The sequence below is a fragment of the Passer domesticus genome, chromosome 20 (genome assembly GCF_036417665.1).
Source record: "Passer domesticus isolate bPasDom1 chromosome 20, bPasDom1.hap1, whole genome shotgun sequence".
NCBI classification, from domain to species: Eukaryota; Metazoa; Chordata; class Aves; order Passeriformes; family Passeridae; genus Passer; species Passer domesticus.
In genome coordinates, this window is record NC_087493.1 from 2,309,028 (window position 1) to 2,442,213 (window position 133,186).

Sequence of the window (133,186 nt, forward strand, 5' to 3'; positions counted from 1 at the left end):
TCAATCTTTATTACAAAACCAAAAAGGTGCTAGGGAGCCATGCTGCAGCCGGAGCTCTCCTCCCTGTTAGAAAGGGACACCTTGCTGCTGTTCTGGATGGTTCTGGCTTCCCCTGCTGCCTGCGGGAGCTCGTTACCCCGCTGTCCGTGAGGCTGCCCAGCCTCCCGGATCCAATTTCTCTTCCCTGCGCCGCTGCTGACGGCCTGTGGTTCCATCCATCTCCTCTCCCCTTTGATAGCGGAGAAGGACTGAGCTCCTGGAGTCTCTCGCTCGCAGGCAGCGCTTCCGACCTCTCCTTGCACTTCCCCGCCCTTCCCGAGCGCGGGGAGCGCGGGCGCTGCTCCGCTCCGGGAGCGGGGATGCTGCCGGGAGTCAGCGCCTCCTCTGAGAAGGACGAGGGATGCTGAGGACAGCCGAAGCTCTCGGCTCTTGTCCTGCAGCCTCCGGATAGTGCTGATGGTCCCCAAAGCTCCTGACAACCCGGCAAAGACTTTTTACATTTCAAACAAAGCCTTGATCTTTTTTTGGAACTTGCCTTGGTTTCAGACAAGAGTTTTTAATTCAAGCCCAGCGCCGTATTTTGGGTTTGACTTTGATGCGCCCTCTTCAAGCAGGAGGCAAAATAACAGCGTTCACATCCGCAAATAGCCCCGGGGCGGGCTCCTGCTGCCCGCGCCCGGCGGCTCCGGGGAGCGGCCCCTCCTTGCCCGCGGCTCCGGCCGCAGCTCAGGGATGCGCAGCTCCGGGGCAGGCTGGAGACCCCCGGGCAGGGGTCAGCGATGGAGAGAGGAGCTCAAATACCCCTTTTAGAGGAGTCTTGGAGAGGCAGGAGTCCTGTGATGTGGCTCACGGTGGTCTGCAGGGATGTGCTGTCACCGTTCCTGGTGTAATTACGAGTGGTGCTGCCCAAAATTGTAGGTTAAGTTGGGATTCTCAGTAATGCTGGTGGAGGAGGGGGCAGAACTCATGGGAGATGGAGAAATGTCCTGTGTGGGGCTGGGTGACCCAGCAGCACGGGGAGGACACCCCGGAATGTCCTCAGGGAGGTGGCTGGGTGGCAGTGTGGGGCCCTCCCTGACCCTGGGATGTGCCAGCAGCTCCAGGCTCCTCCCCACGCTCCTGGAGACAGGTGTGGTGTTACCTGCTGGAACCTGCTCCTGCCTGGAGGGCTTTGGGCACAAGAGAGCTGGCACGGAGCAGGGAGGGGGGGATGTGCTCTGGTGGGAGCACTGCTCTGAGATCCAGACTCAATCAGTCTGGGTGACCGTGGGGAACCAGGTACCTGTGCAAGTGGGTAATAAACCACTCACAGCTCAGCAAGATTAATGGTAATAACCATAAATCAGTGCCGGCACCAGGGTCAGACCTGGATTTATGGCCCTGGAGACAGGAATTCCTGTTCTTCATGGAACAAAGCCCCGCTCCTGCAGGGGCCTGGCAGCGTGCTGAGTGTTATTGTGGCTGCAGCGGGTGAGGAGGTGCCTGGGGAACGGGTCTGAAGCCCCGATGGGGCTGAGCTCACCCTGGCAGGGCAGCCTCTCCCTTTGCTCGCTCCAGCCGGCAGCGGGAAACACCTCCCTGAGGGGTGAGCCAGGATTGCTGCCTCCCACAGCACATTGATCCCGTCATCTCGGCTGAGAATGCCAGCCACGGAGCTGATTAATGCCGGGGTGGGCAAGAGCTGGGTTATTGTTCAGTCTCTCTTCAAGAGGTCGATGGGAAATTTGGCAGGAGCTCTCCAAATATGCAACGTGCACACAGGCGTTGTCCCCTCAAGGGCTGTGCAGGATTTCCACGTGAGTGTTACATTGCAGTGGAAATGCACACCGGGGCTGGGCATTGTCACGGGCACTTGTATCAATGCCTGTGGGAGAGTGCTCCCTCCGTCCCTGCCCTGGTGTGACCCGGCACTGCCGGGGCTGGCTCCAGGCTAATCTGCTCATGCTTTCGTTTCACCCTGATCCTTGCAGGTCCCTTGGCTCAGAGGTGCCGTGTGTGCTCAGGAGGCTGATCCAGAATTCCGGATGGATATTTCCTCCTGTGCAGATGGTGCAGGTCCTTGGGTGTTAATGCTCGGTAGCAGCCGTGACTGAGCTGCTTTCCCCCACCTAATAAAAGGCACTGTGCTAGCAGAAAGCACAGACATCTTTGAAGGATGTGTGATCCTGTTGGGAGCTCTGGGCTTGAGGAATTGCGGGATCAGGCCTGATGAGGTGGCGTGTTGTCAGGGAGGTGCTGCTGGGTCATCTCTGGGGTTAAAGGTTTTGTTGGGTTTTTTGAGGTTTATTTTTGAGAACCCTAGAACATTTGCTCTCATATTCCTGTGTCATTGAGTTCTGCCTTAGAGCTACCTGAGGGATGTGCTGCGTCCCCTTCACAGGGGTCGAGTGCTGATGCTCTGAGAGCTGTCGGAGGGACTGGGGCAGCAAGGGGTGGGTTAGGGTGGGAGCTGTAGACAGGAGCCGCTGTATCCACAGCGGGGGCACCGGGAGCGGGGGGGGGGGTCCGCCCGCTCCGCACGAACCGGGGGCGGCCGGTGGGGACGCGCCGCTCCCTCCGCGGCCGCTGGGTAGCGCTCGGGGCCGCGCCGTCTCCCCGCCTCCCCGGCTCGGGCTGCCCCCGGCTCCGCCGAGCCCCGCCGCCGCCGCTCACTCCGCCGCCGCACAGCGCAGGAGGAGCAGCAGCGGCCGGAGCGCCGAAAGGGGTCGGCGCGGCGCCGCCAGCCCGCCCGCCGCGCATCGCCGGCGGCTCCGAGCGGGACCCCGCGCCGCAGCCCGCCGCTGCCGCACTTTCCCCCGTTCCCCGCCGGGGACGAATCCTCTCTCTGTCGCCCGGAGCCGCCTAGGAGGGGATGTCCCTCGGCAAGAGCTGAGCGCTAGGGAGGGGCCGCCCCCCGCCCCCAAACTTTTCGCTCGGCCCCGGAGCGGCGGGGACCCGGCCCCCATGGAGCCCGGGCGGGCAGGAGGGGCCGGGGGCGCGGCGCCCGGCGCTTCCCGTCCCCTTCCCTGACGCGGGGCGCAGCGCTCGGGGAGGGGCTCGGCTGCCGGCTCCGCTCCGGATTTGGTGGTCCCGGCTCCGCGCGTCCCTGAGGAAGCTGCCGATGGTGGGGAGCTGCCTGCGGACCGCCCCCAGCCCCACGAGGAGCCCTTCGCCCCGGCGCTTTCGCCTCCCCCTGAGCAGCGCTGCTGCGGGGATCCCTACGCCGGAGCCGCCCGGATTATAAAGTCGGGGAAGTTCTCCCCCCGCAACCCCCCAGCTTGTCTCGGCAGAGCCATGGCCCGGCTCCGGAGCTGGGGGCTGCTCTGCTTCGCCATGCTCGCCCTGCCCGGCCCCCCGGGAGCCGGCGCCCAAGGTAAGGGGATGCGGGGGGCGGCGGGAGACGGGGGGACCCCGCGCTGCACCCCTCAGCCGAGCCTATTGCCACGCCGGGCTTGGGAGATCGGTGTGCCAGCCGGGGGATGGGAGCGAGGCGGCTCAGGAGCTCCTACCGGGGGAAGAGCGGCATCCGTGATATTCGCAAAGCCTCCCCGGAGCCAGGACTCGCGGCCCGCCGGTGCCGGGCGCAGCGCGGTGTCCGTGGTGGTTCAGGGGCACGAGCAGCGTGGCTCTGCCTCCCCCTTCCCCATCACTGCCCTCAGGCTGGGGATGGGGGGAACGTGTTGCTCTGAGCGTGAGGTAGAGTCTGTGCTGGAGCACCTCCGGGAGAGTCAGCAACCCCGAGCGGTGAGCGTCGCCCATTCCCCCCCTCCACGGGTACCCCCCGTTGTGCCACAAAACCCGGGGTGCGAGTCTGGGGGATTCCCAGGGAGCAGCTCCTACCCTGATGTTGGTCCTGTCGACTTCCAGCCGCTGGTACGAACTGGCAGGGGGCTGGGGGGGTCTGCACCCCCATCCCCTGTGGGTGCCTGGGGCTCCCACTGCACCCCAACAAGCCCTGGGGGCTGCAGGGCAGGGTGAACCCCTCTCTGCTGCTCGCCCTGTGGGCTCGGGCACAGCACAGGCTGCTTTTGCCTGCTCCGCTAGCCCACAGGGATAGAAAAATAGTTTGTGGCCCTTTGGGGTGCAGCTGGGGCTCAGAGGGGCCGGGGGGGCCCTGTGGTCCCTTCCCGGCCGTCAGGGTCCCTGCGGCCCCGGAGAGGAGGCTCCGGCTGGCAGGGCTGCAGCGTGGCCGCCTCTGTCCCTGCGCTTGGACTGAGCAGCTCCAGACGGGAAATGGGGGGGCACAGCCGAGCGCAGCAGCGCCGGGGGTCCTCACCCACGACATTTCTTGCCCTTGTTTGTGGCAGCAAGTGGAGCCAGAAGTCCCTGAGCGCTCCCGTGCTCCCGCTCCCCCTGAGCCTCCCCCAGCGCTGCTATAATTTCTCAGTAATTAAGTTCAGAACATAACATCTAAAGCGGCAGTATATTATCCGGGCAGGCCCTGTGTGGGGAGCTCTGAAGGTCTCTTTGATTGATTCACTCCCTTGCCGAGTTTCTCTTCTCCTGGCTGGCGTCTCCGGCTGCCGGCTCCCCTGCGATCCGTTTGTTCCCTGCCCGCGGGACGGGCTCCTGGGGCGACCCAACCTCCTTCCCTTCATCCGCGGGGCTCCGGGGTCTCGCTGTGGGGTGGAAGATGTGCGGCTGCCTGTGCCCGGCGCTCCGGAGGGGTGGGGAGGGGGCTTCGCTCGGCTCTCCTGGCGCAGCAGCCGAGCTTTGCGGCTCTGGCTCTCTGCGGCGCGTGTCGCGTCCTCGCGGGCGCGGTGACATTGCTCGGTGCCCGGCCCCGGCGGGCCGGACGAGCCGGAGGGATCATTCCCAAAGCCTGGCACGTGCCCGCCTCCCCGGCCGCGGGTGGCACTGGGGACACGCCAGCAGGGTCACCTCCCGGCTGTGGCGGCCGCGGGGAGCCGGCGCTCTGCGCTGCGCGCCGCTGGGATGGACACGGAGCTGGGGACAGCCCGGCACGGGGCTCCTCCGGGCTCCGGTTTGTCCCACTGCGGTGGGGCGGGCAGAGCTGGCAGTGAGGGGCAGCAGCGCTTTGTGCCAGGGCTATCGATTCTGGCAGCCAAGGGAAACGGGATCAATCGGGAAGGGAAGGGAAGGAGAAGGCGACAGCGCGAGACCTCCCCGGCCGGGGCGCAGGGGCTGCCCGGGCACGGGGCGAGGCACCTTCATACCTGTGCTTGCTGAAAAAAAGGCCCCTTGCTGCCCGTGAGAGACAGGACGGAAGTTTAATTACAGCCCGTCTGTGCTGTGTAATTATTAATTACCCGTGGCAAAAAATAACTTATTGATTAGGGGCCTCGCGCTAATTACCCGGAGCCCAATGCGGAGCGGGGGGAAGGCTCAGCCGGCGGCGCTGCCCGGGCGGGAGCTGTCGCAGTGCGACCTGTGCCGGGCCCGGGGCTGTGCCAGGCTGGGGGCACGGGCAGCCCACCAGCAAAGGCCCCTTGGCTGATGAACAAGGCAATAAAGGGATCCCCAAGAGCTGGGGGGAGGCTGGGGGTCCCCAGCCCCCTCCTGCTCACTCTTTGTAGATTTTCAGACACCCAGGGGTGCAGTTTCCCCACATCCAGTGCTGGGGGCACAGCCCAGGACCGCCCGTGTGGGCACAGCACCTCTAATGGGATTGAGGAGGCTGCTGCCAGTCCCAGGAGGGATTTGGGCAGCTTAAGGTTCCAGACGGGATTTGGGGCAGGGGCCTGCCGTGGGCAGCTTCCACCAAAGAGGCTTATTGGAGGTGGCAGCAGGGGAGTTCCAGCATCTTCTGTGCCCGTGCGTGCAGCCTGGGCACGTCGGCACACCCGGTGCCCTGTGGGGCTGGGCGGGAGGGGGCAAGGACGAGCCCCTGCCCACCCTGGGGACGTGATGCTGGTGCCAGGCTCTCACCAGGGCTTTGGTAATGGGAGCTGCTGGTTGCTCTGTGCCGGTGGCGTCGGGGCAGGAGGGGATGGCCCTGGCTCTTCTGTCCCTGCCAGCACCGTCACATTCGCTGGTGGCCTCGTGCAAGGCACCGGCTCGGGAAGGAGAGTGGCTTTTAGGGGAGAGGAAGGGAAGATTAAAATTTGATGCTGCTTGGGAAGCCATTAGTGCCTGGGCACAGCGATGATGAAATTTTGATGACCTGATAGCAGTGAGGGAGGGGGATACAGTCCTGTCCCAGGCAGGCTGTGTCACTGTGCCTTCACTGCGCTGGTCCCCGAAGGTTTGGGGTGCCAGCTGAGGAGGAGAGCAGGCAGGATGATAGCTGGGATGGAAATGGGAGCTCGTAGCCACCTCCAGCTGCAGCGCTGGTGGCAGGGAGAGCTGGCGGTGGCTGAGCAGCTCCTGCCCCGGTGCCATCCGGGGACCAGGGTGAGTGACAGCGTCAAGTGCTGCTCGTCCCCTAGTGACGGGGACCGGGCTGCGGTGGCATTTCCGCACAGGCAGGAGCTCCAGGAGAGCGGCAAGGAGGGAGCAGGCGGATGCTTGGCTGCTTGAGAACCTGGGAGAGCGCTGATAATTAAACCGCGAGGAGGGAGGCTGCCGGGTGCTGCGACGAGGGGTGACCCTGCCTCTGCCACTCCACGAGCTGTGTCCTTGTCCCCAGCCTGTGCCTGTGGCTGAGGGATGAGCTCCAGCCACACTCACATCACTGTAGGCCCTACACAAGCTGCTTTGGGGTGTGTTGGTTGCAGCAGCAGCACAGGCAGTGCCTGGGGTGAAATGGCCCCGTGGGGCAGCGCCATGTGCGAGCAGAACCCGCTGGCTGGGTGGGTGGGTGGTGGAGGGTGCCCTCCCCTCGGAGCCCTCGTTACTGCCCCAAGCTCCTTAACGAGTGGCTGGCGTGTGGCTGGGTGAGAAACGGCCGGGGAGAAATATGCTGCTGTCAGTGGTGATGTGATTGTGCTAACGAAGGGCGAGCTGAGCCCCCGCGTGCCCGCGCTTGTGCCAGGGCTGGTGGCTCCACTGGGCCCTCGTGGCACTGGGCCTTGGCCTTCCAAAGCAGCCCTGGGGAGATCCGGCAGCCCTGGGGAGCTGGGGTGGCTCAGGGTGGGGGGCACTGGGGTGTCCTGGGAGCTTCTCTGCCAGTGCAGTGGAGTGTGGCACGGAGCTGCTGGAAAGGCCATGGTGCCAGGGACCATCCTCATCCCCAGGCTGCTGCTCTGAGCTGGGGTTTCCCCCATCCCTGGGGATGGATCCAGCCTCAGGATGTGTTCCTATCACTGCCCAGCCAGCAGGCAGGAATGTGCTGGCAGCAGCTCCCTGCTGTGCTGGCCATGCTTGGCATCCCTCACACCCCCCTTGGCATCCCTCTCACCCCGGGCATGCTGGCAATGCCACTGGCATGGGCACTGCCCTCAGCACCCTCCGTGGGTTTGGGGACTGGCTTTTGGGGTGCATTTCCCACCCCTGCTCCCAGCTTTGGGGCTGTGCCCTGCACCCCTCACCCTGCAGCCCCTCTCCCCAGCCTGGCTCCCAGCACCTGCCCGTGCCCCGGGCAGGCAGTGGCCCCCTTGGTGGCCCCCGCCCCAGCCGCCCCTCGCCCCCAGCCCCGGGGGTGCAGGAATGCCTGCCTGGAAAGCCATGCCGGGCTCGGGTTGCCTGGGAACTGGGAAACCTGATCCCTGGGAACGGGGGCCGAGGGCAGGGGACATTCCCGGGCTGCAGCTGGTCCCCAGCCCCCTTTGTCTCTCTGCTCTGACGGGGCCCCCAGGAATGGAGACTTGGGGCGTGGGGGCTCGAGCAGGGCCATCCCTGGGGACACTGTGGATGCTCCGGGGTGTCACCTTCCCCTGTGGATCAGTGTCACCACCACGGCTGGGCGAGGGGACCAAGGCCGGCTTGGACAGGGCTTGGAGGAGCCTGGTCTGTGGAAGGGGTCCCTGCCCATGGCAGGGGTGGGACGAGAAGAGCTTTAAGCCCCTTCCAACCCAGCCCATTCCATGACTCTCTGAAGGCCCCAGGATCAGCTGCTGCTGCGTGCCAGCAGCTGGGCATCCGGGCTGGCCACAGGGATGGCACGGTGGCCATTCCAGGAATGCTGGAGTCCCCTGTGCTGAGCCACCCTCCCTCCCTGCCAGCCCTCATTGTCCCCACCGCCCACCCTGACACGTGGCAGCTCCTGAGCATTCCAGGAGCTTCCCTCCAGCCTGAGCAGCGCAGGGAAACTGAGGCACAGGGCAGGGTGGTGGGGACAGTGGGAAGGGGACAGTGGGGCTGGCTGCTGTCCTGCTGCCTGGTGGCACTGGGTACAGCGGGGAGGGGACCCGAGCACACGTGAGCTGCTCCTTTGGCTCCCGTCCTCTCTCCCTGTCCGTGAGGAAGCCCCGGGTGCAGGGAAGCCTTGATGACTTTGGCCATTAGCAGAAGAAGCGGCTGAGCTAATTTTAGCCCTGGTAGCTAATTGCTTTCTGCACTGCTGGGTGAGCCCACAACCCACGAGCCCTCGGCTGTAACCTTGAGCCCTCCCAGCTCCGTGCCCAGCAGCACTGAGGTCCTGCCAGGGCAGGGAGCGGGATGGGGATTCTCCTGTGGGATCACTGGGCCCTGGAGGGGTTTCTCTGGGACATTAGGGTCTACAAAGCTGGGAGGGGTTGGGGTGCCTGGCAGGGTGCCTGGCAGCTTGGAGCAGTGGCCCCTGTGCCGTGTGTGGAATGGGGACAGGTAGTGTGGGAGGACTGTGGCTGTCAGGGGTGGCCGTGAGCTGGAGTGGGACTCCTTCAGCTTAATGAAGGGAAATGCTGGGTTTGGGCCCCGTTAACTGGGAATTGCTGGATCCAGAAGGCATTTCCCCAGGGCAAGAGTGAGGCTGGGGACACTCGTGCTCCCTGTTCCTGCTGCAGGGATGGAGCTCTTCCCGGGATGGCCTGGGGTACCTGTCCCTGTGTCCCCACCCTGCAGGGCCACCCCCCAGCACGTCCCAGCTCTTTGACTGGAACCTGGGGCAGTGCTGGGGGTTTGTGGGGACATTTGTGTTCCTTCCAGGAGCCCGTGTCCCCCTGCAGGCAGGAACAGCGCTGGCTGCCAGGGGTGGCTGCCCCCACGGTCTCTGCAGGGTGGGACACTCGGTGCTTCCCCTCCTCTTCCTCCTCCTGGGCTTGTCAGGGGTCAGGCTCGGAGCTCGGAGGGAGGTGATGGGTCCTGCATGGACCTGGCATCCCAGCTCCTGGCAGTCCGTGAAGGGCTGGATGGGATGGAGCGGGATGTGGGCACGGTGCCGGTCCGGGGCAGCGTGGGGATGGGAGGGACGGACGGAGGGACAGAGGGACGGACGGATGGAGGGGGCTGGGACCGGCGGCCACAATAGCTCTGGTTTCAGCACTCCGCCTCCTGCATGCCTGAAAAACAGCTGATGGCCGTGACGGGGGATGAAATGGGATTAGCTGCTGCTTCCAAAGGCAGGGCGTCCTGCCGAGCCGGACAATGCTCCCGCTGTGCCCGCGTCCCACCAGCCCTGCCCGGGGCCCGGCGCTGTCCCCTGCCCCGGCTGTGCCCGGGGGCACCTTCCCGGGGGTGCTGGAGGCCCCGGGGTGGGTGCTCTCCTCTGGAAGAGCACCCTTCCAGCCCCGAGCAGCTCCAGGGCAGCTGTTGGGGCGGCAGGAGCTCGGAGCTGTCCCAGCCCAGCGAGCACCTGGAGCCCCGCAGTGACAGGAGAAGCGAAGCCCGTGGCACGAAGGGGTTTGGCAGGGTGGGCACCTCTGTCCTGCCCCCCCGGTCGGTGCGGGACCCGCGGGCTGTCCCGGGGCCGGAGCCACGCGCGGCCGCAGCTGCGGCGCTGCCGTGCTCGGTGGAGTGAACTGATGTTTATTTTGATAATGAGTTCTCAATGCATTCGCCAACTAATAAAATCAACTCATTAGGGTGGGATGTTCCACTCCGAGCTCTGCCGCCCTCGGGAGAGCCCTCCCCGCCGGCTGAGCACCTGGAAGCTCTCGGCACCCGGCCCCGGCGGGGAGGGAGAGGATGGGTGCCTTCATCGCCTCCTTGTCTCCGTTTTCCTGGCGAGCAGCGGGGCTGTGCAGGGCGGTGGAAGCAGGACGCGTGCAGGGAGCAGGGCACGGAGCTGCCGGAGCCCTTGCCCGGGGGCGCCGGGGGAGTCTCGCTCGCTTGGCTTCTCCCCATAAGCTTCACGTCAGGCTGGAATCGCTGGCGCGGCGTTGGCTGGAAAAGCCCCTCTGGCTGGGAGAGCCACAAGTGTGTGAATAAATGCGATGACCAGAGTTTGCTGCGCTGCCCTGGGAATTCAGGGCTGTCCGGGGGGGAATGCCAGGCTGCCTGTCCCTCCCCCACCCCGCCAGCAGGGCTGGCTGGGGAGGAAAAGCTTTGGAAAAAAAAGCTTTTCCAAGGAAAACTCATGCTCGCCGTCATGCTACAGCTATTTCTGTTTCAAGTGAGCAATGCAACGACTAATTAATACTTAGGAAAAAGAAAGTCTGGGCAACACCCAGTGCATGGGCGAGTGCCCGGGGCCCGCTGGCTCAGGGCCGTGCCGGGGAGGAGGACTCCGGCCAGCAGCGCCTTCCTCCCGCCTGGCACGGCCGGGCCAGCTGGCAGAGCATTTTCCATCCCGCGGGGCTGGCCGCTCCATTGCGTCAGTGCCCCGGGAAGGGCTGAGCGGGGCTTTTCTTGTGGTTTCTCTCTTCTGTTTTTCTTCCCCCGCTTCTTTTGGGCTGGGCGACGCCGCCTCGTTGGGATTCTCGGGGCCAGGCTGGGACGCGGCTGTTGTGTGTCTGTCTGTCCGTCTGCTGAGCATCCTGCCAGGCGGGGGGGGGTGGGACACGGGTGTCCCTGGAAGGAGGGACATCTCAGGTGCTGCTGTGGCTCCTGCAGGGCGAGGCCTGTGATGGCTTTGCTTTCCCAGCCCTCAGGGCCGCTGGGAGCCCGGAGTCTCTGCAGCGCAGGGCTGTGCTGTCCTTCCAGGAATTCCTCGAGGATGCACTCAGCCGTTCCACGGGCCAAACCCAGCCCCGGGCTCGTGTGTCACTCCCTGGGGTGGGTGACTGGGGACAGGCTCCGGGATTTTGGGACCTCCACCTCGCTTGGCAGCCGGGTGTGGAGCTGTTCCTGCCAAACCCGTGTGGGGGAACCCCGGGCTCGGCTGGGAAGGGCTGAAGTGCAGGACGGGGGATGCACTTTGACCCCTCTCCTGCCCTGGCAGGAGTTATGTCCGTCCATCCTTCCCTTCCTCCGTGTTCTGGAGCATCTCCCGGGAAAATCAGCCGCAGGATCCGGCCCCTCTAATAGCGTTGAGTCACTCTCCGGGTGTCCGTGACTCACAGCAGTGACCCAGATACGGCGGAGCTGCGTAATCGCGGGCTTCGGAGGGATTCTGCCGTCGGAAGGAGTTTGCTGGGCAAGGAAGGACTTTTGTCCAGAGCCTGGAGCTCCTTCAACATCCCCAGCTGGGGACGGGGCTGTGTCCTGCGCGGGGACAGGCTCGGCAGGACAATGTCTGTCTGTGCCACCCGCAGCAGGGCAGCCCTGGGGGTGTCCCCTGGGCTGGGTGGGCTCCTGCCCCTTGTCCCTTCTGGGATGGATGGGCTCCTGTCTTTATCCCCCTGGGCTGGGTGGGCTCCTGTCTTTGTCCCCCTGGGCTGGGGGTGGGCTCTTATCCCTTGTCCCCCTTGGGCTGGGTGGGCTCCTGTCCCTTGTCCCCCTGGGCTGGGTGAGCTCCTGTCCCTTGTCCCCCTGGGCTGGGTGGGTTCCTGTCCCTTGTCCCTTCTGGGCTGGGTGAGCTCCTGTCCCTTGTCCCCCTGGGCTGGGTGGGTTCCTGTCCCTTGTCCCCCCCGGGCTCGGTGGGCTCCTGTCCCTTGTCCCTCCCAGCTCCTGGCAGCTCCACCGTTTGTGTTCGGAGCTCCGTGCCCCGGGGCCAGGGCTGGGCTCGCGCTCCGGGGTCGGCGGGGGCTGCCCGGTGCCTCGGAGCACAAAGCTCCTCTTGTCACCCCCCGGGCTGGGGCTGGGAGGCACAAGGCGGCCGTGTGTGTGTGAGTGTGACTGTTTGGGGTTTCCCGGAGGGAAATGTTGGTTTTTCCAGCGGCAGGGATGGGCAGGCACACAGCCCGCTCTGTTCCCAGCCGTGGGGCTGAATGAATCCCTGTTCCCGGCCAGGCTGGTGTTTCTCCCTTGGCTCTGGGAGCAGTTCGAGCCTCACCTTACCCACGTTGGCACCGGGCTGCACCTGGCTGTGTCCCCAGCGCCACAGGGACGGGGACTGAGGGCTGTCCCGGGCTCTGGTCCATGGGAAGCCTGAGGGGATGGTGCTGGCACGGCCCTGGCTCTGCTGCAGCGGGCAGAGGAGGGTTTGTCACCAGGTTTGGGACCTCTGATGTCCGGGGACGTGGGCTGGGAGCTGCTGAGGTGTTGGGGAAAGGATTGCCAGGATGAGACTGCAGGGGAAGGAGGCTTCATCTCCAGCACTGCTGCTGGGAGAAGGGAGATCCTGAGCCTTTTTCCAGCACCCCTGGTCCTGGGGGAGCCCCTCCCCACATCCCCCATCCCTGGAGGGGCTCACCCGGGCATGGTGAGGCTGCCCATGGCCCCCTGAGCCCGCCAAGAGCCCCGGCTGTGGAAGAGGAGCTTGTTATGGAGCCATCCTGCTTTTAATTAACAAATTAAAATCCTAGTTAACAATCCAGCCCCAGGGCTGTTGGAGGCTGGGAGAAACTGGAGCGTTTGTTATGGAAACAGCAGTTAATTAACAAATAAATAAATAAGTATGGGCCTGGAGACAGATGTGGGAGGAGGAAGGGGAGATGGCAGAGTGGTCGGGGTGTCCCACTGGCTTGGCCTGGTGGGATGCAGCGAGGGAGGAGGACATCCATCCATCCATCCATCCATCCATCCATCCATCCATCCATCCATCCATCATCCATCCATCCATCCATCCATCCATCCATCCATCCATCCATCCATCCATCCATCCATCCCTTTGTCCTGGGGGCTGCCATGTTCCACGTGGGCACTGCCAGCGCCGTTCAGAGCCACTGAGGGCAGGGGGCTCTTGCTGGCAGTGCCAGGACAGGTCTGGCCACGTTCCACCCTCCAGGGCCACCTTGGCAGGCTTGGGGCTCCTGGTCTCTGCCTGGCTTTTCCTGAGCACTGCCAGCTCTGGGAATCACCCCCGCAGCCCCTGCCCCCACCCTGGGACAGAAGGTGCCAGCACAGATCTCCAGCAGGGATGGATGAGGGGTGACACCAGCAGAGCGGCCGTGCAGCCCGCAGGGGACACCAGTGCCACACTGGGGACCGCAGGAGGAGGGGACAGCACTGGGGCATCTCTCGGGGGCTGCTCCTGCACCCAGGCAGGGCCTGCCGTGCCCCCCACTGTGTCACCAGGGCTGTGGGGAGGATCTGGGAGCACTGGCAGCTGCCAGGGAGGGGGTGCTGAGGCCGGGGCCGTGCCCTGCAGTGGTCAGCTCGGATCAGCCACAGGGATGTCACCGAGGGCCCCGGGTGGCAGCTGCTGCCAGCGGCGATTATCACCACGGGCGGCTGCTGGGCACCAGGGCCCTGTGGGGGTTTGGGGTCACTGGGCTGCTCCCTGAGGAGCTGCGGGGTCACCTGGGGGTCTCACTGCCAGTGCCACGGGCGATGAGAGCCAGTGCCACGGGCAGGGGTGGCTGTGGGATGTGACCCAGTGCCATGGGCAGGGGTGGCTGTGGGATGTGACCCAGTGCCACAGGCAGGGCTGGCTGTGGGATGTGACCCAGTGCCACGGGCAGGGCTGGCTGTGGGATGTGACCCAGTGCCATGGGCAGGGGTGGCTGTGGGATGTGACCCAGTGCCATGGGCAGGGCTGGCTGTGGGATGTGACCCAGAGGCATGGGCAGGGGTGGCTGTGGGATGTGACCCAGTGCCACGGGCAGGGCTGGCTGTGGGATGTGACCCAGTGCCACGGGCAGGGGTGGCTGTGGGATGTGACCCAGAGGCATGGGCAGGGGGACTGTGGGATGTGACCCAGAGCCACAGGCTGGGGTGTTCGTGGGGACCAAAGTGGGGACGTGACCCAGTGCCTGTGTGAGGACGTGGGTGGCTGAGGGGTCACTGTGGGGACATGACCCCTCTGCCAGCCCACACCGGGGCCCTGCAGGGTTTTTGTGGGGTGAGGAGGGGGCAAAGCCCACGCCCCTCCTGCAGCTTCACCTCTCCAAGGGCTTAGGGGAAGGAAATCAGTTTAAGCTGCAGCTCTGCAAATCCTGCGGTGTCACACGGGCGGGAGCCGTGCTCTGCTGAGCAGCTCCTCCAGGTTTCCTCTCCCTCAGCCTCCCCCTTAATCCAGTTAGCACACCTCAGCAATCGGCTTAGGGCATGTAGGGAACCCCAAATCCCCTCTGAGGGAGCGGCCCAGCAGTGCTGGAGCTCTGGGCTCAGCCCAGCTCCTCTCTGGGGAGGTGAGGCCAGCTCCAGCTCCCCTCCTTTGCCAGCCCTCCTGGGGTCCTGGGCACACATCCTTGCACCCTCTATGGGAGGTGTCCCCACATCCCCAGAGCTACCCACGACCCAAAAATCCTTTTTCCATGTCAGTGAGCTGCCCAAGCAGCTGCACAAGTGCACGGGGGGCTGGATGGAGATGAGCTGGGACAGCTGTGACCTGAGCCAGGGACAGCGTGCCCATGGCCAGCAGCCCCTCGTGCTGCCCGTGCCCCCTCCCCACGGCACAGCAGCAGCTCCCAGAGCCGTGAGCAGCCCGGCAGCTCCGAGAGGCACCAGGGCAGGGACGGGCGTGCTCCGGCAGCAAGGTCACCGCAGGGCAGTGCTGGTGGCAGGCGGCTGGAGGGCACCGGGTGCCAGCCTTGGAGCCCCCCAGCTCTTCCCTGTCGTGGGCAGGACGGGCACAGCACCTGGCACGGCTCCGGGCTCTGCTGCTGGAGGGATGTGGCCGCTGTGAGATGCTCCTGCAGCGCTTCCCGGCTCCACAAGGGCGGTTTTATCCCAGTGGTCCCGGTGGGATGGGAGCCGGGGACAGAGGACGCTGTCCAGGCCGCTGTGCCTCGGCTGAAACCCCCCCAGCTCCTTTTTGTGGGGCTCCCCCTGCAGCCCCCGCTGCCTCCTGGGCCGTGGTGCTGCGGGAGGGCCCAGCCCGAGCCCCCCGTGCCCATCTCAGCCCACCAGGAGGGCAGAGATAAGAAGGAAAATCATGTCCAGGGCTGTTTTCCACACGGCAGAGGGCTGGAGCAGCCCCAGAAGCTGCAGGACACCATGTCCAGGTCCCCCTCTGTCCCTGCTCTCTGGGAATGCTGTGGGGCTGGGGATCCCACACCTCAGAGGAAGGGCTGGGGGTTGGGTGGGGAGAAGGAAAACCTGCTGGGACGGGGATGGGGACCCGGGATGGGGGAATGGAAACACGATGTTCTCCAATATTCTGCTGGAACTAGGGCACCGTGAGCTCTCTGGTCCAGGAACTGACCCCCCAAAAACTGCACCGTGTCCCTGCCTCCCTCCCACCCCCAGCTCCGGCAGCAGAACTCCCCCCACGGCTCCCTCGCCGCCTCGGAGCGCCGAACCCCTCCTCAATAATTCAGGACGCCGAGTGCCGTCCGCAGGGGCTGCGGATAAACGCGGTAAATGGCTGAGAAATGGAGCGTGTCCTCGGGGAGCCCCTCCGCGCCGGGGGCCGGGCCCCTGCCCGCCCTGCCGGCCCCGGTGGCCGCTCCGAGCCCGCACAGGTACGGGCACCGCGGAGCAGGGAGGGAGAGGAGCTGCCGAGGCCACTGGAGCGTTGGGAATTGCATTTCATGGCTGGGCAGGCTGGGATACCCACCCGGCCCCGCGCGCCGGGCGCTCGCAGAGGAGATAAGATTTGATTAAGAAGGCTGCTATTAATTTATGGCAAGTACACTCACGGCAGTGGAGAGGTTGCTTTTAATTAATAGCCAGAAGGAGAGTTTTAAAGCTCTTGGTCTCAGTGGGGGGAGAAGGGAGGGAGGGGAAAGCAGGGAAGGAAGGGAACAAAGTAAGTTGGGAGGATTAATGGTCACATCTGCAATTATAAGTCTTTTTCTTAGTAAAAAGGGCAAAAAAACCCAGATCAAAAGACACGTCGTGGGTGGGGGTGTGTGGGGCAGCCGGGCTGGTCCCTGGGGATGAGATGGGTGGGACTGTGCCGGGTGCCTTTGGCACTGCTCCATCCCAGCCTGGGGGACAGCAGGGGACAGCTGGGTGTCCCTGTGGCTGCTGGGGAGGGATCTCATGGAAGAAATGATTTACTGTGAGGGTGGGCAGGCCCTGGCAGTGCCCAAGGCCAGGCTGGACAGGGCTTGGAGCACCCTGGGATAATGAAAGCTGTCCCTGCCATGGCAGAGGTGGAACTGGATGGATTCTAAGGCCTTCCCCAGCCCAAACCCTCAGGCTTTGGGTGACTCTGTGGTTTTGGCTGTGGTGGTGCTGGCAGGAGGAGGATGGAGCCGTCCTGCCCTGTTGGATCCCCTCCGAGGCCGCAGGGTGTGGCTCAGGCTGCTCTGCACCTGCCCAGGTGTGGGGAGGAGGGCGAGCAGGGCTCAGCCAAGGTGCCCAAGCCACGCTGACTCATCCTGGCTCCATCCTGGCACCCCCAGCCGGGCCTGTCCCCGAGGTCCCGCCTGGCAGCTCCGTCGCGCTCGGCGCTCCCCAGGTGCCGGCGGCGCTCGGCATTTCAATTCCGTGTTTGCTTTTTATTAAGGGGATGGAGCCGTGTCTCAGGAATACTAATGGCTCTGGCAGCTCTGGAGAGAGCCTCCAGCCCCCTGCACCTGCCACCCGCCACCCGGGACACCGGGAGCACCCCGGGCGTGGCGGTGGCTCCGTGCCCTTGGGGACACGAGGGCCATCGAATCGACCTGGTGGCTGTAGCAGCATCCACTGAGAGATTGATGCTTCCCCACCTCACCTGGCACCTGGCAGGCCGGGAATGGGACATAGCCAAGGGGTGGGGTGAGTGTGGGCAGGGATTCACTTGTCCCCAGGGCCACCAGGTCCCTGTCACCCCCGGGATGGCCATGAGGGATCCCCTGGGGCCACCTCTCCTTGTGCCACCTGGGGCTGTGACCCCAGCGGGGTGCTCGGGGACACTCTGGTCCCCATGGGTGCAGTTTCTGGGGGCCGTGGGTGGTGTTCCCCCCTGCCCAGCCCCCCCAGCTGCGGCGGCGCCGGGGAAGCGCGCGGCGAATATGTTCCACAAATGAATAATAAAAACAAAGGAAAATTACCCTCTTATTGAAACTCGTTTTATGAATAAAACAATTATTCTGGTAATTGAAAAAATGTGTCGTTAAATTAAATGCAGTGGTTCCTATTAAAATTTTAGTGGATTTCTTCTTCTCCTCTGTTTCTTTTTCCCCCTTTTTCCTTGCCTCCCTCCCTCCTGCCTCCGCTGGCGGCTAAAGGCTGGTAATTATAGCGGAGGGTTTCGCTTTCTCTTTATTGTTTTTTAATCTCTTCGTGCTGCGGAGCCAGCGAGAGCCTGATGCCAGAGAGATTTAGCTCCATCTCCCCATGCAGGGGGGGCCGTGGTGGGAGCTGCTTGGTGGCACTGCCAGGTGGCCGTGCCACCGCTCCTGGAGGGCTGGCACCTTCCTTGCTGGGCTGGCACCTTCCTTTCCAGGCTGCCATGCTCCTTTTTGGGTGGTGGTGCCCTGGGGGGGCCCTGTGGGGGCAGCAGGGACATGGCTCTGTCCCCTCTCTGTGGTGCAGGGGTGTGGGCAGTGCAGCGGGCACTCCCAGGGCTGCATCCTGGTGGGACCAAGAAGGTTCTTGGGAAGGAGGAGGAGGAGGATGGAGCTGTTTTCCCGAGGCAGGTGCTGGTCCCTGGTGTTGGCCGGGCCCTGCTGGGTTCCTGGAGCCTGCAGGTGAAGGTGGGCTGGCTCCAGGACATGCCCCAGCTCCTGGTGGGCATCGGCTCCGTTGGGATTCCTTGGTTGTGATCAGCAGGAATGGGCTGGTCACCCTGCAGTGAGTGAGCTGGGCACGGGAGGCACTTGGTGTCACCCCTGTCCCCAGGGGGGACTGAACACAAGCAGACATGGGGACTGTGTTGTCCCCTGGGTGGTGGCACCAGGCAGGAGGGGACCTGGCTGTCCCACAAGCCGCTGGTGCTTCGGGGGGACCCGAGGAATTGGATCTCCTGCCCCCATCCCCGTCTTGGCTCCGAGAGGGGGCCGCGCCCTCCGTCCCCAGCGCCCCCCTGGAGCAGCTGCCAGCAGAGCCGTGCCCTTGGCACCGTTCCGGGATTCCTCCCGGCTTAGAGCTCCCCGTCCCTTCCCATCAGGAGGGATTTGAAGGCGGAGAGAGGGGAGCTTAGTGGCCAGCTCGCCCATTAGGGCCGGGAATTAGGGTCCATTAGGGCTCTGTGGGAGCCCTGCCCTACATCCGCGCCGCCCCGGCTCTAAAGCCCCGCCGACCCCGGTGAAACCGAAGCGCAGGGGCCGAGACTGCGATCCCATTAGGCGGGATTAGTGCCGTGCCAGGGCCTGGCATTACACTGTCATCGGCGGGGGAGGGAGGGAGCCGGGACTGTCCCCATCCCTGTCCCCATCCCTGTCCCCTTTCCCGGCTGCCAGCCCTGGGGATCCCATCCGTCCCCGCCGGCAGCTCGGCTCAGCCCCGAGGGCACGGTGGGGACAGAGGGGCTTGGTGGCACCTTTCTTTGAGGAGGGGACCCTGCTGGCGTGGCAGGGGTGGCACAGGAGCTGCGCGGTGTCCCGTGCCGCCGGCAGATGTGCAGATGTTCCCGGAGACGCCCCTCGCTGCCGCCTGTGTTTGGAAAGTGATGAATTTCTGCACCAACTAATTAGCCTCTAATTAGCAAGCGGAGTGTAAACAGTCACAACAGATGGGGGAGAGGCGGAATGAGCAGTAATGACCCTTCGTTTGGGGGGACGTGGCTGTCATCCAGCGGGAACCCCCCCCGGGCACGAGGCCGGGGGATGGCAGCTCCGGTCCGTGCCAGCTCCGTGGTGGCATGGTGAGAGCTCCATGGACCTGGATTTGGTGCTGCCAGGGCCTGCAGGGGTGGTGGTGTCTCCAGAGAGCAGAGCTGGGTTGGCTGGTGCAGCTGGAGAGGGAAACTGAGGCTGGGGGCTGCAGGTGATGAGGACAGCCCTGCTCAGCACTGGGGCCCCCCACTCTTCTCCCCTCCAAGAGCTGGTGTGGGCACCCCTGGGAACACCAGGAACACCTGATTGCCCCTGGGGGCCTCTCTGGAGACCTGGAATTAAGAAGCCACTTTCCCCTCCCGGGATCCCTCCTCTCCTCCAGCCCCCCTGGCACTGGGTTGGGCTCCCAGGAGGATGAGGAGGATTCCCCTCGAGCTCGGTGCCACCTTCACCCCTGGCAGGGGACCCGCAGGGCCCCCACCCCGCTGTCCCCGGCCGTGCTTGGGCTGGGTTTGCTTTCGGGGGGCACGGGAGGGGCCGGGCGCTGTGCCCTTGGAGCACCACGGAGCGATCCGAGCAGAATTAGGAGCCGCCTCTCCTCCTCTGCGCCGTTTTTCACCCCTTAATGCAGAACAGATGGCTCGGGCGCTTCAAAGCGTGATGAGCCTTAGCTGCTTAAAATCAAATTAGGATGGATGCAAGCGGCGGGCGGGCCCAGGGGAAGGTGCACCAGCGGCACCCTGATCCCAAACGCTTCCCAAATGCTTCCCAAGCTCCTCCAGGACACCTCCCAGGAGCCTCCCAGGCACTGGCTGCTGGCTGGGTGCTCTGGGCATGCCAAGTCAGTCCCACTGTGCCCTCGGAGGGCTCGGCTGGGCCCTGGCAGCACAGCCTGGGGGTCCTGAGGGGTCAGAATTCCAGCACAGCCTGGGGGTCCTGAGGGGTCAGAATTCCAGCACAGCCTGGGGGTCCTGAGGGGCCAGCATTCCCTGGGGATCAGCATTCCCTGGGGACCAGCATTCCCTGAGACCAGCCCGCTGTGCCGTGCTTGGATGCTCCCTGCAGCTGCGTCGTGCCCAGTGGGTGCCAGTCTGGGGCATGGCTCGTTTGCTGGTTTCATGCAGGAGGTGTTTGGATGCAGAGCTGCCATCTGGCTGTGCCACATCCCCATCTGGGCACTGCCATAATCCCAAGGTCTCCAGGGTGGCGTGGGCGATGCCCCGGCCTTGCAGGTCAAGCTCTGCCGTGGTGGGGACATGTGGCGTGCACAGGTGGCACAGATCCTGCTCTGGGACGTTCCTGTGAGCCCTGTGGCACCTGTGTCCCCAATCCTGGGACACCCTGAGGGTGGCAGGGCTGCCCTGAGCTCCCCAGGCCAGGGAACAGCGGGGCCATGGGTCGGGCTCTCAGCAGTGGTGCCAAACCCACAGCCAGGGCACTGAGCTGCCACGGGCACCACTCTGCCCCTGTGCCACCCGGGCTGTGCTGGGCTGCCGTGCCCTGCTGCCCCAATGCCTGAATCCATCCTGGATCTGAGGCACCAGGAGGAGTGAGGGCTGCCCCTTCCAGCTGGTGCTGCTGAAGGTCAGAGAGGAAGATTAAATTAACGAGCCACAAGCTGCTCCTTCCCTTCCTGATGACTCTCCTGGCACCCAGCACCACCGTGCCCTGCCCTTTGCCAGGCAGGACGGTGTAAATCCACCGGGCATTCCCATGTGGGTGTGCAGGAGCCAGGACCGAGGAGAGGGACCCCAGTGCAGCCCTGGGGGTGTCTCTGGGTGCCTCTGGCTCCCACAAACTCCTGTCACACCCCACGGTGGTGGGCACTGCCTTGGTGCTGCTCACAGGGATCCGTGGCAGGAATTCAGCTCGAGCAGGCAAGAAAGCAAAGCCCTACCCCAAAGAAAAAACCCAGAGCTGTGATTGAACGTGCACTTGAAAGCTGCTGGGGAATATGAATGTGCCTTTGAAGTAAAAGGGCTTCCATTTGTTAAGCAGAAAATGGAGCTGTGTGGTTCGATTTATAGTTTTACTTAGCAAATAAAACAGGAGAGGAGTAAGTGGTTCTGCCTCGCTCGGCTCGCAGCCCCTCCGCCCCTTCACCCCCCGAGTTAAAAGCTCCGAGTGCTACAAAGGCAGCCGGGAATAAAGCAAAGCAGCAGCTTAGATAAACCTGCAGCGGGCTGAGCCCTGGTGGATGGGCTGCTGGAATGGTTCAGGAAGGGACAAGGGACAGGGAAGGGGGCTGGGTGGCCTGGCTGGGGCGGGGATGTGGCAGCTGGGTGATGCCGATGGAATCATGGAATGCTTTGGGTTGGGAAAGACCTTAAATCCTGTTGTTCCCTGTTCCAGGCAGCAGTGCTGAGTGCTCCGTGGGGCTGGCGGGACGTGGCCCCTGATCCCTGTCCCTCCTCTCTCCCCAGACGATGTCTCCCCGTACTTCAAGACGGAGCCGGTGCGCAGCCAGGTGCACCTGGAGGGGAACCGGCTGGTGCTGACCTGCATGGCCGAGGGCAGCTGGCCCCTGGAGTTCAAGTGGCTGCACAACAGCCAGGAGCTCACCAAGTTCTCCCTGGAGTACCGGTGAGTCTGGACAGGGTGGTCAGGCCCCAGCAGGGGTTGGGTTGGGAGTGCCCATCCCTGGAGGAAATCTGGGGGTGGCACTCAGAGCTCTGGGCTGGGGATGAGCTGGGGATTGGGCACAGCTGGGACACGATGACCTTGGAGGTCTTTTCCAGCCTCAGTGACTCTGGATTCCGAGTCTTCCCAAGCATCCGTGGTAAATCCTGCCATCATGCTGGTCCCTGGCAGGTGCCAGTGCCAGGGCTGCCATCCTGGGAGGCGGCACAGAGGCAGCGCTTGGCAGCCCCGGAGCTGCGGCTCTGTTTGCAGAGCAAACGGGACTTTAAGCAGGTCAACAGCGGGGAGGAGGTGTTTGCACAAGCGGATTAACACCTCAACACCGGGCTGTGCATCACAGCCCCCGGGGCTCCTGGGAGCAAGGCAGGCTGGCGTGGGAGAGTGCCCAGCTCCATGTGCCAGCTGATCCTGGCACAGAGCGACTCCGGCCCCTTGGAGATGGCCTTTAAATCGAGGCGGGCACCTCTCGCCGTCTCCTCTGAGTGTGTGTGTCATCCTCTCTGTTTTAATCAATAATTCAGGTTGAGACAAGCCGTTCCCCCTTTCCAGGCATCGAATCCAAAGGCTTCGTGTTGCTGTGGTAACAGGGGCTGCTCCGGGATGCCGGGAATGCAGAGAGAGCTCCTGGGTGACGTCTGTGCCCTGCTGGGCTCCCGGAGCCCGGCCCTCCTTGGGGACTGTCCCCTCCTGAGCCGTGGTGGCTGCAGTGCCCCGAGTCCCTGGCTGGGGCCCTGTGGGACACCCCTGTCCCTTGGCATGGGGTGGAGGTTCAGAGACCTGTTGAGCCCCACAGCTCCCACAGCTCTCTCCTGTTGGGGATGCAGCTCTTTCCCAGGCAGGGAAAGGAGTCAGGGCCTCGATCCCAGGCCCTGCTCTGCCCTGGGAGTGGGTTGGGGTGCCTGGGGTCACCTCCAAACCCAGAATGGGCATTCTGCCTCCTTTTCCTGGGTTTCTACTGGGTTTGATCCGTAACTCAATTGACCCTTCAGTAGGAAAGGGCCCAGCAGTGGTGTCTGTGCTCTGGGATGCCAGGCAGCTCCACATCCCTGCATCCCTGCATCCCTGAATCCCTGCATCCCCGCATCCCTGAATCCATGCATTCCTGCATCCCCGCATCCCTGAATCCCTGAATCCCTTCATTCCTGCATTCCTGCATCCCCGCATCCCTGAATCCATGCATCCCTGAATCCATGCATTCCTGCATCCTTGAGTCCATGCATTGCTGCATTCCCTGCACCCCTGAATCCATGTATTCCTGCATCCCTGAACCCATGAATTCCTGCATCCTTGAGTCCATGAATTCCTGCATCCCTGCATTCCCACATCCCTGAATCCAAGCATCCATGCATCCTTGCATCCCTGCATTTCTGAATCCCCCCTTCCCTGCATCCCTTCATCCTTGAATCCCTGTATGATTCCACCCCTGAATCCATGCATTCCTGCATTCCTGCATGTCTCCATCCCTGCATCCCCACATCCCTGCATCCCTGCATCCCTGAATCCCTGCATCCCTGAATTCCTGTATCCCTGCATCCCTGCCTCCCCACACCCCCCATCCCTGCTCCAAGGTGACTCCCCTGGAGCCCTCAGCCCCCAGCTCCAGCATCCAGGCAGAAAGGATTAAGGATGGAAGCGAGAAACCAACCAAACAAACACGTGCGGAAAACCCAAACAAACCCAAACAAGGGAGCAGAGCAGGCACCGTGCAAATCCCAAATCCCTGCTGGGCTCCCCTGGAACCTGCCAGCCTCCCTTGGCTCTGCCCGCGGCTCCGTGGGGATTTGGAGTGTGGAGACGAGGGCTTGGCTGTCGTGCCTGGCACTGGAGGCTGCTGGTGAGAGGGAGAAGGACCAAAATTAGTTATGATGGGCAGAAATTGAATTTTAATAGAGCTGTCGGTGGCGCGGAGCCAGCCCGCTCAGGCAGTGGGAAGGTTGTAATTAAAAGTTAACGAGTTTAGAAACAGAGTAATCCTTGGAGAGGGGAGGACTGCTGCTGATGGCCAGGGAGGCTCAGGGATGTTCTTGGCCGGGGCTGGCTCTGGGTTTGGGGTGCACCAGCCCCTCCCAGCTCCGTGCTGCCGTGTGTCCGTCAGTCCAGGGACAGGAGGACGTTCCCCAGAGCCCAGGAGGGCTTTGGAGGGGACAGTGTGCCGTGGGGGCTGTGCCCGGGGACTGGCTGGCCTTGGTGGCATCACTCATGATTCCCAGCCAGGCTTGGTGGCTTCACCTCGTGGTTCCCAGCCAGGGCTGTGTCTCCAAGCATTCCACCCTCATCATCCTCACGCTGCTCCCCAGATGCTCTCCTGAGCAGCGCATCCTCCCCCTGCAGTGGCACTCGTGCATTTCCCATTTTTGGGGCTGTGGGCAGGGGCTCGCTGTCCCCTCGCCCCCGGAGCCGCCCCGCTCGGTGCTCGCGGTGCTCGGAGGAGCTCCCGCCGCGTTTCCAGGGAAGGAGCCGCTCTCCCCGTTTGGCAACGTTTCCATGGCGACCGCCCTTTCCTTCCCGCAGCGGTTCCGCCGCCACCGGAGCGGCTCTTGGCGTTCTCCGAGGGCCAGGTGGGCAAGGGGCCGGGCTTGTCCCTGTCCCCGAGCCGGGCAGGGCTCGGCGGTGCCTGTGAGAGGAGCTGATCCCTCGGGAGCGCGGCGGGAGCTCTCTGAGCATCATCCTCCCCGAGGAGCATCCCAGGGGATTGGGTGCCATGAGGGACTCCAGAAGGAGTGGGAGCAGCCCTGGGCTGTGTGCTTGTGGAGCCATCCCTGCCCTGGAGCCACCCCCGGGGGCTGTGTGCGACCACGGGCTCATCCCTGGGGATGGAGCATCCCAGCTTGGTGCCAGGAGCATGCAGAGCTGGCTTCCCTCAGGAGAGGGAGCAGGATGAGAGACCCCCGAGGGACTGAGCAGCAGCCTGGCTGTGTCTGTGTGTGTGTGTCTGTCTGTGTGTGTGTCTGTGTGTGTGTCTGTGTGTGTGTCTGTGTGTGTGTCTGTGTGTGTGTCTGTGTGTGTGTCTGTGTGTGTGTCTGTGTCTGTGTGTGTCTGTGTCTGTTTGTGTGTCTGTGTGTGTCTGTGTCTGTTTGTGTGTCTGTTTGTGTGTCTGTTTGTGTGTCTGTGTGTGTGTCTGTGTGTGTGTCTGTGTCTGTTTGTGTGTCTGTGTGTGTGTGTGTGTCTGTGTGTGTGTCTGTGTGTGTGTCTGTGTGTGTGTGTGTGTCTGTGTGTGTGTCTGTGTGTGTGTCTGTGTCTGTTTGTGTGTCTGTGTGTGTGTGTGTGTCTGTGTGTGTGTCTGTGTGTGTGTCTGTGTCTGTTTGTGTGTCTGTGTGTGTGTGTGTGTCTGTGTGTGTGTCTGTGTGTGTGTCTGTTTGTGTGTGTGTGTGTGTCTGTGTCTGTGTGTGTGTGTGTCTGTTTGTGTGTCTGTGTCTGTGTGTGTGTCTGTGTCTGTTTGTGTGTCTGTGTGTGTCTGTGTGTGTGTCTGTGTCTGTTTGTGTGTCTGTTTGTGTGTCTGTGTGTGTGTCTGTGTGTGTGTCTGTGTCTGTTTGTGTGTCTGTGTGTGTGTGTGTGTCTGTGTGTGTGTGTGTGTCTGTGTGTGTCTGTGTCTGTTTGTGTGTCTGTGTGTCTGTGTGTGGAGCCATCCTCCTCAGGAGCATCCCTGGGGCTGTGGGGGCTCAGGGATCAGCCTGGCTCTGTGTGTGCCCACGGACCTGTGATCCCAGGAGCGTTCCTGGTGGGTGGGATGGGATCAGGGACCACCTGCCTTCCCCTCTCCTCGCTCCCTCCATTCCCTGCTGCTGGCTTGGGGTGCACCAGGCCATTTTCCCACGGGATCCCTGCTGCCTCCCGTGCTGGGGGCCCCACAGGGACACCCTCTGATGCCCATGAGGTGACAGCAGGCTGGGTGCCACATTCTCTTCACAGAGAAAAGCAAGGCACAATTCTTCCCAGGAATATTTCTGAGATTCACACTCTCTGAACATCAGAGAAAGAAAACACAATTCTTATCACTTGCTGTGCCTGTGTTGTACCAAAGTAGAATGCAATATGGAGATTTTTGTCCAAAATGAAAATGTTTTATTTCCTTGGACTATTAGGGCCAGGAGCGTGTGTGTGTGTGTGTGAGATTGTCACGAGACAGTCACGGGAGAGTCAGGACATGAGTGCAGTTCTGTGTAATTATGTCCAGAGTGAGTGCTTGGCAGATTCAGTTTAGATAAAATAGATATAGTACAGTATAATAAAGTAATTAATTAGCCTTCTGATAAGTTGGAGTCAGATGCATCATCCTTTCTCCCTCACCGACATCAGAGTCACCCTTGATTTGTGCTGGGTGCCCCCACGCTCGGGTGCCCTGGCCCTGCTGTCCAGGCCCAGCTCTGGTTTTCCAGAGGATCTCTCTCTCCTGTGAGGAATCACAGCATGCAGATCAGGCAGCTTGATGTCTTTAATGAAATCCTCGGAAGGAAAGCGCTCCTCTGGTGAATTGAGGATATTTATTTCTCGTACAAGAAATTTAACATGCAGATTAGTTGGGGCTGGTAATTTATCACACGAGATTGTCCTATTAAGGGCTGCAGCGAGTCCTGCTGCCTTCGGAAATTACCTTACACATAGATTACCTCTGGACAGACTCCCATCCGTAGAGATGCATCTTCTGGCTCCTAAATCAGCCCCCTGCCTCTCCTCATGGCCTCCACAGCTGCTGCAGGAGTCCAGCAGCTGCTGAAGGATTCCCTGCCTCCTCTCTGGAGCCCAGATCCCCTTTGCTGGAGCTTGGAACAGCGCAATTCCATCTCCAGCTCTGGCTGGCTTTGCCCCAGCTCCCCTCTGCCAAGCAGGGCTGGCACAGCTGAGCCTCCCCGTGCCATCCCATGCCAGCCCTGGGGTGGCTTTTCCAGCACGTGGTGTCTCTGATCCTCCTCCTTCTCCTGCCAGGAGCCTTTCTGTGAGGGCTCATCGAGATCTGGGGCAGATCTGGGGCTCTTCCAAGCCCTGCTCCTCCCTGGGCTGTTTTGGGGTGTCCCCCGGGGTGCAGGGACACCACTGGCTGCACACACAGGACTCTGACGTGCTTTGTGGCCTGGTGAGGATCCCAAATGTTTGATGCCCAGAGTTTATCCCCACATTATGTAAAATATGGAGCCAGGAGCCTCTGAAAATCCCAGACCTGGGGCAAACAGGATGGATCACCCCCAGATTCCTGCTGGGAGCCCTGTTCTGCTGGGGCCAACTCTTTGCCAGCCCAGGTGTGAAGCCCTTCCCTCTGCCTTGGGCAGCTAATTACCATGCAACGAGTTAATTAACGGCAGATGAAAAACATTGGAAGGATTGCATCCAGGCTGGGTGGGAGCCCAGCAGGGCTTTCCTGGTTCTTGTGGCTCCAGCCTGGCCTGTGTCACCTTTGGCACCACCAGAGGTGGCAAAGCCCCAGGAGGGCTGGTGAGGGGCGTGGGCAGCACGGGGGGTGGTTTTTCCTGGGAATGTTTGTGCCAGGGAGGCTCCTGCCTGTCTCTGTGCCTTGTTTGGAACTTTGGGGACACTTGAACATTGGCACAAGAGCTGTGGGCACTGGCAGTGGTGCCAGTGAACCACAGCAGTGTCGGGGCTGGCAGCAGGAACGTGCTGGGGTGGCAGCAGAGGGAATGACCCTGCTGGGATCCACGGGGACAGGGCGCTGCCGGAGCAGGAGATGCCGCCGGAGCTGGGAGGTGGCCAAGCTCGTGCTTAGCAATGCACCAAAGCCCTCCGGATGCCGCAACACGGATCGAGGCTCGCTCCGTCCCTGCTCTGCAGGAAGGAGGCTGATTAATACACGGGCATTAATTATTAAATGGCTCATTGTTCTGGCAGGGCCAATTGAGGCAGCGATTTACGGGGCTGCCAATTCCCACGGCCGAGGGAAAACACTCCGGGCAGGAGGAGAGGCAGCGGCCACGTGGATCCAAAGAGAATCCGCTCCGGTCGGGAGCTAATTGAGATCCAATAGCGCAGTTAAGCGGGGCTGATGGAGCTCCAGGGGGGGCTCGCAGCCTCATCGAGCGCTGGCCCGGAGCAGGGGCCGGGACACTGCTCGGATGCTTCGAGTCGTTAAACCTCTGCTAAGTGTGTTTTAATGCTCACTTGACATTTCATTATCCCACAGTAACTATTCAAACACGCGTCCCCTCCAGAATTAATTAGTCGTTATGCAGGATATTAATCAAAGGGGACTGTGCCAGTGTGCTTCCATCCCAAATCCGATCCAGCTGTTGCTGCTCCTGGGCGGCATTGCAAGAACCTCACAGATTTCTGCGCTCTTCTGGCTTTCAATTTGATGGATCAAATCCTTTGGCTGCTGCTTTTCCCGGCCCTTCTCCACCCCCTCAATCTAAGAATAATTCGGCAGCGTCAGCCCCACGCTCCTCAGCAGCCCCACAACAGCCGAGCCGGGGCTGGGGCACGGAGCGATGGGAGCAGCGCGGCGGGGTGGCACGGCGAGGAGCCGGGCACGCTGCTGTGCCCGCCCGAGGGACCAGGGACGGACGGACGGATGGATGGATGGACGGACGGACGGACGGACAGTCTGTCATTCCCAGCGCGCAGCCATCCATCTGTCAGGCAGATCCGGTGCCAAAGCTGCCGCTGCAGAGCCGGCGCTCCCCGGCTCGGGCTCCTGACCCCGGGGCTGAGCGGGACGCGGCCGCTTCCTGCCGGGGCGGGGGGTCAGCGCTCGCTGCTCCCCACGGACCGTGCCCTGTCAAGCTCCGTCCTCGCAGAGAAGCCAAACAAACCCCTGGAACAGCGGAGTCAGCAGCGAGGGCTGCGCCGGGAGCTGCGCCAGCTTCGCCTCGGTCCCGGTGGAGCGGGGGCGGCTGGACAAATGGACAAAGCCACCGGCCGGGCACCGGGAGCGGTCCCGGCTGGAGGAGCTCCTTCCTCGCGTGGGACAATGGCCCTGGAACTCCTGGCCACGAAGCTGTGGCACAAACGGGGGGTGGGGTGGCACCCACCCCTCCTGCCCGCGGCACATCCCCCGTGAGGGGTGACAGGAGGGTGACATTGGGGGTGGAATCAATTCCCGTCCCCTCCCAGCCAGGCTTGGCGGGGGAAGGAAATCGAATCCGAGTGCTCTTGGATAAAAGCCTCGGTGGAAGGCGAGCGGAGAGAACAAAGTCTGTGCTGGCTTGGTTGATGACTGCGGGCTGGGCTGCGCCGGGAATTGATTTCCTTTCTCCGGGCTATTTTCAGCTGCTGAGGTGTGTGTGCGAGTGCTGCTGCTTCAATAACTCCTCCAGCTCCCGTGTGTGGGGACCAGGCCCCTTAATTGGATCTGCTGCGGTGTCCTGGGCTGGGGACACGGCTCCCTGTGCCCAGGGAGGTGTCCTGCCTGTGGGGACCCCGTGCTGCCGGGGCTGTGCTGAAGGTGCCCCTGTGACCCGGTTTGGGTCCCTCGGGCTGTGCCAGCGCTGGTGGCTTTGCTTTGTCGGGAGTGAGGGTCTGGAGGGGACACGGCAGCGAGGACACGGCGCTGTTTGGGCACACATGTGTCCCTCTGCTGCTGTGTGTCCGTCCAGCCATCCATCCGTGGGTTGCTCGGGAGTCACGGTGTGATTTATTAACGAGGACACCGCAAGGAGAGCGGGCCCATTACTCCTGGCGTCTGCAGCCCTTCCTGACAGCTCCGTGCCATTGAAATATCTTACTTAAAGCCTCTGGGGAGCGTTTTTAAATATCAGCCGTGACACTCAAGGACTCGTTCCCAAAGGGCACCCTCCCTCCTCCCGCGGGGACGGGTGACCCCGGCACGCCGCGTGGGTGGGTGGCTGCGTGGCACCGCGGGTTTGGTGCCAGTCCCGGGGGACAGCCCTGTGTCCCCTGTCACCCTCTGCCGTGCGGGCCCCGCTGCGCTCCCGGCACAGCGAACACGCTCCTCAGGTCTTATGAAAGTTTAATTTACGTTCGGTTCTCCGAAGAGCAAACAAAGCTCTGCCGAAAGAGCCCGCGGCGGGTTTTAACGCAAGATTAGATTTTGGGCAAGGAGGGCTGAGCTCGCTTTATTTATTCCCTCTCTGAGTTATCTCGCAGCGCTCCCCGTAGGGGACAGTGACGCTGCAGCGCCTGCCCGGCCCCCGGAGGCTCCCCCGGCTGCTCCAGGGGATGGAACCGGGGCTCGGGGGCTGGGGACTGCCCTGGTGGCCGCGGGGTCCGGCCTGGGGACCGCGGCGATGCTGGGGGCGGTGGAGTGGAGATGGGTGATTTCCTTCATCTCCTCACTGGCGGCTGATAAGAGCAGGCGTGGGGGTATCAGGGTCGGCCGGGGTTCACCGGACTTGGCGGCTCTCAGGTGCAGGCTGGGTGACACCAGCACACCGCAGTGTCACCGGGAGGTGACAGTGTCCCCTGCGCCGGGAGCGTGACAGTCACCGGCTTGTGCGCAGTGGAAGCACGGCCAGCGTGGGTGACCGCGGTCCCTGCGTGGCAGCGAGGGACCCTGGGGTGTCCCCCAGCCTGCACCCACATCCAGCAGCTCCTCGGGGAAGGGAGCTCCCGGCACACGTGCAGTAAATCGGGAGGGTGTGACAGTGACACGGGTGTCCCCTCACTGCTGTTCCCCTCCCGCAGGTACATGATCACCTCGCTGGACCGCACCCACGCCGGCTTCTACCGCTGCATCGTCCGCAACCGCATGGGAGCGCTGCTGCAGCGCCAGACCGAGGTGCAGGTGGCCTGTAAGTGACAGTCCTGCCCCGTGGGGACCGCACGGGGACACCCAGCTCCCGGCGCTGGGGCACAGCTCCGGTGTTGGTGCCGCTCGTGGCCAGCACGTGAGAGCCTGCAGCATCCCTGGGGTGACGCTGGCAGGGACATCCAGAGTGTCCCTGGTGTGGTTGTGGCAGGGACATAAGAGCATCACTGGAGTGATGCTGGCAGGGACATTGGGAGCATCCCTGGTGTGGCTGTGGCAGGGACATCTAAAGTGTCCCTGGGGTGACACTGGCAGGGACATCGGAGCATCCCTGAGGCGATGCCAGCAGGGATGTCTGGAGCATCCCTGGGGTGATGCTGGTGAGATTTAAGGAGGAGATGGCAGTGCTGAGGCTGGGATGGTGGCTCTGTCCCCAAAAGGGACCTGCCCCTCTGTGTCACCCCTTGCCTCTGGGATATCCCCACTCCCATCCCCTTAAACACCTCCTGAGGAGCAGTGACAAATCAGGAGGATAATGAGAAATTAATAAGGCAGCTGTGCTAACAACTAATGATAATGGCAAAGTCGTTAAAAAAGGATTCTTTACATGTTTTTAATTACAGCAATTAAGGAAGTCAATAAAAATCCCCTGTCCCACCCCCCTCCTCCGTGCCCCCCTCTTCCCTCAGTCTCCCAAGCTGCAGTGTGCCTCCAGGCTGGGGATGGAGGCAGCTGTGCCACACCTTGTCCCTGGAGTCAGGGTCACGCTGGGATGCTCCTGGCACTGGGACATGCCATGGGAACAGGGAGAAGCTGGGGAGCCCCGGGAGAGGGCCACAGCCTGTCTGTGGTGGGGGACAGGACTGGGGTCCCCGAGCCAGCACGGGGGTGATGGGTGGAGGGATGGATCACCAGGAGCAGCATCTGAGCCACCCCCACCTCCCTGAGCCAGCCGAGGAGGGGCCAGGAGCAGCCCCCCAGCTCCATCCCCTGGGGAGCCCACCCCACAAACCCCATCCTGCTGCCCAGGCAGACCCCGTGCTCCTCCCCGGGCGCACCCCCGGCCCCTGGCACGCTTCCCTGCCCTCTTCTGCAGACATGGGGAGCTTCGAGGAGAGCGAGACGCAGCAGAGCGTGTCCCACGGGGAGGCGGCCGTCATCCGCGCGCCCCGCATCGCCAGCTTCCCGCAGCCCCAGGTCACCTGGTTCCGCGAGGGACGGAAAATCTCCCCCAGCAGCCGCGTGTGAGCACCCCCAGCATCCCCCCCCAGCATCCCGGGGGCTGCGTGTCACCTTGTCCCCACGCTAGGGATGTTTAACCAACATCCTGCTGAAGCCCAGGGACAGGCCCGGTGACTAATGGCTCTGTTTGTCACCAGAGAAAGGGATTTCTGAACAAAAAATGAAAGCAGGAGGGAGGAAGGCGGGGGAGAGGGTGGGATAGAGCCAAGCACGGCACACACGCGTGTGCCAGGTGTCCCCGCGGAGCTGTGGCAGGTCCCGGTGCTGCCGGAGCCCCGGCAGCCACAGCCGGCAGGAATTGAATTTGCAACCCCCATTATGCAGGAATTGAACTGGTCTCCTTTCGATTTGCAAAGCGGGATTGAGGAGATAAAACTCCTTTATCTCATATTTAATGGTAAAAAAAAAACATATTCCCCACAGCATTTTATGTTTCCAGCAGATTAGATTGTTCCAATAAGTAAAAAATGAAAAAAATAAAAAGGAGAAATCCTCGGAATCTGCACTGTCCCACGGGCTCTGCTTGGGCAGAGTGGGGCAGGGCTGGGCCCCCCACCCTGGGCTGACCCTGGGGGTCCCACGTGGGTGCAGGGTGGGCAGTGAGGGTCCCAGCTCGCTGGGTTCACTGCCCACGCTCTGCTCAGAGCCATCACGCTGGAGAACACCCTGGTCATCCTGTCCACGGTGGCCCCGGACGCGGGGCGTTACTACGTGCAGGCGGTGAACGACAAGAACGGCGACAACAAGACGAGCCAGCCCATCACCCTGAGCGTGGCCAGTGAGTGTGGGGGGCCCTGCCCCCTCCCCCCAGCCCCTGCCTCGCCCCCAAATTTAATTTGCAGTAAATCTCCTCGGAGGCTCCGGCTTCTGCTGACTTAACAGTTCAGCTGCCTCAGAATTTATTTAGGAGCTCGTGGCTGTGCTGCAGGCGCTGGTGTGTCACAGCTCCTGCTCCAGCTGCATCCTGGCATGGGATGGAATGGGGGCTGCAGTGTCACCCCATGGACACCCCCCACCCCCCGTGTCCCCCTGTCAGCTCCTGGCGCTCTGGAGCAGCCCCTGCCTGGGGGCCACCCCTGTGGCTTTGTCCCCCCAGTCCCTTTGGGCTCCCCAGGAATTCCAAGGGTCCCCCAGCCCATTTGTTTGGTGACAATCCATTTGTTTGGTGACAGCCCATCCCATGGGACGTGCCCTGAAGTGACATCAGTCCTGTCACGCTCTCCCCATCTCCCCTGCTGCTGCTGCACAGGGTTAGGACAGGTTACCCCTGTCTGTCTGTCTGCCTGTCTCCCATCCCCATGAATCTGTTTTCCCATCCCTCGGAGCTCCATAAACATCCCGGGGCCCTGTTTATGGATTCAGCTCTATCAGCAGCTTTCGAGCCCATCGCGGTTTTACAGCGCCTACATGAGGGTTTTTTATTCTTGCCATCATTTTGCTTTATGGACTCCCTGCTCCCTCCTCCCTGCTGCCACCAGCCTGGTGGCCCTGCCCAGGCGTGCCAGGGCTCCCAGGGGAGGACACAGCTCAGGGACAGCTGGGAAGGCACCCTGGTGCCACCAGGTCCCTGTCACCTTTGTCTCCTCCAAACTGGGGATTTAGGTGCCCTCTCTGGGGACACCCCAGGGTGGCAGGGGGTGCTCATGGCTGTCCCTCTGGCCTCCTTCTCCCCAGATGTGGGTGGCCCGGCTGATCCCATCGCACCCACCATCATTGTCCCACCCAAGAACACCAGCGTGGTGGCCGGGACCTCGGAGGTGACCATGGAGTGTGTGGCCAACGCCAGGTGAGCCGTGGGGTGGGGATGAGGATGGGGAATCTCCCTGTTGGCATTGCCCAAGGGAGATTTAGGGGCTGGGTGCTCCTGAACCCCTTCCCACCACACTCTTGGAACCTGTGGGATGGAAGGAGGTCCCTTCCACCTGAGTCCTGCGGGATGGAGGGCGGTGGGATCCTCCAGGGAAGCTGGAGCTGGCTCCTGACACACCCTGGCCCCCCAGGCCCCTGATCAAGCTGCACATCATCTGGAAGAAGGACGGGGTGCCCGTGTCCAGCGGGATCAGCGACTACAGCCGCCGGCTGACCATCCTGCACCCCTCCCTGAGCGACAGCGGCTTCTACGAGTGCGAGGCTGTGCTGCGCAGCAGCAGCGTCCCCGCCGTCACTGCCGGCGCCTTCCTGTCCGTGCTGGGTGAGCTCCTGTCCATTGGCACCTCCCCGTGTCTGTGCTGGGTTATCTCCTGCCCGTGGGCACCTCCTTGTCCATGCTGGGTGAGCTCCTGCCCCTGCTGGGTGATCTCCTGTTCATTGACACCTCCCTGTGTCCCTGCTGGGTGAGCTCCTGCCCATGCTGAGTTATCTCCTGCCCATGGGCACCTCCCTGTCCCTGCTGGGTGAGCTCCTGCCCACGAGCAGCCCAGACCACACACGCCATGAGCCGAGGTGGGCTCAGCCCCGGGGCAGGGCTGAGAGGTGACAGGAGGGACGCTGCTCAGCCCAAGGGGAGAGGCTCTGCCCCCGTTCCTATTCCCTGGCTCCCTCGGCAGAGCCCCCGCAGTTCGTCAGGGAGCCGCAGAGACACATCACGGCCGAGATGGAGAAGGTGGTGGCCATCCCCTGCCAAGCCAAGGGTGAGCTGCCCCCCGGCACCCTCCGTGCGCCGCCGCCAGCCCGTGCCTGACGTGGCTGTACCCGTGCAGGTGTCCCCCCTCCCGAGATGGCCTGGTACAAGGACGCCGCCCTCCTGCAGCTGGAGAAGCTGTCCCGCTTCCAGCTGCTGGAGGACGGCAGCCTGCAGATCAGCGGGCTGCTCCCCGACGACACCGGAATGTTCCAGTGCTTCGCCCGCAACGCGGCCGGCGAGGTGCAGACCACCACGTACCTGGCCGTGACCAGTAGGTGCCACCCCCCTTGCCCTGGGGGTGCCCTGTCTGGGTGGTGGGCGGGATGTGCCCCTGGATGGGTCCCACAGGGAGCCCAGGAAACTCTTCTGGGTCAGGTCCGAGCTGGGCACAGGGAGGGAATTCAGGGTGGGCTGTGCACCTCTGTGCCCCGCAGGCATCGCCCCCAACATCACGCGGGGTCCCCAGGACAGCACGGTGATCGATGGCATGGCTGTCATCCTCAACTGCGAGACCTCGGGGGCGCCGCGCCCGGCCATCACCTGGCAGAAAGGTAAAGGGCTGGGGGTGAGCCCGTCCTCGCTGCCCTGGGGCTCGCTGCCACCTCGGCGGTGGCCGTGGCAGTGACGGGGCCCTGCCGTGTCCCCAGGGGAGCGGGTCCTGGCCAGCGGCTCCGTGCAGCTGCCGCGCTTCACCCTGCTGGAGTCGGGCAGCCTGCTGGTGAGCCCCGCGCACCTGCCCGACGCTGGCACCTACACCTGCCTGGCCACCAACTCCCGCGGCGTGGACGAGGCCTCTGCAGACCTGGTGGTCTGGGGTAAGGGGCTCACGGCAGCCAGGGAAGGGGGGAACCCTGCCCAGAGCTCTCTGGGGATGGGCGCTGGGTTTTGTGGGTGCAAACGGGGGCTGTCCCTGCCGGTGCCACCCCTGCAGTGCTGGTGGGTCATTGTGTCCCCCCACAGCAAGGACACGTATCACGGACCCGCCGCAGGACCAGAGTGTCATCAAGGGCACCAAGGCTGTCATGAGCTGCGGGGTCACCCATGACCCCAGCGTGGACGTCAGGTGAGTGAGAGGCTTGGGGAGTCCGGGCACCCCCGCGCTGCCCACCTGGCTGCTGTCACTGCTGTCCTGGGGAGGGAGATGGGGGTCCCTTCCTCTGCCCTGTGCTGGTGGTCCTGCAGTGCCACCTGGTGCTCTGCGACAGCGAGCCCCGGTCCCCTCTGCTCGCTGGGGGCTGCGGGGCACCAGCACACCTGGCTCCCCCCGGCCCAGGTACGTCTGGGAGAAGGACGGGGCACCACTGGGCCCCGAGAGCGGCCCCCGGGTGCGCCTGGACGAGATGGGCACCCTGCACATCTCCCAGACCTGGTCGGGTGACATCGGCACCTACACCTGCAAGGTGATCTCGGCCGGGGGCAACGACTCGCGCAGCGCCCACCTCCGTGTCCGGTGAGCCCCCCTCATCCTGCCAGCACCCCGCCTGGGCTGTGCCCCTCCCTCCATCCCTCCCTAACCCCCCTGTCCAGGCAGCTCCCCCACGCCCCCGAGAGCCCCGTGGCCGCCCTGAGCCCGCAGGAGAAACGGGCCATCAACCTCACCTGGGCCAAGCCCTTCGACGGTAACAGCCCCCTGCTCCGCTACGTCGTGGAGGTGTCCGAGAACAGTAAGGGGCTGCTGCCACCCCCCTGGCACCGCTGGCACTGGGACAAGTCCCCAGCGTCACCCTGGTGCAGGGGACGCTGCTTGGCGAGCCTGGGACTGGTCAGCCAGGCAGGGACCCCAGTGCCCTGCAGGCCAGGTCCCCACCCTGCTGTCCCCTCTTCCCCCAGACGCGCCCTGGACCGTGCTGCTGGCCAGCGTGGACCCCGAGGTGACATCGGTGACAGTGCGGGGCTTGGTCCCCGCCCGCTCCTACCAGTTCCGCCTGTGCGCTGTGAATGACGTGGGCAGGGGACAGTTCAGCAAGGACACGGAGAGGTGGGTCCCGGCCGGGGCTCCTGGGGGGCTGGTGACCCCGGCTGCTCACCCTGCCCTGTCCCTGCAGGGTGTCCCTGCCCGAGGAGCCGCCCTCTGCGCCCCCCCAGAACGTCATCGCCAGCGGCCGCACCAACCAGTCCATCATGATCCAGTGGCAGCCGCCCCCCGAGAGCCACCAGAACGGGGTCCTCAAGGGCTACATCATCCGGTAGGTGCCCGTGGGGGTGCCCAGGGCTCCAAACCTGGCGCTGGTGGGGACAGTGGCAGCTCTGATGGCTCCTGGTGCCCAGGTACTGCCTGGCCGGGCTGCCCGTGGGGTACCAGTTCAAGAACATCACCAACGCTGAGGTCAACAACCTCCTCCTGGAGGACCTCATCATCTGGACCAACTACGAGATCGAGGTGGCCGCCTACAACAGTGCTGGCCTGGGCGTCTACAGCATGAAGGTGACAGAGTGGACCCTGCAGGGAGGTAGGCAGGGACGATCGGGGGTGGGCAGGGGCTTGGTGGGCACCCCAACAGCAAGAGGTGGGACGGGGGGCAGGAGGGTGGGTGTGCAGGTCCCGGGGACTGGGATGTGCTGGGCAGGATGACCCGGGGCTGGCACCCAGCTGATGGAGGGGACCTTGTGGAGCTGTCCTTGTGAGCTGTCCCTTCATCCTGGCAGTGCCCACGGTGCCTCCAGGGAATGTGCAGGCCGAGGCCACCAACTCCACCACCATCCGCTTCACCTGGAACCCCCCCAGCCCCCAGTTCATCAACGGCATCAACCAGGGCTACAAGGTGAGGGTGATTCCCAAAACCAGCACAGCCTGTGGGGAAAACTTGGTCAGCCTTCACAAACTGTCTTGGCTCCTCCTCGCCAAAATCCGGGATTTTAATTGGCTCTCTCCTGACTGTTAAAATAATATTTACTGTTATTTAACACTTGCATGGGCTCGGAGTCTCCCATGCTCTGTAATTAATTCCAAATTGCAATTAATTCAAATTTACGTTAATGAAATTGAATTAAAACATTAAACTTGTGTTTTAATCCACTCAAAAGAAGTTCGGGAATTTAATTGCCACTGAATGAGATAACCAGCATGAGTAGGATATTTAACATTCTTATTAAACGCCACTTAGTATTTTTGATTAGTATTTTTAGGGCCTAATTAGTGTTTAATTAAGTTGCTAGAGGCTATCTTGCACAATACCAATTAAATGCCCAGCCATCCCTCCTGGATGCGGGCGAGGGGGGATCCCGTTATCGATGGAGTTAATCACAGCTCCGTAAACAGCTCTGGCACAGGCATCGGGTGCTCCCCGCACCGTTAATTGATCGTTAATCAAGGCCTAATTAATAAGAGGAGGCCGGAGATGGCGTCCGTGGCACTGGGAACCTTCACGGCGGCTCCTTTCCCCCGCAGCTCATCGCCTGGGAGCCGGAGCACGAGGACGAGGCCACGGTGGTGACGGTGCGGCCCAACTTCCAGGACAGCGTGCACGTGGGCTTCGTGCCGGGGCTGCGCAAGTTCGCCGAGTACTTCACCTCGGTGCTGTGCTTCACCACGCCCGGGGACGGCCCGCGCAGCCCCCCGCAGCTGGTGCGCACCCACGAGGACGGTACGGGCAGGATCCCAGCCCCCGGGATGCGCCCTGCCCGCCCCGGCTGCGTCCCAGGGGAGCCCCGTGGGTGCTGAGGGATCCTGCGTTCGGGTGCTGAGTCTGGGTGGTTTTGGGCAGTGCCTGGCCCCGTGGGGCACCTGAGCTTCAGTGACATCCTGGATACGTCCCTGAAGGTCAGCTGGCAGGAGCCGCTGGAGAAGAACGGAATCCTGACGGGTAAGGGAGCAGCAGCAGGAACTGGCTCTGTCGTCGGTCCCTTTCCCACCCCACAGCACCTCCCCCTTTCCTGTCCCATTCCCACTCTGCAGCATTGTCCCCTGTCCCACTGCCACCCTGCTGTCACACTCACACGTCCTTTCCCTCCCCCACAGCATCTCCCCTGTGTCCTGTCCTCTTCCCACCCCGCAGCATCTCCCATCTGCCCTGTCCCACCCCTGTCCCCACGCAGCCTGTGGGGTGGGTGATGCAGGGGTGACCACTGCAGGGGTGCATTCCAGGGTACCGCATCTCGTGGGAGGAGTACAACCGCACCAACACGCGGGTGACACACTACCTGCCCAACGTCACCCTGGAGTACCGCGTCACCGGCCTCACCGCCCTCACCACCTACACCATCGAGGTGGCCGCCATGACCTCCAAGGGACAGGGACAGGTCTCCTCCTCCACCATCTCCTCAGGGGTCCCCCCAGGTGAGCACCGTGGTGCTGGGGGTGCTGCAGGGCTGTGCGGGGTGCTGGGGGCAAGCGGTCGGTGCCACCCGCCCTGCCCTGTCCCCACAGAGCTCCCCGGTGCCCCCACCAACCTGGGCATCTCCAACATCGGCCCCCGCTCCGTCACCATCCAGTTTCGCCCGGGTTACGATGGCAAAACCTCCATCTCCCGCTGGCAGGTGGAGGCACAGGTACAGGGTGACTCGGGAAGGAGGTCAGGGGGTGTTTGAGGACAGCTCACGCCACTGACCCCGCTGCCATCCCACAGGTGGGCCAGAACGGCGAGGCTGGCCAGTGGGGGCTCGTGCACCAGCTGGCCAACGAGCCCGACACCCGCTCCATGGAGGTGCCCAACCTGAAGCCCTACACCTACTACAGGTGAGTGCCAGGCTGGTACCCTGGTGCCATCCCTGGGTCCCCCACCGTGACCCCCCTCATTGTCCTCTCCAGGGGACTGGAGCCCTCTTGGCCCGCATCGTGACCCCCCTCTCCTCTCCTCTCTCAGTTTCCGCATGAGGCAGGTGAACATCGTGGGCACCAGCCCCCCCAGCCTGCCCTCCCGCAGGATCCAGACCCTGCAGGCCCCCCCGGACATGGCCCCTGCCAACGTCACCCTGAGGACAGCCAGCGAGACCAGCCTGTGGCTGCGCTGGATGGTGAGGGGGTCAGGGTGATGTGCCTGCATGGCTGAAGGGGGATGCAGCTGGGGGGGCTGTGGGACACCAGGAGTGACAGTGCGTGTCCCTGGCAGCCCCTCCTGGAGCAGGAGTACAACGGGAGCCCCGACTCGGTGGGCTACAGGATCCGGTACGCGCGGGCGGACGGGCGGGGGCAGCCGGCGCTCCAGGTGATCCGTGACCGCGTGGAGCGGGAGTTCACCATCGAGGACCTGCAGGAGTGGACCGAGTACCGGGTGCAGGTCCAGGCCTTCAACGCCATCGGCTCCGGGCCCTGGAGCCCCCCGGTGCTGGGACGCACCCGGGAGTCAGGTACCGCTGCCCACCGGGCACTGGGCACCCAGCTCGGCCAGCCTGGCCTCTGACCCTCTCTGTTGGTCCCCTCCAGTCCCCTCCTCTGGCCCCAGCAATGTGTCAGCAGTGGCCACCTCCTCCAGCAGCCTGCTGGTCCGATGGAGCGACATTCCCGAGGCTGACTGCAATGGGCTCATCCTGGGCTACAAGGTGAGCTCCTGCCCGTGCCCTGCCCCTGGGCAGCACAGCTTTCCCTGGGGGAATCACCCTGCAGGCTGTGGGGGCCCCGGCTGTCCATCCCCAGCAGCTGGTGGCCCAGCTGTGTCACACACAGGCTGTGTCACACCCGGGCTGTGTCTCACACGGGCTGTGTTGCAGGTGCTGTACAAGGAGAAGGGCTCGGAGGCGCGTGCCCGGTTCTGGCTGGCAGAGGGCAATGCCTCCCGCAGTGCCCAGCTCACCGGGCTGGCCAAGTACACCCTGTACGAGATCCGGGTGCTGGCCTTCACCAGGATGGGCGATGGTGTCCCCAGCCGGCCTGCTGTCCTCGAGAGGACGCTGGATGATGGTGGGTGACAGCACCTGGGTGGGCTGGCTGATTAATCTCATCCTTTCCTTCATGATTAATCCCGTCTTTTCCCTGGGTGATTAATCCTGTCCTATCCCTGTTCTCTGGGGCGATCCCTCTCCCCCTGCCCAGGACACCCAGGGCTCCCAGGGGATGGAATCTTTTCCCCACTCCCCAGTGACTCCAATCTCTCCCCCCGCAGTGCCCGGGCCCCCCGTGGGGCTCCTCTTTCCTGAAGTGAGGACCACCTTGGTGCGGCTCATCTGGCAGCCGCCGGCAGCCCCCAACGGCGTCATCCTGGGTAGGTGGGGAGCACCCGGGCCGAGCCGCACCGGGATGCTCTGCAGAGGGATGCAGAGGTCCTGTGGGAGCAGGGATTGTCACAGACCAGCTCTGGGCATCCGGGAGCCCTCAGGGGTGAAGCTCCCTGCTCGGATGTCGGTGCCGGGCTGGGTGTGAACAGGCTGGGATAGAGGGGGGCACGGGGAGGGGCCCAGGCTGGTGTCCCCTCCCCAGTGCCACCACCGCGCTCCCTCCCCGCAGCCTACCAGGTCAGCCACCGCCTGAACACCTCGGCCGTGCCCGCGGCCGCCGTGGAGGTGCTGGAGGCCAGCGCCCGGCAGTTCACGGCCACCGGCCTGCAGCCCGAGGCCACCTACCTGTTCCGTGTCACCGCGCAGACCCGCAAGGGCTGGGGCGAGCCGGCCGAAGCCCTGGTGGTCACCACCGAGAAGAGAGGTAAGGATGGGGGGCGCGGCCGGCGGCGGGGGCCGGCGGTGCCCCCGCAGCGCTCCCAGCCCCTCGCCTCCCCCAGCCCGGCCGCAGCCCCCCGGGAAGCCGCTGGCACAGCAGGAGGAGGTGCGGGCGCGGAGCGTGCTGCTCTCCTGGGAGCCGGGCAGCGACGGCCTCTCCCCCGTGCGCTACTACACCGTGCAGAGCCGCGAGCTGCCCGACGGCCCCTGGGCTCTGCACTCCGCCCCCGTCAGCCACAACGCCACCGCCTTCGTGGTGGACAGGTGAGGGGCTGGGGACGCGGTGGGTGGTGATGTTTCCCCGTGCCTCAGTTTCCCCATCTCGTGAGAAGCGCTGGTACGAGGCTGGGGAGCGGTGGCTCGGGGGTGAACCACTGGCTGCCCCATCCCCATCCCGCTCTGCTCCCTGCAGGCTGAAACCCTTCACCTCCTACAAGTTCCGTGTGAAGGCCACGAACGACATCGGGGACAGCGAGTACAGCGAGGAGTCGGAGTCCCTCACCACCCTGCAGGCGGGTCAGCACCTCCCGGGGCAGGGACAGCGGGCACCCCGTGCCCAGGGGAACTCCTCATTGCCCTGGGCATCTCCGGAGCCTCACCAGCCTCTTCTCCCCCACAGCCCCCGAGGAGGCTCCCACCATCCTCTCCATCACCCCCCTCACCACCACGTCGGTGCTCATCCGCTGGCAGGTACCGTCCCCTCTGCCCTGCCCGGGGAGGGGACACTGAGGCACACCAGGGTGCCAGGGAGCCCTGGGCCAGAGCAGCCTCTCAGTGCCTTCCCTCCGTGCCCCACAGCCCCCGGCTGAGGACAAGATCAACGGGATCCTGCTGGGGTTCCGGCTGCGGTACCGGGAGCTGCAGCACGACAGCCTGCGGGGCTTCGCCCTGCGCGGCGCCGGCTGGGCCGAGCTCACCCGTGAGTGCCCCGGGACAGGCTGGGGTGACCCGGGGCTGGCAGGGGGGATCTGAGCAGTGCAGCGGCCACAGCATCTCCCGTGTACCAGGGTCAGGCTGTGCCCCCTGGGGCTGTCACCAGTTCCCCTGTGCCACCAGGCCTGTGGTCCCTAATGTCCTTTTGTGTTGTCACTGGCTCTGTCCTGCTGCGTCCACAAATCCGGGTGTCTGCACCTAACATGGGCTGTGTGCTGTCCTCAGCTCCCACAGGCAACAGGGCCACAACCACTCTGGTGGCAGCAGGGACACGAGTGACAAGGGCAGAGCCCAAGGCAGGGCCTGGCCCTGTCCTCTGCAGTGACCCCAATGTGCAGACCTGGCTGGTGGCACTCAGGGGATGGGGCTGGGAATGGGAAGGCTCCTCAGTGCCATGGCAGCCCTGTTGGCACCTGGGGGTGCCAGGGCCCTTTCAGGGGAGCCCTGCCTGCGGTGGGGTGGGGGCTGTGTGGGGGTGGGGGCTCAGAGGCAGAGCCCCCCCTGCCCTGCACTAACCCCCCCTGCTCTCCTGCCCAGCCGTCTATGCCGTGCACAACCTCAGCGAGGTGTCCCTCACCCAGTACGAGCTGGACAGTAAGTCACCACCCCCTGTGTCCCCCACCTCCCTCTGTGTGTGCCCCCCTGCCACCCGTGTGTGTCCCTGCAGTGCAGGGTGAGCCAGAACCCCTCTTCCCCTTGGGGACACCCCCTTCTTCCCAACAAGGGGGGCTCTGCCAGGTCCCCCGGGGGTAGCGGGGCTGCCCCGTCCTGGGGAGGGTCCCACTCGCCCTTTGTCCCCCAGACCTGAGCAAGCACCGGCGCTACGAGATCCGGATGAGCGTCTACAACGCCGTGGGCGAGGGCCCCCCCAGCCCCCCCCAGGAGGTGTTCGTGGGGGAAGCGGGTGAGTCCTGCCAGGGCTGCCTCTGTTGGGGGCTGTGCTGGGACCCCGCATGCCCGCATCAGTGCAGTGACACCGTGCCCTCCCTCGGCACAGTGCCCACTGGAGCGCCCCAGAACGTGGCTGTGCAGGCAGCCACGGCCACGCAGCTGGATGTCACCTGGGAGCCACCCCCCGTCGAGAGCCAGAACGGCGACATACAGGGCTACAAGGTACCTCCTGTCCCCTGCGGGCTGGCACCCGGGGGGGCACGGGGTGGGTGGCACTGGGGGTGCTGTGCGTGATTTCGGGGAAGGGGTTCTGGGAGGATGCTGCGGCCCCGAGGAGATGCCGGGTGTCCCTTCCCGGTGCTGAGCGGCGGCGGGGCAGCAGATGGCGCCGTCGGCCCTGGAATGCCGTCGGGATGGGTCGGGATGCAGCCGGGATGTATCAGGATGCAGCCAGGACGCACCGGGATAGAGCAGGGATGTGTTTGGATGGAGCTGGGATGTGTCGGGATGGAGTTGAGATGTGTCAGGATGTGTCGGGATGGAGCTGGGATGTGCCGGGATGGAGTTGAGATGTGTCAGGATGTGCCGGGATGGATCTGAGATGTGTCGGGACGGAGCCGGGATGTGTTGGGACGGAGCCGGGATGTATCGGGATGGAGCTGGGATGTGTCGGGATAGAGCTGGGGTGTGTCGGGATAGAGTCAGGATATGTTGGGATGGAGCTGGGATGTGCCGGGATGGAGCCGGCATGTGTCAGGATAGAGCTGGGGTGTGTTGGGATGCAGCTGGGATGTGCCAGGATGTGTCGGGATGCAGCCCAGGTGCAGGTGGGATGCATTAGGATGCAGCCGCGGTACCCAGCCCATGCTCCAGACATCTCCTGGTCCCCGTCCATTGTGATTCCCCCTGCTTGCCCTTATCCCCGGGAACCAGGCACGGCTCGAAGGTGACCTCAGCACGCCCTGGTGACGCCAGCCGTGCCTGATACCCAGCACAGCCCGGAGCCCTCCTGGCGGAGAGGCTCTTCTTTTCCTTTGGGCGCACTTGGAGCCACGAGGGGCTCGGGAGCCGGGCAGGGACATTGGAGGGCGAGCTGGGTCGGACCCGTGCCTCAGCCAGCTCCCCACGGCCCCTCCCGCAGATCCACTTCTGGGAGGAGCAGCGGCCGAACCAGAGCGCGAGGGTCAAGACCCTTTTCCTGCCCGAGGGCGGCGTGAAGCTGAAGAACCTGACGGGCTACACCTCCTACTGGGTCAGCGTGGCCGCCTTCAACGCCGCGGGGGACGGGCCCCGCAGTGCCCCCGTGAAGGCACGGACACAGCAGGCAGGTGGGGCCCGTGGCACGGCTCCCCCAGTGCCCCCTGGGCTCCCTGGGAGGTGTCTCCATGGTCCAGCTCCAGGGATTCACGCTGCAGTCCCGAGCAGAACATCCCTGGGCTCACCCCAGCGGGTTTGTGGGGTGGGGGCACACGGAGGTGAATGTTTGAGGAGGATGAAGGTTTTGGGGGGACACAAGGAGACTCGTTCCCTTTCAAAGTGGAATCTTTGCTGCAGCAGGGATGGGGCCCGGGAGGTGTGAGCTGGTGATCAATCAGCATCAGGGAGGCAGGGAGAGGGGCTGGCTGGTGCTGGGGGTGTCCCCTGGAGCGCTGAGCTGGCCCTGTCACCCTGTCCCCTGGCAGCCCCCAGCGCTCCCGGCTCCATCCGCTTCAGCGAGCTGACCACCACGTCGGTGAACGTGTCCTGGGAGCCCCCAGTGCTGCCCAACGGCGTCCTCGAGGGCTACAGGCTGGTCTACGAGCCCTGCACGCCCGTGGATGGTGAGGCCGCGGCCGGGGGCGGCGGGCAGGGCTCGGGGGGACGTGGCTCAGCCTCTGTCCCCGCAGGCGTGAGCAAGATCGTCACGGTGGACGTGAAGGGGAGCAGCCCGCTGTGGATGAAGGTCAAGGACCTGGCCGAGGGCGTCACGTACCGCTTCCGAATCCGGGCCAAAACCTTCGCCTACGGGCCGGACGTGGAGGCCAACATCACCACGGGGCCCGGGGAAGGTACGGGGGACACGTGGGGACACACAGGGTGGGGCAGGAGATGGGGTGGGGGCTGGCCTGGCTCTGGGCCAGTTTGTACCCCCGCCCCCAGCTGTGCTCTGGTCCCCAGGTGCCCCCGGCCCCCCTGGAGAGCCCTTCATCTCCCGCTATGGCTCGGCCATCACCATCCACTGGTCCAGTGGGGACCCCGGCCAGGGGCCCATCACCAGATACGTCATTGAGGCCCGGCCCTCAGGTACCACTGCTGCCTCTGCTCTATCCCCACCTCGGGTCAGGGGGGGGAAACTGAGGCAGGGAGTGCTGAGTGGGTTGGGCGACAGGACCCAGTGTTTGGGGGGTGTCCATGAGGAAAGTGCTGATGGCGAGGGCAGCACCTGCAGGGCCAGGAGGGAGGGACAGCACCCCTCGCCCTGGGTGTCCTGCAGAGCCAGCCCTAAAATCCCAGCCCCGTTGTCTCTTCCAGATGAGGGGCTCTGGGACATCCTCATCAAAGACATCCCCAAGGAGGTGACCTCCTACACCTTCAGCATGGACATCCTCAAGCCGGGGGTCAGCTACGACTTCCGCGTCATTGCCGTGAACGACTACGGCTACGGGACCCCCAGCACCCCTTCCCCCTCCGTGTCAGGTGGGTTCCCAGGGCATTCTGCCCCCCTGTGCCACAGGGAGGGTCCTGCTGCTGCTCTGTTCTCGTGGCCATCACTGAACCCCACCCCTGGCTCCTTCAGAGCCCCGGTCCCACTGCCAGCACCCCCTTTCCAAACCCCCTGCAGCCCTCTCCCTTTCCGTGGATCCAGCCCTCACAAAGCTCCCCAAGCGACCCTGTGCTCTGCAGAGGGCTGTCCCCCTGTCCCTGTCCCCCTCTGACCCTCCCTGCTGTGCCCCAGCCCAGAAAACCAACCCGTTCTATGAGGAGTGGTGGTTCCTGGTGGTCATTGCCCTGGTGGGGCTCATCTTCATCCTCCTCCTCGTTTTCGTGCTCATCATCCGCGGGCAGAGCAAGAAGTACTCCAAGAAGTCGGACTCAGGTGAGTGACGGAGTGTGGTGGGTGGTGACAGGACCCTCCTGCTCCCGTGGGAGCCTCCTGGGGGTCTCTCCCTGCCTTTGGGGTCTGTGTGGAGGGGTGGGAGCCTCCCCTCCTGCCTGCCTTGGGACCAACCCCTGCAGAGCCCCAGTGCCACCCCATAACGGTGCTGTGGCTTCCCAGAGAGCTGGGAGCTCGGGATGGAATGAAGGGCTTGTCCCCCAGACAGCTGCGGAGGCAGGGCAGCCTGGGGGCTCGCAGAGGTCACCGGGATTAGCCAAACACAGCTCTGTTTTCTTAGCTCTGTCAAGGGCTCCAATTGTGGGGAAAATCCAGAGCTCCTCGTTAAGCAAACAGCTCGGAGTGGGGAGCTGGGGGCACTGGGGCAGGGCAGGGCTGGCCCCTCCTGGCTGTCCCCAGGCCCTGGTGACACCAGAACCAGCACAACCCCCCAGGGCCATCCCCAGCCCCCCTCACGGTGCTGTGCTGCCTGCGGAGGGGCTGGGGGAGGCTGAGCATCCCATCCCCCAGGGAACAGCTCCAAGGCGGCCGCCCTGAGCCACGGGGAGATGGTGAGCCTGGATGAGGGCAGCTTCCCCGCCCTGGAGCTCAACAACCGCCGCCTCTCCGTCAAGAATTCCTTCTGCAGGAAGAATGGCATCTACACCCGGTAGGGACCCCCGCCACAGCCCCCTCCCCGGGCAGGGGGAGCAGCTTTGTCCATCCCTGCTCTGTCACGGCGTGGGGAGGGCTGGATCCCCGGGGGGGTGACCCTGATCTGCTCAGTGTCCCCCCAAAAGTCCTGACAGTGGATTTGGGTTCCTGGGAGGGGGTTGGCACGGTTGAGGGGTGTCCCTGAGCCGACCCTGTGGATCCCTGGGGTTGTCCCCGAGTGGAGGGCACACACACTGACCACCCCCTGCGTGTCCCCGAGGTCCCCACCCCGGCCCAGCCCCGGCAGCCTGCACTACTCGGACGAGGACGTGACCAAGTACAACGACCTGATCCCCGCCGAGAGCAGCAGCCTGACCGAGAAACCCTCCGAGGTCTCCGACTCCCAGGTGAGCCCCGGGGCCGCACAGGGGACAGGGGCCCGGGGCGGGGTTGAAGGTGCTGGGAGCCCTCCCTGAGCATCCTGAGCGTTCCTGTGCCCGCCCCGAGGCCCTTGGGAGCTGCGCTGCTGCTCCCTCCCCTCCCGCTCTGCGGGCAGCAGCATCCCCGTGCCTCGGTGCCACAGCGCCGGGGGACGCTGGCACAGCCCCGGCCCGTGTGCGGGGATGTGGCACTGCGGGGGGCTCCCAGGGCTGCTGGGGACAGGGCACAGGGGACGGCAGGTCAGCGGGGCTGGGGGCTGTCCCGCTGCCCGGTCGCTGGTGGCAACGGCCGCGGCTCTGCCAACTCCACAAAATGCCACCTTTGTCTCGTCCCGGGGCCGCGGGCAGCTGTGGCCGGGCAGGAGCGTGGAGCCCCGGGAGGCCACGGGACAGTCACCCCCAGGATGGATGCTGAGGCTGACACCCAGGGAAAGGTCCTGTGGGTCCCTAGGGCTGTCCCCGAGCAGGAGGGGACCGTGCCCAGGGTGCCCCCCCGCCTCTGCCCGCGCCGGCTGTTTCCTTGGCAGATGCCGGCTCCTCTCGCTGCGGCCCGAGCGGGGCTCGAGTGGCTTTTGAGGAGCTGTGAAGAGCTGCGGGAGCTGGCGCTGGCGCGGGGCAGTTCCCACCGCCCTCAATGGGCCCTTTGTGCGCCGCCGGAGAAGCTGAATCCAATTACCGGCAGAGCCCAAAAACACCCTCCCCGCCAGCCCCGGGGCATCGCGGCCTCGGCAGCGCGCAGGAACCTTTTGTATGAGGCTTTATTTTGTTTTAGCAAGAGGCAGAAACCCCCCAGTGATGCTGCAGCCGTCCCAGCCTTTAAATACTTTCGGGATGTGCTCGCCAGCGTTCCCAAAAGAGCGCTGGGAAAGCACCAGGAAAGCACTGGAAATCACAGGAGTATTCAGGCTGGAAAAGAGCTCTGAGATCACTGAGCCCAAGCTGTGCCCCATCCCCGCCTTGTCCCTAGCCCAGAGCTCTGAGTGCCACATCCAGCCCCTCCCTGGGCACTCCAAACCTCCCTGGGCAGCCCCTGCCAGTGCCAGGCCACCTTTTCCATGTGGAAATTCCTCCTGGTAGCCTGAACTCCCCTGGCACAGCTGGGTTCACTCTGTTTGGATGGCAACTAAAGCTGTCTTTGCAAGGAGATCTTGGAAATCAGGATTCCACGGGATTTAAGGTTTCAGAGATCAGGATTTAGGAAATTGGAGCTCTTAGGCTGGATTGAGGTGGTGTGTGCCCCTGCAGGACCTGTGACAGGGGCAGGGCTGGGGGACAGCCCGGGCTCAGAGCCTGGCAGTGCCACACCTTGTGCCCCCAGGACAGGGCACAGGCTGGTCCTGCTCTTCTGCCTGCAGCCTGAACGCCTTTTATTTAAATTGGAACCATTCCCTCTCATGGGGCCGTTCTCTGCTCCCACTGCAGGCAGCAGCAAAATTCCCACTGAATTTTGGGGCTGCTGGGAGCTGTCCCCACCTCACCACCTTTCCCCATCCTGTTTTTCAGGGCAGTGACAGCGAGTACGAGGTGGACCCCGGGCACCAGAAGGCGCATTCCTTTGTCAACCACTACATCAGCGACCCCACCTACTACAACTCCTGGCGGCGGCAGCAGAAGGGCATCTCCCGGGCGCAGGCCTACAGCTACACCGAGAGCGACTCGGGCGAGCCCGACCACACCCCCCTCTCCAACAGCACCTCCACGCAGCAGGGCAGCCTGTTCCGCCCCAAAGCCAGCAGGACTCCCACCCCCCAGACCCCCGGCAACGCCCCCAGCAGCCAGCCCGGGACCCTGTACCGCCCGCCCAGCAGCCTGGCCCCCGGCTCCAGAGCCCCCATCGCTGGCTTTTCCTCCTTCGTTTGATATTTAAACAGAAGAAAAAGAAAAAAAAAAAAAAACAAGCCCAAACCAACAAAACAGGAGAAGAAATTAGGAAAAAAAAAAAAAAAATTAAAGAAAAGCCCCAAGAAATTAAGAGAAAAGGAAAAAGCAGTGAGGGGAGAAGAGGAGGAGCAGCCCCAGGCTCCAGGGCTTTCCTGCTGGGTGCCAAGCACCATCCCTGGGGCTGGGGAGCAAACCCAGGTCCCCTCCTTGGCCACAGCCTCTGTGGCACGGACTCCTCGGACGAGGTGGGGCGGGGGGCTCAGGGTGTGCCCACATCGCCCTTGGCACCCTTGGGGGCTGCCCCGGACCTGCTGCTGGACTCCAGTGGGTGCTGGGGGCTGGGGAGGGGCTCCTGCCGTGCCAAAGCCCGGCCCCCCAACTCGTGGCTCCCCCAGGACGTGGGGACAAGCAGAGACCCCCAGCTGGGGAGGAGAGGAGCTCTGCTGATCTTTAAACCTCTGGACCTGAACCCCCCACTCCGGGCCCCCCCAGGCTTTGGGAGAAGGGGGAAGGAGCCCAGGGGACAATTCACTGCTGCCCTCCTTTGTGCCTGGCCCAGCACGGCCCCCCAAAGCCAGGACTGGAACCCAGGAGAGCCCCAGTGGGGTGCACGTGGTGCTCAACCCCCCAGTTCTGCACCTCGGGGCTCTGCTGAGGACTCGGATGAGGCGATGGGAGCCTCCCCTTGGCATTTCTGGTGTTTGGGGCTTTTTAACGGGGTTTTGTGCAGAGGCCTGGGGGCACTGGGGGGTGTTGATGCCCGGGGGGTCTGTGGCCGTTTTGGGGGTGTCTGCACAGCCCAGCCCAGCCCAGCCCCCACAGTGCCTATGGGTGAGCCAGCACCAGCCTGGCAGCACCCGGGCTGAGCCGAGGGAGATGCCAATAAACAGCCTGAGGACAATGTGTCCCCTCTCTGTCACCTTGCTCTGCCAGAGAAAGGCCCAATGCCATGTGTCCGTATGTCCTGCTGTCCCACGGGGCATGTGGCAGCCCTATGGCACCAGGACGGAGCTGGGCAAGGGGTCCCAGAGGTGCAGGGAGCTGTGGTGGCCGTGCCCTGCACGTTCCCTTTGCAGTGGAGCAATGGGGTGATGGGACAGCACCGTGCTCTGGGCACTGCCAGCAGCAGCCCTGGCACTGGGGATGCTCCTGGGCTGTTCACATCAGCAGCCCTGGCACTGGGGATGGCTCCTGGGCTCTTCACAGCCGCAGCCCTGGCACTGGGGATGGCTCCTGGGCTGTTCACATCAGCAGCCCTGGCACTGGGCATGCTCCTGGACTGTTCACATCAGCAGCCCTGCCACTGGGGATGGCTCCTGGGCTGTTCACATCAGCAGCCCTGGCACTGGGGATGCTCCTGGGCTCTTCACATCAGCAGCCCTGCCACTGGGGCTGCTCCTGGGCTGTTCACATCAGCAGCCCTGGCACTGGGGATGCTCCTGGGCTCTTCACATCAGCAGCCCTGGCACTGGGGAGGGCTCCTGGGCTGTTCACATCAGCAGCCCTGGCACTGGGGAGGGCTCCTGGGCTGTTCACATCAGTAGCCCTGGTACTGGGGCTGCTCCTGGGCTGTTCACATCAGCAGCCCTGGCACTGGGGATGCTCCTGGGCTGTTCACATCAGTAGCCCTGGTACTGGGGCTGCTCCTGGGCTGTTCACATCAGCAGCCCTGGTACTGGGGCTGCTCCTGGGCTGTTCACAGCCACAGCCCTGGCACTGGGGATGCTCCTGGGCTCTTCACAGCCGTTGTCTCTCTCTCTGCCCTCCGGGCCTGGCAGGAAATTCCAGGTGCTGTGTTCAGGTTTCACCAGCTGCCTCGGGCTGGGGGTGGGCAGGGCTCACAAAGCACCAGGTCCATGCCAGGGGCTGCCAGGGCCGTGGGGGCTGCACAGTGCCTGTCACAGCACCTGGGAGCCCCTGGCAGCCACATCCTGGGACCCTCGCCCTGGCTGGGCAGGGGGCTGCCAGGGGAGCCTTGTGCAGGTGCTGCACTGGGGACCAGTGCTGCAGCTCCTCCTCGGGCTGGGAGAACTGGGCTGCAGGGCTGGCCTTGCTGCCACGGTCACCGTCTGTCCCCAGACCGGCTCACGGTGGCCCCAGGGCAGCTGGCATCGCTGCTGGGGGCTCCTCTGGCCTGCCTGGAGCCGGTGCCCAAGGCAGGGCAGCCCCCAGGGGTGCCCATCCGCTCCTGGGCAGCACGGGGAGCCCTGGCACCCCACTCCTGGGGACAGTGACATGGGACAGAGGGCTGTCTGAGCAAATCCTGCTCCCCGCGTGCAGCCCAGCTCCAGCCCCGGGCGTCCCGGCTTGTGCAAGAGGGACATTCCTGCCACCGGGCCAGGGGCGGGGCTGGTCTGGGGAGTCGAGCGGCACAGGTGAGCAAGGAACGCTGCTTGTGCAAGGGGTGCCACCCCTGCAAGGGGCATTCCTCGTGACAGAGATGCTCCTGGTACCGGGGCGGGTCCCTGGTGAGGGCTGTGCCCTGGTGAGGAAAAAAAGAAATTAAAGTGCCAGCCCTGCGAGCCCCGAGCTCCCCACACCCGTCTCCATCCCGGGCCCGGGGATGCTCGCCCTGGACCCCACCCGTGCGGGATCTGCCTGTGCTCCCCAGCACCGGGACAAGCCGAGCCCAGGCCCGGCTGGCCTGCCCTGACCCGGCTGGTCCCTGGCTGCCAGGAGGTGCCCGAGGGTGCAGCCACACCTGTGGCAGGTTCGGCGCTGGCACCGTGCCCCGGGTGACGCTGTGGCCGCGGTGCCGAGTGGCGAGGGCGGGAGGAGCCCCCCGAGCCCGCGGCTTCCCACGGAAGGGGGGAGATCCCACCTCCCACCATGGCAGAGGGTGCTGTGGGCACGGCAGGGGTGGGCTGGGTACCAGCGGCACGGGGGAGAGCTCTTGCTGGGCTGTGCTGCCTCAGTTTCCCCGTGGAACAGAGGAAGTGAAACCAGCCGGGCTCGCAGGGGAAGGCACCGAGCTCGGCCACCTCCACTTCCAACCAGCTCTTTCCCAAATTCCTTCCCCACCATCCTGGTTCAGGCCACCCGCTCCCACTCCCTTTCCCGTTCGTACTCCCACTCACATTCCCGTTCCCGTTCCCTCCGGGCTGCTCCGTGCCGGTCAGGCGGGGTGAGCTGTCAGCACCGATCACTCCCCGAGGACCAAACCGGCCCTGACGTTTCTCCCGAGCGGGCTGCTCCTGCCCTGTGGTTTTCCCGAGGGCAGAGCAGGGCAGAGCCGAAGGGGGGCACGGGGACACGAGGCAGCCCCAGGTGTGGTGGGTGCAGGGGGCAGCGTTGGAGCAGGAGCTGTTCCCTTCTCCAGCTGTGATGAGGAGATGCTGATGTGCCAAAAATCAGGGTTGTGGCCGATAAATCCTGGGTGCAATCTGCGATTTAATTTATTTATTTTAGAAGCAGCCTGGGCTCTCCCTGTCCTGCAGATATCTCCGGCTCCCTGCCGGCTCCTGGGACAGAGCCAAGTGTGTCATGTCCCCACCTTTCCCTTGCCTTGGGGACAGGGACAGCCCCTCCTGCCACACCGGGGCCAGGCGGGGCTCGGCGCATCCTCAGAGCCCGGTGCCCGGGGCACTGCTGCGTGCCAGGCTGGCAGGAGAGGGGAGCAGAGCAGCGCAGAGGACGGAGCCGGGTCTGTGCCCCCTGTCCTGCCCCACGCCCTGGGTGCCCTGCAGGGGTCCCTGTGCCAGGGCAGGGCAGCAGCCACACTCCAGGTGGGACCATGGAATGGTTTGGGTTGGAAGGGGCCTCAAGTATCATGGAGCTCCCGGCTGGAAAGGCTGTCCCGAGGGGCTGCAGCCCAGCCAGGGGATGATTCCTGGGGGAAAACCATCCCCATTCCCTGGCACTGCCAGCCAGGAGGGGGTGCCAGCGGGAAAGGTGAGGGGCTGCACGGAGACCCTGCCCAGGGCACCCAGGGGTGCCAGTGCCCCCCTGGCCGAGGTGCCAGCAGGAGGGGCAGGGCATCCTGCCAGGGCTCCCCGTGTCTGCTCAGCTGTCACCCCCGGGCTGGGGGGGTGTCTGCGGGGTTTCTGGGGGGCCTCTGACAGCAGCCCCGGGCCCTGGGGGTGTCTGTGGGGTTTCTGGGGGGCTCTGGCAGCAGCCCCGGGCTGGGTGGGTGTCTGCGGGGTTACTGGGGGGCTCTGGCAGCAGCCCCGGGCCCTGGGGGTGTCTGTGGGGTTTCTGGGGGGCTCTGGCAGCAGCCAGCGCTGGGCCGCGGGGCTGGAGGGCTCTGGGGGGGCTGTGGGGGCAGTGCTTTGTTCTGGCACCCGGGGGTGTCCGGACAGTGATGCCCCAGCTCGGGGGGAGCTCCCCGCGGGCTCGGCAGCGCCGGCAGACAGAGCTGGCAGGCGCTGGCAGCAGGAGGAGGGGATGGGGCTGCCGGGAACCCGGGCGCTTCTCCCTGCCCTGCTTTTCAAAGTGCTTTTCAAGCCTTTTCTTTTTTTCCTTTGCTTTCAAAAGCTGCTGAGGAGCAGCAAAAGGAGCGGCGATGGCTGAGGAAGGGCGGGAGCGATCCGGGCTCCCTCCCCAGGGCCCAGGGGCTCCAAGGGGAGGGGGCCCGCTTCTCCCAGGCAGTTTTTCAAGTTGAGGGAGTGCCTGCTCTTCCCAGCCGGGGCCAGGCCAGCCCTCGGGAGCCTTCCCGGCGGCTCCCACCAGCCGGGTGATGCTAATCCCTGCCGACTGCGCTGTCTCAGCCATCTCCACGCTCCCGTGACAGCGGCAGGTGAGGCCAGCAGGGCTGCACAGGGCTCCCACAGCCTTCCAGTGCCTGCACCGGGCTCCCACAGCCTTCCAGTAACTGCACCGGGCTCCCACAGCCTTCCAGTGCCTGCACCGGGCTCCTACAGCCTTCCAGTGCCTGCACTCCCACGTGAGAGGGTCCAGATGAGTCTGGGGGCTGGGGCAAACCCTCCTCCTCCTCCTCCTCACCTACCAAAAACCCTCTGCTGCATCCGCAGGTGGCCCCTCCTCAACTGCGGGCCCGGGGCTTTGCCTCTGGCCTCGGCTTCTCTGTACGGAGAGCAAGGAAAATAAAATTTGCCAATAAAACGAGCTGTGAAAACGGCAGCGGAGGAAGCAGCACAGCCCAGGATGGAGACACGGGTGTGAGCGGGATGGTGCTGGGCACCCGGGCTGGGGGCAGAGCTGTGCCCTGGGTGCCAACCCCAGCATCTCCGCAGCGCCTCGCTGCCCGCTCCGTGGTGGCACCGCTTCCTTCCCACGGAGGGAAGCGTCAGCCCCAGCTGAGCCCACCCAGCGCTGTCACAACGGGACGGGAGCTCCTTGCACCGGTGACACGAGAAACCTCCGGACCCCGCAGCGTCGTGTCCCAGACCCCGAGAGACCCCAGACCCCCAGAGAGGCGTGGCCAGAGCAGCCCAGCACCCACTGCCCACCGCCCTGCCTCCCTCCGCGGAGACGCCCGGCTCTCCGGAATAGCACGAAACGCTGCATGAGGCGGGCTCGGGATAATCTGGGCTCTCCCGCCCCTTTTCTCCCACAAAGGTCTGGTCTTAATCCCCGCGAGCGAGCGAGCGAGCGAGCAGCGGCTGTGCAGAGCAGCGCTCTCCCTTTCAGCCCAGCCGGTGGGGCTGGGATGGTCTCGGGATTCACCCCAGTGCCGGGGGGGCCGCGGTGGCCGTGGAACCCACCCCCGGGGGCCGTGAAATCCATCCCTGGGAACGTGGAACCCATCCCTGGGAACGTGGAATCCATCCCGAGGGCCGTGAAATCCATCCCTGGGAACGTGGAATCCATCCCGGGGAATGTGGAATCCATCCCGGGGAACGTGGAACCCATCCCGGGGAACGTGGAACCCATCCCTGGGAACGTGGAGGCCCCCACCAGCACCCACACTGAGCACCTGGGGTAACCACGGACCCCCTGCCATCGAGTCCCGCCCACCCACGGCCTGGAGGGACCCCACGCCCCCCCAAAAGGGCTCGAGCAGTGGGACTGGCTGGGGACAGGGAGATGGGGCACAGGAGGGATGCGGGTGCAGCCTCGTGGGTGTCACGGTCACGAGTGCAACGGGGGCATCTGTGGCTGAAGCCGCCTCCTCCTGGCATCTCAGCGCGGTCCTTAACTGCCCTTAATTAATTAGAGTGGGTCACCCACCACCACCTCGGCCCCGCCGCGCTGCCAGGGGCGCGGCCAGCTCCGCGCTCTGCCGCGGGGGACCCCACTCGTGACCCCTGAGGGAAGAGCCCGGTGCCCGACTGTGCCTCCATCCCCGGGGGTGCGGGTCCCCGCTGCTGACCCCGCTCCTGTCCCTGTCCCTGTCCCTGTCCCTGTCCCTATCCCTGTTCCTGTCCCTGTCCCGGCCCCGGGCGGGGCCCGCGGTTCCGCCCCCCCCGCCCCACTCGGGTTTGAATGGAGGGCGTGGGACCGCCCCGTGACGTGGCGCTGTGCCATTGGTCCGGGCGGGGCGGTGATGTCATCGCGGGGGGGGGGGGGGCGCTCCGTTCCGGCGCGGCGCGGCCATGGACCGGCGGCGGCGGCGGGGCCCGGGCGAGCAGGTACGGGGGGGGACACCGGGGGCTCCGGGGGTCGCGGCGGCCCGGCGAGGCTCGGACCGGCTCGGCCGGGTCCGGCCCGGCCCGGCTCGTCCCGGCGCGCGGGGATCCCGCCGCGCTCAGCTCGGCTATTGTCCGGCGGGCGGGGTCCCCGGCGCTGCCGCGCTCCGGTACCGGGCAGAGGGGCGGCCGGGACCCCCGCCTCCTTCCCCGCCGGGCCGTGGGGCCGGTGCGCGGCGCGGGTGGGCGAAGGGGTTAACAGGATGCGGAGCGCTGTTTGCCCAGCGCGGGGCACCGGCCCGGCTCGCCGCACCCCGCCCCGCCGGCGGTCGGCCCCGTTCGCTCCGCCGAGCCCCGCGCGGGGGTGGCGGCGGCCGGAGCTGGCGGTGGTCGCGGCCGGGGCGGTGGCTGCCCGCGGCCCGTGTCGGGGAGGTGGATCCTGGGCGCGCTGGAGCGGCTCCAGCGGCACCCCGGGGCTGGCCGGGCTGGGCGCCGGCGGCTGCTGAGTCAGAGCCGCCCGAAATCCCCGTCCCGCTCGTTCCCCGGTGCCCCGGACAGGGGTCCCGGCTGACCGCAGCCTGCCCTCCGCCCCGCTGCCCGTGCCTGGGCGGCACTCACCGCTGCCAGGGGTGCCCGGAGAGAGGCACTGCCCGGCTCTGGCGGCGCTGGGCACGGGGCTGGCTCCCAGAGCCGCTCCGGTGCCCGTGGAACCGCGGGTCCGTGGGCAGCGAGCGCTCACGGGGCGCTGGACTCGTCCCACGCCGCCCCGGTGTGACCCCGGCGGCGGCGGCAGCGCGGAGTATGGATGTTTCCAAGCGCCGAATCTATGGATCAGCAAGGCTGTTCCAAAGGGAGTTGGGATCTATAGAGCAGGAGAGCTGTGCTAAAGGGATCGTTAATGGGCTCTGGGGGGAAACTGAGGCACAGCGGGCGATCTCTGCAGCCAGGACAGCCGGGCACGCAGTAAACAAATCTGTTTTGGACGCAGCTCCCTCGGAAACCGCGGAGCGACTCCCGCTGAGGTTAGCACCGAGGAGGCGCAGTGCGTTTGGGGGTGCAGAGCGAGCCTGCCCTGGACCCCATCCCCGGCTCCGTGCCCGGCTGAGCGGCCGCGGGGCTCCCTCCCCGGCCCCCGCTGCCGCCGGCCCTGTGCTGACCGTGCCGCTCGCTCCCTTTGTTCGCTGCGTTTTGTCCTGAGCGCACACAGCCGCCCGGGGCCCCCCGAGCCGGCCGGGGCGTTCCGGGCCCCCGGCAGGTAGGGAGGGAGGGAGCGGGGCCGCGCCGTGGGAAGTCTGCCTGCTGACTTCCCGTCCAGCCCAGCGAAACCGCAGGAATCCGGAGCCCGGCGGGTCGGGAGCTCTGCTCGGCCCTGGTGTCCTGCGGCAGCCCGGCCAGCCCCTGGTGCAGGGCCAGCGAGGAGATAACCTTTCCCCCCGGAAAAGTCCCCTCCTGGCCCCGCAGAGCCTCGGGTTGGTTCGTGGCCCCGCAGCTGGAGGATTTATGGCCCTGTGCGTGTTCTGGCGTGTCCTGCCAGCGGTTCCTTGCTGAACTCTGGCTCCCTCCTGGCTCTTGGCAGTCCCTCCGGGAGCGCTTCTCTGCTTTTGGCACAGGCGGAGAGTTCCCAGCCCGGTGCTGATCCGTGTGCCGAGAGCCCTGGTGGGAGCCAAGCTTCTCCTCCCTCCCCGTGTGCCATCTCTCCATCCCCAGCTCTGGAGCTCGCTGCCTGTGCCTTTCCCACTTCCAGAGGCCGCTCGGTGCATCCCGGGGTTGCGCTGCAGCGGCGTCCCCATGCCAGGGACAGGACCAGACCTGTCACCGCGCCGGGGTGGGGGCGGTCACCGGGCGCCGGGGCTGCCCGCACTGACAGCTCCGCCTGCCCCCGGGCCCTGGGAAGACTCGCTGGGGAGCAGAACCGAGGGTGTGACAGCGGCTGGGTCCCCTCCTGGGCCGGCGGTGGCGGGGTGTGATCCGTGCCCTGTCTCCGGCTGCCGTCTGCCAGGCTCCAACATCAAAGGATCAAAGGATCCCCGAGGGGCAGCGCACCCCGGAGGGGGCTGAGCGGGCGGGGTGGCCTCCCTGGCCCGTGTGTGGCTTCTCCCTGGCCCTGGGCAGCGTGGGGGACCCGACCGGTCCAGCACAGCCCCTGCCCCAGCGCCGGGCAGGGCGGGGAGAGCATCCTCTGATCTCGGGGTGCTGCCTGGGGGGCTCTGCATGGGGAAGCCGGGGAGCTCGTTTGGAGCCGGCTGGGCCGGCCAGGATGCTTTCCCAGCCTGGCTTTCCCAGCCTGTGAGCGGGAAGAGCTGGGGGCAGGATGCACGGGAATGTGGCTGGGCTTGGCGTGGCTCCTGCGTGCACTCACTCGCTGGCCTCCTTCTCTGAGCCACTTTCGCTCTGGTCCCCACGGGTGACTGATGCTGGGCAGGATGGGATGGAGAGGATGGAGGGGGGGGTCTCGTGGGAAGCCTGCACCACCAGGGCACGTGGGCCTGGCCAGGGCTGTCCCAGTTCTGTGCTGGCTGCGCTGTCCTACAAGCAGACACTCATTTACAGGGACAATTGTGTCCCTGGGCGCCTCAGGTTCTCACTCCTCAGTGAGATCCCACAGGGCTCAGAGGGCAGGTGGGAGGCAGCACAGGGCTGTCAGTACAAGTTATCCCCCTTGTCCTCGACCCGTGTGTGCAGGCACTGTCCCCTCCCCTTGCCCCAAAGCCCTGCTGGGGCTTGGCTCTGCTCTGGGCAGCGCTGCCAGGTGCCTGCGAAGTCTCTCGGGTTACCAGCAGCTTCCCCCGGTGGGTGGCTGGAAAGGCGAGCGATGCCTCCCTGGCCTGGTTTCCTTTGTGAAAGCGCCGGCAGCGGGAATGTCACAGGATCTGCCCTCCCCGAGCGACAGGAGGAGAAAAGGGCTCTGTGTCCAGCTCCCCGGGCCGGGCTGTGTGGGCAGCACTGTCCATCTGTGCTGCCATCGCCTCTCGGGGCGAGCTGGACATGGAGCCCTTTTCGAGGGCATCGAGGGGTGGGGGGAGATTTTGGCTGCTCTGAAGAGGCTCCGTGGGCTGGAGCGTTTTGGGGAGGGGGCCACGCTGCTGCTGTGGAGGCTGTGAGGGTGATGGAGCACTGCTGGCCCGGCTGGGACCGCTCCAACCTCCCGGTGGCCCCTTTGCCGCGGCTTGCAAAGTATCTCACAAATGCTGAACTTGGCCCTGAAATCTAAATACAAGGCAGGGACAGTCCCCAGATGGCCTAAATCAGCAGCACGGTTGCCTGGCCCAGCTGGGGAGCTCGCCGGGAGTGTTTGTTTTATGGAAAAGCAGAGGCTGCAGGAATGCTGGCCTGGAAGGAGACCTTGGAAGGGGAAAGCGTTCGTGCCATGCACACGCGCCCGGCCGGGCAGCGGGAGATCCCAGAGAGGAGCAGGCCCAGCGAGCTGCTCCTCTGGGCTGGGGGGGAAGGAATTCCCCTGGCTCCTGCTTGAGGTGCAGGGAAGGAGCTGTGGCTCCTTGGTGGCTTCCCCAGCTGCTGGGGGTGAGCTGGGGGCTCCCCAGCCAGTCCCCCATGTGCCATCATCCCCTGGGGGCTCAGGCTGTGCCTCCCTGGGCTGGTGGGGTGCCAGACAGGGAGAGTGGCCGTGTGCCACCAGGGCCGTGCCACAGGGCACTCCTGCCTGGCCAGGCCCATCCGGGAGCCAGCACGGGAGGGTTGGGCAAGGGACTTTGCCCCAGCGTGGGGCCAGAGTCCGTCCTGCCCGGCCACAGCCTGCGGTGCTGCTGCTCCTGCGGGGGATGCGGGCATGGAGGTGTCCCCTGGGCAGTGTGGGGTGGTGCTGCGGCTCCTGGTGGTGCCCAGCCGGGCAGGACCGGGCTGTGCTGGGGCCGTCGCTGCCCTGGGGCACCGCGGGGGACGCGGCCCCCGCCCCACGGCTCGCTCCGAGGCCACACGTCCGTCCCTTCCCCGTGCGTGTCACGGGGCGCGGTGTCGCCAGCGGTGCCCGGAGGGAGGAAGAGGGCGGCCACGAGCCCTTCCTCCCCGGCAGCCTCTCCCGGGACCACCTGGGGCTGCCTGGCGCCACGGGATGCGGCCACACGGCCGCTGTCCTTGTCCCCTCTGCGTGGCTGCGGGCTCTGGGTTGGACGGGTGGGTTGGTGGCCCCGAGGTGGCCGAGGGAAGGAGTAACGTGCCCGGTTGTGCCCGTTGCCATTGTGGTCGGACAGAGCCCTCGTCATTTCTGTCACCTCTGAGTCACAGCGGTGACCATGAGACCGCTGGGGAGGGTGGGGATGGCCGCACACGGACTCAGCTCCCAGGGGCAGCACGGAGGGATTTGGGGGGCTCCAGGGCGGCAGCAAAGCAGTGTCCCCACACCCCCGTCCTGCCAAGCATGAAGGGGTCCCCATCCTGGTCCCCCCGTCCCCCTGCTCGGCTGGCGGTGCCTCCCGGGGGCTCTACGCCCTCCTCACACACTTCCTGCCGTCTGTTTCCAATTCCTCCTGGCGTCTGCTCCTCCCCGCTTTCTTCCAATTAGAAAAAAAAAAAAAAATCCCAGGCATCTTCTCAGCGTGCTGCTCGCAGGGGCTGGAGCTGCCGTGCCCCGCTCGGGAGGGCTGGGGCTGCACGGGGAGGGCAGAGGGTGCCCGTGGTGCATCTCTTGTGGGGCACAGAGTCAGAGATCATCCTGAGGGATTTCTGTACCCAGGTCTTTCTCTTGAGGGTCTCTCTGCTCCAGGGTGGGTCTGGGGGTGTGGGGAGCTCTGAGGGGTCTGAGGATGTGTCCCATGTGGAATGATGCCCTGCATGGAGCCAATTCCCGGGAGAGCCAAGCAGCTGGTGGGCACAGGGTCCCATTTTGCAGCTTGGTGGGATGGAATCTGGTGCCCCACCCACATCCTCGAAGCCTGACCGTGTCCCTCCCTCCTCTCCCCTAGGAGTGACCCACCCGTGACGCCGGTGCCATCCCGGCCGCGCAGCCCCATCTGAGAGCCCCGCGCACGGGAGCCGGCGTGGCACAGCCTCTCCCGGGTGCCACCATGCCGATCCTCAAGCAGCTCGTGTCCAACTCCGCGCACTCCAAGCGCCGCTCCAGGGCCGACCTGACGGCCGAGATGATCAGCGCGCCCCTGGGGGACTTCCGCCACACCATGCACGTGGGGCGCGCCGGCGACGCCTTCGGGGACACCTCCTTCCTCACCAGCAAGGCCGGCGAGCCGGTGCCGGAGGCGGGAGAGGAGCCGGGCGCCTCCAAGCCCGGCCTGCTGTCCCGCCGCTTCCGCAGCAGCAAGCGCTCGCAGTCGGTGACGCGCGGGGACCGGCGGGACATGCTGGGCTCGCTGCGCGACTCGGCGCTCTTCGTCAAGAACGCCGTGTCCCTGCCCCAGCTCAACGAGAAGGACGTGGACAGGAGCGCGGGGCAGCTGCCCAAGAGCCTCTCGTCCAGCCCCGTGAAGAAGCTGCCCGAGGAGGGGAGCCCCGAAGAGCAGCAGCGCCCCAACGGGGCGGCCGCGGGGCCGCTGAGCCCCGGCTTGGACGAGCGCGACTTCGGGGACATCACGGAGCTGCCCGTGGTGGTGGCCAAGGGCGGCACGGGCTTGAAGCACGCCGAGTCCATCATGTCCTTCCACATCGACCTGGGGCCCTCCATGCTCGGGGACGTGCTGAGCATCATGGATAAGGATCAGTGGGAGCAGGACGAAGATCCCGAGGCGGAGGAGAGCCGCGAGGAGGAGGAGGAGGAGGAGGAAGGGGAGCCTGCCCCGCCTGGCTCCCCGCTGGCGGCCCCGCCGAGCCAGAGCCCGGCCCGTGGCGCCGGTGGCCGCAGCCCCAGGGACAGCAGTCCAGTGTCCAGCTGCCCCTCGGGGCCTGAGGAGCGCAGCCCTGTCCCCAGGCCACCGAGCCAGCGGGGGGGACCCCTGAAACGCCCCGACAAGGAGTTCTCGTTTGCTGACGAAGATGACGACGAGATCCGGGTATAAAGGAGGCCCAGCCGAGGTTCTCACTGAGGTTTCTTGGACACAGGGCTGAACACCCCAACTGGTGGCACTGGGGAAGACTCGACTCCTGCCTCGCTCCCTCTGTGTGCTGCGGCAGGACAGCGCTCTGCTCCCGGGGCCGTTCTGACAGCCCCCAGACAGCTCCAGCACTTCCTGGGAGGGGGAAGCAGACTTGATTTTGGTTCTTTCTGTTGGACTTTGAATATTAGTTCCTTTCTCCTGCCCCCCTGCCCGTGTAAAGCGATTTAGGATCCAACAAGACGAGCCTTTGGAGTTTAGCCCTTTTAGTAATATATATCTATTTTCCACCGCACAGTTTTTACTGTTTTCTGATTTGTACTTACCTTTCTCTACTCTCTTTTGGTTTTAACTGAGGGAAGATTTCCCATGAGGAAGAACTTGGCTCTGGAGCTCAGAGGTGGCCTGGGACTATGGGCAGCTCCAGCTTCTGGGGTTTCTTGGGGACTTTCTGCAGACCAAGAGCTCCCAGTGCCGTGGCAGGTGCTCGCTCCCCATCCCTCGGATGGATGGATGGATGGATGGATGGATGGATGGATGGTTCCATCCCAGATGCTTGACCCTCCAACCAGCCTGGGGCTCACAGGGACGCTCCCAGCCAGCTCCAGGGATGCTGATGGAAGTGTGGGTCTGTCCCCTGTGGGAGGAGCACCTGGAAGCCGCTGGGATCCCGGTGTGCCGTGGGGCCGGGCAGTGGCGGGAGCAGGCGGCTGGAGCAGGAGGTTTTATACCCTGTATGTACAAATGCAAGGAATAAAGGAAATGGTAGTGACTGCAGTGGACTGAGTTCCTGAGGGGTGACACGTGGTGGGGACCTGCTGCCCAAGCAGGACCGGTGTCCCTGTACTGCCACCAGCCCTGTGCTGCTGCCCCCACCCTGCTGCCCATCCTGGCCGCAGTGTGGGCACCTGCCGTGGCCCAGCTTTCTCTGCCCGTTGCCTGAGGAAGCAGGAGAGCTCCTGCTGGCCGGATCTGGCTCGGGGCTGGGACCCTCGGGCCAGGCAGCTCCTGCCAAGGGCTGGCTCTGCCAATGCTGTCCTCTCCTCTCCCAGCCGGGGAGGAGGGGGCGGTGCTGGGGGGCAGGACTGGCTGTCCCTGCTCCCACGGGCTGGGGGCCAAGGGCTGCCCTGGGGGTTCCCGGCCCTGTGGGGCTGCCGTGGCCCTGGATGATCCCAGCAGAGCGAGCAGGAGTCACTCTGATCCCACAGCCAGCTTCCCACAGCTCAGCCACTGGGGAAATGGGGCTCTGCCAGTGCTGGGAGTGACTTCCCCCTCCAGCCCCTCGGATGGAGCTGGGCTGAGATGGGGCACAGTGCCAGGAATGGCCCCACAGCCTTTCCCTGAGCACTCAGCTCCTCACTGGAGAGAGGGAATGATTTATCCCCCCAAACATCTCCCAGCCCTGGGAGGGGCTGGATGCCCCTGTCCACCCAAATGGATCTCCCTGGAGAAGCCAGGGGAGCGGGCAAAGGCTGTGCCACAGTGGGGACACAATGGGGTCCTGTCCTGTCACCCTGGGCAGGGGACATTGGGCCATTGTCTGGGACAGGGAGAACAACAGCAGCTGCAGCTGGAGGCTCTGAGCTCAGCAGGCTGCCTCTGCCCCGGTCACCGTGCCCCCTGCCCTGTGCCAGGGTCCCATGTCCCATCCCCTGAGCCAACGATCCTGCTCACTGTCACCTGGGGGGTCACCAGGCTGCTGGGGGACAGCTGGCTCCTCTTGTCCCTCAGGGGTGCTCGGGCACAAAGCAGCGAGGTTTGGTCCCTGGGCTTTGCCCGCTTTGCTCCCCGGGGCTGTGGGGCGGGGAGGAGCCCTGGGGTGACACTTCACGGGCCGCCTGCCACTGTCACTTGGCCGCGCTGATCTTTGTGACGCCTGTCGGCTCCAGGCTCGGGCTCGGCAGCGCCGCGCTGATGGAGCTGATGGGGCAGAAAGTGCGAGCGGGGCTGCCGAGCACAGCCGGGACACAGCCCCATCCACGGGACAGCCTGCGACACCGGGAGGGAGCGGGGACAGGGGCAGTGCCACGTGTGCTGGGCTGCTGGGAGTGACACCAGCACCAGCGTCCGGCCAGCGCTGGCCACAGGCAGCGAGGCTGCACCCCCAGCCTCCCCAAAGCCTGCGGTGGGCACAGGGCCATCTGTCACAGCCCCGGGGTGGCACCTGGCTGTGCCACGGGCTGCGGGGTGCCCAGCGCCCTGCAGCACCCACGGGCAGCGCTGTGGCACTGCTGCTCCAGTGCCCTGATGGCAAGTGACAGAATGGGAGCAGGGCTCCACGGCCGTGCCAGCCCGGGGCGCTGAGCGTGGCTGCGGGACGGAGCAGGGACGGAGCTGGGATGGAGCTGGGATGGAGCTGGGATGGAGCTGGGATGGAGCAGGGATGGAGCAGGGACGGAGCAGGGATGGAGCCGGGATGGAGCATGGATGGAGCTGGGATGGAGCATGGATGGAGCTGGGATGGAGCAGGGATGGAGCTGGGATGGAGCAGGGATGGAGCAGGGACGGAGCAGGGATGGAGCAGGGATGGAGCTGGGATGGAGCAGGGATGGAGCAGGGATGGAGCAGGGATGGAGCTGGGATGGAGCAGGGATGGAGCAGGGATGGAGCAGGGACGGAGCAGGGATGGAGAGGAGATGGAGTTGGGATGGAGCAGGGATGGAACACCGGGGTAAATCCAGGGGCTCTGCTCCAGGTGGGCTCCAGGAAAGCCACAGAGCCCTGGTCATGCCCAGAATGTGCCACTGAAGCCTGGCACCCATGAAAGCCCCAAAGCAGGGATGGAAGGGGCTGCTGGGCAGCGCAGTGGAAGTGTCCCTGCCTGTGGATGGAACAAGAAGGGCTCCGAGGAGCATTCCACAAGAAACCATTCCATCATTGTTGGGGTGCAAGGTGTGGCCCCTTCCAGGAGCCCAGGGATGTGGGTCTGTCCTGCCAAGCAGGCCTGGGGCGGTGCTGCTGTGCCCAGAGCACACCAAAACACACCCAGCATCCGCCCCGTGCTGGTGGAATGCTCAGTCCCAGCACTCCGGGCACATTTGTCTCCATGTAAGGCCTCAAAGTGAGGGGTTAACCCAGCTCCCAGGCAGCCCCAGCCGGGTTTGCTGGAGGAGAAGCAGATGTGGGAGCGGGGAGGCTGAGAGGGGCTGCCTGGGGCCCGGGGCTGAGCTCCCCAGCTGCGGCACCAGGCAATCAGGGCTGCAAATTGGGATCAGATGTGGGCAGCTCCCCCTTCAAATGCAGCACTCCGGCGCTGCTTGGGCTGCTGCTGCTCTGCCGGGGGAGGAGGAGGAAGAGGAGGGTTTTGCTGGGGCCTGGGGTGGCTGCAGGGACCTCCAGGGTGTGGTGCTGCCTTTGGAGAGCTGTGTTTTCCTTGGGGAGTGCCCCTGCCTCTTCCCTTGCCTCTTCCCCTTCCCCTGCCGGGCTGGAGCGGGCTCTCCCCACAGCAGGGATGATGCAGGAGCTGGTGGCTGGCGTGGAGAAGATCAGGTTTGACTCGGAGGCTGATGTGGAGGAGCTCAGAGCTCGGCCCCTGCCCTTCCCGGGGGTGGACAGTAAGTTGGGGACAGGGCTGTGGCGTTTTTGGAGGGTGGTGGGGCTGTGGGAGCTGTTGGGGTTCTCCTCTTGCTGCCCTCCCACAACACCTGGGTGGGTTTTGTCCTGGCTCTGGGCATTGCTCCCTCAGGGATGCAGCTGGCAAAGCTGCTGGGGAGCTCCAGGGTCCCCAATGTCCCTGTGGGGACAGCACTGGGGGTAGCAGGTGAAGCCCTACCTGCCCTGGGGCTGTGGATGCAGGTGGGGCGGGGGCAGTGGGGACAGGCTGGCGGTGCCAGGGCTGTCCCAGGTGGGGCAGTGGGACAGGCTGGCAGTGCCAGGGCTGTCCCAGGTGGGGCAGTGGGGGCAGGCTGGCAGCGCCAGGGCTGTCCCAGGTGGGGCAGTGGGACAGGCTGGCAGTGCCAGGGCTGTCCCAGGTGGGGCAGTGGGACAGGCTGGCGGTGCCAGGGCTGTCCCAGCTGTGCAGGGCCACCCCAAGCCCGCCGTGTGCAAGCACTGGCTGCGAGGGCTCTGCAAGAGGGGCGAAGGCTGCGACTTCCTGCACGACTACGATGCCACCAGGATGCCCGAGTGCTATTTCTACTCCAAGTTCGGTAGGTGCGGGGCTGGGCACCCCAGCGAGCCCCTTCCCACCCCTCTCATCCCTCGGGGCTGGCCTCGAGCGAGCGGCTGATGCCACCTCCCGACTGCGGGAAGAAGTGTCACTGTCACGCAGTCAGGGTCGCTGTCCCCAAGCCCAGCCAAACCTGGCTGCTCCCAGGGCACCCCGGTTCCTTTCATGCAGCCCTCGCGAGTGAGCGTTGTCCCGTTGTCCCCCGCCTTGCTCCCGCAGGTGAGTGCAGCAGCAAGGACTGTCCCTTCCTGCACGTGGGTGCCACCTCCAGCGCCGTGGGCTGTCCCTGGTACGACCGTGGCTTCTGCTGGCACGGTGAGCTGGGGCAGGGGTTTGGGGTTTGGGCTGCAGGGAGAGCAGAGCTCCCCCGTGCCGTGTCCCTGAGTGTCCCCTGTGCCTGGCAGGTCCCCAGTGCAAGTACAAGCACACGAGGAGGGTGATGTGTGCCAACTACCTGGTGGGCTTCTGCCCCGAGGGACCCAAGTGCAAGTTTGTGCAGTACGTACTGGGGGGGCTTGGAATGTGTGGGTGGGGGGAAAACCCCCTCTCTGAGGTGGCTGTGGGCCTTGCAGGGTCAGGGACAAGGACACAGAAGGGTCTGAATTAACCAAACCCCACACCCGGCTGTGCTGCTGATGGCAACAGGGGCAGTGGTGGGTGGGCAGGGGACAGCCCTGGTCCCCATGGGGGTGCCTCAGGACATCCCTGGGGGGCTGTGGGAGCCCCAGGAGGGCCTGGGGACACCCCAGGGAGTAACTGCCTGTCCTCTGTGTCCCCTCCAGCCTCAAGGCCGGGCTGATGACGAGCAGCACAGACCCATCCAAGGTGAAGCTGCTGTCCCTGTGCCCACGGGGGCGATGCCCCAGCTGTCCCCCAGCTCCTGTGGGGCAGCAAGTGCCAACTGCCCCCTCTGCTCCCCTTCCCCAGGAAGCTGGATGCCCTTGGGGGCTGGTACAGAGGGATCTGGCTGCTGCAGAGGAGAGGGGAGGGGAGCACGTGCCAGCCAAGGAGCCACCTCCACGGGGCACCCAGCACCTGGCAGCTCAGCTGTGGGACACCAGAGGCTGCCCCCCGAGCCCGCAGAGCCTGCTGGAAGGAGGCACCTGCTCCAAGGTGAGAGATTTTGGGGAATGGGAGTGCTGGGAGCAGTGGTCTCACCTTGGAGGGAGGGTGAGGGGCAGCAGGTGCTGTAGGGAATCCCAGAGTACTCCCAGAACAGCCTCTTTGACTGGGAATGTGATTTTCCTTGTGGTATTTGGCCCTGTCCCCTTGGAGCTGGGGTGGGAACCAGCAGGGGGAGGGATTTCAGTGGTGAGAACCCTGGGAACAACAAATCCCTTTGGCTTAGGGGTTTGGTGTAACTGGAACTCTCAGGGTGCCGTTTCCTTTGGAAATGTTCAAAATGAACACACGGGGACGTGGCAGGGGCTGATCCAGCACAAACCCCTTCCCTGTGCCCCCAGAGAGGATCAGCCAGCCCCTGTGCCAGCCACAGCAGGAGGACTCAGCTGGAAATGCTGCTGGGAAAGTGACTCCAGTGCTCAGAGGACGAGGACACCACGGGACACCACGGGCACGGCACTGGGCTGGGCAGGGCAGTGGGGTTTGCCCAGCACCAGCTCCCAGCTGGCACAGGCAGCACAGAAATCACTTCATGCAATGGAAATCAGGACTTGCCACACCTGGCTGCTCCCCTGGCACTGCTGGCTGCGGGCAGGCCAGGGCAGCAGCAGCATTCCCAGGGTTTGAAGGGGTGCAGGACGGGCTGGGGGCACGATCCTGGGCACAGGGGTGAGGATGTGTTCATCCCCAGGGAAGGGGGCACAAAGCACCACGTTTGAGATCACAACCCAAGCAGGAAAGGAAAAGCCACGCAAGTTTTTATTGCTGGTGAGAGTTTTTGGTGCAACACCTCTGTCACAGCACTACTGCACTCTGCAGAATAAAGAGCTCAGACTTTTAATTCTTGGCTTTTTTTTTTTTTTTTTTTTTTGCCCTTCATGCCTACAACATGAGCAACCCTTTCCCAGACATGTCTGGGAATGGCAGGCTCCAACTAGCACTCCTGACTGTCCTGGTTTGCCTGCTGCAGGCACAGGTTTGCCCTTTGGGCACAACAGCTCATCCCATGGATTTTTCTTCCCCAGAATTAGGGTGTTGTGGTCTGAGCTGCTGCTCCAGTGCCTTCACACAGGTCCTGGCCAGTCCCACCAGTACAAGGCGTGAGTACAAACTGGGCTGGGCCAGGCAGAGCTCTGAATTTAAAGAGAATGGTTCTTGGGGCTGAAGTTCACTCAGCTACAGCAGAATTGTCAAATAATCTCTAATGACAGCTTGGGACAAGGTGGTGTCCCCTGTCCCAGACAAGGGATCTGGGACTCTGCAGCCTCCAGGGGCTCTCCTGCCCCCACAGATCTCTCAGGTGCCTCTAAAGCTTTCTCACTTCACTACTAAAAGCTGCCTGAGCCACGGAGGGGTGACCACAGGCTGTCCCTGTCACCTCTCTGCCACACAAGCCGACCTGCAAAGGGGCTCCTCCTCAGCTCCAGCCCCAGCCAGGCCCCTGCTGCTGGGAATTCCTGCTGGGATCCTGCTCCTGGGTGCTCTGCTGTCCCCCCAAGAGCTGTGGCTGCTCCCTGGGTGCTGCTCCAGCTCCTTCAGTGGTATTTTCGCCAGCGGTGCCGCTCTGGAAGAACAGGGGGGAAATAATCCCAGGGTGAGCACAGGGATCTGTTTGGGGGCTCCAGCCCAAGTGCAGCTTCTCTGTTTGTGTGCTGCCAGGGGGAACCACCCAAACAGCAGCAAATCCCTTGTCATCCATCAGGAACTGCAGCTCCTGTTGGAGCTCCTCCCCCTCTGCCCCGTGTGGGCTTTTCCCAGTGCTCCTGACAATCCTGGTGCTCTCCAGGGAGAAGCTGTGAGTCAGCAACTGCTGTCAGCACTTTAAATAACCAAATTCCTCTGCCCACCTGGAGAATCCTGCTCTCTGAGCTCTGGTATTAAGTCTTAAATGGGGAGTGCTTAAATAAATTAACTATTTCAATTATTCCAGAGCTTTAATTAACAGGGGTGCTAAATAGACTTTCCAAGTGCTGCAAAAGGAAGAATTCCTGAAAGAGGAAGTCTTACTGAAGTGCTGATAGTTCCAGCCATAGCTGAGCAGGCAGTAGCCAGCCAGGAGCATGGAGATTCCAGCAGGTGCCCCCTGCTTCACGTGGATGTACTTGGCACAATAACTGCTCCAGGCTGTGGGGAGAGAAAGGACAGGGATAAACCATGGGCTGGTCTTGGGGATTCACTGCTTCCCTGCAGCTTTACAGAGCCAGAATGTTGGGGAGGTTTGTTTATTCCCAGTGCCAGAGGGCAGGGATAGATGGATGTTGGGATGATGGGTGGGAAGGAATTGTTCCTTGTGAGGGTGGGCAGGCCCTGGCACAGGTGCCCAGAGGAGCTCTGGCTGCCCCTGGATCCCTGGCAGTGTCCCAGGCCAGGCTGGGTGGGGTTTGGAGCCACCTGGGACAGTGGAGGGCAGGGAATGGCACTGGATCACCCTCGTGGTCCCTCCAGAGCCTTCCATCGCTCCATGATTTGTGCTTTGTAAAGATCCAGGCTGGCTGCTTGGCCCAGCCAAGTAAAGCAGGGAAGTGGGACAGACCTGCCCCAAAAGGCAGAGTTCTCACCTCTGTGCACTGCTCCCAGCAGCCCCTGGGGAGAGAAGCTGCAGGTGCTGATCCAGGCGTGCAGCTGGCCCAGCCTCACCTCCAGCAGGGGCCTCTGGGAGAGGGGACCTGCAGGTGACACAGCAGGGTCACAGCCAGGGCAGCAGGGAGGGCATGGCACGGGCACTTTGGGCAGGGAGAAGGAGAGGGAACCACCTCTGCCACAACGCTGGGGCTCCACCAGCCCAAGACTCCATAAAAACAACATCACCTGTTGGCTCTGCAGGCTGGAGGAGGCCCAGTTCAACCTCCTTGGGTTCTCCTGGATCCTGCCCTGGGCAAGCCCAGCATGCCCTACTCTTCCTCTCCCATTCCCTGCCCCTCCTCTCCCATTCCCTATTTCTTCTCCCATTCCCTATTTTCCCCCCCCTGTTCCCTATTTTTCCTCTCCCGTTCCCTGACCCCCCTCTCCCACTCCCTACTTTTCCTCTCCCATTCCCTGCCTGATTTTCCTTTCCTATTCCCTATTTCCCCTCTCCTGTTCCCTATTTTGCCTCCCTCTCCCAGTCCCTGCCCCTCCTCTCCTATTCCCCTTCTCCCGTTCCCTATTTTTCCTCTCCCATTCCCTGCCTCCCCTCTCCCACTCCCTATTTTTCCTCTGCCATTCCAGCACATCCCAGCAGGCACACTCTCCTTACCTTGCTGCCCCTGTGCCACTCCACCCCCGGCCGTCTCCACCTCGATCCTCACATCCTCCTGGCAACGATTCCCCGGGAAAATGCTGAGCCCCGCGGGCTCGGGGTACAGCTCTGGCAGCCACTCCAAGGCGGCGGCGCGGGCCCCGGTGCGGCGGGGCGGGCTTTGGGGCAGAGGCAGCCCCGGGGCTGTGCTCGGGCCGGGCTGGGGCAGCGGCTGTCCCCGCAGGCGGAGCTCCGCGCGGGCTGTCCCCGGGCCGTGAGCTGCGAGTGCCACTGCCAGCGCCAGGGGGGGGACCGGGGGGTGCAGAGCACACGCGGGGCGCTCCGCTCCCCGCCGGCCCCGCTCCCCTCCTGCCCCGTCTTTGTCGCTCGGCTGCCGCCGGCCGAGCCCCGCGGGGCTGTCCCCGCTCCCGGCGGGCTCCGCTGTCCCTGTCGCCTTCGCAGCGCCTTCTCCTGCGCCGCCGCCGTCCCGGCTCCGCGCCTGCCTGCCCTGGGGTGTCGGGGCGGTTCTGCGGGCAGCGGGGGCTCGCTCCGTCCCTGCCCCGCCGTCCCGCGGCTCCTGGGCCCGGCCCAGCCGGGCGCGGTGCCCGTGCATCACCACCGGGACCCGCCGCAGCATCGCGGCGACGCCGCGCACCTCCTCGGGGTGCAGGTCCAGGCTGCGGGCCACGTCCCGCACTCGGGCCCGCCTCCCCGGGGCGTCGGTACCGGGCGCCGGGGCGCTGCCGCTCGGTGCCGGTGCGCCGGCGGGCCCCGGGCCATCAGCGGGGGCGGCCCGGGGGCTGTCTGCCGGCGGTGCCGGCGCGGCCTTGCAGTGCGGGAGGTGCGCGCGGAGCCGCTTGAAGGGCCGGCCGCAGTGCGGGCACAGCTCGGGCCCCGCCGCCATCGCCGCCGCCCGCGTGACGTCACAATGCCGCGGCCGCCCCGCCCCGCCGCCCGCGCGGCGCGCGCCGTGACGTCACAATGGCGCGGCCCCGCCCCCCGCGCGGGCGCACGCCGTGACGTCACGGGGGCGAGGCGGCGGAAGCGGCGGCCGGGGCCGGGCAGGGCCGCGCTGCCGCCCCTCAGCGCGGCCTCCGCCAGAGCGCGGCCAACGCCGCCCCGAGCCCGCCCCGCCGCGCTCCCGCCCGCCATGAGCTGCCGGCAGCCGCTGCCGAGCGAGCGGGGAGCCAGACAGAGGTGGGTGAGGGCAGCGCGGCCTGAGGGGGGAGGAGGGGCCGCGCTGCGGGGACGGGATCGGCCGGGCCGGGCCGGGCTGAGGGGAGAGGATCGGCCGGGCTGAGGGGAGGGCATCGGCCGGGCTGTGAGGGGAGAGGATCGGCCGGGCTGAGGGGAGGGGATCGGCTGGGCTGAAGGGAAGGGGCTCGGCCGCTCGGAGCGGCCCTGGGGGCGCCGGGCGGGGCTGGGAAGGGGAAGGGGAGAGCGGCCCCCGGGCTCGGGGAGGGTTAGATGGGTCGGCAGGGTTTAAGGTGGCGGGAGGGGAGGCTGGGAGGGCGAAGGGACGGGGGAGGTGCGGGGGATTCAGGGGAGGAAGCAGCGGGGTCGTGGGGCGGGTGGGAGCTGGGAGGCCGTGGGGTCGGGAATGGCGTGGAAGGGACCCCAGAGCCCGTCCGTGCTGCCCCAGCACGGCACGGACTCCTTCCCCAGCCCAGGGTGCCCCGTGCGAGCTGCCGGGGCCGCTGCAGGGCCTGGGGAAGGGAGGGGTGTCCCTTGCCCGGAGTGCTCCCGGACAGACGGACAGCGCTGGCAGCCTGCCGTGCCTGGGCTGGGGAGGGGGAGGCAGCTCGGGCTGTGGGCGGGGGCCAGAGCCCGGCAGCTGAGGCTGCTGCACGGAAAGGAGCCGGGTATAAATACCTCCCTCGAGTCTGCTTTGACTCATTCGAGCACGGGTTAATTTTAGGCACACCAAAACAGCTCCGTGCCGTGGTTTTTTGGAGGCTGCTGAGCTCCTGGCTGACTCGTGGTGTTTGTGGGGTGGGGAAGAAGTGTTTGGTGTTTGTGTGGGAATGCTGGGGTGCTGCTGGGGAGCAGCTGCTGTGTTGGTGGCACAGAATCACACCGTGGGTTGGAAGTGACCTTCAGTGCCACCCCCTGCCAGGGCAGGGACACCTCCCACTGTCCCAGGTTGTCCCAGGTCCTGTCCAGCCTGGTCTTTGAGGTGTTCCCTTGATCTCCTCTAATCTGGGAATATCAGCACCACCCCACTGTCCTCCTCCAAACTCTGCAAAGGTTTGGATAAAAATCAGGTGGAAACCTGTACCCACCGTGCCAGCCAGTGCCAGGTGCCTTCAGAGGGTGCCAGGGACACCAGAAAACAGGCAGAGTTTGTTTTCCACGAGGTGTTTCCTGACCAAACCTTGTCTCCACGTAGGAAATGTGATTGTTTTGGAATGTGACTCCAAACCCTGTCGGAGGGGAGAGGCTAAAGAGTTGTGGGGTGGTGTGAGCAGGTGAATCATTGAGATGTGGTCAGTGCCACTCGTCCCAGGGCTGTCCCCAGCCTGTCGGGTGTCACTCTGAGCCCAGGGATTATTTTTACACCTGCAAAGTTGTTAAATGAGTTTATTTTGAAGGATGGTTTTAATCCACATCCCTTAAACTGCCGGGAAGCATCCTGTGAGGAGCAGGACCCTTTGTGTGTGCCCCGAGGCTGCAGCTGGGAGGGGAATGTGAGAGCACAGCCCCTCGGGGCTGCAGACAGCCTGCATGAACTTGCCAGGTGTCCCTGCCCCTGGGGTGCCTTCAGACACAGACAGGAGGGGGACAGGAGCTGAGCATTCCTTCTGCCTGCAGGAAGAGGAGAAGGAATGGCAATGAAGAGGATGGTCACGTTCCCCAGAGCAAACGCAGCACCAGGAACTCTGTCCTGCAGGACTCGTGGGACACTGAGGTGAGAGCTGAAAACCTGTGCTTTATCCTGTGCTTTTTGTTTCGTTTTTATTTCGTAGTTTTGTGTTTGGGGTCGTGAGGTTTGGCTTGGTGACACCAGAGGTTGAAATCAGTTTGGAAATCAGCATTTCCAGTGAGCCTGCTTATCCCTGCCCTGAGTATTTCTGGGGAGAAATGTCCAAATCCTGCCTTGCAGCAGCCAGGGAAAGAATTTCCAGCTTTTTGGTTTTGCTGTGTGGGCTGAGGGGATGCTGGGGGTGGCTGTGTCCCTGGGCTCACTCTGCCTGACCAGCAACTTTGCCTTTCCTCACAGTGAGGTGATTATTTGTGGGAGAAAGACAAAACACATTCCAGCCAGGCCTTATCTGATGTGCAAAAAATGCTCTGATACAGCTGCTCAGTTTGAGCAAGACTTGTTCACAGCTAAAACAAACTCAAAACTCCTTGGTTTTTTCTCGTATTTTCCATGATTTCTTTGCTGGATGTGGGATAAACTCTCTTGTCTTCTTACACCTCACCAGGCAGGTGTTCTCTCGGTGCAATTTGAGATTTCTTTTCTTAAAAAAAAAAAATAAAAATTGCTGATTTCCCAACTGCTGCCAGATTTTCTGAGATGTCACCTGGTGAATCACCTGAGAATTCACTGTGAGCAACGTCCCTGTGTTGTAAAACATTCATGGAAAAGAGGGTGCAGAGCACAGGCTCCCTCTGAAGTTAATGAAATTAATTTCTTTGAAGGTTTTGGAAATATCCCTGGTTTTTTAGAGCCTCTTCACTTTGAAGGTGGATTGTAATGAGCAATTACAGTCTGAATTATTACGGAATTAACTCAATAATTCAACTGTTCATTGTACTTCACAGAAAATATTTAGTTGCTGTGTAACTTGGAGCTCTTTTATAATCTGGAGATGGTTTCAGATGGGCATTTCTACATTCCTGCTGTGAGGGAAACTCTCTCTTAACCTGGACAAGTAGATGATGTGCCAGCAACTGCTGGGAATGCTCTGAGAGCTGCTGTCCCTCAGGAGGGAACCCTCTGGGATGCAAACTGCCCCGTGCTGCTGTTTCCAGGAGGGGCACTCTGCATTTTGGGCTGTGCTGGGGGCAGCAGCCTGGTTTGTTGCCGCCTGACCTGAGTCACTCGTCCCACAGGTCAGAGCCCTGCGTGTGTGTAGAGTAGTTAAAGGCTGAAGCAGCTGTAGTGTGGAGCAAGGGGCTGAGTAGCAGTAATGAGTTAAGGATTTCAGGAACCCTGATGGTGAGTGGCAGAAGCTCCTTTGCCTGGCGTGTGAGCACTGTGTTTGGGCAGAGCCACTGAAAGCAGGGCTGGCAGTGCCACACACGAGGGTGACATCAGCCCTGGCCTGGTTTGCTGCCAGGGGACAGCACGGGCACGGCTGAGCCAGGGCAAGGTCACTGCTCAGCCTAACACAGACTCTGCTTCTTGCATGCACTTGCCTGCTAAAGCCTGGTTTTAACACATTAAACCCTGTGTGAGGCAGGGAGGAGCTCTCCCTGCTGAGAACGTGGCACAGCTTCTCAAACAGCCCCGTTCTCTGGGAACAGAATTCCCAATGTTTTCTCCTGATGAATGGAGCTTTTTCTCTTGTTTTTTTGGCTTGTTTTCTTGTCAGATCCCTCAACTGGGCATGCCCACAAATTCAAGCCATGAGATTAAATCTGTATTATTCCAGCATTTGGTTAAGGACTTCCTGTGCCAAAGGGAGAAATCCCTGTGCTCATTGTGCACGACTGCTTCCCATTGGAAAGTCTCAGCCAGTTTGCAACACTTGCATTTAACTTCCTGGTACTTTGCTGTGTGCAAAGACACCTCTTGCTGGTTAAAAATCCCCACTGGATTTGGGATATTGCCTGGGAAAGGGGAGTGGGAGCAGTTTGTGACATCCAAGAACACGGGAGAGTCGCTTTTCATCTCAGGGAACACCTGCTTTTTGTGAAACATCACCCAAAGTCCTGATTCCTCTGGCCTGGTTTGGTTCAAACTGACTGTTCCCTCTTGCAGAGCGAGGCCTCTTTGAGAGCACAACCTCAGGAAGGCAGTCAAGCAGTGTTTTAAACTCGATGGCAATCAAGCAGTGTTTTTTGTCAGGATTTCTTCCCATTTTTTTGTCTTGCACGTTTTGCTCTGGAGAATGAGGTGAGGGGAGGTTTTTCCTCAGTGGCAGTTCAAAGCTGGGCTGTTCTGTGGTGTTACCCCTGACTTTGAGTCCCACTGCTCATCCAAATCACATCCCACCCAAAGGATTTGCTGTTTTCTCCCCCTGGATTCTCCTTTCACCCAGGACAGGCAGCACTTCCAGCTTTCACAGGATGCAAACAGATTCTCTTCAGTCTCCATCAGTGCTGCTTTTTGGCCACTTTCCCTAGGGATGTGCCACTGCTGGTGCTCCTGGAGAAGCCACTCACAGGTTACAGGCACCCAGAGGGTGACAGAAGCCTCTGCCCTGGGCTCAGTCCATGACAGGCACAGCCAGGGCTGGAGCTGCAGCCAGGGTTAAACATTAGCAAGGCAGAGCCTTTGCCATGGAATTTTGCTTCCTGTTCAGCCTGTCCTCCCTTTTCCAGGAGCTCAGCTGTGCTGTTTGCCCTGTATTTGGTTAGAAATGCATTGCTTGTCCCCAGATCCAGCCAGGAGAAGCTGTAGTGGATGCTGCAAGGGGTTCCTGAGGTTCCCAGCTGTGCTCTGCAGCCTGGGGAATCACCAGTGCAAACCCTTTGCTCTCTTTTCCCAGGGAAGGAAGCGAGTCTCAGTGTTCTGGCTGACCCTTTCCTTCCTGAACAACTTCTGCAAACCCCAATTTCTCATAGTTCCTCTTTGTTCTGGCCAGGGGTGAAACACTGCCGGGTTCTTGGCAGAGATCAAACCAAAGTTCTTGTCCCCCACTGTCCAGGGAAGGGCTGCTCTTCAGTTCTAACTAAAACCAGATCGTGGCTCTGTGAAACTCCTCTTGGAAGATGTGGAGAGCAGCAGGGGCTGAGTGGCTCTTTCTCCAGTTCCTGTCACGAGGGATTGTCCCAGATCTGCACATTGCACAGGACATTTGTTTGTTTTAAAACTTGAAGTGTGATGTCACGGGTTAATGAGCCCAGTAAACCTTGGAGATGCCCTTTTGATAGCTAAAGTATCCATAAATATCACTGGGCTGCTTTCCTTTGCCCCTGTAAAGCTTTGTTGATGCCTGTCTTGCTGACTTGATGACTTCAAGGATTCTTTTCTTGTCTGATTGTAGTCCAAATGCGTTACAGAGTGTGCACCACAGCCTGGGGACACGGTAGGTGTTCCATGTGATGTGGGCAGTGATCGAGGGGTGCCAGTGCTAGTGAATCTTTGCCTCAGAGAACTGGAAATAAAGAGGGTCTGCCAAAGCCTGCCTGTCACCAGCCTGAGGTGTCAGAAGCACGTCCCAGGACACGCTGCCAGCTTTGAGATGCGCAAAATAATCACTACTAACAGCTGGAAAATGTTTGTTGAGATGTGAAATGCGAGCAGCAAGCGAGGCCAGGTTCTCATTTGGATTTTTACCTTGATTTGCAGAAGGTGGCTGTAACGAAGCTCACTAAGGAGCGCAGACTAAAAGGAAACAAAGTGTCCTGTGCGGTGGGTTTCTCTCCGAGGCTGCTGTGACCCCTCAGCATCGCGTGTGACTCTTTGTGCTGCTCTGCAACAGCAGCTGCGCTGCCCAGCACCGCCCCCAGCTCCTCCCTGTCCTGCCGGGGCTCTTTACCCCTCTAGATGTAGGCAGAGGAGCTCTGGTTGCTCCCGTGGTTCCATCTGTGCTCCCTCGGGAATGACCCCGCTCTGTTTCTCTCTCCTCGCAGCCCGGGGCCCTCGGCTTGGCTTGCTGTGCTCCCACAGAGCTGAAGCATTTTTGGTGCTTAGCAAAACAAAGGAATTTGTCAGGGTTGGATGGTCAGGATCGATGGTGGATCAGGGCTGGGGGAGGGTTGTGTTCCACCCAAACATCCACAGTGCCTCCCTGGGCACTGCACACACTGCCGGGTGCAGTTTGCACCATTCCTGATTTATCCAAACTCACTGCCGGGTGCAGTTTGCACCATTCCTGTTTTACCCCAGACTCACTGCCGGGTGCAGTTTGCACCATTCCTGATTTACCCCAGACTCACTGCCGGGTGCAGTTTGCACCATTCCTGATATATCCAAACTCACTGCTGGGTGCAGATTGTACCATTCCTGATTTACCCCAGACTCACTGCTGGGTGCAGTTTGCACCATTCCTGATATATCCAAACTCACTGCTGGGTGCAGATTGTACCATTCCTGATTTACCCCAGGTGAAGCCCTTCTGGAAGTGGTGCTGACTGGCAAATCCCTGAGGATTTTGTGAAATTTGTCCTGTTCTGATGTGGCCACAAAGCTGTGACTTCTGTGGCTTAATCCTTACAAAAATATCGATTTTTTTTTTAGCTGCTGTCACTTACTGTCTGCTTTTATGAATCATTTATGGGGTGGCAGAGTAGCCACTTGCTGATCAACTCACCCAAATATTTGCAGGTCCTGACCAGCAGATCACACAAACTAAAACTGGAACGAATGGAACCTTTCCTTAGCAGCCCTTAAAAAGGTTTTTTATGTCTTTGAATCCCTTATGATGATGGCAAATGCTCTTCCAGCCATTCCCATGAAATGTGCTTGTCCTAAATGCTGGCAAATGAGCCCTGGCCTTTTATCCCAGTCAAATGCCGAGTTCTTTTTCCTGCATGAGGAATTCCTCAGTGCCTCTTGCTCTTTCACTGTCATGTCAAGTAAATTGGTGTGGAATTGCCATGGAACACTTCCAGTTAACACCGCCCTGGAGTGCTTAACTGGGAAAAGAGTACTTGAGGGTAGGGTGTTCAAAGACTTAAACTGGGTGTTGTGTGCATTTGTTTCTCACAGCCTCTTGCTTTGGATGCTTCAGATCCCACTTTAGGATTGCCTTGTAGGAAAGTGCTTTGCATGGTGCTTCCCTCAAACCTCTGCTAGAGAAGTGCCAGCCCTGCCCTGCCTGCACTGACACTGCAGCTCCCTGGGAATGTTCTTTATTTTCCAATTCTCGGATCACCCCAGCAAACTTCACTAGTGCAGACGTGGGGTTGGGGCAGAGCTGAGGGGTTTAACTGGGGAGGACTGAACTGCAACACCCTGCAGGTCACTGAACCCCGGGTGAAGGCTTGTCCCTTCAGCTCTGTGACACTGGCAACAGCAACCTCTCCGTGCCAAGGTGGATTTATTCAGTCCATCGGGCTGGAAATGTGGAAGGGAGGGATTTATCCTAAAGGCTTGCTTCTGTGGGCTGAGGAAGAAGTGTCTGATGTTGCTGTTCACCCTCTGTGTGTCCCAGTCCTCCAGCAGTGACAGCGGCAGCAGCAGCAGCAGCTGTAGCAGCAGCAGCATCAACAGCCCCGACAGAGCAGAGTCCAGCCTCAACCCCAGGATTGCAGGATCCAGCCCTGTCTCCTCCCAGCCCTTCCACGAGCAGTCTGCACTAAGCCAAGGTCCTTACTTCCACATCAACCAGATCCTGAAGGAAGCCCACTTCCACAGCCTACAGAGCCGGGGACGCCTCCCTACATGATGACCCAGCAGCTCCCTGCCTTCTGTGAAGGGACAGCACTGTGTAGATTTGATATTTCAACTTCAAAGTTTGTTAAAATGGAATTGCACAAAATTGCCTGTTGCCTTTTCAGTCTATATTTGAAATAACAGGTTAACAGGAGATTGTTTACTTGTGGTTTGCTGCACTATTGCAATGCAAAAGGGGCTTTGAAGCAATTTTTATAGGATTCTTTTGGGGTGGTTCTAAAGTACGTGGCGAGAGGAGACTGAGGAGTCCACATGTGTGTTATAGGATTGCAAACTGTCCAATTCCAATCGACTGCCTAATCTGTTTGTTAGCAAGTTGTTGCTTTCTGTAAAGTTCTCTTAAGCGTTCCTCTTCAGTTTTATAAGTCTTTTTTTAATTTCAATAAACTAGTTAAAAAATGATTTGGCAACATAATTTTTTGAGCATTTAGAGTTAGTGAGAATAGGAGCAGCGAGTGCAGGTCCTTAGGCCTGTGAGCTCTCACCCAGCTCAGGGTGATGAGTCTTCTCTCATGAGCTTCTCTGCTGCAGGACTGGAAGGGAAATGTGAAATTGGAGCCAGGACAGGTTGGGCAGGTGCTGCAGGGGCCTCCCAGGGCAGGGTGGTGGTGCCTGAGGACACAGGCCTCTTACCCTGCTCCAGCACCCCTTCCCAGCTGTGAAATGTTTTGTTTTCTGTTAGTGTGTAGGTTGTTTTGCCTTTTTTTTCCCTTTAATTTAACAATGTAAGGATAGGAGGTGAAAGAGCAGCTCCACCTCTGTTCCAGCAGCCAGGGGACAAGGACAATCCAAGCTGTGCCTGTTCCCGTGCCACGCCCTGCTCTGGCTGAGGATGGGAAGCACTGACAATCCCAGAGGTGTCACCGAGGGGACAGACAGACAGATCTCAGTGAAGACAAACCCCCAGAGCAGTTTTATTGGTTGCTGCCTCACTTGGTCATGCCCGAGAGCCAGCCCAGCTTGAAGAGGGACGGTGCCACCGTGTCCTCGTCGTCGGTGAGGAGCTGCCGGAACAGGGAGCCCGGCCGTGCCTCGTCCTCCCTGGGCAGCACAGCGCCTGCAGCCTGGCCCTTTGCAAAGACAAAAGTGACTCTGACTCTCAGAGCACCCCGGGGCTCCCTCTGCCCCCCAGCAGCACAGGGGTGGAACCACGGCGTGCACCCGGAGCGGTGGCACTGCTGGGGAGTGACAGACACACACCTGGCTGCTGGTGGCAACAGGCACTTGGCAGATGTCACTCAATGCTCATAAACCCCTGATGAACTCATCAAAACCCTCTGAGAGCAGGGCAGGGGCTGCTGCTCTCAGAGCAAGGGAGCACAGCGTGGTAGAGGCACAGCTGGTGCCCTTGCAGGAGCTGCTCTTGGAGAACTGCAGATTTTAACCCTTCCAGGAGAGTTTTAGCATTGAAGGAGCAAGCACCTGTCAGGGATCCTGCCAAGTGTGGCTAGCACAGGACATGGGTGTGCTGAGCACAGCACGGCAGCTGAGGGGAGTGACAGGACAAGCCAGACATCACTGCACACTTCTATGCTCTAGTCCAGCTGAGCTGTGAGAGGTAAGGAATACCTTTGCTGGGAAGTTCTGGGCTTTTAAACACCCCTTCTGCTGGGTCTGGTCCTTAAGGGCTCCAAGAAGTGGAGGAGGAGAGTTCCAAATTGAACATCATCTCAAATGACACTGGTAAAACCAGACCTTTACCTTTGTCTTGGCTCTTGTCAACTCAACAACTTGTCCCAGTTGCCAAGACCACCATGGATAGATTGGGCTGGTAATAAGTAAAGGAAACATTAATTGCTGCTTCCCACAGCAGTGAGGTGTTCCTTGGCTCTCACCCAGCACACAGAGCTCCATCTAAGCAGATGTTTTAAACTGGGGGGAATGGAGCAACAGAAAGATTGGCTGCTACAGCTCAGCAGCAGGGGAGCAGCAGGACACTCCTCACACAGCTGGGGTACCTGGCCAGGCCTCCTCGGGGTTACAGGGCAGCATCCCACTGCAAAGGAGTTCAAGCATTAGCTACTGTCCTTCAGCCTTTCTTGCAGCCCTCTTTAATGACTTGTCTTTGATGCATTGCCCTCATCCGTGTGCACCCTCACTGCCTCTGCAGTGCTTGTTGCCTGCCACAGAGCAGTGGCCCCAAAACCACAGGGGCAAAGGGTGGGTGGGGTTTTGGAGGGTCCTGGAGAAATGCCCCCCATCCCCTGCTGTGCTGCCGTAATGATTCATTTCACTGAAAATAAAAATCAGGTGAAACAATGCTTGGCTACTTTCTTCTTTGCCCATAAACTCCAGTGTCAGGGGGACAATGAATACTGGGAAAATATTCCTGTTTTTACAGCTCAGTTCAAACACCAACCTGGACTCTTTCTGTGCTCCTGGCAGTGGACTTGCTCTTCCGCGAGCTCGACATGCTCAGTGGCAGAAGTCCAAACCTTAAGAAATGGAAGAAAGAAATGTGGGAAGCAGCAATTCCAGAGCAGCTTCCCAGAGGCAGGAGAATGCCTGGAAGAGCCGGGTGCCTCACCTGATCTGGCTGGATGCTAAGGGCAGGATGTTGTGGAGCTCCTGCGAGCTCAGCGCGCCGCCCCTGCTCGCGTACTGGTTCTCTGTCCCAGTCAGCAGGCCAAAGAGAACCTGGAAGGCACCAGGAGAGGCTTGGATTTGGGGAAGAGAAGCTGGAACGGACCAGGATTTGGGGAAGAGAAAGTGGAGGGTACCAGGATTTGGGGAAGCTGGAAGGGACCAGAGCTGTTTGGGGTTCCTGCAGAGCTGACCCCGCAGTTGCACACCGTGAGCACTGAGTGTGAACACGAAGTGTCTCTCTCCCCACTCTTAACTCTGGTGTTTAATTCTTCCCACAGCTGAGTCCCAGACCTGTTTCAGCACTACTTAACCCAATTAGTGTTGCACAGGCTGCAGTGAATCCTGTTAGATAAAGTTCAGCCAGCCCCACACGCGGGGCCGTGCAGCCGGCTCAGCCAGCTCCTCTTATCTTCAGCTGGCACTGAACACTGCTCCCCTTTCCAGCCACTGCCAGTGCTTATCTTGAGGCACTAAGCAGTTTAAAGGCAGCCCAGCAGCCCTGCTGAAGGCATTGTGCCCCTGCCCAGCCCTGCTCCCTACCGAGGTTCTCTGCACCAGGCGGTTCAGGTTGCTGTTCAGGTGTGGGGTGAAGACATCCAGGTCGAAGGGATCGATGTGTCCCTCCAGGAAGTCGATGATCTTCTCAATCCTGCAGGCAGAGCAGAGGGCTCCTGTCAGGGGTGACATCCTGGTGATGCCAGCTCTGAAGCAGCCAGGGATTTCCTGTCTGGGGTGACTGAGCACAGCAGGAATTACTCAGCAGAACAGCAGCTGCCCCAAGGGTTCCCAGCTCTTACACCAGCAGCAGGAACTGCTCCCCGTGGTACCCCCCAAGGCTTTAACTCTTGGCTGGAAGCTCAACTGCTCTGTCCAGGGGCACCCTCTGAGGGTATCCCATGGACACAAGGAGGGGGGCCAGCCCCTGGCCACAGAACCCCACCCCTCCTGTTTAGAGGATGAGCTCAGTGTTTGTGCAGTGTCAGACCTTGGAGCCTGCACTGGTTCAGGGCCCCCCAAAGCACTGCTGGAGGATGTGAACCCCAGAATGCACCATACCCAGAGTCCTGCTTGATCCTGCTGGGTTTTGTGTCCTCACTCTTGGCTGTCAGGATGATGCTCAGGTACCTCAGGTCGTAGAGTAACTGCAGAGCCCTGCTCTGGGTCAGGGGGAAGCTGTCTGGCCTCTGCAAACGGGACAGGCAGGAATGGGGCTCCTCCCTTGCACAGGGCAGGCTGCCCAAGGGGCAGTATTGAGAACACCCACCCCAAGGCACAACCAGAGTGTGAAATCTGGTGTCTGCCTCAGCTGTGGGGGAGGCAGGGTGAGTGTAAGGGTGTCCCCTTTCCAGCTGTCAGGACAGGCAGCTTCTGTTCCAGGAGCTGGATGTGTCCCTGCATTCCCAGGTACCTTCTCCCTCCCATCCCACAGCCAGGTACCTTCTCCTGCTTCTGCTCCACCAGCTTTCCATAGGCAGCCAGCACCTCTGCCATGCAGCTCCTCAGCAGCTCCTGCAGCGTGACCTTGGGCAGGGTGTGCCCACCAACCCTGTTCACCTCCTGGCACAGGCTGAACAGGAGGCACTGCACGTGCCACGAGGGCTGGGCAGGAGAACAGAGTTTATTTGCAGTTGCTCTGTGAACTCCATTCCCTTCCACATCCCTTCAGCTGGCTGGTGGGAGTGTCCCACTTCCTCAGCAGCCACAGAGCTCAGCCCCACAGCTTGGCTCAGGCATCTCACAGGGTCTGGGTTACTGACACCTCAGATTTTGGGTTACAGCAGCTCCCAAAGCCCCCAAAAGACTTTACCAGACACTGAATGCAGTGAGAAGAGAATTGCCTGTTAATCTTCTGTCAGCACAGACCCTGCTTCGCCCACCCCCTCCCTGGGGCTGTTCCTCCCTCACCTCCTGGGCCTCCTGAATTCTCACCCAGCTGCTTTTCCCCTCAGATAACAGAATTCACTGGATGAGGCTCACTGCATTTCCCTGTCCAGCCCCTCCCGTGCTGTGCAAACACAGAACTCACTCCAGGCCTGGCCTCCTCCCCCCTGCCACCTGCTCTGTCCCTGTGAGGTCCTTCCTGTGCCACCACCACCCCCTTGGGAAGCCACACGCCTCAGTTCCCTTAGGATTCCACAGTCCCACTGCTGCAGCTGTCCTTCAATGCATCCAGCTTCCATGGAATCTCTCCTGGGACCTCTGTGTTTAAACCAGGCCTAAGTACTCCTCTGGCTCAGTTTCACAGGATCTGGGCCAACCTTACTCATGGAGATAAACAGCGACAATGACCTATTTCCTTCCTCTGACCTCTGTCCTCACGAGGTGAGTATCTCAAAGAGCACCACAGGGTGTTTGTCCTCTGCTCTGACACCAAACACCCTCCCCAGCAGCTCAGCAAGTGGCTCTGGAGGCAGTGCTGGGCTCCTCCCACAGGCTGCTCCTCGTACCTGCACAGGCAGCCGGATCTTGGACGTCACGCTGCTCCCAGACTCGGTCTCCTCCTGGATTTCAATCTCGTCCCAGTTGGTGGCAGTGGCCAGGACAGAGCCAGCTGTGTCGAGCAGCAACGAGTGGGTGAAGCACTGAACCAGACCCTGCAGCACAACAACCACAGCCCTGATCACAGGACACTTCTCACAGGGCCAAGGCCAGCCAGCCCAGCCTGCCTGTGACCTGCTGCACCCCTGCACCTCCCAAAGTGAACCTCATGGACACCAAGCCCCTGGAGCCACCCCTCTCTGACCGGGCAGCAGCACAGGGAGCTCTGGGCAGCCCCAGCAAGGGAACCCTCCCCAAAACCATCTCCGAGGAGGGAAACTGCTCCTTACTTTGGTGACAGCCGAGCTCCAGAGCTGATAAGCCACCAGGCTCTGCTGCAGGAGCTCTGCCTTCACCCCCTGCCACTTGGCCAGCTCGGGGGACACCTCCTGGGCTTTGCCCTTGCCCAGCTTCTTGGCAGAGCGTGGCTCCTTGGGCGGTGACTCCATGCCACCCGCCTGGCCCAGCACACAGCGCTGCAGGTGAGGGCACAGCTCGGGCAGGGCCTGGCACAGCCTGGCCATGAAGAGCACAGCGTTGAGCCTGGTATCCCCAGGAGGGTCCAGCTGGCTCTGGGCACTCTGGAGCTGCTCCTGGACGCAGCCCAGGAGGTGCTGGACGCAGGTGACGCAGCGGTCGCGCAGCAGCCCCTGCACGGTGCCGGCGTCAGCGAAGCGGTCGAAGGCGGAGCGCGGTGGCACCGCGGGCTCCTTGGGGACAGAGTCGTCCCTGGGGAGGTAGGACAGGACATCCTCCAGCCTGGCCTTCAGCTTGGAGTCCAGCGTGGAGCAGAAGCTCTGCACGCACGGGGTGAGCGCCTGCGCCTTCATGGCCAGCCCGCTCCTGGCGAAGGGCCCGCGCTGCCCCACGCTGACCCACGCCGCGTCCCCGGGCAGGTCCCCGGGGCTCTCCGACCACAGGAACAGGGCCACGTTGTGTTCCAGCTGGATCTGCTTGCTCAGGGCACCGCTGCCAGCTTGCACTTCCAACTCCTGCAAGGCTACAGCCAGCAGCTGCTTGGAGCTGCTTGAAATGGAGTCGAAGCCTTCTTTGGTCAGAGTCTGCAACAGAACCAGGAGAAAAAACCAATTTCAATGTGGCACTAAAACACACCCTCAGTGCACTGTGAGACAACACCCAGGGGTGCAGAGCAAGGCTCCCCACGGCACAGCACCCACCTGCAGCCTGTCCAGGAAGAGCTGCTGCAGCAGCTCCTCCCAGAAGGACACAGGCCTGTCCAGCAGGCGCCGGCACACGGCCTCCCAGTTGTGGCTGCTGGACTCGCTGGACAGCAGCTCCCACACGGCATCACGGATCCCTGCCAGCCCCTTCATGCTCTTCACGTACACCAGCAGGGTCCTGACCCCTGTCCTGATGTCATCGCTGCACCTGGAGGCAAAGTTTCACCTCTGTGAGGGGGTGAGGCCTTGGCACAGGGTGCCTGGCTGCTGGGTGTGCTGTGCTGCCTCAATCACAGTGAAGGATGAGGAGGATGAGGGGATGAGGAGGAAGGCAGCCAGGCTGGGATTGCCCTGTCCCACTCACATGCTGATCCACTGCTGCAGGGTCTCCCTGAGGTACTCCTGGCTGATGGGGTGTGCCAGGGTCCGCAGGGCGGGCTGGAATTCCACCACGGACTCGGGCAGGTACTTGAACCAGCTGCTCAGCTTCAGATCCTCCTCCAGCACCCCTCCTCTCCCTGGAATCACAGCCAGGGGTCAGCCCAGCACGGGGCACCCTCCTGCCTGCCCTCCTGGGCAGGCGCAGGCCTCACCTGCAGGGTTCTGGCCCGTGCTGCTCTCCAGGGTGGAGAAGAGCAAGCCACAGGGCAGGGCTGGCTCCGGGGCCACCCCCTCGGGCACGGTGTAGAAGAGAGCGTGGGCCTGGTACAGCGTGGTGGTGAGCAGCTCCATCAGGGAGCACACCTGGGCTTTGATACCTGCGCCTGCAGAGGTGACCGAGAGCCAGGACAGCCCTTCAGCACAGGTCAGTGGCACTGTGATCCCTTCCAGGGAGGGCTAGAGGGCAAAGGATTCACCCTCATGCCCCACCTGCTTCCCCATTACAGGTGGGCTTGGCCTAAGCCCCTGAGAACCACTAATTTTTGTGGTTTTTTGCAGTTTCTCTGCCACAATTCAATTTATGGGAATCCCCCACCTTGTTCCCATTTTTGGGAATCTCCCACCCCTGCTGTGGGGGCAGCAGGGGAAGGGAAGGCTCACCCCGAGCAGCCCCGTGGCACTGACCGTGGTGTGGCTGGTTGAGCAGCTGCTGGATGGCCAGTTTCCTGGCCAGCAGGAAGTCAGCCAGGGCCTGCCGTGGGGAGCTGTCCTCCAGCAGCATGATGGCACACAGGGCTTCTGCCACGGCCTGGTCCGAGCCCGTGGGGCAGCGCAGCAGGGCCTTGCTCTCCTGCAGGATGGTGGATCTGCCACGGGAAGCAGCTGGGAGTCACTGACCCAGCCACAAGCCCAGCAGGGCTTGGGGTGGCTGCCAAATGTGACTCTTTCCACACTGGGCTACTTGTATCTGGGGATTGCAGGACTGGTGAGATGGTTTTTGTGCCTGCCTGGTGGAATGGTTTGGGTTGGAAAGGATCTCCCTAAATCCCTGTCAGTCCTGTCCCATTACCTGATGGAGCCCCCGGGGTGTGCTGCTGGCCATGGGATATTCCCTCTCATCCCTCTTTCCCTGCCTGCCAGCTCTCCAGGGCATTCCTGGGGCACTGAGCTCCCAGCCTGGCACCTGCCCTGGTCTCTCCTGTGGGATCCAGGTGCAGCTGCCTCAGGCAGAACCTCCTGGGACAGCTGAAGAATTACTCTCCCACCTTGCTGCAGCCGATTTCTGTCCTGCCTTCCCTGGGCTGTGTGTGAGTCCCGCTGACAGCGAGTGCTTTGGGCTGGGAGGCATCGAGCACTTCAAATTGAGCACTTCCAAATCCCTCAACCAGCCCCGAGTCTCACCCACCTTCCAGGATGGAAGGACACTCCCAGGGATGGGACACCCAAAACTTTCAGTGTAACCTGTGCCAGGGCTGACCCCGCCTCAGCCAGCCCCCCGTGCCCCGTCCCGGCGCACCTGAGGTGGCTGGCAGCGGCCACCTGCCGCAGCAGGATGGGGAAGCGGGCGAGGACGGCGCTGCAGCGGGCTCGGGGGGTGTCCAGCTGCAGCTGGCGGCGCAGGTGAGCCCCCAGCAGGTGCAGCCGGGCCGCGGGCAGGTAGCGGCCGCCTTCCACCGCGCCCCACACCTGCTCGGGAACCTCCAGCAGCAGCTTCAGCTGCGCCGCCGCCCCGTAGAAACCCTGGTGAGCCGCTGGGAGAGCCTGGAAGGGCACACCGGGGATGAGGGAACAGACAGGGGGATAAAAGAGGGGCAAAAATAGGGGGTGAGTGGAGAGAAGGGATGGGGAGGAGGAGAGGAAGGTGGGAGAAGGGGCCAGGCAGGGAGATGGAGTGGGGGGAAAAGAGGCCATGAGGGGCTCTGTGGCCACCCTGTAAAAACTGGTGGGCCGGTGGGCGAACCTGGAAGGGGCACACAGGGCTCAGAGAAGAAAAAGGGGATGAAAAAATAGACGGGGGGATAAAAGAGGATCAAAACCACGGGATGAGTGGAGAGAAAAAGGGGACGCGGAGGAGGAGAGGAAGGTGGGAGAAGGGGCCAGGCAGGGAGATGGAGTGGGGGGAAAAGAGTGGGGAAAAGAGGCCATGAGGGTTCTGTGGCCACCCTGTAAAAACTCTGGTGGGCTGGTGGGTGAACCTGGAAGGGGCACACAGGGCTCAGAGGAGAAAAAGAGGAAAAAATAGACAGGGGGATAAAATAGGGGCAAAACCACGGGATGAGTGGAGAGAAAAAGGATGAAGAGGAGCAGAGGAAGGAGGGAGAAGGGGCCAGGCAGGGAGATGGAGTGAGGAGAAAAGAGCGGGGAAAAGAGCCCATGGGGGTTCCGCGGCCGCCCCGCGGCCCCTCACCGTGCCGGCGGGGCCGGGCCGGGCCGTGCCGCCGCGCTGCAGCCCCCTCACGGCGCCCAGCAGGCGCTCGGCGCTCCGCCGCATCTCGGCGATGGTGTCGGCCGCCTCGATGAGGTCGCGGTAGCGCTCGCCCACCATCTGCCGCAGCTCCTCCCGCTTCTGCTCGATGCCGGCGCGCAGCCGCCGCTCCACCGCCCGCAGCTCGGCCGCCGTGTGCGCCTCGAACAGCGCCTCGGCATCGGCGCCGCGCGCCGCCATCGCCGCCACACCGGCACCGGCACCGGCACCGGGCCCGGCCTGCGCCGCCAGGGCCGCCACCGCCATCTTGGGCACGGGAAGGGGACAGCGCTTCCGGGCGTCACCGCGGGGCGGCGCCGCCATCTTTGTGCCGGGCACCCGGCTGTGTCTCCACGGCAGCCGCCATCTTTGTGCCGGGCACCCGGCTGTATTGCCACGGCAGCGCCGCCATCTTCGTGCCGGGCACACCCAGGCCTGGGTACCGACGGCAGCGCCGCCATCTTTGTTCCGGGCACAGCCGCACCCCGGTGCCGTTGCCACGGCAGCAGCGCCGCCATCTTTGTGCCGGGCACAGCCGCGTTGCCACGGCGACGCGGCCTGAGGGGAGCGAACGCCGCTTTATTTATTTTATTTATAGTTTGTTTATTTATTGAATCGCGTTTTCTTTTTCTCCCCCGTTTCCCGGGAAACGGGTCGGGCTCCGCGGCCTGCGGGTGCCGCTGTCACTCCACACAGCCCGGGAGGTTTCGCCCTCAGGGCGCTTTGGGCTTGGTTCGAACTGGGCTGTTTGCTCATTCTCCCCGTCCAAAATCACCGCTCTGAGCTCCGGGATATTCCCCCAAAATCCATCCAGGATGGGACTGAGCTTTCGGGTCCCTTCCAGCCCCAGGGAGAGGCGGATCCAGAGGCAGGCAGGATCCACGGGAGGGGCTGCAGGCAGAGCAGGGGGCTCGGGGGCGAGGCTGTGGGTGCTGGAAATGGAGATGGGAAGAGAAAGAATCCCGGCTGTTCTGGAGTGATTTTATTTTATTTTATTTTATTTTATTTTATTTTATTTTATTTTATTTTATTTTACTTATTTTATTTTATATTTATTTTATTTTATTTTATTTTATTTTATTTTATTTTATTTTATTTTATTTTATTTTATTATATTTTATATTTATTTATTCTGGAGCGGTTTATTTGCGTGGGCGGCGCTGGTGCTGCTGGGCTGCACTGCTGCTCAGGGCCGAACTTTTTGTTTGTAGGAGTTGATAAACTCTGCTCCCAGGGGCAGGAGGGGAGCACACTGCCCCAAACGGTGCCAGGGCAGGGGCAGGTTGGACATCAGCAGGAATTCTTCATGGAAAGGGCGCTGGAGGGGCCCAGGGCAGTGGGGAGTCCCCATCCCTGGATTAAGGATTTAAAGCTGTGTGGAGGTGGCGCTTGGGGACAGGGGCAGCGCTGGCCTGGGCAGTGCCAGGGCTGGACCCGGAGGTCTTTGAGGGGTTTTCCAACCTGGACAATTCTCTGGCAGGGAGGTGTCCAAGCCTGGCTCATATCCCGCTGCTCCAACACACACAAACAACCAGAAACTGTAGGAAAACTCTTTTATTTCCCTGCTGTGACACAGAACATGGCAGTCAGGAACCTTTGCTGCAGGAGGCTCAGTCCCACGCCGGGACACTGAGGAATGACTGCCAGGGAGGAAAACAGGGCTGGCAGCAGGGACACGTCCTGGTCACCACGGAGCCACTGACAGGCCCAGCTACGGACACGGGGGTGGACAGTGCTGCCCTGGATCTCTGCAGGGAGCAGAGACCTCCCTTCACCTCCCTCGCCCTGCAGAAGTCACCTGGCAGAGTGGCAGCAGCCTCCGTGGTCCCTCCCGGCTCGTGCACGGTGCCACCGACCCCCTGGCACACGGGGAGGGCAAGGGGGAGCCGAGGGTGCCCCGTGGGGCTGTGCCAGGGAACAGAAAACCCCGCTGGGCACAGCCAGTATATACAATTTACATGTATTTACAATCAGTAACCATCCTGTGCCTCCTCCCAGACACGGCAGGCGGTGGGATGGAGGGATGGAATCCATGGAGGGATGGAATCCATGGACAGAGGGATGGAATCCATGGAGGGATGGAATCCATGGACAGAGGGATGGAATCCATGGAGGGATGGAATCCATGGATGGAGAGATGGAATCCATGGAGGGATGGATGGAGGGATGGATGGAGGGATGGAATCCATGGATGGAGAGATGGAATCCATGGAGGGATGGATGGAGGGATGGAGGGATGGAATTCATGGAGGGATGGACGGAGGGATGGAATCCATGGAGGGATGGACAGAGGGAGTGGCCAGGCTTTGCATCCCTCAGCATCTCTCCCGGTCGGGACACAGCTGGAGGAGTGCTGGAATTTTAAGTTTTGATTTTTAGAAATATGAAATGTTTGTGTCAGAGGAGGATCCTCCCAGTCTGCCTCTCCTGTCCTGGCTTTTCAGAGTCCAGGCCCTGGAGGAAGCAGGGAGCGGAGCTGGAATCCCTCAGGGTGGCCAGGTGCCAGGCTGGGTGCCAGGTACCAGGCTGGGAAGGGCAGGGGTGCCCTGGGCTGGGCAGCAGCAGTCTGTTCCAGGCTCAGCAGCAGGAAGGCAGCTCTGGGGTCTGCTGTGTCCTTTGCTGGTGCCTCGCTGTTGATTCCCCCTTGGAGCAGCGGCAGGGAGGGGATGGAGACTCTCCCTGAGCAGTCTGGAATCCCAGGCTGGATTGGAGCAAGGCTCTTCCCACCAGGGCAGGGTGGGGAGCAGTGCAGTTCAGAGATTGTTCCCGTCCAAGGCAGCGCTGGAGCTGCACAGGTGCTCTGGGAAGGCTCCAGGTCCAGCCCCAGCCCCTCCTGCCCACCTGAGCAGGACTTGGGGCACTCCCAGCACAGGGCCCAGAGCCAGGCTGGCTCCGAGGGGACACGGGGATGAGGAAGGGGACAGCAGGGATGGCTCCATGCAGGTGGATCCCGTGGGACTGGGGGCTCTGGAGCCACCCCTCAGCCTCTCTGGGGAAGCAGTGGTGAGCAGGAAAAGGGGAATTGGTTCCCACAGGCTTTGGGGAGGCCTCCTGGGACTGGCAGGGTTCAGGAGTGACCCATCCCCTGCTCTGGGCATCCTGGGGAGCCTGTGGCACCCCCCATTCTGTGCTTCCCAACACCTGGCATTTGGGAAAACGCCCTCCCTGCCTCTCCAGGCAGGAGCTGCCACTGATCCCTGCTGCCCAGGGCCAGGCTGTGTGTGCAGCACCTGCAGGCTCAGTCTCTTGGCTCTGCAGCCACCAGCAGAGATTTCTCATCCCGCCACCAGCAGCCCTGCGAGGCTGTGCAGAGCAGATCCAATCTGAGGTCAAGTTCCCACTAAAATCAAGTGGCTGGGAAGGAAAACTTCGTTACCGGCAGCAGCAGCAGCGGGGCTGATGTTTATTAGTCAGCAATGAACAGCAGAAGGTTTTATTTTGCTGGTTTTACAGCCACTGGTGGGCCGTGGCTGCAGCTCCCTCCCAGCACTCCAAGGCAGCACATTTTGCTTTCCTGCACTTTTTCCTCTGTGAGCTGTGGAAAGGTGGCCAAGGAGAGCCCTGGCAGCCCCCAGGAGCCACCTGGTGCCCCTGCCCTGCTGCATCCTGCCTCGGTGCCCTTTGGGATGTTGGTGGCAGCGCCCCACGCCCCTCATTCCTCACCTGCAGCCCCCTTATCCCCATCCCAGCAAAGCAGGGACACATTTCAGATGCCACTCTGAGCACCCAGAGGTGTCACTGCCTGGGGGTTTGCCAGGACAAAGCTGCCCCGGGCAGGGAATTCCCAGGATTTCTGTATTTCCACATCAAACCAGCGCAGAGGGTGGGGATACGGTTGGGAACAGGTGTCCCATCCATCCGTCGGGGTTTTGGTGACAAGGCTTGCACGGACACAGCTGGGACGGAGTCAGACACCGGCAAGCCCGGGTGTGGCCTGGCTGCAGGTGAGTGCTGGGGCTCCACACCCCCTCCCACCACCCGCGGCTCTCACCGCCCGCACGGAGTGCCCACGGCGGCACTGACGCATCGCTGCGGCTCTGCCACCGAGCCCAGCCCCGCTGCCAGCCCTCCCGGGCCCTCACCGTGCCCCGAGCTGCTGCTGCTGCAATTCCTGCAGCGTCAGCAGGGACCCGCCGTGCCCGAGCCCGGGCTCAGCTCACCCCCCACCCCAGCGAGGGGACAGGGAGGTGCCACCCGGGCACCTGAACTGGCGCTGCTGCTCGGAGGAGCAGGGAAGAGTTAAAAGCAAACAACTGCTGACGCGGCTCTGCTTTGTCTCGCAGTAAATGCAGCGTGCAGCAGAGCCAGGAGCAGGTACCCTGGCAGCGAGCCCTGTTTGGAAGCTGGCAGGGGTGGCACGGCAGGATGGGATGGCACAGGCTGGGATCTGCTGCAGGAGCCGGGCAGAGCCATGGGCAAACTTCAGCCAGAGCTGGGGCTGAGGGATGGAGCATCGCGGGCTGAGCAGGCGGTGCAGCCTCACCTCCCACGCTGCTCGTACCGCGGGGTGAGGCTCCGTTCTGCGGGAGATGGTGGCACAGGGCACGGTGACCGAGCCCCGGCTGCTCTCCGCACCCAAACCCCCGTTCCCACGGCTCAGCTCTGCGGCAGGGGCCTGTGAACGCTGCTCCGGCAGGAAACCGGCACTTCTCCCTCTCCCCTGGGCTTTCCCTGGAGCTGCGCTGCCCAGGGAGGGGCTTCGGGGGGGGATCAGAGCCCCGGGTTTATGCTGAGCTGGGAGAGCAGCCAGGGACAGGGACAGGGACAGGGACAGGGACAGGGACAGGGACAGGGACAGGGACAGGGACAGGGACAGTGTTGGGAAGGCAAACAGAGCAGATGTGGGGCCAGCCCCGCTGCCCCTCGCACAGTGCAGGATCCAGGGGATGGATCCGCGCTGCCCTTCCCCATCCCCGGCTGCTGGGAGCCCCGCTGTCGGCTCTGCCCGGTGCCTTGGGCTCGGGCACGGGTGGGGAGCGAGTCCCCAGCCCCCCTGCCCGCCCCCACGCTCTCCATCACCCCTGCCTCCGGCGTGACTTGCCTGGCAGGAGCAGGGAGGGGTCAGCCGGAGATCCTCGGAGCCGTGGCCGGACAAACCCCGATGCGAGCCGGGCGCAGGAGCCGCTGGCAGCGCGAGGTGCCCGTGCCAGGCTCCTGCAGCGTGCCACCGCCGCTGAAACACTTCCAAGGATTTCCCAGCAGGGAGCGGAGCGCTCGTGGTGCCCGGAGCAGCGTGGGACCGGCCGATGCGGGCGGAGGGAGGGGCAGCGCCTCCTGGGGAGGGCAGAGGGGGAAGAAATTCTCCATCCGAGGAGAAAACCTGCGGCAGGGCCGGGGAAAGGGCTCCGCAGGGCTGCAGGGGGCAGGGCGGCGTCAGAGGGGCTGCTGCGGGGGCACAGCTACGTCCCCCGGGATGTCACCTCCGAGCTGGCGTGTCCCCTCCGGGCAGGGCGGCTGCGGCAGGACACGCGATGGAGCAAGGAATAACCCGGGGACAACGCAATCCCAAACATCCTGGTCGCCTCGGGAGGGAGGGAGGGACACTCGCCGGGAGATCCCACCAGCTCGGAGTCCTCGTGCTGTCACACACCTGTGGCCTCGGCTCCTCCTGAGGTCGCCCGGTGTGTCCAGGGGCAGAGCCCCAAAGCCAGCCGGCCCCGAGGGTGGCACGGGGGACCCCGGCCGTACCTGTGCCCACGGTGGCACTTTGGTGTCGCCGCGAGCTGTCTTTGTTTTCCTGGCGAGGCGGCTCCTCCTGACCCGTATCCTTCCCAGCCAGCCCAGCAGAGAGGAGCCCAGCAGAGGAGCCCCGAGGCCATGGGGCGCTCCCAGCCGTCCCCTCAGGTGGCATTCCTGCCCTGACCCCGCGGTGCCACCCCTGCTGCAGCCGGGGAGGGGCGCAGGCAGGACAAACCCGCCGTCCCCTCAGATGCTCGTCTGCAGGTCGCCGTTGAGCAGGGTCCTCTGCGTCTCCGTGGTCTCGTTGAGGCGGGATTTGTCCTGCTTGCTGTCGCTGCGGTCGGCCTCGTCCATGCCGCTGACCTTCACCAGGCACAGGACGTTCTGAAAGCTCTTCTTGAAGTTGTCGGACAGGAAGGCGTAGAGGATGGGGTTGGCACAGCTGTTGGCGTAGCTCAGCACCACCACGAAGTCGAACATGCCCTTGAGGACGGGCGTGGGCACGATCATGACGGACACGGAGGAGACGTTGAAGATGTAGAAGGGGAGCCAGCAGAAGATGAAGACGGCGACCACGATGGACACCATCCTGGTGACTTTCTTCTCGGACTTTTTCCTCTTGGAGGAGCCCACCCTGATGCCCGAGGACTTGACTTTGATGATGATGAACAGGTAGCAGAGGCAGATGATGGTGAGAGGCACCAGGAAGCCCAGGATGAAGGCGTAGATGATGAATCCCGTGTACCAGGCGCCCGACTCTCCCGGCCAGATGATGGTGCAGCTACTCCTGCCGTGGTTGTGCTGCACCCCAGCATAAATCATGATGGGCATGATCACCAGCAGGGAGACGCCCCAGACGGCCACGTTGATCATTTTGGCTGTCCTGGGCCGCCTCCACTTGGCAGATTTGATGGGATGGACCACAGCCAGGTACCGGTCGACGCTCATAACCGTCAGGCAGAAGATGCTGGTGAACTGGTTGATGCCATCCACCGTCATGACGATCCTGCAGAGGGCTTTGCCGAAGGGCCAGTGCACCAGGGCCACCTGCATGGCCAGGAAGGGCAGGCCGAGCATGAAGAGCTCGTCGGCGATGGCCAGGTTGAGGATGTAGATGTTGGTGATGGTTTTCATCTTGGCGTAGCGCAGGATGACGTAGATGACCAGCGTGTTGCCGCACAGCCCGACGATGCACACCACGAAGTAGATGAAGGTGAGGATGGCGTTGCTGGTCAGGTCGAAGTGCTGGCCCGTGGCGTTCTGGGAGGTGTTGGTGGGCGCCTCCAGGGAGAAGTTGTCGAAGGGGGAGGCCGGGGAGAACCAGAAGGCGGTGGCGTTGGGCAGCTCGTACTCCATGGCTCTCCCTGGGCACTGCTGGCTCAGAGGAACCGAGATGTCATCTTCCCTGGCTCTGGGGAGAGAGGAGAAGATTCTAGAAATCAGGGAGTAAATAGAAATGAAGGGATTCCTGGGGAGGATCTGTCCATCCTGCTGCCAAGCTCAGCGGGAGAGAGGCTCCCTGCAGGGGGGGTTCCCAACCCATCTGCCCACCTCCTGGAGCAGCCTGCCCGAGCACGCCACAGCTCCTCCTGGCTCTGGCGATCCCGGAGTCTTTCCGACTCTACAAATCCAGCCGGTGCGTCCCGGTGGGTGCGACTGATGCCCGGGAGCACCGAGCGCCGGGGGAAAGCCTCCTCCTCTCCCGGTGCTGGGCAGGTGCAGCCCCTTCCCTCCCGGCCGGCACCGGCACGCCGAGCCCGGGCGGCTCCGGTGGGCGACGAACTCCGTGCGGGGATGGCCCCAGCCCCGGCCCCGTCTCTGCTCCGCTGCAGAGGGCACCGGGCGGTGCTGCCCCGCCGCTCACCTGCTCCCGCCGCCGCCCGGCCCGGCCCGGCCCGGCCCGGCGGGCACCGGGGAGGCGCCGGCAGCGCCGCTGACCCGCTGGGCTCCGCTCGGTTCCGCACGGCACGGCTCCGCGCGGCTCCGCGCACCGCTCCCGGCGCGCCTCCGCCGCTGGACCAGCGCACCGGCTGCGCCCCGCCCCGCGCGGGGCGGCTCTGCGGGGCCGGGGCGGGGACAGCCCGCAGCGCCCGGCGCTGCCCACCCTGCGCTGCCCACCCTGCGCTGCCTACCCTGCCCTGCCCACCCTGCGCTGCCCACCCTGCCCTGCTCACCCTGTGCTGCCCACCCTGCGCTGCCCACCCTGCCCTGCCCACCCTGTGCTGCCCACCCTGTGCTGCCCACCCTGTGCTGCCCACCCTGCGCTGCCCACCCTGTGCTGCCCACCTTCCCCACACTGCCCACCCTGCGCTGCCCACCCTGTGCTGCCCACCTTCCCCACATTGCCCCCCCTGTGCTGCCCACCCTGCCCTGCCCACCCTGTGCTGCTCACTCTGTGCTGCCCACCTTCCCCACATTGCCCCCCCTGTGCTGCCCACCCTGCCCTGCCCACCCTGCTCTGTCCACCTTCCCCACACTGCCCACCTTGCTCTCTCCACTCTACGGTGCCCACCCTGCCCTGCCCACCCTGCCCTGCCCACCCCACCTGCGTTCCCTCTCCTGCCGTGCCCACCCTGCCTCCTGCCCTGCTGCCCCACTGTGCCGTGATGTTTTGGTTCCAGCCACGGCCTCAGCTCCTCCAGAGCCCCCAGGGAGAGGGCAGCGTGCTGTGACCCCAATGGAGGGTGACCCAAAAGGATTCTGAGAGCTCCAAAGTCTCCCTGGAATGCTGGAAATTCCTTGGCCCCAGCAGTTTGCATCTTGCTTCCATTGCCAAGCCAAGGCAGGTCCTTGCTGGTCCTCCCATCTGGGACAGGTTGGAAGGTGATGCTCCAATATTTGGGGACTTGTGCAGTACAGGTGGCTCCTGCCACAGCCTCTCCCTGGAGGAGGAAGACCAAAAAGGAGAGGTTTGGGGCAGATAACCTCTGCTCTGATTTGTTTGGGATCTTGAGAGCAATTAAATTATCTCTATTCCTGCCCCTCTTCCCATCACTTGTCCAGGAGACAATAGAGAGCAGGAAATTAAGAGTGGCTGTGAACAAAGAGCCCCGCGCTGAGGCTGCCGAGCGCGGCCGGGAGCTCCTCGTTTTCACTTCGCCATCCACTTCCCAAGGCGGATCTAAAGACATCAGGTCCTGGAGCACCGGCAGAGTCGTTATCAGCCTCATTAATCTTTAGGAGGCAGGAAAAAGCTGCTTCTGCTGAAGCTGATGTGGGAATTAATGTCCCGGCAATAGTGGGAGAGGAGGGGGGTGAAGGGGATGCTCGGCTGCTGTGAGGGGATCGGATCTCTGGGGTGTCCCTGGGCGGCTGCACCGGCCCCCGGAGGAGGGAGCAGAGCCCAGCAGAGGGGTTTGGTGCCTGTGCCCTTTCCAGAGCTGTTTCATCCTCGCCTGGCTGGGTCCTGTACCCTGCAGCGATGTCCTTCCCCCGGCAGTGGTGGCCGGGAGAACTCCCAGCGCCGCTCCTGAATCTCTCCCCGGAGCAGGTGACACTGCCACGTCCCTCCCCGGGGCTCCCTGCTCACCAAGCCCTGGCACCGAGACCACCCCAGCCCGGCTGGCAGGGGCCTCGCCCGGCTGGAGCGAGCCCCGGGGGCTGGAGCAGCGGGCAGGGGGAGCACAGGGAGCACAGGGAGCACAGGGAGCACAGGGAGCTCCCAGCTCCCGGGGCTGCCTGGGGAGCATCGGGCTCCAGCCCCTCCCTGCCTCTCACTCCCACCTCGCTGGGAAGCCGGGGCCAGGGAGCTGGGGGAATCCAGCCAGTTCAGCCTGGCTGAACCCACATCTGATCTTCATTAAAAACCCCATCAAATTAATGAAATGATGGCCCAGTGGGTACTGAGGAGCGGATGGGAGCTGATCTCCATCCAGGAGGAGGGCAGCAGCAGCTGCCTGAGTCAGGAAGCCATCCTTGAGCCTTTTGAAGGGATTTCTTTTTCATTCTGCCTAGTTTTGGGGCTGAATTAAAGCCCAGTGCAGAGCCTGCTCTGCGTCCCTGGGTGGTCCCTGGTTCGGAGGGACGCTGTACCAGCAGCTGGTTTGGTGCTGGCAGATAAACTCCTCTTTGTCCTTTTGCCTGGGAAGCATCCACAGCGCTGAAAAGCGATTTACTGGCAGGGCTGGAGAGAGGAGGAACACACAGCCCCTTCCCACACAGCGAAAGAACCCCTGGGAGAGGGGCACGGGGGTTATGTGACCACAGAGAGGCTTTAAAAACCCTTCCAAGCTTTCTGCCATCCCTTCCCAGCTGTTCCACAAGAGTCCCTGTGGAAAACAGAGCTCTCGACCCCTGTCCTGGAAATGAGTGTTGTAAGGAGCTGGGGCTGGGATGCCAACGGAGGGGTAGGGTGAGCTGGCCTTTCTCCTGGATCCGTGGCACGGAGGCAGGAATGGAGGGGGCTGGGCTGGGAGGGGGTGCAGCTGCTGTCCCCAGGAGGGGAAGGGTTTGCTGTGCAGCCAGCCCGAGCATCCCTGTGGATCTCTTGGAGATGATCTCTCTTTGGAGAGCCGGCCCTGAGCAGCTCTGTGGTGTCCCCTGCGGCCGTGGGGACAAGGCCAGCACAGGCAGGGATGACCGTGCTGTTTCTGTCTCGGGGCACTCGGGCTGGCACTGCCCTTTCCCTGCCTTTTCCCTTCCCAGCTGCAGCCCCGGGTGGCTTCGGCGGCTCTGCTGATTCGTGCCTGGAGGCGGCCTGGCCGCGTTTCAGGGATGCCCGGGCCGGGGGGAGGCTTCGCTCCCTGCTAATTAGCCAGACAAACAGTCTGGGCCATGTCCCCGCGCCCCGAGGCGCGGCAGGACCCGGCTGGTGCCTGCCAGATCTAATCGGGAGCGTCTGCAGCGCTGATGGATGGCGGCGGAGAGGCGCTGGCGCCGTCACCTGCGCCCGGGGCAGCATCGGGACCTGCCGGGATCCGGGCAGCATCCAGAGCCTCTCAGGATCCGGGCAGCATCCGGACCTGGGATCCGGGGCAGCATCCAGAGCCTCTCAGGATCCGGGCAGCATCCGGAGCCTCTCAGGATGTGGGGCAGCGCCCGGACCTGGGATCCAGGGCAGTGTTCACCCCCCGGGATCCAGGGCAGCATGCAGAACCTTTCAGGATCCAGAGTGGCATCCAGAACCCGCCAGGATCCAGGGCAGCACCCACGATCCCCGGGATCCGGGGCAGTGTTCACCCCTCGGGATCCAGGGCAGCATCCAGAACCCGCCAGGATCCAGGGCAGCACCCACGATCCCCGGGATCCAGGACGGGTCCACACCCGGGATTCTGGGGCAGCATCCACAATCCCCGGGATCCAGGGCAGCACCCACACCCCCAGCGCTCTCTGCACCCCGGGGGTCTCCCCTCCACGCCCCACCCCGGCTCCTGCTGCTTCCAGACCTGCCCACAGCCGGTTCCTTCCTGCCCCGCCGCCCTGCCCTCCTCGGCCCGCGGTGATTTGCTCCCTAATCGGTTTATTGATCGCGGAGGGGCCGGCGGGGCTCGGCCGCCGCTGAACCGCGGCCCGGAGCGCTGACACCAACGAGCCCCGGGCAGTCCCGGCTCCGTGCCGGCTCTGCCTGGCTCCCGGGAGGGTCCCGGCGTTAAACCGGGCCTGAGCAGGCTGGCTGTGGCAGCCGGGCTTTGTTCCAGCTGGAATGTCACTGCTGTGCCAGCACCCGCTGTCCCTGCCCTGCACAGGGACCCTCCCGGCCAGCCCCAGGCTGGAGAAGGATGGAAGCATGTCCTGGGACAACCCGGGGAGCTCAGCCCTGGGACGGGACCGTGACCCCGCCTGGCCCGGCCTTGGGGACAGCCCCGCGTGTCCTCAGCGCCTGTCTGGCCATGCCGGCTGGCTCCGGGCTGGCACAGATGGATTTGGGTTGGGAAAGAGCCCGGCCGCGAGCCCAGCCTGCACGGAGGGGACACTGAGGGACTCTGAGGGACTCTGAGGGACTCTGAGGGACTCTGAGGGACACTGCAGGGACACCGAGGGACGCTGAGGGACACTGAGGGACTCTGAGGGACACTGCAGGGACACTGAGGGACACTGAGGGACATGCCGGCCCTTCCCAGGGACATCCTCTGCCGGCGGTGCCCGGTGCCAGCCCTGGCAGGACGTGCCTCTGTGCCCAGACAGTTCCATGGCAAAAACCCCGCAGGATTTGGGTGCTGGCTGCTCCCTGCAGCTGCCCCTTGCAGGGTCCCGTTCCCTGTGGTGGGGGATGGCAGCAGATTTGTCCCCTCGGGGTGTTAAAAGTGCATTTTAGGGGCTCTGGGCCTGCTCCTTCCTGCTGGACAGGCAGGGCTGTGACACTGAGGGTACAGGCAGGGCTGTGACACTGGGACAGGCAGGGCTGTGACACTGAGGGGACAAACAGGGCTGTGACATTGGGACAGGCAGGGCTGTGACACTGACACAGGCAGGAATGTGACACTGACACAGGCAGGGCTGTGACACTGAAGTGTCCCCTGTCCCCTCTCCCCTCACACACAAGTGACACTGGGGACCGGGGGTGGCAGTTGGTTTTGCTGATGCTCCTGCACGGAGCCAGCACGGCTGTCCCCATTGCCACCCCCGCGTCCCCAGGCAGGGCCATCGCTGCCAGCCGCCCCCAGCCCGTGCAGTGTCCCCGTGTCCCCAGGGCCAGCCCTGCCGGGTCACAGCTGTCCCCAGCCCTGCCAGCACGCTGTCACAGCGTCACCCGGATCCCCGGGGTGGCGGGGGCAGCTCCGTGTGTCTGTCCCCGTGTCCCTCCCGGCTGGCCCCGCAGCTAATGAGGGATGCAGCAATTACGCGGCCAGATTGATTAAACCCTAAATCAGGGAGCTTTCAAAGGGCCCCGACCTTTCCCACCGGGGCCGAGCAGAGGCTGTGGCACCCAGCTCAGATGTGTCCCTGTGCCACCCCTGCTCCGTCTGGCGGGGCACGGGGGGGACACCGGGCTCTGTCACCGGGGGAGCGGTGACAGCGCTGCCCCCCTGCAATGATGGTTTTGGGGTGTCAGGAGGAATTCCTGGAGAGGCTGAGAAGCTGCCCAGGAGCTTTGCAGTGCCCATCCCGGGAGGTGGCACCCGGAGCTCTGCCCTGGGGACAGGGCGCGACCCAAAAGTCATTCCCAGCCTCCAAAATTCCGGCATCCTGTGACACCCACGAGCGGACTCTGGCTGCACCCCGGAGTGCCTGCGACGGCCGCTAGCCACGGAGCGAGCCCTGCTCGCCACCCCACGCTGCCACGTGCTGCTCATTAGCGCTGTTAATTAGCCGGGCTGATTACGGGCGCGGCCAGCGCGGGGGTGGCAGTACGGAAGGGACTCTAAGGGCGTTCTAACAATGCGGAGCTGTGTCCGGAGGTCTCTTTGCGGCGGGGGGGATGGCGACAATGACACGCCGGTGACAACGCCGCCTTGTCGCGCCCGCCCGCGCCGCCCGCCCGCCTCGCTTTGTGGCGGGCGCGCCCGCGCCAACCGCAGAGCCGCGGGCGGCCCGCCCCCGCCGCGCTGCCATTGGCTAAGAGCCGCGGGGGGCGGGGCCAGCCCGCGGACACGTGTGCGCACCCGGAAGCGGCGGCGGGACCGGCCCGGGCCGGGCGCAGGTACCGGGACCCGGGCGGGACCGAACCGGGCCGGGAGCCGCGGGGATGGGGCGTTCCGGCACCCCCGCTGTCAGCGGGCACCGGCACCGCCGGGTCTGGGGGTGCGGGGGTCCTGGCAGCGGCCGGGGCGCCGCGTTTGGGGGTTCGGGCCCTGCGGGGCCGGGGGGGCTCGGGGGGCCTGGGGTGAGCCAGCGGCTCAGGGGGGTCCGGGATTGCGGGGTCCCGGGGCTGGCCCGGGGGGGGCAGGTCTGGGGGGCTCGGGGTCCGGGGGGTGCGGGTTTGAGGGTCCTGGGACCAGCCAGGCTCCGGGTTTGGGGTTTTGGGGTCCGGGGGCTCCGGGTTTGGGGGTTTGGGTGCCCTGGGACCGGCCACGCTCCGGGTTTGGGGGTCCCGAGACCAGCCCTGCGGTTGGTGAGCCCGGGGGTGCCAGTGAAGGGTTGGGGAGGGGATTTTGGGGGTGTTGGGGTGCTCCTGGGTGGGCTGCAGGACCCCCCCCTGTAGGAAGGGGGAATCTTGCTGCGGGGTCTGAGCCGGGCACGCACCTGCAGGGGTTGGAAAAGCCTTGGGACGAGGCTGGGAGAGCCTCTGGAGCTGCCAGAGTGTCTGTATTTCATATTTATTCACATATAAACCTATCAATGCCTGGATATCCCATCTATTTACACAAATGTACCCATGCAGGCGTGTGTCATCAATTCCTTAGTCTGTGTTTCCAGCCTGGGAATGAATTATAAACCATATTTATATATAGAAATAGAAATTATATATAGAATTATATATTAGTATATATTATAAATATGAAAAATAAATATTAATAATAAATATGAATGGTAAATTCATTAAACTGCCATGGCACTGCCAGTCCCTGGGCCATTCCCAGGGTTGGTAGCCCACGCCCCAGGGTTGGTAGCCCATGTCCCAGGATTAGTTGCCCCTTTCCCCTTGCCCGAGGTGCAGGGAGCAGGTGCTGTGAGGGTTTTCACCTCCCACACCAGGAAAACGGGGCTGGGGGCACAGAAGGGGCCTGGGCGAGCCCTGAGCTCCAGGTGGGCTCTGCTGGGTCCCGATGAGCTCGGCTTAAATTGCAAAGCTTCGCCTAAGGAGGAAAGGGAGCTTGGGGGGGTGGTTGAGCTGGCTGGGACCCCAGTGCTGCAGAGGGGTTGGGCTGGGGTTTGGCGGGGTTTGGTGTCCCTGGCAGCTGTCCCCAGGTGGTTTGGGGTCCCTGGCATCTCTCCCCAGGTGGTTTGGGGTCCCTGGCAGGTGTCCCCTGTCCCCAGGCCAGCATGATCCCGGGGCTGGGCCCGGTGCTGCAGGCGCTGCTGGGGACTCTGCTCACCTGGGCGCTGACGGCGGCCGGATCAGCGCTGGTGTTCGTGTTCTCCAGCGGGCAGGTGAGCCCTGGCATCCCACAGATCCCACAGGATCCCCACCCTGGGACAGCCCCTGAGCCCCTGGGGCAGCCCCTGGGCCCTGGCATCCCACAGATCTCACAGGATCCCCACCCTGGGACAGTCCCAGAGCACCTGGAATCAACCCCTGGGCCCTGAGATCCCATAGGATCCCAATCCAAGGGCAAATGAGCCCCTGGGGCAGCCCCTGAGCTCTGGCATCCCACAGATCCCACAGCCCCTGTGCCTCAGGATCCCACAGGATTCCAATCCAAGGGCAGGTGAGCCCTTAGGAACAACCCCTGAGCACTGGCATCTCACAGATCCCACAAGATCTCAGCCCTGGGCCCTGGGATCCCACAGGATCCTGAACCTAGGGCATCCCCAGAACACCTGGAATCAACCCCTGAGCCCTGAGATCCCACATATCCCACAGGATCCCCACCCTGGGGCAGACCCAGAGCCCCTGGGATCCCACAGGATCCTGATCCTAGAGTTGATGACACCCTGGGAGCAGTCCCTGAGCCCCAGGATCCCAATCCAAGGGCAGGTGAGCCCTGGCATCCCTCCCCAGCCCTGGCATCCCACAGGATCTGGCCTGTGCCCTGCTCCTGGCTGGGTTTTCCTGCCTGCTCTCATCTCTGAGGGGCAAGAAGAGGAAAAGTCCAGCTCCCAACACACAGAGGGGAAGGAAATCCAATTGCTGGGGCTGGGATGTGCTCCTGGGGCTCAGGAGCACGGGCAGGGCTCGGGGCTCTGGGTGTGGGGGGAGCTGCAGCCCCCCTGCCTCTAGCCTGGCTTTGCTGCCACGTTTCCAGGGCAGGATTTGGGTCAGTCCATGCTCAGAACGAGCAAACTGGGGAGCTCTAAGTCATCCTGGATCCAAAATTAGAGACACCCTGGCCAGGGCGCTCCAGATTGCCCAGATGGATTCATTATTTATGCCTCCGTCTTGTGATGCTTTGTTCAGGAGGTGCCTGCTGGGGGAGGCTCCCTTTGCAGGAGCACTTGGGTTCCCTTCCTTGGGGAGGGGTGAAAACCTGCCCTGGGAGGGGCAGGGACACCCCCTGGCCCAGGGTGCCCAAACCCCAGTGCCCAGCCTGGCCTTGGGCACTGCCAGGCTGCTCGGGGATGCCATCCCAGGGCACATTCCTGCCCAGAGCCCCATCCCCTGGCAGTGGGAGCCATTCCCTGGTGTGCAGAGCCCTCTCCCAGCTGCCCAGCCCCGGGGCAGTGCTCTCACACTCAGTTCAGGGTGGTTTGTGTCTGGTTTTGTTTCCAGAGGCGGATCCTCGATGGGAGCCTGGGCTTCGCTGCAGGGGTGAGTGCAGCTTCCTCCTCCTCCTCCCCCTCCTCCTCCTCCTCCCCGTGTTCTCTGCAGCCCCTCCCCGCTCGGTTTGGTTGCCCACTCGAGTTGAAATCCCTTGGATGACTCCCTGAGGGCAGGGAAGGGCTCAGGCTGAGCGTGGAGGTGGCACCAGGAGGGGCACGAGGCCACCGAGCTGCCCACGCTGCCTTTGGCTCCCTGCACTTCGACTTTCCTCCCTTCCTGGGGGCTCTGGGGTGGGCTGGGGCTGCTGTGCCTGCCTGACTGTGTGCTTTAAACCCTCAGGAGGGGAGGGAAGAGAGAGCTGCAGCTCTCCATGGAAGCTGCATGTGAAGTGTGGGGCTCCTGGCAGCTTCTCCTGGAGGAAAACCTGGGACCTTGGGAATGTGGGGCTGGCACTGCCCAGGTGCTGGGGCAGGCGGGGCCCCACCAGACTCATTAAATCCCCTTTGTTTCCCTCAGTAAAGATCCAGTCCAGCTGCTCAACGCCACCCTGCAGGTGCTGGAGGGCACCTGGGCTGTGCTCTGGAGGGAGGTGCCCCTTCCCACCCGTGTGCTGGGGTCAGCTGGGCTCTGCCAGCTGTGCCTGGCTGTGTCCTGCCAGCCCAGGTGGCACCTGGGCACCGTGCTGGGTGACAGGGGCTGGGTTTGCTCCCTGCAGGGTGGGCATTGTTCCCCTTGGTGGCTCTGGGGGGTCCTTGGGCTGACATTTCTGCAGGAATCCCACCAGGACGAGGGGCTGCTGTCCTGGCTGAGGCCACCAGGTCACCCTGGCAGCAGCTCTGAGTCAGCCCTGCCTGGCCCAGGTGTGGCTCAGGGAGCAGAACTCCTGCAAACATTTGTTTTTCCCTCAGCTCTTCCAGCTGGCAGGGCTTGGAGCAGGATGGGGAATTGTCCCTGGGGTGCCTGGAGGGGGCAGGCAGCCCTGGGGACAGTGGGACAGGCAGCCCTGGGGACACTGGGGACAGTGGGACAGGCAGCCCTGGGGACACCAGGATCCCCTGAGTTTGGATTTTCCCAAAATGGGAAAGCGTTGCCATTGCTTGGCCAACAGCTGGGTCTCCATATTTTCCCTGCCTCAAAAGGGTTTAACAACACAAGGAACCTTTCCCTGCCCCCCTTTTTTTCCTCCCTTTCCTGCCCCCCTTTTTTTCTCTCTTTCCTTCCCCCCCTTTTTTTCCTCCCTTTCCTTCCCCCCCTTTTTTTCTCTCTTTCCTTCCCCCCCTTTTTTTCTCTCTTTCCTTCCCCCCCTTTTTTTCTCTCTTTCCTTCCCCCCCTTTTTTTCTCTCTTTCCTTCCCCCCCTTTTTTTCTCTCTTTCCTTCCCCCCCTTTTTTTCCTCCCTTTCCCCCCCATTTTTTCCTCCCTTTCCCCCCCATTTTTTCTCCCTTTCCTCCCCCCCCCTTTTTTTCCTCCCCTTTTCCTCCCTTCCCCCCCCTTTTTTCCCTCCCTTGGGGTCCAGGGCCCTGCAGAGGCTCCAGCTGCTCTGGGGGTGCTGGGGTGAGCCTGGCCATGTGGATAAATTGAACTGGGGTGTACTGGGATGTACTGGGAGCACCCTGGCAGCTCAGGCTGGCCGTGCTGGTGGCAGGGGTGCCACCTGGGCTGGGCAGGGCCCTGTGCAGCCCAGCTCCCCCAGCCCAGCCCTGCCCCCTGCCCTGCCTCAGTTCCTCCCTGGCAGCCCCAGCCAATGCAGGGCTCTGCCTGCAGGCTCCTCCGAGGTGATGTGTTTCCATAGAGACACAGCTTTGCTTGCTGGGGCATCTGATGGGAAATTCTGCCTTTGCTCTTAAATCTTGATATCCTTACGTGAGATTTTTTTTTATGTTTATTTCTATTTTTCCCCCCCAGCTGTTCTCCGTGGTGCTGCTGGGCTGGGCTCAGCCACCAGAAGCAAACACCTGCAGCCCCTTTCCCTGCAGCCTGGCACAGCTTTTCCTCTGCCTGGGCTGCACTTTGGGTTTTTCTCTGTCCCAGGTGCAGCAGGAAATCATCCCCAGGCCTCCCCAGGCACTCTGGGATCAAATACTCCCTTCAAACAACATCAGGAACTCACTCAGCTCTGCTGAGGCTCTTAATGAAGCCAAGTGGAAAAGTTGGGCCAGGAAAGTGCCCTGCCAATGTCTTCATCTTCCACCTGCCTTTCCCACCTCCTTTTCCAGCATTTCCTGCTCCCCAGTGTCCCTTGGTGTTCCCATTTCCATCCCAGGGATCCCACAGGAGGGTGGCCAGGCCAGGCTTTAATGAGGATTTAATTGCAGCCCAGCCCTGGGTGTGAAGATCATGGCTCTGTTTATTCTGAATTTTAATATAAAGGCAGCTGTGAGGCTCCACAGGCACAGGGGCACTGCTGGATCCCTGGGTTTGGGGCTGAGGAAAAGCCCAGAATTTGGGGAATCCTGCACTGAATCCCTGTGGAAGGGGGTGCCAGCCCTGGGAGAGGTTTGGGTTTAAATCCTGCTGTGTTGGGAGGGATTCCCACCAGGGAGGGCCCAGACCTGGGGTCACTGGTTGGATTTTTGTCTCCTGTCCCACTGCTGGAGCCCAGTGAGGCTTTGGGGTCCCCCAGTGAGGCTTTGGGGTCCCTCAGCTGCCTCCTGCCTGCTCCACATTTTCCCAGTCCTGCTGCATTTATGGCACTGTGGCATCTTTGGAGCACCAAGGCTGTGAAAATGCCCCAGATCCACTCTGGGTCCCTGGCTCGGTGGGGCTGGAGTGGGGGGAAGGTGTGGACAGTCCTCAGTGTCCCAGTGGTCCCAGTTTGTTGATCCAGGGGCATTTTCCTGTTTTTTTCCTGCCCCTGCTGGTTTGGGACACTGGGGCCTGGGTGCTGTCCCTGGCTGGGCCGTGCAGGGCTTTGGGGTCAGGGTGAATTTGTCACTTAACTCGGGGTGCTGGCAGGAATCCTCCCCTTTGGTCACCCCTGGGGTCAGCTGAACCAGCTCTGACCCTGCCCTGGGTGGGCAGGAGCTCCAGGTGATCCTAAATCCCCAAATCCCACCCTGAGCTCAGGGCTGGGCTGAGGAGAACCTGCTACAGGACTCCCTTGCACCCTGGGGTGTTCTGTAAATCCATCACAAAGCCTCCCAGCACCTGGGGTTACCAGAATAAATGGAATAAATCCCTTTTCCTCCACCTGGGGCTCGCTCAGAGCTGTGTCACCACTCCCCAGGAGCCCTGAGCTGTGGGATCCTGGCAGGATCTGGGGGCTGAGCTCTGCCAGGGCTCTGTTTGCCGTGGGGAAATGATATCTTAACATGAGCTGACAACATAATTCTCCAGAGCCTCTCCCTGTTGCCTGTGTTTCCACGCTGGGGTGTGTGGTTGTTTTTTAAAGGAGGTGGCATTTGAAATATGAGGTTTGACAGCCGTGCTGAAGCCTGACATGACAACCCTCGTTCCTCTTACTCACAGCAGCTCAGATTTACACAACCCCCAGGGACTGACTGCTGTCTGCAGCACTGGCAGCTCCTTCCTCCCTTCTCTGGAGGGCTGAGGGTGCCAGAGCCTGCTGAGTCCCTGAGCTGGGCAGCAGCTCCTCTTGAGGGGCTGGAGCTGCAGGAGAGGAGCTTTGGGTTGGAAGTTGGGGAGGAATTTCCTCAGAGGTGTTGGGCCACTGGCAGGAGGTTTGGGTTGGGAGTTGGGAAGGAATTCTCTGGGATGCTGTTGGGCCACTGGCACAGGTGCCCAGAGCAGCTGTGGCTGCCCCTGGGTCCCTGGCAGTGCCCAAGGCCAGGTTGGAGCCCCCTGGGACAGTGGCAGGTGTCCCTGCCATGGTGGCACTGGGTGGGATTTAAGGTCTCTTCCAGCCCAAACCATTCTGGGGCTCTGAGCATCCTGCCAAGGGAATTTCCTGGGGCTGCTGGGCAGAGCTGGGGTCACCTTCCCACAGCAGCCTCCTGCTGCAGCTCTGGGTTCTGCTCCTTCCCCTGATCCTGCACCATTTCTCCACTGGGATTTCAGCTTCCCTTCCATCCCAGGGATTCTCACTGCTCCCCTTCTGTCCCCAGGTGATGCTGGCAGCGTCCTACTGGTCCCTGCTGGCCCCAGCCATCGAGCTGGCCCAGGAATCTGGGACCTTTGGGGCCTTCTCCTTCTTCCCAGTGGCTGCTGGCTTTGCCCTGGGGGCAGCGTTCGTGTTCGGGGCCGACCTGCTGCTGCCAGAGCTGGTGAGTGGGACTGGGATCATCCCAGAGCTGTGAGTGGGGATTGTGGGGCTGGGATCATCCCAGAGCTGTGAGTGGGACTGGGCTGGGATCATCCCAGAGCTGTGAGTGGGGATTGTGGGGCTGGGATCATCCCAGAGCTGTGAGTGGGGCTGGGATCATCCCAGAGCTGTGAGTGGGACTGGGCTGGGATCATCCCAGAGCTGTGAGTTGGGATTGTGGGGCTGGGATCATCCCAGAGCTGTGAGTGGGGATTGTGGGGCTAGGGGCTCACCCCAGTGCTGCTCAGAGGCAATTCCCAGTTTGGGAGCTCATTCCAGTGCTGTCAGTGGGAATTCCCAGTTTGGGAGCTCATCCCAGTGCTGTCAGTGGGAATTCCCAGTTTGGGAGCTCATCCCAGTGCTGTCAGAGGGAATTCCCAGTTTGGGGTCTCCTCCCAGTTCTGTCAGAGGGAATTCCAGGCTGGGCGTTCCTGCCCTTCCTGCAGCTGCAGGGAAGAGCAGCTGGTGGCTGGGCACGGGTGGATTCTCTCCAGATTTAATGAATTTGAGATTTCCCCGAGCCCTGGCTGGCTCTGGCAGTGCTGGATGCAGCTTTAGACTCGCTGAGCTCTGGTTTTTTTTTTTTTCTTAATCTTCCTGCTTTTTTCCCCCTTCACACTTTGCTTTTGTTCTTTTTGCTGGCAGCGCTGCTCACACAGCTCAGGTGTGACCTCCTGTCCCAGCCCAGGGGCTGCATTTGCAGAGCTGCCAGCCCTGGCAGTGCTGCTCAGTGCCAGCAGGCAGCCTGAGACTGGTGCTAAAATTACAAATAAATGGGGAGCTGGTGGATTTCTGCAGCTGGGAACACGAGAATGGTGCACTCAGTGAAGAGATTTCCACACATTTCCAGGGAGATCCTTCAATTTTCATGTTTAGTTCAGTGGGATTTTATTGGCCTGTGGTTATGAGGAAGGAGTGGGAGGTTTTAAGGAGTCTGTAGCACCAACCTTCCCCTTCCCCTGGCTTTTGGAGCCTCTCCTGACAGGTCCCAGCTCCAGTCAGGTGCATCCTCAGCTGGGAGGGGAATTGCTGGGTGTAGTGGGGTTGCTCTGACTTGGTTTGAAAAGCCAGGTGTCTGCTAAGGAAGGCAGGAGCCTGCCCTGAAATGGAAAATGTAAACTTCTTCCTTCCAAATTATTACAATTTTATTTGAAATTAAGGGGCTCTCATGCAAAGACATGGGAGCAGGAATAACAGTTCTTTACTAGGGAAGAAAATAAAAATAAAATAAAAATGCAGTGATACAAAACAACCCTGCCAGAGTGAGAACAGAAGCTGACCCCCTGTGGGTCAGGGTGGTGGCACAGCCCCATCCCATGGGGGCTCAGCCCTCCTGCAGTGCCAGCTGTGCTTCTGCTGCAGCAGGGATCCTGCACAAGGGGGGAGTTTTCCTCTGCAGCTCCAGGGCTGCTGGAGATGGGCCTGGTGTTCCTCTGGGAATGCAGGGCAGGAGAAAGCTGCTCCTCTGGGAATGCAGGGCAGGAGAAAGCTGCTCCTCTGGGAATGCAGGGCAGGAGAAAGCTGCTCCTGTGGGAATGCAGGGCAGGAGAAAGCTGCTCCTCTGGGAATGCAGGGCAGGAGAAAGCTGCTCCTCTGGGAATGCAGGGGGCAAAGGCTGCTGTGCTGTTCCAGGCTCAGATTGTATCCAGGTAGGAATGCTTGGCTCCTGCCCTGGGCGGAGCATCTCCCAAAGGGATGATGGAATTTGATCAGCCAGGCAGGGACACTCACTGGCCATGAACAGAAGAGAATTAATAATTAATGGCCCATGAACAGAAGATAATTAATAATTAATGGCCCATGAACAGCAGAGATCTGCTGGAGGGAGGATTGGCTGTGGAAGAGATAAAGAAAACTGCCCAATTGTCCTGGATTGCCAGGCAAATTGGATTGCATTTGCCATCTGTGTGGCACTTGTCTCCTGTACATTGGGCAGTTTTCCTTGTCTCTTCCACACCCACTCCTCCCTCCAGGGGACATCTGCTGATAACAGGCCATGGAATGTCCCTGCATGGCTGATGAGAACCACAGCATCCACTGGGAGATGTGAGCCCAGGGGAGGAGCCAAGCATTCCTGCCTGGATAGAATCTGAGATTTCAAACATTCCTACCTGGATATAACCTGGAGTTTCTGGAACACCAGGACAGTTTTTGCTCCCCTGGATTTCCCAGAGGAACAGCAGCTGCCTCTTCCACTGGATCTTTAGAAGAAGACTCCACCCTTCTCCAGGATCCCTGCTCCAGCAGAACCACCCCTGACACTGCAGGAGGGCTGAGCCACAATTCCAATTGGACTGCTGCCAGCACCCTGACCCACAGGGTGTCAGGTTGTGTCTGACTCTGTCAGTGTTGATTTGGTTCACTGCATTGTTTATTTTATTATTTTCTTCCATAGTAAAGAACTGTTATTCCTGCTCCCATGTTTTTTGCCTGAGAGCCCCTTAATTTAAAATTTGTAGCAATTCAGAGCAGGGGGTTTACATTTTCCATTTCAGGGGAGGCTCCTGCCTTCCTTAGCAAACACCTGTCTGTCCAAACCAAGACACGAATGAACAGCAGGGAACTGCCCCAGCTCTGACAGATGGAACTGGACACACAGCCCCAGCCTAAGCCACACTCCCAGTGCCAGGGGATGAAATGCCCCTGGTGGGACTCTCCTCACCCTCTCTGTTTTTTTGGGGGCTCCCAGATGCTCTGCAGGATTCAGGAGCTGCTCTTGTCTCCCTTGGGAGCTGTTTGGCTTTCCCTGCTGCTCTCCCTGTCCCAAGGTGTCCCCTGGGCTGGATCCTCTGCTTTGGGCTGGTGCTGCCCAGCAGGGTGGAGGAGCAGCTGGAGCACAAAGCCTGGATGTTCCTGCTGGTTGGGCTTTTTACTGGGTGTTCCTTGGGGAAAGTGGAATTCCTGTGTGGGGAAGAGCAGGGTGGAGTGACAGGGACAGCAGGGAGGGTGCTGGCCTTGCAGGGAGCAGAGCAGGTATAAAGACATCCAACATTTCCTCAAATCCAGCTGCAGTGCTGCTGGGAGCAGTGCAGGTGTAAAAACATCCAATATTTCCCCAAATCCAGCTGCAGTGCTGCTGGGAGCAGAGCTCTTCTCTCCTGGCTGCTTTGCTCCGTGTGGGAATTCTGCACAGGGAGGATTTACACCCTCAGAGGAGCTCAGGGAGGGTTTTTATCCCAAAATAGTGCTGCTGTGTGTGTGTTCCCCCTGGAGAAGGGGCAGGAGCACCCCTGTCAGGGTGTGCTTGATCCAAACCCTGCTTTCCCTCCCCCTGGGTGCCTTGGGAAGGGCCAGGGGAGCTGGCAGAGGGTGGGGGGCTCTGTGAGCCCTGCCTGGAGCAGCAGGAATGGCTCCTGGAGCTGGGCAGTGCCCTCAGGATGGGGATTTGGGGATGCTTTGGGCAGAGAACAGAGGTTAGAGCTGAGTGTGTTGAAATGAAAACCAAAGTTTGGTGAGGCTTGAGGCACCCCCGGGCTGGGAATGTGCTCTGGAGCCATCTCCCTTCCTCTGGAGCCATCTCCCTTCCTCTGGAGCCATCTCCCGTGCTCTGGAGCCATCTCCCTTCCTCTGGAGCCCAGGTTTCCCCCGGGGTTGGTGAATGGGTCCCTCTGGGCTCTGTGTGCCCCTGGGGCTGGCAGGGGGGCAGGAGGGAGCACTGCCAGCCTGGCACAGCTCCAGGCTGCCCAACAAGCCCCTCTAAAAGCTTTTATCGACTCCTTATCAGCCCAGCCTTGCTCTGCTGGCTGCCAGAAGGGTTTTTGTCCTGCCTCAGCCCTGCTGGAGCATCCCAGTGTGTGCTCCTGGCAGAGGAAGGGTTAAACTCCCGAGCAGCTGGAGTCATTCCATCCCTCACAAAAGGCAGATCTAATCTGTTACATCTTTATCTTTGCCTTTTCCCCGGTGTTTGTTCATCCTCCAGCTGAGGAGGAGATGCTGGTGGGGCTTGGCAAACCTCCCCAGGAAATCTGGGGGCACTTGGAGGGCGAGGGCACGGCAAAAACACATCCCAGGGGTTTGGGAAAGGAGTTCTCCTTTATTTCCCTGGCATGGAGCCTCCAGTTTAACCTGGCTTTTTCTTTAAAGAGGCTTTCAGCTGGGGCTTGAGGAGGTTTTGGGTGCTGATGGGGCTGGGTGAGCCTCTGGTGCCTTTCCTAAAAAGGGTTTGGGGCTCAGCATCTCCACTGCCAAGACCCAAAGCCTCTGAGGGAAAGTTTACTTGAAAATTCAGTGCAGCAGGTCCCTGATGGCTCAGCAGCTATTTTGGGTCTACTGAAAGGCATAAGAATGCTGGAATTAAGTGTTATTATGCTCATCCTTCAAAGCTGTCGTGCAGCTCTGCTGCCTTGGGTGGGTTTTGTCAGACTTTGGTGTTTTATTAGGTTTGGGATGTTCTTCTTGCCCTTCCTGGGCAATCCCACAAGGGGCCAGAGGATTCCCCAGCCCTGGCTCTGGGTTTCAGGCAGTCCCTGGCTGCTTTTGCTGCTGGATTTTCAGGTGCAGGTGAAAACTGGAAGCACCAGGAGCTGGCCCAGCTGCCCAGGGCAGGTGGATCCCCATCCCTGAGGGGTTTAAAGCTGCATGTGGCACTTGGGGACATGGCATGGTGGCACTCGGTGTTCTCAGAGGGCTTTTCCCCCCTGAGTGATCCCACCACTCCCTGTGAGCCCCCAGGAGCTGTCCTGGGCAGTTCTGAGGGTGTTCCCAAGCCCCCGTGGTGGGTTTGGGGGCTCTGGGTGCAGTGCAGCCCCCGTGGCCCCAGGAGCTCCCTGGCTCCTGCTTTGGATGGGTCCCAGCCTCTGGGCAAGCAGGAATTCCCTGCTGGGACTGGGACAGGAGCAGGGAGAGGGAGCTGGTCCTGCTGGGAGCTGCAAACCCCCAGGAGCTGCCTCAGCTCCTGCTCTTCCCACTCCTGTGCCTGCCTGCTGCCATCATTACCGAATTAAACAGGATAATGAGCCTTAATCAGCCTCATCTCCTCTCCCTGCAGGCTCCACGTGGCTCGGGCACCTCTGTGAGCACAGGCAGGAGCCCCATCCCTGCTCGGGGGCTGCAGGAGCAGCAGGGGTTAATCAATAACCCAGGCAAGGCTGCTGGGCCATCGCAGCTCCAGCAGGAGCTGCCAACACTTGGGGTGTAAAAGATGATCAGGGAGGGAGGATGGGCAGCCAGGGCTGTGATTCCAACCTGGAAATGCCATCTCCATTGGATTTTAGGGTTGTTTTTTATTTTAGGGTTGTTTTTTTTTCCCCCTTCTCTGCTGGGTACAGGGTTGGTGGTTTTGTTTTGCTCCTGAGTACAGAGGAAATCAATAAAGCCTCATGTGATGGGCAGAGCATTCTTTGGGTTCAAACAAACAGCAGCTGAAGCCTTTTAAAAACCCTTTGTGGGCTGGGGCTTTGCTCACCCCTCATCCCACAGAGGCAGCACAGCCAAAATCCCTCTCTGGGATTGTCCCACACCTGTTTTGGGAATAATTCAGGCTCTGCTCTGCAGCTGCCCTGAGGATTCCCTGGGCAGGGTCAGGATGCTCCTGAATCCCCCTGACCCCTCCAAAGTGAATTTTCTTGGTGCTCCTGCCCTTTTCTGGATGTGCTTGAGGGCTCTTTGGGACTATGGTTTGGGACTGGATGTTTTGTACAGTCAATTTTGGGCTATTTTGGGCAAGAGCTCTTGGGAAGGCTTGGAGAGCTGATGATCCCCTCGTGCCTGGCTCAGAATGTGCCTTCAGGGTGAATGTTTTGCCTTCTAAACCCACACAAGTCCCTTTCTGGGAGGGAAGGCTGGGAACTGAGCATGGAGGAGGCTGCAGGAGGAGGAAGGACCATCAAGGTGTGGCTGCACATTGTTTAAAATCCCAATTTTTCCCTCAGGCCCAAACCACAGCTGGATTAGACCATGGGGATCAGCTTTTTTGTGGGAGAGGGGGGCACTAGGAAGTGATTCCTGGTAAATACCTGCATTTTAAGGGGAATTGCTCCCAGGAAAAGGTGCCAGGCCCTGGGAGGAGTTGGAGTTCCCATCCCTGGAGGTGGCACTTGGGGCTCTGGGCTGGGGACAGGGGCACAGCTGGGACTCTGAGATCTTGGAGGGCTTTTCCACCTCAATAATTCAGGGATTTTGGGACTCTCCACGTGGTGGGACAAGGCAGGGCAGTGCTGGGTGCTCCTGGAGGATGCCTGGAAGTTGCTCCTGCCTCTCTGTGGTGGGTTCATCATTCCAGGAGGAGCAGGGGAACTGCAGGGTCTGCTGGTTGATCAGCAGCACCGAGATTCCTCTGATGCAATTTGCCACTCCTGAGGGACCTGCCCAGCTCCCATTCCCGTTTTAATCTGCTTTTCCTCTTCAGCTGTGACTCCCAGCCAGGTAATTAGCTGCACAACCTCATTGCTGGGGCAGGTGGAGGGTTTTCAAGGCAGGATTTTCTGCTTTATTAAGTTTTGGAGTGTGGAGCTTTTCCCTGCTGGAGGGGGAGGATGGAGCTGGGGGCTCCTGCATTCCTGCTTTGCTCAGATTTCCTTTGCTCAGGGCAAAACAAACAGCAGCCCTTGTGTTTGTTTGGTTTTGTGGAGCCCTGGCCCTTTTCCACAGGCTCTGGGAGGAAGGAGGGATCTGGCTCTGAGGATGAAAAACTTTGATTTTTGGGAATGTAGCAAAGCCTCCCATTGGGAAACCTCCTTCCTTTCCATCTCCAAATAACCCAGAGTTACCTGAGCAGCTTGGGGTTACCTGGGTTTAATTAATTTATCAATTAACCCCAACCCAGAGGTTACAGATCCATGAGGGATTGATCCCTGTCTTCTGTCCCAGCTGGGATTTGTGCCATGAAAAATCCCTGACCACCAAACCCACCCCTGGGATCCTGGGAAGGACTCAGAGCCCCCACATGTTTCTTTTCCATCTTTATCCATGGAAAACCTGGCTGCTTCCCACCCCTGCCCTGCCCCTGGGCAGCAGTTCAGCGCTTGGAGCCCAGTGGTGGCTGGATAGATCAGAATTATTTGCCAAAACCCCCCACAAAATCCTAATTATCCTAATTTCTACCCAAGCATTTTGCTTTATTAATGAAGGTAAAGGCTTATTTACTGCCGCAGTGCAATTTGTCAGCTGCTCTTAATTAGAATTCTCTCTCATTATGCATCAAACATTTCATGAAAGCATTATTTGGGAAGCCCCAGAGCTGGAGCTGCAGAGCTCCCTGATTCTGAGCTGGGCTGAAATCCCCCCCTGCCCTGGTCAGGTTTGTGGGGTCTGGAGCAGTTTCATGGGCTGGGGTGAAAAATCCCTCTGGGAAAGAGCAGGGACTGAGCAATCCTGGCTTAATTCTTAATTCTTCCTTCCACGAGCTCCTGCTCTGCACAGAGCCCTCTCCATCATCCCCTCTCCATCCTGAGCCTCTTCCCCCTGGAGCAGGAATTGCTGGGAAGGCTCCTGGTATTCCATGGGCTTTTCCCACCTCCTGACTGACATTCCATGGGCTTTTCCTTCCTGGCTCTGACATTCCCTGGGCTTTTCCCTCCTCCTGGCTCTGGTATTCCATGGGCTTTTCCCTCTTCCTGATCTGATATTCCCTGGGCTTTTCCTTCCTTCTGCTCTGATATTCCATGGGTTTTTCTCTCCTGGCTGTGACATTCCATGGGCTTTCCCCTCCTCCTAGCTCTGATATTCCATTGGCTTTTCCTTCCTCCTGGTCGGATATTCCATGAACTTTTCCTTCCTGGCTCTGGTATTCCATGGGCTTTTTTCCCCTCCTGCTCTGACATCCCATGGGCTTTTCCCTCTTCCTGATCTGATATTCCCTGGGCTTTTCCCTCCTCCTGGCTCTGTTGTTCCCTTGGCTTTTCCCTCCTCCTGCTCTGATATTCCATGATCTTTTCCTTCCTGGCTTTGATGTTCCCTGGGCTTTTCCTTCCTCCTGGCTCTAATATTCCATGGGCTTTTCCTTCTTCCTGGCTCAGCCTTTGCTGCCAGAGTTTTGCTTTCTGTCTGGGCCTGGCTCAGGCTGGTAAAAGAGAATTTTCCCACAAGGAGGAGCAGCCAAGGGTCTCCTCCCTGCCCTGCCCTGCCTCCTGCACCAGCCCCTGTTTATCCGGGGCTGTGGCTGCTCCCCCACGTTTTGATCTCAAAATGTGCCTTTGAATCTGCTCGGAGCAGAACCCCAAATTAATTCCTCCACGGTGAAAGGCAAACCTGCCATTAAGGTGTCAGGGAAGCAGCAGGAGAGGTTCTGGCACTGCCTGGGGGAGGCAGGAGGGGGGAGCTGCTTCTGAGGGGATCCCCACGGCTCTGGAGCTGCAGGGGAAGCTCTGACTCACCCAGGAGGGTTTGCTGCTTTTTTATGGCAAGGTGGGGATTAAATGTATGAGAGGGTATTTCTTGTTGGGACTCGGATGTTTATTAGTTCTTTTCTATGTCACAAACCCTGAGTTCTGCAGCACTTCACTCTAACAAACTAAAAATGGAGCCCCATCTCTCTCTGCAAGGCCTTTTAAGGATAAACTGTCTAAGAAATGACACTTAAATTATTTTTATTTTTAACCTAATAACTAACGACCTGTGATCTGCCGTGGGGACTTTTTTATTTAATTACACAAAACCACCCAAACCCATGGAGAAGGAGCAGCCTCCACCACAAAACCTCCATCTTGCTCTATGTATATTACTATATTCTAAACCCTTAAACTCTGAGGTTTCCACCCTGTGATATCACACACTTCTATTCAAACTCCACACCCACAATCCCAGTTCTGTAATTTAATTTTGGAAGCTTCTCCACGACCTTGGGTAAATTCAGTGTTCTCCTGGGGGTCAGAGCCTGGCAGCACAGAAATCCAATCCCCAGTAACCAGGGTTCCAACAGCTCAGTCAGCTCCAGGGAGCTGCAGAGCCACCTCTGGGCCTCCTGTGTCCCCAGGGAGGGGACATTCCCAAGGAAGGACATTCCCAATGGATGCTCAGTGGCCCCTTGGCTCGTGGCTGCTGGTGGGATGTGGCACATTCCTACAGAGCCAAATCCCACAAAAACCATCCCAGGGCTGCTCCTGGCTGGGATGGGGCAGGAGGGGCTTGTGATAGATGAACAATGCGATGATTGACTCTCACAATTAACAGACAAATCTCATGTATGTAGGTTAAGAGAGGTTTTATAGGTTTGTAGTTATGTTTTACCCCCTGGTGTTGTTGTGGGACAGTCAGGGTTGGGACATTTGGGAGGGTCAGGTTGTCCCTATGGTGACAGCTGGGCTCCAGTCAGGATTTGAGGATTGTCTTGGTTTGGACAGACAGGTGCCTGCTGAGGAAGGCAGGAGCCTCCCCTGAAATGGAAAATGCAAACACCCTCTCTCCAAATTGCTATAAATTTTAAATTAAGGGGCTCTCAGGCAAAAAATATGGGAGCAGGAATAACAGTTCTTTACTATGGAAGAAAATAAAAAGATAAAATAAACAATGCAGTAAACGCAAACAACACTGACAGAGTCAGACACAACCTGACACCCTGTGGGTCAGGGTGCTGGCAGCAGTCCCATTGGAATTGTGGCTGCAGCCCTCCTGGAGTGTCAGGGGTGGTTCTGCTGGAGCAGGGATCCTGGAGAAGGGTGGAGTCTTCCTCTGAAGATCCAGGGGAAGAGGCAGCTGCTGTTCCTCTGGGAAATCCAGGGGAGCAAAAACTGTCCTGGTGTTCCAGAAACTCCAGGCTATATCCAGGCAGGAATGTTTGAAATCTCAGATAATATCCAGGCAGGAATGTTTGAAATCTCAGATTCTATCCAGGCAGGAATGTTTGAAATCTCAGATTATATCCAGGCAGGAATGTTTGAAATCTCAGATTCTATCCAGGCAGGAATGCTTGGCTCCTCCCCTGGGCTCACATCTCCCAGTGGATGCTGTAGTTCTCATCAGCCATGCAGGGACATTCCATGGCCTGTTATCAGCAGGTGTCCCCTGGAGGGAGGAGTGGGTGTGGAAGAGATAAGGAAAACTGCCCAATGAACAGGAGACAAGTGCCACACAGATGGCAAATGGAATCCAGTCAGGGACAAGGATTTAAACTCTGCCACTGGGCAGGGAAGGAGGAATTGATGGACAGAACTTTGGGTGGGGTTAAAGGGTTAAAAGGTGAAACCTCCCTTGTGGGGGTGAATGCTTGGTGGGGAAATGCTTTGCTCGTTTTCTCTATTCAGTCTGCTGTTGTATTTTTGACAAGGTTTAACAAACCTTTCTGGAATGATGAGAAGTGAGTGGCCATTTCTCCCAGGCTGGAGCTGCTCCCTGGGAGTGCTGAGCCCTCACTCACGTCCTCAGGGCTGGCTGAGCATGCAGAGGAAGCTGTGTGTTAAAATAATGGAATTAGGCACTGCTGGCTCTTCATTTGGGGCTGATGGATGGCTGCCTGGGCCCTGCTGCATCCTGCCAGAGCTCACCCTTCCCCAGCAATTCCCTCTGCAGAATCCTTGCTGAGGGAATATTGGGGAGGAATGAGCTGGTAATTGAAGGTTTGTTTGCTTTTTCCTCTCACCCTGGCTAAAAGCCTGTGAAAATCCACGTGGGAAAAGGGGTGGAACTGGTCCCTGCCAGGGTTTAATAAATGTGTGCAGAACAGCTCCTGTTGATCCCATCTGGTTATTAAAATCTCAGACAATTAAAGTCTCACATTGTGGGGCACAAACCTCTCTGAGGGTGTTTGGAAAATAAAACCCCACCAGGAAAATACCCCTGAAGGTCTGGCTGTGGCTGGAGCAGGCAAATCTCCTCCCAGCACACAACTGGGAGTGATCTCCATCCTAACTGGTTTTGCTGGGCTCAAATTCTCTGCTCGGAGCAATTATTCCATGGAAAAATGAATTCTGCTGCTTGTGCTTGGGGCTTTTCCAGGATTCCTGGGGGGAAGGAGGTTGGTGACAGGAAACTCCTGATGCTGCAGGGATGAGGTTGTTTTGGTTTTGTTGTTTGTTTTTTTGGCCAAAGCAGGGAAAACATTCCCGTGCTTTTATTTTGGTGTGGCAGAGGTTACAAAAGCCACCCTGCCTTGTGCTGTGTCAGAGAAACACCCCGAGGGGATGGGGAGTGTGTCCCCTCCTGCTGCCCTGCCTGCAGCCCCCTGCCTGTTCTCCTCCCTCCTGGGAAGGGAACAGCCCCAAACGTGCCAGGGGGAAACCCCAGGGGTTTATTTTTAATGGTTTATTTGGCTCAAATGTTGTATAAACTGAAGGATGGGTTGGGCTGTGCCCACCTCCCCTGGTGGGGCTGATGCCAGTGATGTTCCCTGTGCCCCTTTTGGGTGCCAGTGATGCTCCCTGTGCCCCTTTTGGGTGCCAGTGATGCTCCCTGAGCCCCTTTTGGGTGCCAGTGATGTTCCCTGTGCCCCTTTTGGGTGCCAGTGATGTTCCCTGTGCCCCTTTTGGGTGCCAGTGATGCTCCCTGTGCCTGTTTTGGGTGCCAGTGATGCTCCCTGTGCCTGTTTTGGGTGCCAGTGATGCTCCCTGTGCCTGTTTTGGGTGCCAGTGATGCTCCCTGTGCCTGTTTTGGGTGCCAGTGATGCTCCCTGTGCCTGTTTTGGGTGCCAGTGATGCTCCCTGTGCCTGTTTTGGGTGCCAGTGATGCTCCCTGTGCCTGTTTTGGGTGCCAGTGATGCTCCCTGTGCCTGTTTTGGGTGCCAGTGATGCTCCCTGTGCCCGTTTTGGGTGCCAGTGATGCTCCCTGTGCCCCTTTTGGGTGCCAGTGATGCTCCCTGTGCCCCTTTTGGGTGCCAGTGATGCTCCCTGTGCCCCTTTTGGGTGAAGTTCAGTTATAAACCAATGCAGTGCAGAGTCTGGGAAATAAACCAGCTGAAATTTGAGGCATCATTTCCCCCTTCAGAGGTTTTATGCCTTTACCTCTGCTGCCCTGAGCCGCCCTCCCCTCCTGCTGCTGTCCCTGCTCTGTTATCTCTGTGTGTTATCACTCACTGAGTGTGAAACTGGAGCTGCTGGGCCCCACCTGACCCAGGATTTTTATTCTCCTTTATCTCCTGGACAAGTAGGGGATTTATTTTTATTCTTTGCTTTTTAAAGAAAGCAGTGAAATGGATTCTGTTCCTCTTTGCCATTGTGGTGCTTTCTCCATCAGCTTTGCAGGGCCTTTGCCAGGGCATTTTCCCTGGAAAATCTTGCACAGCAGGAGCAGCATCTGTGACCTTCCTGGGCAAGCAGCACCTCCAGCTTTGGCCCTGAGTGTTCTGACCACCCTCAGTCCATCAGGATTTCTTTATCAATTCACTCTCCTCTCTTGGCCTGGAGGAGAAGAGAGATTATTTCTCAGAGGTGTCAGTCTCCAATTCTTTTTAAAACTGGCTTCAGATCAATTAAAATCTTGGGCAGGGGGATGTGATCCCAAATCCTTGCTTTGCCTAAAAAGATTATAATTTTTTTTTTATCTAAAAGAATATCCATTTTGTATTGAAAAAGATCCCTTTTTTAAAGGGATCTGATCCCGAATCCTTGCTTTCCCTAAAAGGATACATATTTTTAAATCTAAAGGAATACCTATTTTGTATCAAAAAGGATCCATTTTTTTCCCCCTATAAAGGACACCTTTTCCTGTATAAAGGATCCATTTTTTCAGAGGGTTGTGATCCCAAATCCTTGCTTTCCCTAAAAGGATACATTTTTTAAAATCTAAAAGAATACCCATTTTTTATGAAAAATGATCCCTTTTTTTCAGGGGGATGTGATCCCAAATCCTTGCTTTGCCTAAAAAGATTATTATTTTTTTTAATCTAAAAGAATACCTATTTTATATCAAAAAGGATCCCTTTTTTCCCATGTACAGAATCCCTTTTTCCCCATATAAAGGACACCTTTTCCCATATAAAGAACACCCCTTTTCCTACACAAAGGATATTTTCCCCCTCATTTTTTCCTCCACCCAGGCTCAGGCCAATCCCACACCTTCCCTCCACCAGCAGAGCAGTGCAGTGGGAGCTCCCACATCCCAGAACAGTTTTTCCTCCAAGTTCTTCCTGTCCAAATCTCTCGCTTTCTGCAGTAATCAACCCCCGTGGTTATTTCAGCTGACGCTAATTACTGCCACGAACTAATTAATGCCGGTTGCCTTTCCTCTCCTCTCTGCAATGTTTTGAACCCACTGACACATTCCAATTAAGGGCCTCCTGCAGGCTCGGGGCTGGCGTGACTCAGAGCAGCCTCAGCTGGCATCGCTCGTGTGCTCTCCTGAAGGTCACCAATATTGTCACAAATTGTCCCTGCCGGCAGGGAGGCCTCCTGACCTTCCCAGATCCACCTGGGATTGCCTCCAGCTCCGGGCACCTTTGGGGGTTTGGTGGTTTTGGGGGTGCTGCTCCTTTGCAGAGGTGGGAATCTGTTTGGTTTTAGCAGGACAGCGAGGATGGGAAGAGGCTTTGGGCAAGGCACGGAGGGACAGCACACGGGGAATGGCTCCAGAGGGCAGGGAGTGTTCATTTGCCTCCCCCAAACAGGTCTCGTGAGCTCTTGGAGGTCTGTAACACACCCGAGATAGCTCAGCTACCTTTGGAGGCATAAAAATCAGCAGGATGGATCTGTGGCAGCAATGGAAACAAAAAGGTTTAATAAAAGGCAAAATAACAAACAGAAAAACCCATCCAGGGGCAAGAGGTCTTTGCTCCTGGTGAAACACCTCACAAGAGCCATTAGTTTCTTTGTTCACTTCTTTTCTAGAAAATTGCTCAGGTTTCTGTCCAATTGGCCATCCTTAAGTTTGAGGTGAAGTCCCCCAGGTCTGTGAGGGGCTTTTCACCTGAAATCAGTGAGAGAAACTGCTGGGCTTCTTTCCTTTTTAGGGGGACAGAGGATGGTTTGGTCACCCCATCAACAGGGAGCACATTGCTGCAAGGGAGGGATGGGATGTTGGGACAAATCCTTCCCTGTGAGCATGGGCTGGGATGGGATTCCCAGATTTGCTGTGGCTGCTCCATGCCTGGCAGTGTCCCAGGCCAGGCTGGATGGGGCACCTGGGACAGTGGGAGGTGTCCCTGCCATGGCAGGGGTGGGATGGGATTTAAGGTCATTCCCACCCAAACCATTCCAGGATTCTGTGACAGGATTCCATGACTCCCTCACCCCACAGCAGGATGAGCCCCTGAACTCCCATCCCCTCATTCCTTATCCAAACAAAATTGCCCTTTTCCTCTCCTGGCTCTCAGGACTTGGCTCTCTCTGGACTCTCAGCATCCAGGCTTTGCTGGAAGTCTCCCCCTTCCCTCCTGGCTCTCCCAGTCCTGAGGGACTGGATCCCCCCTCCTCAGGCTGCCCTGCTGGGTCAGTGGAGGTGAGAGCTCCCAGCTGAACTGCAGATATGTCATTGGTATTAACAGCCCCGCTCAGACTCGTTATGCAAATGAGGGGAGAGGAGCCAACTGAGTTATTCATCTTTAACCTTTGTTTTGGGTTCGCGTGACCCCCCCAGTGAGGCTCCTGCTGCTGCTCTGGCTCAGGGTGCTGGGTTCTTCTGCTGCCTCAACCCCAGGGCTGCACCCTGCTCCTGGGGGTGATCCCAGCTGGATATCCCACCTGGAAATCCCTCCCTGGGGGTGCTCCAGGTGATCCCAGCTGGATATCCCACCTGGATATCCCTCCCTGGGGGTGATCCCAGGTGATCTCACCTGCACATCCCTGCCTGGGGATGCTCCTGGAGGTGATCCCAGCTGGACAGCCCTGCCTGGGAGTGATCCCACCTGGATATCCCTCCCTGGGGGTGCTTCCTGGTGGTGATCCCAGGTGATCCCACCTGCACATCCCTCTCTGGGGGTGATTCCAGGTGATCTGATTCCAGGTGATCACTCTGATTCCAGCTGATCCCACCTGCACATCCCACCCTGGGGGTGCTCCTGGGGGTGCAGTCCCAGCCCTGCAGGGAGGAGGGGACTCAGGGTGACACCAGGTCACAAGTCACCGCCAGGGACACGTTCCCTTCTCCCAGCTGTGCTCCTGTGCCTCTAATCCCGAGGTTCCTCCTGCTTCTGTAGCTCCAGGTGGGTTTGAGGAACTGAGGACATCCAGAAACACCCACCTGGATGGATGCCTGTTGATCAGGAGCTGCAGTGACAGGAAAGAGGGGATACAGAGGGCAGGGTTGGATGGGAAATGGGGCAGGAATCCTTCCTGTGGGGGTGGGGAGGGGCTGGGATGGGATTCCAGGGGAGCTGTGCCTGCCCCATCCCTGGGAGTGCCCCAGGCCAGGCTGGGCAGGGCTTGGAGCACTCTGGGCCAGTGACAGGTGTCCCTGCCATGGCAGGGGTGGCACTGGATGGACTTTAAGGTCCCTTTGCAGCCTGATGCCACAGTTTGGTGCAGAAGCTGCTGTGGAACATCCCCATCAATCCCAATCCATCCCAAAGCCCTGGGCACCGCAGGATGGGGCTGGGGGCAGCTCTGGGATGTGCTGACGTGTCTGTGTTGCCTTGCAGGGGTTCCCTGGCCCTTCCCACGCCGCCCTGGCCCTGGGCTGTGAGCAGCGAGCCCTGAAGGAGAAGCAGGAGCAGGAGCAGGCCCCAGGCTGGGATTTCAGGAGCAGCAGCGAGCTGGCCATCAGGATAGGTAGAGCTGGGCTGCAGCCAGGCAAGCATCCTGTCATATACCACCCCAGAGGGCACAGAGCCCCTGCTCCCTGGCACCGGGGCTGCCAGCCCAGCTCCCAGGGTTTGCTCCTTTCCTTTCCTTTCCTTTCCTTTCCTTTCCTTTCCTTTCCTTTCCTTTCCTTTCCTTTCCTTTCCTTTCCTTTCCTTTCCTTTCCTTTCCTTTCCTTTCCTTTCCTTTCCTTTCCTTTCCTTTCCTTTCCTTTCCTTTCCTTTCCTTTCCCAAAGCCACTTGCACTGTCTGGGCCATGAATTATTTATTGATCAGGAGCTCTCTGCGGTGCTGGAGCAGTGAAACCCTGGGGTTGTTTCCAGTTCTGTCCCTGGGGCTCCCCCAGTCCCAGCTGTCCCCCCCCCATTCCGGGGTGAATGCAGTCACAGCTCTCTCCTCCTTAAACGGATTTTAAGGAAGGAATTTTGGGTGCCTTTTTGGGATTCTCCAGCCCCCAGGGTGTGTCTGGGGTGGGTGGTGGGGACTGGTCCCCTGAGACAGCACAAGTGGCTCTTCCTCCACTCAACAGCTCTCCAGGAGACAAAGCAAATGCAATTTAGCAAATTAATTTTATTTCTCCTCTGATTATTTGCTCGGAATTGTGGTTTAAAACATCACGAGTGCAACTGGGAGCAGATTGATTTCAAGGAATGGTCCTTCCCTTTACAAGGAGTAGCACTGCTCCCTTCTTAAATCAGCCTTTTATTTAACCACATTGCATAATTACACGTTTCCTAAAACGCTGCAAATCCTCAGGATTTGAAGCAGCAGCCTGGCTTTTTCCAGAGGGATGGGAGGATTTTTTCTGCTCCATGCAATGAGCTTTGCATCCTCTGAGTCCTTCGGAGGCAGCTGCAGGGGGGTTGATGTTTTTGTCAGGTGGAAACTTCCCATCCCAGGCACAGTTTAATTTTATTCTTGAAGGGAAAGCAGAAGTGCTCAGCCCTGCAGTTCTCAGCAGCTCGAGCTGCTGAGGTTTTTATGTTTTCATCTCCTTTTAGTTGCAGACAATAATAGTGCAAATGGTTTTGGGAATAGAAAATTTCCATTAGGCTTTGTTGTTTTTTTCCCCTCTCTCTGGGGAAATGGTATTAAGGACCTACAATACATTAATTCTTTTATTGTCTTTTCCTTTTTTTCCCCCCTTTCTTTCTAGTGAAATAAACTCGATATTTTCACAAAATACCCGCAGCCTTCCAAGAAAGCTGCTTTCCCCAGGGCTGGGTAGTGCCTGCCTGGCCCTGGGGAAGCTCTGGGAACATAATGGGTGTTTTCAAAGTCTAATGGGTACTAAGTGGAATATTTCAGGCTTAATCACTGTTGAATCATTGACCCTTCCTTCATATTTACATCTTTTTAAATCGCTAAAGCTGTGAAAACAAAGGAAAATCCCAAAGCAGCAGCTGCCTTGTTCTGCCTGGGGAGGGATGGGGGTGAGAGCAGGGAGCTGGGATGGGAAATGTGGGAAATCTCTGCAGGGCCCTGCTGGGGGGCTGGGGATGCATTTTTAGCCTGGCTTTGGGGTGGCTTTGAGGCTTTGGGGTGGCTTTGAGGCTTTGGGGTGTGCTCACACTCCCAGCTGTCACCAAGCCAGGAGGTTTCCTTCACACCTAGGAGGAGGAGGTGGAGGAAAGGTGGGGGTTACATCTGTCCCTCATCTGCTCTGGGGAGAGAGAAAAAGCCTCATTTTGCCTTTTTTCCCCTCAGTCAGCAGCGTTTTGGGGCAGCCCAGGCTGGTGGAAGGTGTCCCCTGGCAGGGATGGAATGGGATGAGCTTTGAGCTCCCCCCCAACTCAAATCATTCCGTGGCTGCTCTTCCCCCTCATCCCAAATCCTCTGGGTTTCCATCACCTGCGTTTGATGGGTTTCTGCTCCAGCCCCTCTCCAGCCTGTCCTGAATAGAATTAAATTACTGGAGGTCAGAGGAAAATTTTTGAAATCAGTACAGTCAAGGCCAGAAATATGCTATTGTCATGGAGGCCAAAGTGTGAAAACACAAATGAGTTACAGGGTTACCAAATTTCTTGATGCATCTCTAGTATCTCAGGTAAATCTTTAGTTTTCCTGTAAGCTTCAGCACCTAAATCCTTTTGGGATGGAATCATAAATTTAATGGAAAGTGAAGTAAAATTTCAGCCCTTAATCCGAAATCCTTCGGGTTTCCATCACCTGGGTTTGCTGGGCTCTGCTCCAGCCCCTCTCCAGCCTGTCCTGGGCAGAATTAAGATTTTTTTGGGAGTTGCTAAAAGCTGCCTGTGGCTGCCTGGAGTAAGGTGTGTGTATCCCTGGCAAATGCAGAATGGGTGGATTCGCCCTGAATTGCACTGAGAACTCTGTCTAGACTGGTTGATGAGTGGGATAATCACCAGGCTTTAATTACTCCAAGGAAGAGAGACTCCAGCCTTGTCTCTGATAGCTCTGGGTAGGCAAGGGCTGTCATTTGTGTTTGTGCTGGGGATGGGGCTCAGGGGGTCTGTCCCCAGCTGGTGGAGCCCTCCGGGGTGCCAGGAGTGCCCTGGCCGGGCTGTGCCCCCCTGCCCTGCTCCTAAACCCCCTGGGCAGCCCAGGGCTGGGGCCAGCCCCTCCTGCTGCCTTTTCCAGGTGCTCAGTGCAGAGGAAATGGCCAGGGCAGGGTCAGTGCAGGGCTGGAGGCCAGGCCTGACCCCGCTGTGTTCTGGGGCAGTTCCCAGAAAGGATTTCCAGGCAGCAGAGCACCTGGAAACCCGAGCTGTGGCTCAGGACAGCTGGCTATGGAACAGCTGCTGCCTCCTGCTGCTGATTCAGATCCCAGCCCTGGGGCTGAGTGGGACATGCTGCTCCCTGGAGCATCCCCCACGGCTGGGAGAGCTCTGGGGCACAGCAGGGCAGTGCAGAGCTGGGGAAAATCCCAAATATCCCTTGGGTGCCCAGGCAGGAGCTCCAGGGAGGGAAGGGCAGCAGGAATTTCTCAACTCCAAAGAAATGGCTGAGGAAGCAGCAGGAGAAGCAGCAGCAGCATCTCTGCTGCTCATCATCCACCCCAGAGCCAGGGATGTGAGTCTGGCTCCTGGAGAGAGATTTTACAGGAGCCTGGAGTGACAGGACAGGGAGGAACAGCTTCAGACTGACAGGGAGGGGAGTGGGATTGATGTTCGTGAGAAATCCATCCCTGGGAGGGAAAAATCCTTCCTTGGGAGGGGGAAATCTGTCCCTTGGAGGACAAAATCTGTCCCTGGGAGGGTGAAATGCTTCCCTGGCAGGGTAAAATCCTTCTCTTGGAGGACAAAATCTGTCCCTGGGAGGATGAAATCCATCCCTAGGAGGGTGAAATGCTTCCCTGTGAGGACAAAATCCTTCCCTTGGAGGACAAAATCTGTCCCTGGGAGGGGGAAATCCTTCCTTGGGAGGGCAAAATCCATTCCTGGGAGGACAAAATCTGTCCTTGGCAGGGCAAAATTCATTCCTGTGAGGGTGGAGAGGGGCTGGGATGGAATTCCCAGAGGAGCTGTGGCTGCCCCATCCCCAGAAGTGTCCAAGGCCAGGTTGCAGCCCCCTAGGCTGGTGGAAGGTGTTGATCCCTGGATCACCTGGATCATCCCTAATGTCCCTTCCCTGCTCCGTGGTGCCCCTGGCTGCAGCAGGGTGAAGTCACTGCTGGCACTGAGGGCAGCCAGGCTCTGCTGGAATGACTCATTGGCTTTTGCTGGGCAGTGATTTAGGAGCTGGTGCCCTGGCATCCCTGCCTGGCTGCTCAGGAGCAGATCCAGATGGATTTCATGGCTCTAAAAAGCACCCTGTGTTTGCAGCAGCGTCTGTAAGAAATGAAATTTTGTTAAACTCATTACTTAAACGAGCTGGGAGCTCTGGGGGAGCTGCACAGACACCTCATTACATAGAAATTGTATTTTTTTTCTCTTCAAATTGGAGCTGCTGTATCACATCTGAGGCCCAGGTGGGGATTTGGCTGGAGCTGGGGACAGCCCTGCTGTGGTGCCAGGACCTGCTGGCCCCTTGCAGCAGCATCACCCATTCCTAAGCTCATTTTTTGCCATTTTTTCCTTATTTTTCCCCTCCAAAGGAAGTTGCCATGCACCAGGGCTGCCCCAGGGGCTGCACAGGAGAGGAAGCAGAAGCTGCTCATGTAGAATCTCCTTTTCTCAGTGCACTGGAGTGAGCTGGGGAGATAAAAACACCTGGGAACCAAGAGAGGGAGAGCACCAGCTGAATTTTGGGCTTGGCACTGATGCTTGAGGCAGCACATCAGTGGGGCTTGTCCTTATAACCAAAAAATGCCAACTTTCCCCTGTTTCTTCTGAGAAAGAAGGGAAACCCTGAGGGGAAGCAATGCCCAGCTCTCTCACAGGAGCAGCCTGTGGGTTTTCTCCTCCTTCCCTCCCTCCCTGAGCAGAAGCAGAGGCTGTGAGGGAGAAATGATGGATCCAAACCCTGGGGATTGATCGGGGTCATTCAGCCAGAGCCTCCTGTGTGCATCCAGAAAGTTCATTAAGCTTATATAACACAAAACTCCTGCCTAAAAATGAGCTAAAAAGGGGTTGTTGCCCAGTTTTTAACCATCCCAGCTCTGTGAGGGATAATTCTGACACGTTCACATTATAGGCTTAAATACAAATGAAGGAAAACAGAGGTTAGGTTAGAAAAAATACCTTCACGTGCAAAATCAGTGCTGCTACTCTGCAAATCACTTCTTTTTGCCTCTAAGCCAAAGGAAGAGCACATCCTACAAGCAATGCAAACTCATTTTCCAGACTTAATATGCGAAAAAACAAATAGAGATTCCTCATGTTGCAAAATTAATCATGATTTGTTGAGATTTTTTTTGCTCCAGATAATTATGATTTTAATTACAGTAAGGTTTCATTTGCATATATCCCAATCTCACCAAGCTAAGAACAGTTCAGATCCATTGCAAAAAGACATGGCTAAGACATGGCTGCTCCTTCCACCAGTTATCAAATTATCACCCACTGTTATCAAGGTTTCATTTCCTGGCTGCACCTCACAGTCTGTTGAATTCTGCACCTGCATGAAATAAATTCCTTTACCTTCTTCACAAGTTCAGGTAGTAGTTTATAATTGAACAGAAAAGTCTGCAGTGTGCACTTTGAAGAATTAATTATTAAACTAAAAGTGAAAATAATTTAAGTATCATTTCTTAATTAGATCATTTAACCAAACTGCTGCTTTCCCAAGGCATCAGTCCACGGGAGGGCTCAGAGGCAGCCTGGCTGATAAATGCCTGTGGCAGTACTGGAATTCAGAAAGGGGCTGTATTGATTAAACCCACCCTAATGCCCCTTTCTGAAGTGTTTTTGACCATCCCTGGCAGCCTGGGCTCCTGCTTGGCTTTTATACCTCGGCTAAATGTGGATTTATGGACCCAGAGCTGCAGAGGAAGAAATGAAATGTGGGAAATTGAGCAGAATTCCTGCAGAGGTGATGAAATGCCTGCTTCACTCAGGGTCTGTGCCCCCTCACTCCAGTCCCTGCCCTGCTCCTGGCAGCAATTTCTGACTTCATTTGTTAAAGCCACCTTGACTGACTCGTGAAGGACCCAGCTCTGCAGTGAGCGAGGCACCCAGAGCGGGTTTTTCTGGGTAGAAAACTGTTGGGTTTTGGGTTTTTTCCTTTATTTTTGTTGAGGTTGGGATTGAAGGTGTTTGAGATGATAGTTTGTGTTTGGATTTGGGTATTTATTATTTTTTGTAATATATATACACACATATATAAAAAAAAAAATATATATATGTATATGTGTGTGTATATATATATACATATACAAAACTCACTGCTATAAAACCATAACATTAGTTATATATATATTAGTTATATATAACATTATATATATTAGTTATATATATATAAGTTATATATACCATTTGTTATATATACATTTATGTATATATAAAATATATATGTATGTGTATCTATATGAATATATATTTATACATACATATATTTACATATATGTGTATATATAGATATATAAAAATGTATATGTAGATATAACTAATGTTATAGTTTTATAGCAGTAAGTTTTGTAGTTTTTTATTAATAAGGCATAAAAGGGTTCATTATTTTTTATCCTAAGGTTTTTCAAGGTTAAATTTTCTAATTGAGAAATGATGCTTAAATTATTTTCACTTTTAATTTAATAATTCATTCTTCAAAGTCTGCACTGCAGACTTTTCTGTTCCATTATAAACTACTACCTAAACTTATGAAGAAGAAGGTGAAGAAGAATAACTTGTTTCTGCCTTAAAATCTCTATTTTACTTCATATTTATGACTATATTCCAAATCCCTAAACTTCAAGTTTTTCACCCTGTGGTATTATACACTTCCAACTAATTACACACTCGTAATTCTGGTGTTATCCATCAATTTTGGAAGGTTGAAATCAGGATTTCCAGCTCCTGATCCCTCGGGAGATGCCAGCCTTGCAGGGGAGCCCTGGCTCTGGGTGAGCTGTGTGTGGAGCAGCCAATCTTTAATTTCAGGTGATGAAATCCATGATTAAACTCCCAGTGATGAGCTGGGGAGGCCCCACGCTCTGGGAGCTGCAGGGAGGTTTTTTGTGGAGCCTTTTCCCAAATGGAGCCTCAGTTATCAAATTATCACCCACTGTTTTCAAGGAGGTTTCATTTCCTAGCTGTTCCTCACAGCCTGTTGAATTCTGCACCTGGATGAAATAAATTCCTCAGAAACTCCTCTCCATGCCCAGCAGCTCTGGGGGCTCCTAGATGTGAGGTGTTTTAAGTAGAAATTAATATAAATTATATTTATATGAATATAAATATATAAATATAATATATTAATATAAATTATAATGCTCTAAACAGATACAGAATTCAAAAGTGAACTTATTCAATATTAACTTTCCTAATTTACTTTTTCCTCTGTTCCCGTTTCCTAGGAAATGGGAACAGAGGATAGCCAAGTTTATTTTCTAGACAGTCTCTCTAACTAGTTTATTACCTAGATCAAAATGTCAGAACTCCTAAGAATAGAGAGTTTCTAGCTGACATGAGTGGCAGTTATTTTACATTTAAAAATCTGTTCTAAAGGCAGATGTGACCTATGATGTCTGGAGAATAGCTGACTTGGAGCTCACTTTTCTTCCTCGTCTGAGTGGGGGAAGTTTCAGTCTGCTGCAGAGCAAGAAGCTCTGAGAAAACCCTGAAATTTCCAAGTTTATTAAACCAAACCAACCAGGGGTTTGCTGAGCCCCTGGAGTGGGGCTTGCTTTGGCTCCCTTCAGCCAGCACAGGAATTCATTTCTTTTCTGGAGCTGGTTCTTCAGCTGGGAGGGGATGGGAATGATTTGGAATCACCCCGAGGAAGGTTTGGAGGAGAGGAATGAGAAGGAGAGGATGGGAATGATTTGGAATCACCCCGAGGAAGGTTTGGAGGAGAGGAATGAGAAGGAGGGGATGGGAATGATTTGGAATCACCCTGAGGAGGGTTTGGAGTTCAGGAATGAGAAGAGGAGGATGGGAATGATTTGGAGTCACCCTGAGGAGGGTTTGGAGGAGAGGAATGAGAAGGAGAGGATGGGAATGATTTGGAGTCACCCTGAGGAGGGTTTGGAGGAGAGGAATGAGAAGCAGGGCTGGGAAGGGTGGGGAGCCCAGCAGCCCTGCTCTGAGCCCACAAAAGGGTTATTGCCCAGATGATTCCAGCTGAACAGTGCTGTGAGGATGGTGGAGGGTGTGAAAAAGCACTGCCCCTGCAGGGGGGCTGTGGGTGCAGAGTGTGAGGTGGGAAATGGGCTGCCAGGGGCTGGGAGTGACCCCAAAATGGAGCTGGGGGGACACTGGAGTGGCCGTGAGCTCCTGGGGGTGTGGGGAGCAGTTGGGCCATGTCCTGGAGACAGAAATATATAAAAATACAGTCATGGTCTGCCTGGTCCTGTCCCCCGTGCAGGTGCCCTGTTTCCTTCCCTGCAAGGGGTTTATTTAGGTCCAAAAAAGCCTGAGCTGCTTTGGGATTTTGACTCCTCTCCCTGTGCCTGCTGCTGCTTTGGGTGCTGGGACCACCCTGGCTCTGCTTCTGCTTCCTCAGCTCTGAGCACCCCAAAGCTGCCCAGCCCTGGGGTGCACAGAGGGCTCTGGGGGCACCTGGGGCTGTGTTTTATTCCCTAAAACCCCTGGGGTCTTGGCAAGGCTGCACAAAGGGCTCCTGAGCTGCTGGGGGTGGCAGCACCCACTGGCAGCCCTGGGCTCTTCATGGAGCTGGGAAAATGGATGAGCTTCCCTCTGCCATGGGAAAATCAATGAATTTCCCTCTGCCATGGAAAAATGGATACATTCCCATCTTGGCTGGGATTTGGGGTGAGCTCTCCCAGCTGGTTTTGCTCCCACACACCAGTTTAACTCCAGCTTGAGCCAGAGCTGGGCACCAGTGACTGGGGAGCTGCTGGGGCAGAGCTCATCCTCCTGGAGCTGGATCCTTTTTCCTCCTGCAGGATCTGGGATCTTTTTTCCTCCCTGGAACTGGGATCCCTTTTCCATCTGCAGGATCTGGGTTCCTTTTCCTCTTTGGAGCTGGGATCATTTTTCCTCCTGCAGGATTTGGGATCCTTTTTCTTTCCCAGAGCTGGGATCCTTTTTCCATCTGAAGAAGCTGGAATTCTTTTTCTTCCTGCAGGAGCAGGGATCCTTTTCTCTCCTGTAGGATCTTGGGATCCTTTTTCCTCTCTGGATCTGGGATCCCTTTTCCTCCTGCAGGATCTGGGATACTTTTTCCTCCCTGGAACTGGAATCCTTTCCCTCCTGCAGGATTTGGGATCCTTTTTCTTTCCCAGAGCTGGGATCCTTTTTCCATCTGAAGAAGCTGGAATTCTTTTTCTTCCTGCAGGAGCAGGGATCCTTTTCTCTCCTGTAGGATCTTGGGATCCTTTTTCCTCTCTGGATCTGGGATCCCTTTTCCTCCTGCAGGATCTGGGATACTTTTTCCTCCCTGGAACTGGAATCCTTTCCCTCCTGCAGGATCTGGGATACTTTTTCCTCCCTGAAACTGGAATCCTTTCCCTCCTGCAGGAGCTGGGATCCTTTTTCCTCTCTGGAACTGGGATCCTTTTCCTCCTGCAGGATCTGGGATCCCTTTTCCATCTGAAGAAGCTGGAAACCTTTTCCCTCCTGCAGGATCTGAGATCCTTTTCCCTCCCTGGCACTGGGATCCTTCCCCTCCTGCAGGAGCAGGTTTCCTCTCCCCGAGTGGCTGCTCTGATGAGATCTGTGCTGTGATTTCCTTCCCATCTGATTTCCATCTCCGCACATTCCTTTTCCTGGCAGCTCCGGGTGTCCTGAGCACGTTGTTCATGCCCAGGCCTCCCTTTTATGGCCCAGCCCGTGGTATATGGCACAGGATGATGGAATATGCCTGTGCCCTAAAAATCAATGTTTGAGTTCCTCCCCCTCCCACCAGGAAGCTCTCCCAGATACAAGTATTGATTGTTGAGCTAAAAGCCATGTTTGGATCATAATTGCCCTTTAAATCAGTGGGGTTGGGGGGTTTGCACCATAATTGCTCTTTAATTCAGTGGGGGTGGGGGGGTTAGAGTCTAATTGTTCTTTAATTCAGTGGGGCTCATGGATTTGTGCTTAATTGCTCTTTAAATCAGTGGGGCTGGGGGGTTTAATTCTAATTATTCTTTAATTCAGTGGGGTTGGGGGGTTTTCAGTAAAATTCCTCTTAATTCAATGGGGCTGGGGGTTTTCAGTAAAATTCCTCTTTAATTCAATGGGGCTGGGGGGTTTTATTTTGATTTTTTTAAATTTTGATTTTTTCCTTTATTTTTATTTTCCTGTTATTTTTCCTTTTATTTTTCCTGTTATTTTTATTTTACTTTTTTATTTTTACTTTTATTTTTATTTTTACTTTTATTTTTACTTTTACACTTATTTTGATTTTGATTTTCCAAGCCCTGCTGCTTTCTCATCTGTGTTGTAGTCAGCTTCAAGCAAAGCCCTTTATCTCTGAAGCTGTTATCTGCAAGGCCCAGAGCTGAGCAGATCCTGCCCATCTGGGGCTCCTCCAGAGCACAGAGCTCACCCCGGGCCCTGATTTCACCCTCCTGGGTGATGCTCGTGATAAAACCCAACCCCAGGGGCCTCTGGAGAGGGGAGCAGAGCTGGGATTTCTTCCCTTCAAAGCCTGGGCTGGATGTGTGGCAGCAGATGGTGTGAACTGCCTGAAAGTCGGCCTGAATTGCCAATTAAGTGTAATTAAAACGGGGCTTATTTATTTGTTTGGCTGCCAAGGGGCTGGGCCCTGGTGCCTTCCCTG

At 60.6% G+C, this 133,186-nt stretch overlaps 8 protein-coding genes across 19 annotated transcripts in view; 5 read left to right on the plus strand and 3 right to left on the minus strand.

Annotated features, from left to right (window-relative positions):
• Positions 1–2,639: 2,639 nt before the first annotated feature.
• SDK2 (sidekick cell adhesion molecule 2) lies at positions 2,640–49,328 on the plus strand. Of its 2 annotated transcripts, XM_064395536.1 has the most exons (45): positions 2,640–3,352; positions 21,233–21,392; positions 30,039–30,145; positions 31,199–31,346; positions 31,989–32,122; positions 33,019–33,130; positions 33,345–33,535; positions 33,891–33,974; positions 34,044–34,238; positions 34,402–34,518; positions 34,615–34,782; positions 34,928–35,030; positions 35,241–35,417; positions 35,495–35,631; positions 35,798–35,945; positions 36,013–36,153; positions 36,236–36,417; positions 36,614–36,729; positions 37,356–37,551; positions 37,672–37,770; positions 38,052–38,243; positions 38,334–38,455; positions 38,533–38,642; positions 38,770–38,920; positions 39,016–39,253; positions 39,330–39,445; positions 39,614–39,803; positions 40,006–40,104; positions 40,347–40,541; positions 40,618–40,819; positions 40,968–41,071; positions 41,175–41,245; positions 41,354–41,474; positions 42,026–42,082; positions 42,291–42,392; positions 42,486–42,601; positions 43,521–43,707; positions 44,062–44,199; positions 44,266–44,427; positions 44,537–44,662; positions 44,891–45,055; positions 45,315–45,455; positions 45,984–46,122; positions 46,387–46,513; positions 48,050–49,328. In XM_064395536.1, the coding sequence occupies exons 1-45, from the start codon at positions 3,274–3,276 to the stop codon at positions 48,404–48,406; spliced, it is 6,522 nt and encodes a 2,173-aa protein (XP_064251606.1). In that variant the 5' UTR covers positions 2,640–3,273; the 3' UTR covers positions 48,407–49,328. The 2 variants fall into 2 exon arrangements, with proteins under 2 accessions (XP_064251606.1, XP_064251604.1); XM_064395534.1 differs by lacking the exons at positions 2,640–3,352; positions 21,233–21,392 and adding an exon at positions 27,465–28,672.
• A 5,522-nt stretch (positions 49,329–54,850) lies between these two features.
• On the plus strand, positions 54,851–61,726 carry CDC42EP4 (CDC42 effector protein 4). Of its 2 annotated transcripts, none has more exons than XM_064395668.1 (2): positions 54,851–54,957; positions 59,874–61,726. In XM_064395668.1, the coding sequence occupies exon 2, from the start codon at positions 59,976–59,978 to the stop codon at positions 60,915–60,917; it is 942 nt and encodes a 313-aa protein (XP_064251738.1). In that variant the 5' UTR covers positions 54,851–54,957; positions 59,874–59,975; the 3' UTR covers positions 60,918–61,726. The 2 variants fall into 2 exon arrangements, with proteins under 2 accessions (XP_064251738.1, XP_064251739.1); XM_064395669.1 differs by lacking the exon at positions 54,851–54,957 and adding an exon at positions 55,450–55,976.
• A 2,505-nt stretch (positions 61,727–64,231) lies between these two features.
• CPSF4L (cleavage and polyadenylation specific factor 4 like) lies at positions 64,232–67,084 on the plus strand. Its single transcript, XM_064395133.1, has 7 exons — positions 64,232–64,507; positions 64,967–65,101; positions 65,341–65,436; positions 65,526–65,619; positions 65,904–65,946; positions 66,049–66,234; positions 66,585–67,084. The coding sequence occupies exons 1-7, from the start codon at positions 64,405–64,407 to the stop codon at positions 66,651–66,653; spliced, it is 726 nt and encodes a 241-aa protein (XP_064251203.1). The 5' UTR covers positions 64,232–64,404; the 3' UTR covers positions 66,654–67,084.
• Positions 66,985–70,399, minus strand: MTNAP1 (mitochondrial nucleoid associated protein 1). Of its 2 annotated transcripts, XM_064395130.1 has the most exons (4): positions 69,479–70,399; positions 68,802–68,909; positions 68,251–68,367; positions 66,985–67,807 (listed from the first exon to the last, which is right to left on the minus strand). In XM_064395130.1, the coding sequence occupies exons 1-4, from the start codon at positions 70,362–70,364 to the stop codon at positions 67,779–67,781; spliced, it is 1,140 nt and encodes a 379-aa protein (XP_064251200.1). In that variant the 5' UTR covers positions 70,365–70,399; the 3' UTR covers positions 66,985–67,778. The 2 variants fall into 2 exon arrangements, with proteins under 2 accessions (XP_064251200.1, XP_064251202.1); XM_064395132.1 differs by lacking the exon at positions 68,802–68,909.
• A 59-nt stretch (positions 70,400–70,458) lies between these two features.
• Positions 70,459–78,374, plus strand: VCF1 (VCP nuclear cofactor family member 1). 2 transcript variants are annotated; one of them, XM_064395134.1, is made up of 4 exons: positions 70,459–70,657; positions 72,272–72,368; positions 75,924–75,986; positions 77,731–78,374. In XM_064395134.1, the coding sequence occupies exons 1-4, from the start codon at positions 70,611–70,613 to the stop codon at positions 77,962–77,964; spliced, it is 441 nt and encodes a 146-aa protein (XP_064251204.1). In that variant the 5' UTR covers positions 70,459–70,610; the 3' UTR covers positions 77,965–78,374. The 2 variants fall into 2 exon arrangements, with proteins under 2 accessions (XP_064251204.1, XP_064251205.1); XM_064395135.1 differs by lacking the exon at positions 75,924–75,986 and having other exon boundaries at positions 70,464–70,657.
• Positions 78,375–78,858: 484 nt separating this feature from the next.
• Positions 78,859–87,398, minus strand: COG1 (component of oligomeric golgi complex 1). Of its 5 annotated transcripts, none has more exons than XR_010349548.1 (15): positions 87,066–87,398; positions 86,175–86,419; positions 85,343–85,524; positions 84,871–85,041; positions 84,642–84,795; positions 84,275–84,485; positions 83,387–84,157; positions 83,006–83,152; positions 81,996–82,157; positions 81,615–81,742; positions 81,099–81,207; positions 80,500–80,609; positions 80,332–80,407; positions 79,931–80,205; positions 78,859–79,042 (listed from the first exon to the last, which is right to left on the minus strand). XR_010349548.1 is itself a non-coding variant. In XM_064395128.1 (15 exons), the coding sequence occupies exons 1-14, from the start codon at positions 87,387–87,389 to the stop codon at positions 79,951–79,953; spliced, it is 2,808 nt and encodes a 935-aa protein (XP_064251198.1). In that variant the 5' UTR covers positions 87,390–87,398; the 3' UTR covers positions 78,859–79,042; positions 79,931–79,950. The 5 variants fall into 5 exon arrangements, 4 of the variants coding, with proteins under 4 accessions (XP_064251198.1, XP_064251196.1, XP_064251197.1 ...); XM_064395128.1 differs by having other exon boundaries at positions 79,931–79,968; XM_064395126.1 differs by lacking the exon at positions 79,931–80,205.
• Positions 87,399–88,661: 1,263 nt separating this feature from the next.
• SSTR2 (somatostatin receptor 2) lies at positions 88,662–94,936 on the minus strand. The gene is made up of 2 exons (XM_064396020.1): positions 94,666–94,936; positions 88,662–94,212 (listed from the first exon to the last, which is right to left on the minus strand). Exon 2 carries the CDS (start codon positions 94,155–94,157, stop codon positions 93,048–93,050), a length of 1,110 nt encoding a protein of 369 aa, XP_064252090.1. The 5' UTR covers positions 94,158–94,212; positions 94,666–94,936; the 3' UTR covers positions 88,662–93,047.
• A 4,382-nt stretch (positions 94,937–99,318) lies between these two features.
• Positions 99,319–133,186, plus strand: part of SLC39A11 (solute carrier family 39 member 11) — a 79,113-nt gene continuing 45,245 nt past the window's right edge. Inside the window, exons 1-5 of one of the 4 annotated variants that reach the window (XM_064396019.1) lie at positions 100,246–100,380; positions 101,658–101,771; positions 103,051–103,089; positions 107,104–107,262; positions 122,740–122,971. In XM_064396019.1, coding sequence (XP_064252089.1) covers positions 101,664–101,771; positions 103,051–103,089; positions 107,104–107,262; positions 122,740–122,971 — 538 coding nt within the window. In that variant the 5' untranslated portion in view covers positions 100,246–100,380; positions 101,658–101,663. Of the gene's footprint in view, positions 100,381–101,633; positions 101,772–103,050; positions 103,090–107,103; positions 107,263–122,739; positions 122,972–133,186 lie in introns of those variants that run through there. The other 3 variants (XM_064396018.1, XM_064396016.1, XM_064396017.1) reach the window with 3 other exon arrangements.

What these genes read in the sequence shown, in the direction of transcription:
- SDK2 (XM_064395534.1), top strand. Translation starts at nt 27,975, where the DNA reads ATGGACGGACGGACGGACGGACAGTCTGTCATTCCCAGCGCGCAGCCA. An exon ending in CATCACCCTGAGCGTGGCCA is followed by an intron (nt 32,123 to 33,018) that starts GTGAGTGTGGGG and finishes CCTTCTCCCCAG; the next exon opens with ATGTGGGTGGCCCGGCTGAT. An exon ending in CGAGAGGACGCTGGATGATG is followed by an intron (nt 39,804 to 40,005) that starts GTGGGTGACAGC and finishes CTCCCCCCGCAG; the next exon opens with TGCCCGGGCCCCCCGTGGGG.
- CDC42EP4 (XM_064395668.1), top strand. Translation starts at nt 59,976, where the DNA reads ATGCCGATCCTCAAGCAGCTCGTGTCCAACTCCGCGCACTCCAAGCGC.
- CPSF4L (XM_064395133.1), top strand. Translation starts at nt 64,405, where the DNA reads ATGATGCAGGAGCTGGTGGCTGGCGTGGAGAAGATCAGGTTTGACTCG. An exon ending in CCGTGGCTTCTGCTGGCACG is followed by an intron (nt 65,437 to 65,525) that starts GTGAGCTGGGGC and finishes TGTGCCTGGCAG; the next exon opens with GTCCCCAGTGCAAGTACAAG. An exon ending in AAGGAGGCACCTGCTCCAAG is followed by an intron (nt 66,235 to 66,584) that starts GTGAGAGATTTT and finishes CTGTGCCCCCAG; the next exon opens with AGAGGATCAGCCAGCCCCTG.
- MTNAP1 (XM_064395130.1), bottom strand. Translation starts at nt 70,364, where the DNA reads ATGGCGGCGGGGCCCGAGCTGTGCCCGCACTGCGGCCGGCCCTTCAAG. An exon ending in GCTGGGAGCAGTGCACAGAG is followed by an intron (nt 68,368 to 68,801) that starts GTGAGAACTCTG and finishes CTCTCCCCACAG; the next exon opens with CCTGGAGCAGTTATTGTGCC. An exon ending in CTGGAACTATCAGCACTTCA is followed by an intron (nt 67,808 to 68,250) that starts GTAAGACTTCCT and finishes CTGTTCTTCCAG; the next exon opens with AGCGGCACCGCTGGCGAAAA.
- VCF1 (XM_064395134.1), top strand. Translation starts at nt 70,611, where the DNA reads ATGAGCTGCCGGCAGCCGCTGCCGAGCGAGCGGGGAGCCAGACAGAG. An exon ending in GAGCGGGGAGCCAGACAGAG is followed by an intron (nt 70,658 to 72,271) that starts GTGGGTGAGGGC and finishes TTCTGCCTGCAG; the next exon opens with GAAGAGGAGAAGGAATGGCA. An exon ending in AGGACTCGTGGGACACTGAG is followed by an intron (nt 72,369 to 75,923) that starts GTGAGAGCTGAA and finishes CTTGATTTGCAG; the next exon opens with AAGGTGGCTGTAACGAAGCT.
- COG1 (XM_064395126.1), bottom strand. Translation starts at nt 87,389, where the DNA reads ATGGCGGTGGCGGCCCTGGCGGCGCAGGCCGGGCCCGGTGCCGGTGCC. An exon ending in GCCGCTGCCAGCCACCTCAG is followed by an intron (nt 85,525 to 86,174) that starts GTGCGCCGGGAC and finishes TTCCCGTGGCAG; the next exon opens with ATCCACCATCCTGCAGGAGA. An exon ending in TGGAGCAGAAGCAGGAGAAG is followed by an intron (nt 81,743 to 81,995) that starts GTACCTGGCTGT and finishes TCCCGTTTGCAG; the next exon opens with AGGCCAGACAGCTTCCCCCT.
- SSTR2 (XM_064396020.1), bottom strand. Translation starts at nt 94,157, where the DNA reads ATGGAGTACGAGCTGCCCAACGCCACCGCCTTCTGGTTCTCCCCGGCC.